Source organism: Drosophila kikkawai, chromosome 3L, assembly GCF_030179895.1.
Source record: "Drosophila kikkawai strain 14028-0561.14 chromosome 3L, DkikHiC1v2, whole genome shotgun sequence".
NCBI lineage: Eukaryota > Metazoa > Arthropoda > Insecta > Diptera > Drosophilidae > Drosophila > Drosophila kikkawai.
Window position 1 is genome coordinate 8536214 of NC_091730.1, and position 113120 is coordinate 8649333.

At 41.0% G+C, this 113120-nt stretch overlaps 15 protein-coding genes and 1 long non-coding RNA gene across 24 annotated transcripts; 2 read left to right on the plus strand and 14 right to left on the minus strand.

Moving 5' to 3' along the window:
* Nucleotides 1-10726: 10726 nt before the first annotated feature.
* LOC108080407 (uncharacterized) lies at nucleotides 10727-13495 on the minus strand. 2 transcript variants are annotated; one of them, XM_017164114.3, is made up of 4 exons: nucleotides 13356-13495; nucleotides 13133-13295; nucleotides 12979-13075; nucleotides 10727-12921 (listed from the first exon to the last, which is right to left on the minus strand). In XM_017164114.3, the coding sequence occupies exons 3-4, from the start codon at nucleotides 13014-13016 to the stop codon at nucleotides 10965-10967; spliced, it is 1995 nt and encodes a 664-aa protein (XP_017019603.1). In that variant the 5' UTR covers nucleotides 13017-13075; nucleotides 13133-13295; nucleotides 13356-13495; the 3' UTR covers nucleotides 10727-10964. The 2 variants fall into 2 exon arrangements, with proteins under 2 accessions (XP_017019603.1, XP_017019604.1); XM_017164115.3 differs by having other exon boundaries at nucleotides 13133-13290; nucleotides 13356-13462.
* Nucleotides 13496-13755: 260 nt separating this feature from the next.
* LOC108072666 (uncharacterized) lies at nucleotides 13756-15182 on the minus strand. The gene is made up of 3 exons (XM_017174917.3): nucleotides 14939-15182; nucleotides 14358-14783; nucleotides 13756-14305 (listed from the first exon to the last, which is right to left on the minus strand). Exons 2-3 carry the CDS (start codon nucleotides 14781-14783, stop codon nucleotides 13835-13837), a joined length of 897 nt encoding a protein of 298 aa, XP_017030406.1. The 5' UTR covers nucleotides 14939-15182; the 3' UTR covers nucleotides 13756-13834.
* A 1226-nt stretch (nucleotides 15183-16408) lies between these two features.
* On the minus strand, nucleotides 16409-19146 carry ebd1 (earthbound 1). The gene is made up of 2 exons (XM_017175117.2): nucleotides 18614-19146; nucleotides 16409-18244 (listed from the first exon to the last, which is right to left on the minus strand). Exons 1-2 carry the CDS (start codon nucleotides 18713-18715, stop codon nucleotides 16568-16570), a joined length of 1779 nt encoding a protein of 592 aa, XP_017030606.1. The 5' UTR covers nucleotides 18716-19146; the 3' UTR covers nucleotides 16409-16567.
* A 618-nt stretch (nucleotides 19147-19764) lies between these two features.
* Nucleotides 19765-22326, minus strand: hiro (highroad). Its single transcript, XM_017163889.2, has 4 exons — nucleotides 21758-22326; nucleotides 20422-21213; nucleotides 20181-20366; nucleotides 19765-20110 (listed from the first exon to the last, which is right to left on the minus strand). The coding sequence occupies exons 1-4, from the start codon at nucleotides 21921-21923 to the stop codon at nucleotides 19815-19817; spliced, it is 1440 nt and encodes a 479-aa protein (XP_017019378.2). The 5' UTR covers nucleotides 21924-22326; the 3' UTR covers nucleotides 19765-19814.
* Nucleotides 22327-31556: 9230 nt separating this feature from the next.
* LOC108080255 (retinoid-inducible serine carboxypeptidase-like) lies at nucleotides 31557-33192 on the minus strand. The gene is made up of 4 exons (XM_017174914.2): nucleotides 33083-33192; nucleotides 32200-32985; nucleotides 31956-32141; nucleotides 31557-31897 (listed from the first exon to the last, which is right to left on the minus strand). The coding sequence occupies exons 1-4, from the start codon at nucleotides 33132-33134 to the stop codon at nucleotides 31602-31604; spliced, it is 1320 nt and encodes a 439-aa protein (XP_017030403.1). The 5' UTR covers nucleotides 33135-33192; the 3' UTR covers nucleotides 31557-31601.
* A 53-nt stretch (nucleotides 33193-33245) lies between these two features.
* LOC108072681 (retinoid-inducible serine carboxypeptidase-like) lies at nucleotides 33246-34869 on the minus strand. Of its 3 annotated transcripts, XM_070286071.1 has the most exons (5): nucleotides 34683-34868; nucleotides 34458-34628; nucleotides 33849-34215; nucleotides 33669-33794; nucleotides 33246-33612 (listed from the first exon to the last, which is right to left on the minus strand). In XM_070286071.1, exons 1-5 carry the CDS (start codon nucleotides 34683-34685, stop codon nucleotides 33317-33319), a joined length of 963 nt encoding a protein of 320 aa, XP_070142172.1. In that variant the 5' UTR covers nucleotides 34686-34868; the 3' UTR covers nucleotides 33246-33316. The 3 variants fall into 3 exon arrangements, 2 of the variants coding, with proteins under 2 accessions (XP_070142172.1, XP_017030417.1); XM_017174928.3 differs by having other exon boundaries at nucleotides 33849-34628; nucleotides 34683-34869; XR_005990883.2 differs by having other exon boundaries at nucleotides 33476-33612; nucleotides 33669-33780; nucleotides 33849-34628; nucleotides 34683-34869.
* Nucleotides 34870-35162: 293 nt separating this feature from the next.
* RabX6 (RAS oncogene family member RabX6) lies at nucleotides 35163-36161 on the plus strand. Its single transcript, XM_017164109.3, has 2 exons — nucleotides 35163-35517; nucleotides 35574-36161. The coding sequence occupies exons 1-2, from the start codon at nucleotides 35338-35340 to the stop codon at nucleotides 36030-36032; spliced, it is 639 nt and encodes a 212-aa protein (XP_017019598.1). The 5' UTR covers nucleotides 35163-35337; the 3' UTR covers nucleotides 36033-36161.
* On the minus strand, nucleotides 36097-37505 carry Vti1a (Vesicle transport through interaction with t-SNAREs 1a). Its single transcript, XM_017164108.3, has 2 exons — nucleotides 37308-37505; nucleotides 36097-37247 (listed from the first exon to the last, which is right to left on the minus strand). Exons 1-2 carry the CDS (start codon nucleotides 37399-37401, stop codon nucleotides 36652-36654), a joined length of 690 nt encoding a protein of 229 aa, XP_017019597.1. The 5' UTR covers nucleotides 37402-37505; the 3' UTR covers nucleotides 36097-36651.
* A 286-nt stretch (nucleotides 37506-37791) lies between these two features.
* LOC108080404 (uncharacterized) lies at nucleotides 37792-44605 on the minus strand. The gene is made up of 2 exons (XM_017164112.3): nucleotides 44417-44605; nucleotides 37792-39606 (listed from the first exon to the last, which is right to left on the minus strand). Exon 2 carries the CDS (start codon nucleotides 39487-39489, stop codon nucleotides 37912-37914), a length of 1578 nt encoding a protein of 525 aa, XP_017019601.1. The 5' UTR covers nucleotides 39490-39606; nucleotides 44417-44605; the 3' UTR covers nucleotides 37792-37911.
* Nucleotides 44606-54026: 9421 nt separating this feature from the next.
* Nucleotides 54027-57652, minus strand: LOC108080252 (trichohyalin-like). 2 transcript variants are annotated; one of them, XM_070285813.1, is made up of 10 exons: nucleotides 57317-57652; nucleotides 56892-57137; nucleotides 56729-56833; nucleotides 56569-56670; nucleotides 56191-56500; nucleotides 56024-56131; nucleotides 55862-55944; nucleotides 55578-55785; nucleotides 55301-55516; nucleotides 54027-55243 (listed from the first exon to the last, which is right to left on the minus strand). In XM_070285813.1, exons 2-10 carry the CDS (start codon nucleotides 56972-56974, stop codon nucleotides 54170-54172), a joined length of 2289 nt encoding a protein of 762 aa, XP_070141914.1. In that variant the 5' UTR covers nucleotides 56975-57137; nucleotides 57317-57652; the 3' UTR covers nucleotides 54027-54169. The 2 variants fall into 2 exon arrangements, with proteins under 2 accessions (XP_070141914.1, XP_017030400.1); XM_017174911.3 differs by having other exon boundaries at nucleotides 56892-57145.
* Nucleotides 57653-58018: 366 nt separating this feature from the next.
* Nucleotides 58019-60444, minus strand: LOC108072657 (uncharacterized). Of its 2 annotated transcripts, XM_070285894.1 has the most exons (4): nucleotides 60397-60413; nucleotides 60232-60317; nucleotides 60059-60171; nucleotides 58019-59739 (listed from the first exon to the last, which is right to left on the minus strand). In XM_070285894.1, exons 3-4 carry the CDS (start codon nucleotides 60068-60070, stop codon nucleotides 58249-58251), a joined length of 1503 nt encoding a protein of 500 aa, XP_070141995.1. In that variant the 5' UTR covers nucleotides 60071-60171; nucleotides 60232-60317; nucleotides 60397-60413; the 3' UTR covers nucleotides 58019-58248. The 2 variants fall into 2 exon arrangements, with proteins under 2 accessions (XP_070141995.1, XP_017019380.1); XM_017163891.3 differs by having other exon boundaries at nucleotides 60232-60444.
* Nucleotides 60445-60853: 409 nt separating this feature from the next.
* Nucleotides 60854-63942, minus strand: CkIIalpha-i3 (CKII-alpha subunit interactor-3). Of its 4 annotated transcripts, XM_041775319.2 has the most exons (10): nucleotides 62949-63104; nucleotides 62754-62888; nucleotides 62596-62685; nucleotides 62042-62107; nucleotides 61906-61971; nucleotides 61647-61850; nucleotides 61526-61585; nucleotides 61394-61465; nucleotides 61274-61330; nucleotides 60860-61216 (listed from the first exon to the last, which is right to left on the minus strand). In XM_041775319.2, the coding sequence occupies exons 2-10, from the start codon at nucleotides 62880-62882 to the stop codon at nucleotides 60998-61000; spliced, it is 963 nt and encodes a 320-aa protein (XP_041631253.1). In that variant the 5' UTR covers nucleotides 62883-62888; nucleotides 62949-63104; the 3' UTR covers nucleotides 60860-60997. The 4 variants fall into 4 exon arrangements, with proteins under 4 accessions (XP_017030649.1, XP_017030657.1, XP_041631253.1 ...); XM_070285724.1 differs by lacking the exon at nucleotides 62596-62685; XM_017175160.3 differs by lacking the exons at nucleotides 62596-62685; nucleotides 62754-62888; nucleotides 62949-63104 and adding an exon at nucleotides 63302-63942 and having other exon boundaries at nucleotides 60854-61216.
* A 297-nt stretch (nucleotides 63943-64239) lies between these two features.
* LOC108080413 (uncharacterized) lies at nucleotides 64240-65332 on the minus strand. The gene is made up of 2 exons (XM_017175149.3): nucleotides 65170-65332; nucleotides 64240-65106 (listed from the first exon to the last, which is right to left on the minus strand). Exons 1-2 carry the CDS (start codon nucleotides 65180-65182, stop codon nucleotides 64346-64348), a joined length of 774 nt encoding a protein of 257 aa, XP_017030638.1. The 5' UTR covers nucleotides 65183-65332; the 3' UTR covers nucleotides 64240-64345.
* Nucleotides 65333-68478: 3146 nt separating this feature from the next.
* Nucleotides 68479-68989, plus strand: LOC108080278 (uncharacterized). Its single transcript, XR_011444883.1, has 2 exons — nucleotides 68479-68558; nucleotides 68613-68989. It is a non-coding gene; the product is annotated as an uncharacterized lncRNA (long non-coding RNA).
* Nucleotides 68990-70877: 1888 nt separating this feature from the next.
* Nucleotides 70878-71855, minus strand: LOC108080267 (uncharacterized). Its single transcript, XM_017174931.3, has one exon. The coding sequence runs from the start codon at nucleotides 71747-71749 to the stop codon at nucleotides 70946-70948; it is 804 nt and encodes a 267-aa protein (XP_017030420.1). The 5' UTR covers nucleotides 71750-71855; the 3' UTR covers nucleotides 70878-70945.
* Nucleotides 71856-99260: 27405 nt separating this feature from the next.
* On the minus strand, nucleotides 99261-101112 carry hng3 (hinge3). The gene is made up of 2 exons (XM_017163882.3): nucleotides 100893-101112; nucleotides 99261-100407 (listed from the first exon to the last, which is right to left on the minus strand). The coding sequence occupies exons 1-2, from the start codon at nucleotides 101023-101025 to the stop codon at nucleotides 99500-99502; spliced, it is 1041 nt and encodes a 346-aa protein (XP_017019371.2). The 5' UTR covers nucleotides 101026-101112; the 3' UTR covers nucleotides 99261-99499.
* Between the last annotated feature and the right edge of the window lie 12008 nt (nucleotides 101113-113120).

Here is a 113120-nt window from a genome sequence, read left to right on the forward strand (position 1 = left end):
TTTCAATTCAATTTAAATCCACTCCAACGCTAACGACAAGACAAATTTGTCTGAGTTAGTCTCAATTAGAGGGTTCGAACGGGCTTCGAGCCTCAAGCTTTGGCTTTGGCCATTTGCCAGGCAATCATTAAATCCAAAATCTTAAATCCGACGGATTCCCACACGGAGCAACAAAAGAGCTTTGAGTGCGTTTCCTGTTTCATTGGAATTATCTCTCTCCAGCGTTGAGATCCCAGCTCAAATTAGCCAAACAAATGCGAACGTGAGAACTTCAATTGAACTTTTGAAGAGTGTTAGACGAGGGTTTGATGGGACAATAGAATGGGTATCCTATCCATTCGGGTCTTGTCTAGATATATACCTTGGATCGCGGCCACTTTGCCCCACCTGCTGCCTGCCCCTGAAACTTTGCCACCTTTTGGCAGTCCTCCTTTGTCCTCCAGCGGCAGCTGCTGCTCCACATAAAAAAACTAAAGACTCACACAAGTAAATAATAAAATCAAATTACGTTTGCATTTATTTTGCAGCTGCGGTCATAAAAAAATCAATAAAAAAAATATACAAACCACATGTATGAATATTTTTATGTGCGTTTAATTGTGCGAGCTTGTAATTAAATATCAATTAAAAAATGGTCACCAAAGTTAAATGCAAATTCGGCACTGAACCAAAAAATGTTCATGAATTTGTAGATTAAACGAAAGACTTGGGAAACGAACTTTTTGGTAGAATATTTTTCTTATAAAAAGTGGTCACAAAATTACATATTAAATTCAAACTTCTTGCTTTACATAATTATTAAAAGCTTATTATTTAATTTAGAAATTACTCAAGTGTCTACATTTAGTGGCCCCTAATTGTATCTACCAATTAAATATCAATTAAAAATAAAACTTCAAATAAACAAATGCAAATCCGCACGCACTGCACCCAAAAAGAGACAAAAAAAGTAAACGCAAAACGAAAGACTTAAGACACAAACTTGAGTGCTAAGCTGCCGTTTCTGCATTTTGTGCGTGCTGTTCACCTTCGGACCCGCTCAGCATGTCGCACACATGTAAATGGTAAACGCTTAACGCAATTTATGGCGGCCGACAAACTTTATTAAATTTTGCGAATTTCATTTTCGTTTTTATTATGATTCTGTGTCTTTTTCGGCCGCCAGCCACAAGTTCAAGTCGTTTGTCATTCGCACACCCCGCCGCCATTGAAGGCGACGACTGCAGCTGTGTTGTGGCATTTGCATAAACGAATGCCCCTCTAAATGCCTTCTGACACATTTCGTTTGAGTTGCGGACGGTGACGGGGCGGGGTCGGGTTAATAATTAGAATCCGGCCTTTTAATTATGTGGAAAACGTCGGGTGAAACGCGAAACGAAACGAAACGACTTGAGTCGGTCAAGTGGTCGCATTAAAGCCACTAAATGTCTTGTGTAATTGCCCGGACCGATGTTCAATTAAACGGAATTGAGTCATTAAGCTGATACTGTTTGGCGTTGCCCACCAACGATCGCAATGCGGGCCCTCAAGGCTGCTCCTGGGGAATGTCGTAGCCTGAATTGGGTCAAGTTCTGGCGAGAAATTCACAGGTGTGCAAAATTTTTTAAGTTAAATTCAGTTACTGGTAAACTTAAAAAGATATTTCTTAATTTTTCTCTATTATTAGTTTCAAAAATAAAAAGATTATTGAAAAATTAAAAAAGAAATACAAGAAATAAATATTTCGTAGAGTGGTAAAACCTTTTACCTATATTTTTCCATTGAAAAAAATCCACCTTTAACTTCTCCTTTCAGTTAGTTCCCCTTTCCAGCTGAGTTGCATGCAAAATCAAAATAAATAAAAGGCCCATTGTCCGGCCCACGGAAAACTGTTTTTCCCATGACCTCGAAATCGGTTAATATCAGACTCTGGCTGACCACAAAAAACAAGAAAAAATATATTCAAAAAACAGGGAAAAATAAAGCAAAAAGTGGTAAAGAATTCAAATCACTTGCCTGCGACTGCGATGACGGCCAACTGTGACGACGTGACGTTGAAATTAAATTAACTAGACTAGAGAAGCGGCAGCCAGACGGAGGCTCCCAGCTCCAGCTCCCAGCTCCAGCCACTTGACCAAGACGTGTTTTCTCAACCGAAAAATAAAAAAACAAAAACCTGGCCATCACTTTTCGGCCATCTCCCCTGACTAATGCTAGCGAGTGTAAATTGTTTAACATTTAGGCAGCTTTAATTCACCGCCACGGCCATCATCATCGTCAGCGCCGTTGTCCGGGCAATTTGTTGGCCATAATGCCGGGCACAACTGCACCGCTTTCCAGCCAAGGCCCCAAGGCGACAATTTTGATTAAAATGCCATTTAGCCAGAGCCGAAGTCGAACATGGTCGGGGGCAGGTCTTTAATAAAGTAATCCGTGACTGCGCCAACTTAAGCCCTCTCTTCAGCTGACTGACTAATTGTGGCCAATTTGGAGGGGCAGGCCAGTGGATCCGTTGATGTAAAGATGCAAAGTAAATTAAGGATGTCAGAAAGAGGTAAGACTGCAAAATATGAAATATATGGTTTTAACACAATTTTAAATAATTAAAAAAAATAATTGCTTAGCCTACTAAAAGCTAAGGCTAAAAGAGTAATATTTAGCAAAGTTTAAATTTGGTTTTTTTATGTTGTAAAAAATATTTGAATGTAAATAAGAAAACAATCTTCTTTTTTATTCCTCTGTTGAATCAAAATTACTTTCAATATTTGACTTTTACTCCCTCATTTGCCTTGATTACTTCACAGTTATTGAACCCGTATCCAAGTCCAAGTACGCGTCCATTGCCAAGCTTGAACCTGGTCCCGGCACGTAGTCCACAGCTCCACGGGGTCCTCCTTCCCTTTCCAGTCAGTTCAGTTCAAACTGATTGCAACTACAAATCTCGGACACGTAGCCACAAATTGCCCGCGCCATGGGCCTCGGGTTTTCGGTTTTGGGGTCTCAGGTTCAGATTCAGGTTCAGCCAAAGATCGGGATGCTGCGATGCGAGGAGCAGCAGGTTCAGGTTCACCTTGGAGCGCCCCAATAAAGCGAATCAATAATAATTGTATTGACTGTGTGCAGCAAAGCAGATCAAAAGGTCGAAGCTGCCTTTCCTTAGCTGCCGATTTCCGATTTCTGCGATTTGCATGAAATCAGCGGCAAGAACTTTTATATAATTTATATAAAAATACTTGGCTTATTTTCTATCTTAAGAATATTGTTATAAAATAATGTATAATTTCCTATAAGATTAAAAGCAAAAATTGACTTAAATCATCATAAAAGTGCATAAATAATTAAACTTGATTAAATGGAAACGCCAAAAACTATATTAAATTATAAATCTATTCAAAAATAACGAATACTCTTTGAAATATATTTTAATTTCTTGACCAAATTGCAACCTTAAAATGTAGACTGCAGACAAATCAAACTGCCAAATGCATATTCAAGTCGGCAGTTCTTGCAGACTTGCCGAAAGGTCAGCTCGATCATTTCCGCATGATTACGAATGCGATTCATTCGTTGGCTGCTTTTGATCTGCTCTGACTTTGGCCAAGAGCCGAGCTACCAAGCTCACAAGTTGGCCAAGTTCCCGAGAGTGCAGGCCAAGAGAGATCTTGCTCTCCGCGGAGCAAGTCTTCACTCGATCTCTGAGCCTCAAGCTGGGGAAACCGCCGCGCATGCTCAGTGAGGGGAAAGCCAAGCTAAGGGGTAACTCAGGGGCAAGCTCTCTGTGGAACTTGTTTCCAAACAGGGGTTCAGGGGTTCGATGGTGGTGGGTTTGGGTTAAGGGGTTTTCACTGGGGTTATCAGAGGGGTTTTAGAGGGGTTGATATTACCCCTGAGTAGGATTCTCCGGTGGAACATAAACTGAATATCTCCTGAAAGGGAATAAAAGGGGAAGAGATTAAGGAGTAGGCATTATTAAATATAAAGTTTTTAATAAATTATATTTTTTGACGAAACAAAAATATATAAGAAGAAAATATTTAAAATAAATGCCCAATTCCTCTACATTTCCTAAAAATATGTCAAGAATATTTGATTAAAATTTTCAAGGGGAAAAGACTTAAAATAAGGGGAAACGAGTTGGGGAAGTTAGATTCTTCAGAAGGAGAAGAGAACTTTATAAAGAAGAAAAGGAGAAACCTTGTTGAAAAGAAATATATGGATATACTTACATATAGTATAAAAAGAAATACCTTCTTTTACTTCGAACAATGATTATTAGTTTTTTAAAAATCTAGAGATTAAAATTAATGATATTATTAAAAGTCATAAAATAGTAACTTAATTTAAAACAAGAAAGAAAGCTAACTTTGGCCAGCCAAAGTTTGTATACCCTTGCAGGTAACAATTAAAATATATAATAACTAAGCCAAAAATGCATTTATTTCGATTCGGAAAGCTGTTTTGTGTTAGTTTTTATTAATTTAAGAAAACTGCATACCAAATTTAAAATTTTAGGATATCAAAATTTTTGGCCATTTTTGCTAATTTTAATGATGTAACCCCTTATCAAATTTCGCAAAAATGGCCAAAAAATCGATTTCTTCCGGACATGTCCAGAAAGATTCGCATGTTGATGCTGATCAATAGTATATATTGTTTATAGGGTCGGAAATGATTCCTTGACTTAGAAAAATATTATTTTGTATTATAAAATCTGATTTTTTATATTAAAAAACTTCTTGATTTTTTTTTAAATTAAAAATATCATAACTCGGCCAAAAGAGCATTAATTTTAAATCGGAAAACTGTTCTGTGCTAGATTTTCTACAGTTAATAAATCAGCAAACTTCATTTAAAAATTTTGAAAATTCAATTTTTTTATTAAAATCAAAAATTTTAATGATGTAACCCCTTATAAAATTTGTAAAAATGGCCAAAAAATCGATTTCTTCCTGACATATCTAGAAAGATTCCCCTGTTGATGCTGATCAAGAATATATATACTTTATAGGGTCGGAAAGGTCTCCTTCACTGCGTTGCAAACTTCTGACTGAAATTATAATACCCTGCAAGGGTATAAATACATATATATTAATTTTCTGAGAAATATTGTCAAACCCTTTTGATCATTTCATCCTTCTTCAACATATTTTTTTGAGGCTTTTCATTTATTCCACTTAACTGATAGTGACTCCTCAATGATGATCGATGAACCCTGATCTCGAGTGACTTCCAGAAGGGCTTCTTTAGCTAAAGAGACTGCCTCGACCACGCACAGAGATAACAATGAGTAATTGAGAGGCTATAATATCATAAATGGCAGATTTCGCAAATGAAGCTGCAGCAGATGGGGCCTCCTCCTCATGTCCATGTGCATATATGTATATATATATTCACGTATAATATCTCGCACCTCGACGATAAGCAAAAGTCAAAATTTTGCAACTGCCTGTTGCCTGTTGTCAACATATCATTTGTCACTGGCAGCATCGATAGAGGAGCCTCAGGAGGCTCTCCTACTTCGGACACCAAACACACAACTCGATGGCTAGCTCCTGCTGCACCTAAACAAAATTTGTGATTAATTTGTATTTATGTTTTTTGTATAGGCTTTAAATTAATGTGTGTCATTGGGGTGTTAAATAATGGCAAAGTAAATTTGAAAGAATTTAAGTATTAGATGTATTAACCTCATATAAACCAACACAGAAAAGATTTCCGAATTAAAGTTAAGGATTTTTCGACCCCTGACCGACTGCAAACTTGAAGGGTATAGAAACTTCTGCTTCCCGAAGTAATATACATATTCTGTGTCCCAAATAATAAGTTTCAATAAACTATAAATAGAGGACTAAACAATTTTATTTGCTTAGATTTGGCTCTAATAATATACAATAACATACTTTATATTTTAGAACTCTATACCCATTACCCATCCATTTCTAAACTACATTTTTTTTTCTCAGTACACTTGCATCTATGACAAACGGCAGTTGGCCAAAGTAAAAATCTGGCTATCTCTGTTATTAATGAAGTTGCCGAATCGCAGCAGCTGAGGAGCTGCAGATGCGGAGAAGCTGCGAATGAGGCAATGGGGCTGCGGATGGAGACATACATGGCCGGGCAGCCGCCGCCTCATGGGCAATTAACCCGCTAATTAAACGGCTGCCACGGTAGCCAGTGGCTGCTGTACAGGAAGCTCCGCTGGCCCGCTGGCTGGGAATCGACAGAGTGGCTTCTTTATGCCCCGTTATCGGGGAGATGCGAGGCGATGTGAATGCCTCATGAATTGCACCGTCGATCGACTTGAAAATGCGAGGCGACATTTTCTGGACTGCCGGCTGCCACTTCATTAAGTCCAAATTGATGAGTTCAATTAGGCAACAAGGCCCCAGTTTCGTTCCCAAACCCCAATTCCCGATCCCAATCCAGAGCAGCAGCAGCTGCTTGTCCCCGTTTCCAGTCGCGAGTAATTAGCGCAGAGATTTTCAAATTGCCAAAACTTGTTCACCGGAGAGGGAGAAGAAATCCGAAAAAATATGTTATTTCGGGATACCTTACCCCGTTCACCTGCTGGCAGTTTCACTTTCGCAGGATTGCGAAATGAAATCAAACGAATATGAATTCTGCGACCCAAAAGTTTTGCCCAATTTGCAGCTGCCGTTGGCGATATTCGTAGAATTTCGGCTTGTCTTGAACATATATATATATATATATATATAAAGTTTTTTATTTCGGGAATCGTTAATGAGCTCGTTTTGGAAATGGTATTCTCGTGTTAAAACATTGATTCGATTGGCGCGCTTAAAAGGTGTCGCCGGGCCATAAAGCCAACTTTCGGCTTACTCACTGGGCTCATAAAAGTTTCGGCCACAAAAAAGTCCAAATCAAAAGCCATGCGGAGCGGAAAATATCCCAGGAATCAAAGGGCGCCGTATCCTTTTATATTTTTTTCGGGCTGCTTGGCGTCATTAACGCTCCATTGGGGTCGACAAAAAAAAAACAACGAAATTCTGGCCTTTGTCCAGCTTCCAGCTGCTCTCTTGTCAACTTTTATGGAACTTATGGCCGCAGACTTAAGGTTCGGGTTAATAGGTAAAGCCCCAAATGACCGGCAATTCATTAAGATGCACCCAGGATAGCAAATATATACATATATCTGATATGGTTCTCAGTCCCACACTGGCATCGTGCGAAAGGCACTCGAGCAATTTCGGAATTGAAAATGCGAGGAGAATTTTTGATCATGTAATTGCTGGATAACAAAAGAAGCCACGCCGAGGAGAGGCCGAAAAATCGAGAGTTATTTTTCCCACTCCCATTCCCGGCCAGCATTCTGGGTCGGTGTTTCCCACATTAAACTGGACACACCTCATGAGAAACTTTATTTGAATCTTTTCGCCGCATTCGGGAACCTGACTGAATATCTTTCTGAGTTTCTGGATGGACTCATTAGCCGGCAGAAAACACTGGCTAACAAAGAAAAAGCTTTTAAGTTGGTGAATATAAAAGGGTAAGTGGGAAAAGTTCATTTATAAGCTCTCTTTTAAGCTTAATAAGATGTTTATACCTTTAAAATTCGGCAAACTCTAGAGTATTATGCTATCAGTTCTTTTATTTTAAATTCTTAAAAATCTTTTAGTTTAATTTTTATTAATTTATATATTATCAAAAAACATATTTTAAGTAACATTCCAATCTCTTTACCTCAAAAACCCTTTTTGGTCATCTGCTAAATATAATTTTAATTCTACCCGCAAAACGCTCCCATTTGTAAGCCAGTGTAATCCCTCAGTAAAGTTCACACGACACACGAAGCCCACCCTCTTACCATGGTATGTGGGTTCCATTCCCAGTCCCACAACTGTTTCGGTTCTCGTGTGACTCCCGGGATTCTCCGTTCTCGCGACGAGCTGCTGAGAAGCAACAGCCTGTCTAACCAAGGCTGTGATAAGCCCGTGCATCGAATTGGATCGCACCCCTATATGGCTTATACTATATGTATATGTAGTACTAGTATAGTAAGAGTATCTTTTGCCCGCACACCTGCAATCCGCCGGATGCGTTTCTGATTTCGGGGTGGTTTTCGACGCGTGCCGCGCTGTGAATGTGTGGGAAATGCAATTCGTTATTGTTTTCCCTGTTTGCTCACATATTTGGGCTTCACAAAAAGGCTCTATCATGGGAATATAGAAAAACAATGAACTTTGTTTCAATTAGAATGTAGTTTTAGCTGAAATTTGTGAAGAATTTTCATGTGGGAAAGGTGTGATTTTAAGCGAAGGAGAAAGCAAGGTTTTCACGGTATAAAGTTTATTAAGAGATGAAAACTTTTAGAGTAACTCATCTCAATTATATCATGTCTTGAATTTACACAACATGTGTTATCCCATAATAGTTTAATTTATGAACCATAAAAAAGTCTTCTTAAGTGTAGCATTAATGGGAATTTATCGTACATTGCCGCAAAGCTTTAGCATTAGCTTTAAATTGACCTCTGTCCAAGATCCTCTCCATTTATTGATGAGGGGAAAACCGAGCCAGATCGAAGCAGATCGTGTGCTGTCCATGATTGAATCGTGCCACTAGGGCTGGGCTCTGGATATGGACCTGTATCCGCCTTAAGCTTGGGCTTTGGCTTTGGTTCTGGCCAAATTGCAATCATTTGGGGCGCAGTTTAAGCCTAAATGCTGAGCCTTTTTGCCCAGGCTAGGCATCTCGAATCGCGTTTATTTTTATGCCAGTACAGCTGCTGGCAAGCAAGCAAACAAACAAACGATATCATCATCATCTCAGCAAACGATAAAAAGAGATTTTTGTTGCTTGATTTTGTTGAACCAAAAAAGGCAACGGCAACTCCCATTAAATTCCCAAAAAGGTAAAAAGGCGCCGTGTTTGCTGCAGATTGTTGCCGTTGCTGTTGCTGTTGATGTTGCTGCTGTGCCTGTTGCAGATTGCAGATTGCTGGCGCCCACCAGGTTGAGGGAATCGCTGGCCACCGGCGCAGTCGTGGCTGCCCAGCCACGCCCCACCATACACGCCCACTGGGGGGCAGCATTTTTCTGGCATATTCACAGATTTGTCCATGCCGGATCCTCGCCTTCTATCGGGTCCTATTCGATCAGTGATGGCAGGGAGCCCTAGTTTAAGGTACTACGATAATTCAAAATATTTTAATACCCGTGGAAGAGTGTTTATAAAACCTTTGACTGATTTTTAACGCCTTGAGGAAGGTTTTATTATATTAATCATGAACAAATACTTCTAAAAAGGGCATTTTAAACTGAAAATCAAAACCAATTCAATTTTTAAACATTATTTGTAACCTAAATATAATTCTAAAAAAAAAGAATTTACAAATATATCATTAATATATCTACAAACTTTATTTATACTCTTGCTGTTAGCCTTAGCTCACTGTATTTATAGATAAATCTGATGAAGGACAGCCCAGCTGGCATCTCTGAATCGGAACCCCTGCCCAAGCTGCATCATCATTAAAGCAGCTGCATTTAATTTCAATGCCCATTTAGGACTCGGCCCCTCGAAGGGCGCTTTTTCCTCCCCGAGACAACGACTTGTGGGACTCACTCCCTTCCTCCTCATCATCCTTTTTCAGCGGCAGCTGCCTTGCATTTCTTACAGCATTTTTGCCGCGACTAGTTTGCAACTGCAACTGGCGATTGCAACTGCCCATCGCCCAGCATCCCATCGCACCCAGCCTCTTGTATCCAGTCTCCTGCTTGCAGCATGGGGCAGCCATGGAGCATCGGAACCCCACTCCTTCCCACAGTGGCTGTGTTGTATCAATTAAAGCTGCGCTTGATTTTTCACTTGCGTTGGGCGGACGACAGGTGCAAAGTGCTACAACAGCTCAGAGAACCAGCCCCACCAATCCAACGTCTTGCGGCGATTTGAATTTTTCCCTGCAGTTGTCTAGCTAAATGGTAATCATATACAGGAGGGGTCAAGAATTTAGTACTTTGATTGATGGTTTATTATGGAAAATATTATTGGAACAACAAATTAATTATATCTTTTGCTTTGTTATATATTAGTGGCAATATTTTAGGGTTAGATTAGGCAATATTTTATATTTAAAAACATTTTAGATGCTATATTCCTTTTTATATATACAAAAAATATATATTATATATCATATATATATTTATATATCATTTATTATTTTATATATTTATTATTTTATTAATTATTTATTATTAAGGTATCAAATAGGCAACCTAACTTGACCTTAGTCATAAACTTTTGAACTTATCCAATATTTGCTGCAGACCTAATATCTCCACCGCATCTGTGGGATGTCAGTCTGTCAGGAGGGCAGCAGGCGCAATCTAAAGAGGTTCCAGCGCATCTTGTGAACTTAAAGGGCACAGGTGCAGCTACGGCAACAGCTGGATAAATCATTTAGAAAACTATTTTCAGATGATCAGTGCAGTCTAGGCACAAACAAAATAGCTTGGTTTATTCTGTTAAACCAAAGGTTTACTTTAAAAGGAAATATTTTCAAGCCTTTGAAAATTTAAATTAAAAAAACAAATTCCAAATATGAGAGTTATGGTAATAAGGTCTAATAATTCTTTAACATTTATTGAATTTTAGTGAATTAAAAACAAGCTGAAAGGTTTAAAAAGGTAACTTAAACGGCAAATATGTTATTTCAGCCAAATCCTTTAAATTTCATATTAAAGACAAAAAAACCTTACAAAATAAAAATAAAAACAGTTTAAAATATTTGTATATAATAGTTTTTAATATTTTCCAAACGAATTCAAACTGTAAACATTTCTTATTTATTTTTGTGTTTTTTGAATTCAAACATTTATTTTATTGCTTTTGGGCATACACTTAAAATAATTCTGTAATACTAAATAATATTCATTTTTTATTGAAGGTAAATAACCAATCTTTAGAATATGTATTCAAAATTAACACCTAGAATATATTTTAAATACAAAATCAAAGCAAATCTATCGACGTTGCCCGAAAGGCACTCCCCTCAGGAGGCTGTCCCGCAACTTTCCAGCGAGAGCATAGGCCTCCTGATTCGCTTGCTTGAAGGCAAAGAGCTCCACTTGGCTGAGCATGTTCATAATGTTGTCCAGATTGATTGTACCATTAGAAGCCATCGCAGTGGCTGGAGCTGGTGCGACAAGTGGCTGAGCTTGGGGATAACTTAAGGGCGGAAGTGGAGCAGCTGGAGCACCTGGTGGATACATTGATGTACCGACTGGTGCAGCAGGCAACGGCACTGAAGGTTGGTATTGATAGCTTGGTGGATAGTTGGTTATCATTGGTATAACGGGCGACGTCATAGGATTGGCAACCGGAGCCGGATTCGCAGGGTTATTTGGTTGATGGCTGGAAGTACTGGTTACGGGACACATATGGCTGCCAGACGACGGATATCCGGAAGAGCTGGCCGATGCAGAACTCACAGAAGTAGGAAGGGAGGGGAGGTTTGCCTGGCAGCTGTTAGAGACATTTCGTGGATAGCTGCTGGTGGCGGAGGTGCTGGTAACTGACGCAGGAGCAATAAGTCTGTATTTAACGGTGACAACTGGTGGTGCAGGAGCGGGATTAACTAGAGGAGCTCTAGCTGGCGTGGGATTCACTGGGGGAAGTGGGACTGGGACTGGTGCAGGATTCCCCTGATAGTTTGAGGTACTTGATGGATATCCGGGGCTAATAGAAATACTGAGCTGACAGGAGGAGGAGGTGGAGGGGGCTGCATCTGGTCCATACTGAGGATACTGGGATTGCAGGGTGGGTCTTTTAGGCGGATGCTGTGAACTCTGAGCCTCCGGCAACGTTCGCTTTTTAGCTGATCTTTCAGGCACTAAGGTTTCTGCGGATGGAGTTTGGTTACTCAAAGAATATTGAGATTCTTGTGGCGACTGCTCAAGCAACAGATCGGTGCGAACGCGAATAACATCCCTTTGATCAGCACCAAGGTCAGTGCGTATGCGTATCTGGGGAACGCGATTATCCTGCCCCACTCTTTGATTTCTCGAGGAGTCTTCTGGAAGGGCTCCTTCTTTGGTCTGTCCTCCAGCTGCCTGCTTTGAGTTGTATCCTTTCTTGGGCTCATTTTCCTTGGCATTTCCACGTACTTCAGGTTCTGATTTGGATCCCAATTCACTTTCATTAGTTTTCTTTATGAGGTCGTAGTAGGCAGTGGGTTCTGTAACTATCTGGACTCTCTGCTGGGAATCACCAGAAGTTATCAGAGTAATTCTAGTGGGGGCTAAATCCGCTTTGGTAACTTGACCAGCTTCTCGGCTTGCTTCCCGGTTTACTTCTCGCAGGATCTTTGGATCCTTGTTTGTGTTCATGGCTTCACTTGTGGTTTCTCCATTTACCTTGGGTTTTCTTTTGTTTGCATACGTTTTCAGGGACCGTCGCAATGCATCCGACTCTCGCGGACCCAGAAACTTTTTTATCAGGTCCTGTGTGGTGTTTTGCTCCTTCTGGTTATTCTTTTTCACTGTTTTGCCTTCGATATGATCCGCAAAGTCCCTTAGGTTAACCTCGCCCAGATCGTCGTCGATGACTATGACAGAGGAATGCGAGAGAACGGTTTCGGTGTCAAGCGAATCTTCGCTCTCGCCAATCCCATCCTTTTCTTCGACGTCACTGCACAGGTCAACCACGTTATCGCCATCCTCAGACGTCTGTTGCTCCACAGGCGGTTCTGATTGTAATTTTTTAGGCACTTTCACTGTTTTACGTAGGCGTCGCACCTTTTTATCCTTTTCATCGAGACGTGCCATCCAGGTAGCCACCGAGGACATCAGTGAATCAAAGTCCTTGGCAGGTAGGGTCTTCTGCAGCTCGTCCCGACACTCGGGCTCAAGATAATGGCCATTTGGCCCCTTTTTTACTTTCAGTCTGTTTTTGCCAAAGCGAAAGAGTTGCTGCCAGGCTCTAGAATGGTGAAATTATGGGAATCCAAGGAGAAAAGTGATATTGAGAGAGACTTACTCGGGATTGCTGCCAAGTTCACTGCACTTTTGCATCATTAAAAGTTTGGAGAAGCTTCTTTAGAGAGCAAACGAACTGATGACAAACGAACTGCAGCCTGAAATTATGAATTGGAATTGAATTTTAAGGGGGAAGCTCTTTGACAATTACTTACAAGGTGACTAGGTGTGGCCACTTTCAAACTTTTCTGGACAGTGCTTGTAACTGGACCATGTAATAGCTTATAAGAATACTCCAAGCGCTCCAGAAGACTTGTTTACATCAAGAAACCCAAAAGCATTTAAAAGGATTCAAGTGGCCAGCAGGCTGCGTCTTGTCTTACAGGAAATGTTCGGCTAATTAATAATCCTCCACCGCGGCCAACCGTGACTGCTTACCGGGAGATGACACCTCAGCCGTGCACCTGTTAGGCCACGGCTGGATGAGGGAAAGTCTCTGTCATTTCTAGAAGAAAGGGTGGAACTCTTAAAAAACAAAACCAAACAAAATATGAAGCGTTTTAGAAGCAGCTGTTGCCAATGCGTCACAGGGCTGCATACTTGTGGCAAGCGCGGCAAGTGGGCAGTCCTGGAAAAGCGGGCTAGTTTGGCGCGAGATTTGAATTTATCTAAAATAAAGAAATTACAAAATAGTATTATTTATAAACCTTATAACCTTCCCAAATCTAATACATTTATTGTTGTTTTCACATTCAATATTTTTCGTTTATCTTTAAATAATAATAGTTATTTAATAAAGGCCTGAGTTTTCTTTAAAAAATTAACAATTCTCAAAATGTAAATGGAAAATCAACTGGTTTTCTTTTGGCAATGTTACATGTTAGGAAAATATTCTTATATTAAATAATATTATAAGTTTACAGATAATTTCCCACCGTGTTTTTTGGATCGCCGCGATTTATTCGTAGATTTCCCATGCAGCCCTCAAAGAGTATATCCGCAATGGCCTTTCGTGCCAGGATACGCTGCGTGGGTTCCATCTCCTCGTACTGAATGGCCCAGGACTTGGCCAGCACTTCGGAGGATTCGCTGAGGCTGTGATTTCGAGTGCTACCACTTCCGTATCCGTTGCCGGCATCTGCGTGATGCGTAGAGCAGGTGGGCTCTGAACTTCCTGGAATTTCTGACATATTCGCTTCCTCTTTGAGATCATCCTTGAGCTCCATTTCATGCGTTGGGTTGCCCTCATCCGCTTCGATTATCTCCACCTTTGGGCTGAGCAGGGAGGCCTCCTCCGATTGCGGGGTAGCTGGCTCCGGCAGATAGTTGGTAACAGTGCTATCCTTCATCTGCCAATCGCACACACTGTCCGGGGGATCTGCAGATGCCTAAAAGGAGACATATGAGAGGAACGGAGAGGAAAACATTTGGAAAACTTACTTCCTTGGCACAGCGAAAGCTATTTCTCTGCTTGCCACTGGCTGTGGCAGTCCGGCCCTTCCTCGTCCTGTGCTGGAACGTCTCCTGGGTCAGCAGGAAGCCCATATAGTCGTAGAACCACAACGTCGGCTTGCACAAATCCGAATGCAGCCCGAGTTCCTTTTGCTTAAGGATTCGCATCTGCTCGCGCCTGTAATTGGTCCGAAAGATGTTGATTCGTCTGCCCACCTCGGTGCGCGTGGCATTTGGCTGAATCTCCCGGAGCTTCGTCTCCAGCAGCTCGTAGGCCCGATTACGGAGATCCTTGTTCCGATAGTTGACATGGTGGGCATCCCACAGCTGCGGCATGCCCTGGTAGAGAGCCAGGAACTCGCGCCAGAACTGACGCTTGCCTGCACTAAAGCGATCGGGCAGAGTAGATGTCATCTGTGGGGGAAATTAATTAATTTAATTGGAAAGATTTTTGTTGTGTTTGAAAATATATTTGGCGCTCTAAGCGGCTGTTTTTTGTTTACAGCTGCTGCAGCGTTGCCCACTTGGTTAAAATACCGAGTGGGCAGCGCTGAAATGCTTGAACACACCGTGAAATTTGTTGTTGTTTTTGCTGTCCGCTCCTCCACTGCCAGCCGGCGTTGTTGTGCTCCCTGTTCAAGCGCCAATCCCGAAATGAATCGTTGATGGAGATGAAACGAGCATTGGCCGTGTGTGTATGTGTGTGTCGATTGACTGATTGATTGATTAGTTGGCTGACGCTGACGGCATTGAGCGGGCGTCCATGGCTGTAGGTGTGATTTGTTTCTGTTTTGGCTTTTGTTTTGCTCGTGCTCTCACACACACAGGCATGCAAGTCAATCAATCATGTCCGAAAATGCGCATTATCTTACTCGTATTTGTTCAGCCAGAGTAAAATAATATGAAATATGTACGCTTTTCTTAGGCATATTATTTAAATTATATTATATTAAATTGTAACTCTTGTCAATCCAAATTATAAACAAAGAACTCCAACTCCCCTGCATTGTCATTACCAGTGTGTGCGTGAGAGAGAGAGAGAGAGAGCTAAGCTGAGAGCAACAAAACGTTCAGGCTGAAGCTAAGGGCAGACATGCGCAATTCCCAAATTTACTGCAATCAAGATTGCCGATTGAAATCTGCCCAGCACATCTTTGTATTTATAACACAATTTTTACATATTTCCACAAGTCTTGCACCGTTTCCAAAAATACTTCCCCAGCAGTGGAAAATTTCTCGCGGAAATGGAAATTGAATCGAAATGATTGAGCTATTTTTTCCTTTGTATTGGTGCTCTCTCTTGCTCACTGCCATATGTTGCAGTGTGTGTGAGAGAAAGAAAGAGAGCCAGAGAGGGTGGCGGCCACCCCCACATCCACCCGCCCGCCAGAGGGAGAAGAAACAGAAGCAGCTAAGGGCAGACATGCGCTCTCGCCGAACAAAAAAATCGGCGCGTATATTTAGACGGCTTTGCTGGCCGTGAATAAGTGGCTATAGCTGTATGAAGGCACAATGCAGGTCAAATAATTGGCCAGAAACAACGGGTCTTAGCCCTGGCTAGGGCACAACAGAGGTCAAGGGAATAGGAGTTAACTTTTTGAAATTATAAAAAACACAAAATTTTTTTTAGTCAACAAAGAAGTCTTATTTTTGACAGCAGAAGTTTGCATATTGCAACGAATCCAAAATTGATCATAGAAAAATAACATTTAATGCATACAATTGACTAATGAAAGCTTTTCCTTGCTAGTATTTTCTATATTAACAAATTTGTAAAATTATTTATTAATTTTTAAGAAATTTCGATTTATTATATATGTAGCTTTTCGTTAAATATTTGAATATTTTACTTATAACACTTGGACTAACAAAATTTTCCATCAAAATCTTTTGGGGAGATCAAAGGTTTTATCACAATCTCTCTATAAATATTACATACATATATAAACAGGCAGTTATATTATTTCCACCGCTGCTGTCCCCTTATAACACCCACCCAGTGGCACTTAGATTTCTGGACAAGATTACAGACGTTAGTAATTGGTTTGATTGCGTTTATTTTTGGTTTGAGTACAAATTAAGGTGGCCTTAGATCTAATGATTGATTGCATCCGACCGAACTGCATCTTCAAGATGCGACAGTTTCTATATAGCCAATGCATTGTCTTTGGCTTCAGCTGTGCCTCTTTCGGGGTATCCTATTCCGCCCCATCGTCCATTTCCCGCATCACCTCGTCCGCCCGTGTGATTAGCCCGATCAACCGGTAATTCTCCTTGTAGAGAGCAAACTCCTCGAGGAGTTTCAGGTACTTGCGGGCATCGGCGCAGCTAATGACACTGCCACGTCCTCCGCCAGACTCCCCATTGTTGTTGTCGTCGTGGGCTAACTCGTGCCGGCGCATAGTTCCATGCCGATGGCTCGACGGCTTTCCAATCGTCGGAGGTGAACTCATCTTGCGCTGTCGCATCTGCTCAATGTACTCCATCTCGTCCTCGACATTGGCGGCAAGAACCTCGGCCAGCGAGGTGACACTCGAGCGACCATTGTTTGCATCTTCCTCGGGATCATCGACTTCGGGATCCATGTCCGCTTCCGGCTCTGCCTCCGGTTCTTGCTTGATGTGTACCACGGGTAGGGTTTCAAAATCTTTGTCGTTTGAGGTTTGAGCCTCAGCTGTGGGGTTTGACCGCTCCTTCTCCTGTTGCTGCTGCTGGGGTTCTGCATGAAACTCCTCTGGGTCGCAGGGCTCCGTTTTGATGTCCTTCTCCTGTTTGATTTCCAACTTGGGTGGCGGCACAGCCGGCCCCTTCTCCTTCTCCGTCAGCTGCTTCTGCTGCGACAAAGGAATCTGCGTGATGCTCTGAGCCAGCGTAGCCAGTGGTATAATAGTCATGGTCATGGGCTGACCAGAGCCTGCCGCCTGTGGTGGCACAATGGGCGTGGCCAGGAGCACTTTTTGGGAGGTTCCCGGCGGAGTGTTGGTCTGCAGAGGCAATCTGACCAGCGGAGGCAGCGGCTGGATAGCCCGGGAGAGGTTCAGCTCAGTCAAGGAGGGCTTTATATCCTGTCCTTCGTCCAGGTCATCTTCCCTGCCGCTGATATCGCCACCGTCCACATCCACGTCGTCATCCTCGTCCTCGCTTCGATGATTACTACTGCTCAGCGGACTTCCCAAGCTTGGCTCCTCGTCTTCCTCCTCTTCATTGTTCGGACCGCCTTCGGGCATGCACTCCGACATAACGTCCTTGACGATGTCCTTGATTTGCACCGAATAGCTCTGGGTGTAGCCGATCTTCAGCTGCTTAGTGTCGCTGTGGTTAATGCTGTATGTGCGCCGGAACTTGTCGCACCACTCCTGGTGTGGGAAGAAGTGCGCCAGGCCCATCGAGCTCTTGAACTGCAGGGCCATCTTCTGGATCAGGCCGTCGGAGATGCTGAAGTCCTTGTAGTACATCATGCGGCGAATCCAGTCGTAGACGGCCTTACCCAGCATCGACACTCGTACGGTTTTCGTTTCCATTGTCCTGGCATCCTGGCTGCGTCGCGTACGCTGCTCCCACGCGTTGAGTATCTCCTGGCGCTGCTGCACGATCCTCTTGATCTGATCCGGACTGCAGTTGAACATTCGCCCAACATGCTTGTACACCGGCAGCCGATCGTACTCCCGCAGAGCAGCCACCTTCTCGTTCAGGGCCAGCACATTTTTACGCTTGATGCGGTTATCGAAGGCCACCTTCTCGGCCGCCGGCAAACTGGGCGCGGGTGGGGTCCCCGAAGTGGGTGGTGTTGTTGTCGCCGCCGATGCCGGTGGTGGAGCAGGTGCAGAAGCAGGCGCAGGCGCAGTAGCTGGTGTGAGAACCTCCACGTCGCTAGACTGGGGAACAAGAGAAAAGAGGATGGTTAGGACGTTACAGTATGTACGGTAGAAGCTCGAAATGATAAATATAATAGAAAATTACATTTTAAATAATATATCACATATAAATGAGTTTTAATATTAACGAATATTTTAAGATTTAAATAAATTAAATTTAAAGAATACAAAACTAAAGTCTGTCATAAGCTATTCTATAGTTTTATCTGGGTATCTTTAAGGTGATATCAGGAAAAGTGAGATACAAAAACCATTTAATATTTTAAATTTTTCGACGCCAGCCAAGAGTGATAATGCCCCCATTTTTATTTTTTACTGTTTCAATCTGGGGAAATTCGCTTTAAGGGGCGTTTTACTGTGGCCACTTACCTTCTCCCGCTTAGCCGCCGCCTTCGAGGAGTCCTTTTGCTCCCTCTGCTCCTTCCTGTCCCGCTGCTCCCTTTGCAACTTGCGTTTCTCGCGTATCCGCATTGTTTGTGTTTCTCCTGCTTCTCGGCCCGCAATTTACACGGCACAATTTGTGTTTGTTTTCGTGTTGTTGCTGCTGCGCCCACTCACCACCCCCCTCGGCAAAAACCTCACCCGCTGGCACACGCACACACTCTCGCCGCGCCGCCCGTCTGTGTGTTTGAGCGAGTGCACGTGTATGGGTGCGATGGCTACGATTATGCGCGTTGACTGCCAAGCAAATTCAAATTATTTTGTCATTGCTAGCTTTTCTCGGGCTTTTCGCTGCGTTTTGCCGTGTGCTTCGATTTAATTCCGTTTGTAGCTGTCGCAGGTTCTTGCAGTTATTGTAATTTGCCCTGCTGATTGTGATTTTCCAACGGTAGGCAGTTCTGTCGTACGAAACCGATGCGGACTAGACGAAGGCAAAACGAAAATAGCTGCCCGCCGCTTTATCTCCTCATCGCGCTCTCTGTGTGAGACTCCCTCGCCCTCTCTCTCTCTCCCGCGAGTAGCATGCGCAGCGGCAGCTAGAAAGAGAGCTGAGGCAGCTACCCGGAGAGAGGGTGGCAATTGTATTTACCGCTGCGTGTGTGCGTCGGTGTGTGTGAGAGAAGGTCGAAACTGCGCATGCGACAACTTTACTGTTACTTTGGCGATGTGGCAGCGCCGCAAAGCGATCGCCGCACAGAATTTTCACAGGTAATTAAAGCGTTTTTTAATTAAAAGAAAAGCGAGAAAAGCTTTGCAATACATCTCACAGATACGCAACTAAGCTGGCCAAGAAGCGGATGCACAAACAAACCGCTATTAGTTGACACAAAAGCTCTCCACAGATATGAACTGGCTGTTATCAATTTGTACTCAAACTGCAAAAACAACTTAATTAAACAAATACAAATGTTGGATACGAGGAAACAGACTTTTAAATACTCTTAAGTACTTTAAGAACAGTGTTAAGCATCGATGGGTTCCTTTAGCATCAGTTATGATTTGTAATAATTACTTGTGATTCATACTTAATTTTAGATTACAGAAAACAATAAATAAATAATTAAATTCAAATTAAAACCTCCTTTTTAAATAATCTTTATTGCTTTTCCCACAGAATATGGCGCCCCAATCAACCAAAGTTGGTGAATTCACGCAGGATGTGGGACATGGCCGCCGGATTATCGGCTGGCACCATGTGTCCAGCGCGATTCACCCAGAACATGCTAAAGTTTCCAGCGGTCTTCTCGTATCCCTCCAAGACGCGATCCACGGTGATTCCCACACGGGAAGCGGCCAGATATGAAGCCTTGTCGTTCCATTCCATGTCGGCGATCCAGTTTACGGCTCCAGGAGTGGCGCAGATCAGGTCAAGGCCACCGGAGAAAACGCCGACCTTTACGGTGGTGTTGTTCAGCAGCTCGCCCACTAAAGTATATTATAAAAAAGATTAGAAATTAGCAAGTAAGATCTAACATCACAGACTCCCTTTACTCACCGATATCCACAGCGGGCTTCATGAAATCACCCATCAGCTTGGTGAACGTGGTGCCGCTCTGGCCTCCCCACTTCACTCCGGTATTGATTCCAAGAGCCTCAGTGACGGGTCCCAGCATCAGATCCTCCAGCAGCTGGTCTCTATCTTCGTCCACGTCAAACTTAACCAGCGTACGGTACATGATCTCTGTGGGAAACAACTCAATTAAGATCAGTTGGCTTAGTTTGATTAACAATCCTACGTTCAGGAGTCATGGCCGCCCTAGCCATCAGCTTGGAGGTATCGCCCAGCGTCGGAGTCTCCACATTATAGAAATCCACACCCTTCGACTCGCGCAGCACCACCGACTGCGTGGAGCTCCACTGCAGCGTAGCCGTCGTCCACTTCTCGCGATCGACATAGTCCTTGGTCTTTAGAGCCGAAGCTTCGATCTTGTCATGGCCATCCTGATCCACAATTCCCAATTGCAGAAGGAACGGAGCCCAGGAGAGCACCGAGTCAATGGGCGAGGTCCAAGGATCTCCCAATGCCACGGAAACAAAGTTGCTCTCGATCTCTCCACGCTGGATGGCATAGTACAGCTCCAGGGCAAACTCCGGAGCCATCTTTCCGCCGTAGCTCTCGCAGAAAATGTGCAGCGGCACGGTCTTGAATTCCGGATGGTTCGTATAGAAACCCTTCATCAGCTCCACCAGATCCAAAGCGATCTGCTTGTTGTTCGTTGTGTAATAGGAAGATCCATCTACGTAGCTGAAGCCACTGCCCACGGGATTGTCAATGAACATGACGTTCATGTCCTTCACCCAGGTCCAGTCCCGATAGCTTCCATCCAGCTTAAGAGGTCCCAGCTCCTCAAAGTTGCCGTAACCCGTGGAGGAGGCACCTGGTCCTCCTTGAAGCCAAATGGCCAGAGGACGCTCCGTGTAGCTAGTGACATTGGCAGTGGTGTAGTAGAGCCAGTAGAACATATGGGCACCAGTTCTCACATCCACAAAACCCCAATCCTGCTCACCAGAGCCATAACCCTTGCGAGCTATAAAGAAAATATGATATTGTATCAACATTTTATTAATTTGTGAGTTTAATCTTTCTTGTTTAATTCATTATACTATCCTTTTTCTTATTAAAAGGTTCTTAATTTTTTATTGCTAACTCATAAATCTAGTTTGCAGATAAACTTTGATTTCTCTGGAACTCTTGAGTGTAATCAAGTGTATTAAATGAACTCAATCAGGCCACTTAGTGGCTTTTGATAAGGTTAATTGATTTTGATATTGAAGATATTAAATTAAATTTAAAAAAAATGCTGATAACACAATCAAGAATATAACGACGATTCATTATCTAAGTTCATTCTGATCTCACTGATCTTGTTTCTAGGTTAAATAAATATAATGACAATAAAAAAAAATGAATATATAAAAAACTTAAAGTAACTTTTCTCTCTGTTCTGATTTTTAAACCACTTTTGCCGTTTTCTGACCTGCTCTACAAGCCATAAAATCCGCTTTGGCTTGAAACACTTTCTCGCTGATTAACACCCCCTGATCGGAATATAAAATGGGCAAAAAACTCACCGTTGACAGAACCCAAGCTGGCGACGATCGCCAGCAGAGCCACTACACTAAAAGTGATAACCCGTCCAGTCATGTTGCACCAATTCCAGAAGCTCGGAAACCTAGAAGACCCAACCGAACACTTGGCAGTTCCACTGCCGTCTGATCGCTGTTCAGTCGCAGACATCGCATGTAAGGTAGCACTCACCACCTGACACACCTAGAATTCGTAATCTCCCTACGGGAAGGGGGGTGTTCGTGTAAGTGTTTGCAGAGTATTTATGGCCCTTCGATGGGCGATGATGCGGCGGCTTTGGTCAAGCAGCTTTTGACACTTGTCCGTTTTTTTGGCAAATCTCTCTGTCATATATTTTTAGATAGAGCCATTAAGTCGCAGAGATTGCACTCTGCTATCTTGAAAGAGGGGTTTTCCCGAAGCTTTTCCCTTTGTTTTTATTGATCCAAGGCTGCAGTTTATCCCAGGTGACATGTCTCTTAGATACCATAGAACGTCGAGGAAATCGCTTTCAATCTTGCTTAAATAATGAAAATATATATACATATCTCAGTTGATATCACACTTTTGGGATTAAAAATTCAGTGACATCTTAGTTATTTCAATTCAAGGTGATTTAAGGAAGTCTGTTCTTATTTTATAGTTCTGATTTGATATATTCCTATATTATTTATAAGAAAGTCTCCCCTAAAAGAGTCTTATATTCAAACCATACCCAAACCTCTCAATTAAATAATCTACCAGAATATTTCTTTTTGTTTAAAAACCAATAAAATACATTGTGGGAATCGAGCCAGTGTGGCAACTCGATAAGTTTTATCGCCCACATTTTTCAAACAACCGGGCTGTTAAAGTTACGATCCTGCCAAATCGCTAATATGCGATAGGACCTAAAAAAGACCACAAAAATTCGCGAACAGGATTTTTGCAAGCCACGGTCACATTGGATCCCCTCACTTCCGTTCTCTTTCTCACAAGGCGTCCCCGAGTTCGGATTAATTTTTGTCGATCCTAAATCCGCAAGCATCGTGTCGATCCGACAGTATTTGTTAAAGCGAATCATACCCATATTAAGTAAATTTAGTGCTCTAACGTATATTGCGTCAGCCGTATCGGCAGAGTCGTCCAAGCGACCGGCATTGTTTTTGCCAGCAATTGCCCACCACGTGAGGTGGCAGTCATTTGTGGCATTCATCGTTGGCATTGTCTGTGGCTTCTCAGCGGGATCAACGCCACGTGTCATCGGAGCATTCGCACGCACAGCGTGGGGCTGCGCTTCCCATTTCGGCGGCCATACACGTGCCGATTGCGGTGATCCTCGATTTGGATTTTCTTTACCGCCTCGCTAACGTGTCACCGTTCCCTCACACGGCGCGCATATTGGATCGCCGTTCCCTCACACGGTGCACATATTGGATCACCGTGCTTTTCTTCGGCGCACCTATTGGATCGCCGTGTGTCTTTTTCGTGGCCACATCGTTCTTTGCCACATCGCCGTGCATCTTTGCCACATCGCGTGCGCTCTGCCGCATCCACACCTTGGCGGGCTGGTCTCGTTCCGCTCACGCCTCACGCAAGGGATTGCGGCCATCCCTGTCGCACATAGTGCGTGTCATCTTCATCAGCGCGAACGACGGAAGTAGCATTACATATCCGTATTGAGAGCTGGTGGCTGATCCGGCCCACACTCTGCTCCAGGAGCGGATAAACATGAATGATAGTGTCTAAAATATAATTAATTTTGCATATAGGAGCTTTTGATTTAAGAATTCGTACTTATAAACCTTTTCGGTCGTAATTTAGCAATTTTTTTTGGGAGATTTGGCAATTATAATATCGTTTTGTCCCTCAAATAACTTAAAACACATACAGCTACACATCACCAGTCATCAGGCCTGCTGACGTCGATGGAGAAAGCGTGAGTACGGCCTAGCCGCAAAACAACAAAATAAAACTGAACCCATCCTTATAATTTCGCCAAGACTTCTGAAATAGTTTGCACATCTTAATTAATTAATTGATTCAAAAGAATATTAATAAGTTAATCTATTTAATGTAAAGTAAAAAAGGAAAAAGCGTTCTTTCTTATCTTAAATTTTATTTCCTTTCATTGGATCTAAAACAAACTGACTCAATAAGAGGTCTCGTAACGTAAATAACGTAAACTTAGGCTTAAGGATTAGATTTAGGAAAATGTCTTTCAATATTATCTCAGCCTGCAATTATATGACTTTGAAAATGAACTAATTTGATATCTTGTTGGGCACCTAAGGGGATGTAGAGCATTGGTTGTATAAGGGTGGAGCCTGAATGGACTTCACAGGTTGGGAGGGTTTAGATTGAGGCCAATAACATCGGAGCCTCATCTTCAATAGGTACACTTCCTTCGTCTGATTCATATTATTTACCATATCCCCAGCTAGAGTATCTCTGTCTACAATATTAGTTATGTAGCACCATTGTTCATGTCAACACAAAACCCACGCCCATTTTCCCTGAGCCTGCCGAGCAGAAAAAGTAGACAGAGCGTGTTGAGGTGGACAACGCTCGGTGAGTGTGTTTGTTACATAATTAATTGGCGCCCAAACGTTAAGGCCAGCCCGATGCCTGATTAGGCACCTGTCGTTTGACAGCCGAGCTTCCCGTTAATATTCAAACCATCCACTTCTAGTTTCCGTTTAGTATTTCAAATTCTGTCCTGGAATTGATGGCATCTGGATAGGTTCGGAGCCATACCGGAGGAAATGTAATACTTTTAACTGTTTTTTTTCTATCAGTTCGGTAATAATCGAACATTATAGTTAAAAGAACATTCCAATTTGAGTAATTGATTCCTTGGAATTATAGTTCTGATTCAAAGTCGGTTCTATACCAGGATTTCAATATTCAAACACTACCTTCTTATCAGTTAGGATCGAGATTTTATCTGGCTGGATAGATTCGGCTAGTTACTCTTCTAATTGGTAAGACAAAATAAATTGATATTTATTTTACTACCCTTTATTTACATTCCGTTTACAACATTTGTACCTATTGAATGACACAACCAATTGCTATACTACCCAGGGTAAGACCTAAACTGCATTTCTCATTTATCGTATATCGTATTCATCTCGAACGACCAGTTTGTTTTCGTTATATCGTATCTTATCTTATCTTACCGTATCTCATTTCGTTTTTTTGTTTTATATTTCGAAAAGCGTCAAAAATGTTGACACACAGCAATGAAAATTTAGTAGATCTTCAGACTGATGAGTCTGCAAATTGCATCATCTGCAACGGACCAGTGTGTAATCTGGATTTACTTGAAGCCCGTTGCAAGCATTCTTTCCACAAGCTTTGCCTTGACAATTATAGCAAGAACAACGACAAATGCCCCAGGTGTGGCCAAACTTTCTCTCAACCCGAGGTAGGACCTCATTCGGCTCCTCTTAGTAGATCTCAGGGACACAAGGTACAGACACGTTCAGCGTCGCGAAATGCGGCAAAGCAAAACGGTGGTTCTGAGCAAAATTCACTGCAGGAAATTCGTAGCGAGGGTAACTCAGACTCGAGGGTGGTAACGGAAGATCACGTGGAAAAATTGATTCAGAAGTCAATGCAGACCTTCCAAGCTAACATGCTGCAGTCAGTTACAGAACAAATAACTTTGGCGTTCACACAATTGAATAGGTCCACATTTGCCAATAATGGACAAGGTGAGCCGCAGCGAGATTTCAGTCGAGACGGTTCCGATGCCAACTCAGATCGAAACAACATTCAACAGGCTAGGAATTCACCAGATTTTCGCAGTGATCGAAGTGATCTCTCTCTGGATCGACCAGACAGAATTTCGAATATTATATCCAATTGGCGTATTAAATTTAGTGGTTCAGCTAACGACATTGCTATAGAAGATTTTATTTACCGTGTCAATTGCCTCACTTCACAATGCCTGAACGGCAACTTTGAACTTCTCTCCCATTTTGCTAACTTACTGTTCGCAGGCCCTGCATTAGCCTTTTACTGGCGCGTTCATAGATCGGCAGATAACATGAATTGGAACTTGCTTTGCAGGCGTTTAAAGGAAAGATATCAAGATCAGAGATCTGATCGTGAGATTAAATGTGCCATGCGTAGACGCAAACAGGGTAACACGGAAAATTTTGATGACTTTTTGGATGCAATGCTTTCCATCGCAGATTCCCTTCGTGAACCAATGCAGGACAGTGAAATTGCGGTAGAAGTTCGTCATAATCTCAGACCGGAGATCAAGCACGAATTATTGCACATTGACACCCCAAACTTAGCAACATTGCGAAAGGAGTGTCACAGGCACGAAGAATTCTTTCTTAACACCCGAATGAAGCCCATTCAACGTTCGAACCCAAGCAAGCGTTTCGTTAACGCAATTCTGCAGGAAGAAGATTCAGAATCTCAGTCGGAGGAAGAACGTGAGGTCGAGGATGAAATTTGTGTAGTTAAGACGGCTGAGAAAATTAAGTGCTGGAACTGTGAGGAAACAGGCCACAGTTACCACAATTGCATTAAACCTCGTCGTATTTTTTGTTATGGTTGTGGAACACCGGAGGTGTATAAGCCCAACTGTGCAAAATGTAATTCGGTTTCGGAAAACCCCAAGAAGGACATTCGTTACGCGAAGAAAACGGATGTCCGCCGCTAGCTTCGAAAATACCAACAGAACCAGATTTTGTGGCAAATGATGTTCATTCCATTTTGCCTACCTTTCAACCAGACATATCAGAAACCAAACCTTTTACCCCTTACCATTTGCGGGTACAGGAGTACGCAAAGCGTAGATCCCAAATTTTGCAAGCTAATCCTGTTTATCGTCGCAAACAGCGATCTTCACGGCGAATTCGTAAATTTTGGACTCGTAAGCGATCATTAAATCGTTTTATGATTTCCTCAATCGCACAAAACAAAAGCGATATTCGGCCTTTTACAAACATAGAAATATTTGGTCAACCGTATTTAGCTCTCTTGGACAGTGGCGCCAACAAAAGCGTTATAGGTGGTGAGCTAGCAAAACAAATAATTTCAGCTAAGCCGTTTAATAAATTTAAATCGGTAGTGAGAACCGCTGATGGGCAATCGCAATATGTTGCAGGCACGATACACATTCCCCTGACTTATAACTCAATTAGTGACAACTTTGAATTCCTGATAGTACCTTCGATAAAGCATGAAGTTATATGCGGAATGGATTTTTGGCAAAATTTTGGCATTTCGATCAAGCAAACAGTTGCGATCAACGAAATTAACTGTGAACCGGAAGAACACTCGAATAATGTGAGATTGTCCGATTTACAAAAATCAAAATTGCAGAAAGTAATAGACTTTTTTCCATCATTCGAGAACGAGGGCTTAGGATTAACTAGGTTGTTAGAGCACAATATCGACACATCCAATGCAAAGGCAATAAAGCAACGATTCTATCCACTTTCACCAGCTAAAGAAAAACTTTTATGTGAAGAAATCGACCGCATGATTAAAATGGATGTCATCGAAGAGGCTCCTTCATCGCCTTGGTCTTCTCCAGTTATCTTGCACATCAAGCCGGGCAAGGTACGATTTTGTCTCGATGCAAGGAAATTGAATGCAGTCACGGTGAAGGACGCATACCCCATCCCTATAATGGATGGATTGCTGAGTCGACTTCCACCCGTACACTGCATATCCAAAATTGACCTCAAAGATGCCTTTTGGCAGATCTGTTTAGATCAAGAATCTCGTGCCAAAACTGCTTTTACCGTTCCGAATCGTCCGCTATATCAATTCAAGAGGATGCCTTTTGGATTGTCAAACGCTCCACAAACCATGTGCCGATTAATGGACTTGGTTATTCCCTATCAATTAAAATCGCATGTGTTAGTCTACCTCGATGACCTGCTTGTTTTGTCAAACAACTTCGAAGAACATCTTCTGCATTTATCCGAAGTAGCTACCCAATTGCGTAAGGCTGGATTAACAATAAACGTTCAGAAAAGTCAATTCTGCCTGAAAACTGTAGACTACCTTGGTTACCTGGTGGGTGAAGGTACTCTTCAAATAAATCCAAACAAAATCGCAGCCGTGAGCGAATTTCCGGTTCCGAAGACCCAAAAACAGCTCCGAAGATTTCTTGGTATGACTGGTTGGTACCAGCGGTTCATATCCAACTATTCCACAGTCATTTTCCATCTGACGGAACAACTACGTGGCAAAACACTAAGTTGGAACGATAATGCCCAAGAAGCTTTCGAAAACATCAAGGCTAAGTTATGCTCTGCTCCTTGCCTTGTTCATCCCAATTACGACAAACCATTCATTTTGCAGTGTGATGCTTCACTACATGGAGTGGGTGCAGTTCTAGCTCAATGCGACGATTCCGGTTGTGAGCGTCCCATAGCGTTCATGTCCAAAAAGCTAAACAAAGCCCAGCGTAACTATACAGTTACGGAACTCGAATGCATGGCTGTAGTGTTAGCAATTAAAAAGTTCAGAATGTACATTGACGGTCATAGCTTTAAGGTAGTAACCGATCACTCAAGTCTTCGATGGCTAATGAACCAATCGGATCTAAGCGGTAGATTGGCAAGATGGGCTATCAAGCTACAGGGTTTTTCTTTCCAAATCGAACATCGCAAAGGAACCGAAAATGTGGTGGCAGATGCTTTGACTCGATCGTTCGAAGAGATTGACATCTCTGCAATAGACCTTGAAATTTATCCCGAAATTGACCTATCATCAAGCGCTTTTCAATCGGAAGAGTACTCCGCTCTCAGAGACAAATTCAAATCTCTGAAATCACCGGATTTCAAAGTCATAGATGAGTTCATCTATCATCGTGCAACGTTCCCCAATTCTTATGACGTTTCACCAGACGATTGCTGGAAACTTTTCGTTCCTGAGTCGTTGCGTCAAAGTGTAATTAGTTCGGCTCACGACCAACCAACATCTGCTCATTGTGGAATGGCCAAATGCCTAGAGCGTATCAGACGACGTTTCTATTGGCCAAACATGGTTATCAACGTTCGTGATTACATTCGAAATTGCGAAACATGCCAGACCACAAAATATCCTACCCATTCTTTAAAACCACCAATGGGAGCACAAGTGCAAAGTGAAAGGATATTCCAAAGACTTTATCTCGATTTTATAGGGCCATTTCCGCGCTCCAATTCCGGCAATATTGGAATATTGATTATTCTTGATCACTTTTCCAAATTCACCTTTCTAAAAGCAGTGAAAAAGTTTACGGCTAAAGTGGTCATCAATATATTGCGCGATGAAATATTTTCATGCTTTGGTGTACCCGAAACAGTCGTCAGTGATAACGGAACTCAATTTAAAAGCCGTGATTTCTCTGACTTCCTTTCGAAATATGGCGTTCGTCATATGTTTACTGGTGCCTATGCTCCACAATCCAACAGTGCTGAGAGAGTCAACCGTTCAATCAATGCTGCTTTAAGAGCATATATTCGCACCGACCAACGCGAATGGGACACATTTCTCAGTAGCATCAACTGCTCTCTTCGTAACTCGATTCACCAATCCATCGGTTTATCGCCTTATCATGTTGTTTTTGGTCAACACATGATATCCCACGGTCATGACTACAAACTGCTGCGTAAACTAAACCTTCTTGCAGAAGGCGAAGTAAGCCTGACAAAAACTGACGAATTCCAAAGGATTCGTTCTAACATCGGCAAACATTTGAATAAGGCTTACGAGGCAAACCAAAAGTCTTACAATCTTCGAACAAGACCCCGTTCTTTTGAGGTTGGCCAAGAAGTAGTCAAAAGGAATTTTGTACTTAGCAACGCAGCAAAGGATTTTAATGCGAAACTCGCTCCTGTAGGTATCAAGGCCCGAGTGAAGGCAAGAATTGGACAGTCAATTTACCTCTTAGAGGACATGAACGGAAAGGAACTGGGTAGATTTCATGCCAAGGATATCTGGTGATTGCTCTTGATTCCTTTTTCAGCTTTTATTGTTAATCACAGGGACTAAAAATCAAAGCTGTGGTTGTGGGAATCGAGCCAGTGTGGCAACTCGATAAGTTTTATCGCCCACATTTTTCAAACAACCGGGCTGTTAAAGTTACGATCCTGCCAAATCGCTAATATGCGATAGGACCTAAAAAAGACCACAAAAATTCGCGAACAGGATTTTTGCAAGCCACGGTCACATTGGATCCCCTCACTTCCGTTCTCTTTCTCACAAGGCGTCCCCGAGTTCGGATTAATTTTTGTCGATCCTAAATCCGCAAGCATCGTGTCGATCCGACAGTATTTGTTAAAGCGAATCATACCCATATTAAGTAAATTTAGTGCTCTAACGTATATTGCGTCAGCCGTATCGGCAGAGTCGTCCAAGCGACCGGCATTGTTTTTGCCAGCAATTGCCCACCACGTGAGGTGGCAGTCATTTGTGGCATTCATCGTTGGCATTGTCTGTGGCTTCTCAGCGGGATCAACGCCACGTGTCATCGGAGCATTCGCACGCACAGCGTGGGGCTGCGCTTCCCATTTCGGCGGCCATACACGTGCCGATTGCGGTGATCCTCGATTTGGATTTTCTTTACCGCCTCGCTAACGTGTCACCGTTCCCTCACACGGCGCGCATATTGGATCGCCGTTCCCTCACACGGTGCACATATTGGATCACCGTGCTTTTCTTCGGCGCACCTATTGGATCGCCGTGTGTCTTTTTCGTGGCCACATCGTTCTTTGCCACATCGCCGTGCATCTTTGCCACATCGCGTGCGCTCTGCCGCATCCACACCTTGGCGGGCTGGTCTCGTTCCGCTCACGCCTCACGCAAGGGATTGCGGCCATCCCTGTCGCACATAGTGCGTGTCATCTTCATCAGCGCGAACGACGGAAGTAGCATTACATATCCGTATTGAGAGCTGGTGGCTGATCCGGCCCACACTCTGCTCCAGGAGCGGATAAACATGAATGATAGTGTCTAAAATATAATTAATTTTGCATATAGGAGCTTTTGATTTAAGAATTCGTACTTATAAACCTTTTCGGTCGTAATTTAGCAATTTTTTTTGGGAGATTTGGCAATTATAATATCGTTTTGTCCCTCAAATAACTTAAAACACATACAGCTACACATCACCAGTCATCAGGCCTGCTGACGTCGATGGAGAAAGCGTGAGTACGGCCTAGCCGCAAAACAACAAAATAAAACTGAACCCATCCTTATAATTTCGCCAAGACTTCTGAAATAGTTTGCACATCTTAATTAATTAATTGATTCAAAAGAATATTAATAAGTTAATCTATTTAATGTAAAGTAAAAAAGGAAAAAGCGTTCTTTCTTATCTTAAATTTTATTTCCTTTCATTGGATCTAAAACAAACTGACTCAATAAGAGGTCTCGTAACGTAAATAACGTAAACTTAGGCTTAAGGATTAGATTTAGGAAAATGTCTTTCAATATTATCTCAGCCTGCAATTATATGACTTTGAAAATGAACTAATTTGATATCTTGTTGGGCACCTAAGGGGATGTAGAGCATTGGTTGTATAAGGGTGGAGCCTGAATGGACTTCACAGGTTGGGAGGGTTTAGATTGAGGCCAATAACATCGGAGCCTCATCTTCAATAGGTACACTTCCTTCGTCTGATTCATATTATTTACCATATCCCCAGCTAGAGTATCTCTGTCTACAATATTAGTTATGTAGCACCATTGTTCATGTCAACACAAAACCCACGCCCATTTTCCCTGAGCCTGCCGAGCAGAAAAAGTAGACAGAGCGTGTTGAGGTGGACAACGCTCGGTGAGTGTGTTTGTTACAACATATTTAAATTTTATACTCCTTTTTATTTTAAAAAATCGACAATTGATCTACCCAAAATTGGTAAACTGGCGCAGGACATGGCTCATGGCAGCTGGGTTATCAGCCGGAGCCATGTGACCGCTGCGGTTGATCCAGTACATGGTGAAGTTGCCTCCAGTCTTCTGATAACCCTCCAGAATGCGATCCACTGTGATGGCATTACGCGGAGCAGCCAGGTACTCATCCCGGCGGCTCCAATCCAGCTGGGCGATCCAGTTGACGGTGCCAGGAGTGGCACAGATTAGATCCAGGCCACCTGAGAACACGCCCACCTTCAGGGGAGTCTTCTCCAGTAGTTCGTTCACTGCGAAAAGTGTTGATAAATAATTTTGTCATAATAATTCAAAAAAGAGATCCCCCACCAATGTGAATAACTGGCTTCATAAAGTCGGTTCTGTGGATATCAAAAGTGGTTCCACTCTGTGAACCCCACACCACGTTCGAGGGGATGCCCAGGGTTTCGGCCACAGGGCCTCGCATCAGATCCTCCAGCAGCTTAGTGCGATCTTCGTCGATATCGAATTTGACCATGGTTCGGAAAATACGTTCTAAAACAAATATTTAAAAGTTATATTAACATATTTAAAGTTATTTCCTTGGACTCACCTTCAGGGCTCATTGACAGTTGTCTTTGATAGCGGCCGCCTGCCGTCTCCTTCAGCACATTGTAGAAGTCCACGCCCTTGGAGGCCTTCATCACCTCCCACTGCGTGTTGCCCCACTGATAGGTGGCTTGGATCCATCGCTCCTGCTCGACCAGTTGGGCTGTCAAGTTTGCAGCCTCCTGAATGGCCCGGTAACCCTCGTGATCCACAATTCCCAGTTCCTTGAGGAAAGGCCCCCAGGCCAGGACAGAATCGATGGGCGATGTCCAGGGATCACCCAGAGCTACCGAGGTGAGATTGCTCTTTACCTCACCCCGCTCTTTGGCGTAGTACAGCTCCAAAGCAAACTCAGGGGCCATCTTACCGCCGTAACTCTCGCAAAAAATGTGCAGGGGAACCGCCTCGAACTCGGGATGCAGCTTATAAAAGCCCTTCATCAGCTCGACCAAGTCAAGGGCTATTTCCTTGTTGGTGGCCGTGTAAAAAGCGGTGTTATCCACATAGCTATAACCACTGCCCACGGGATTGTCGATAAACAGGACATTCATATCCTTCACCCAGGTCCAGCTGCGCCAATCGCCATACAGATCGACGGGTCCCAGCTCCTCGAAGTTTCCGTATCCGGTGGAGGAAGCCCCAGGACCTCCTTGTAGCCAAATGGCCAGAGGCCTATCCGTATAGTCCGAAACATTGGCGGTGGTGTAGTAAAGCCAGTAGAACATGTGGGCGCCGGGGCGCACGTCCACATAGCCCCAGTCCTGTTCCCCGGGTCCGTAACCGGGCTTGCCTGGGATTTCCAATTAACTTTTTTAAGATATAGCTTCTTATTTACAACACAACCTGCCTTCCCTTCTGGGAGATAGCACTTGATTTACGACACTTACCGTGGGCCAAGGCGGCAAGGCACGCCAGGAATGTTAGCAGCAAAAGCGACATCTTCAACTGCAGGCCATGGTGCGGCTCGTGGCTTTATTTAAAGGTAAGAACCACTATCAGTGGCTGGTGCCTGTTGATTATTTAACAAATTGATAGCAAGGCCTATCGAACTGGTTCGTTATGGGATTTTTCATTTATATATATATATATATATAGTTGAGATACAAATAATGTTGCGAAATCTAGCCGACAGAAGTTATCTGCCGCAGGACGTGGCTCATGGCTGCAGGATTATCTGCCGGAATGGAGTGGCCACTGCGGTTGATCCAGAACAGGGTGAAGTTTCCGCCAGTCTTCTGGTAGCCCTCCAAGATACCATCTACGTTGATGGTGGTTCGAGGCGCCCACAGATACTCCCTCTTTCCGCTCCACTCCAGCTTGGCTATCCAATTAACGTTGCCAGGAGTGGCGCAAATCAGGTCCAGATTACCAGTGGCTACGCTCACCTTCAGCGGAGTCTTCTCCAGCAATTCGTTCACTATAGACGGGTCAGTTAATACTATAAGTGAATATTAAGATAAGCATCTGGCTTACCTATGTGAATGACCGGTTTCATGAAGTCAGCCCTTTGGTTATAAAAGACTGCATCACTCTGTAAGTCATAAACCACCGCCTCGGGGATTCCCAGGATCTTGGAAACAGGACCCTTCATTAAGGGTACTAATTATTAAATTTTAAATTAATGTGATTTTAGAGATTAACTCGAATTGTCACCTTCAGCATCCTCCTCTTCGGGATCCTCTGGCAAATTTGTTTTCTTCATTGTGTTGTAGAAGTCAACACCTTCGGAGGCCTTTCGCACCTCCTCCTGAGTGTGTAGGCACTGAATGGCGGCCTGGATCCAGTTGTCTTGCTTCACCAGCTGAGCTGTGGTTTTTGCTGAATACATGATGGCATCGAATCCATCTTGGTCCACAATGCCCAACTCCCGTAGCAGTGGTCCCCAGGCTAGGATTGAGTCGATCGGGGAGACCCAAGGACTTCCAAGCTCCACCGATGTAATATTACTTCTTAGCTCCCCTCGCTCCTTGGCATAGTAAAGCTCCAAGGCAAATTCTGCAGCGGCCTTTCCTCCGTAGCTCTGGGAAAAGATGTGCAACGGCACTGTCTCGAATTCAGGATGCAGTTTGTAGAAGCCCTTCATCATCTCCACTAGATCAAGAGCTATCTCCTTATTGGTGGTGGTGTATAGGGTTGCGTTATCCACATAGCTAAAACCAGAGCCCACAGGACTGTCGATGAACAGGACATTCATATCCTTAACCCAGGTCCAGTTGCGCTCATTACCCTTCAAATCTAGGGGTCCGAGTTCTTTAAAATTACCAAATCCAGTGGAAGATGTTCCAGGACCTTCTTGTAGCCAAATGGCCAGTGGTCGCTCCGTGTAACTTGAAACATTGGCGGTGGTGTAGTAAAGCCAGTAGAACATGTGAGCTCCGGGACGCACGTCCACGTAGCCCCAATCCTGCTCTCCCGGCCCGTAACCAGCTTTCCCTTTAATTAGAAATTTACTTATAAAAACAGATAACTTTTGATTTATTTGTTTACCATGAGTCACGACGGCAGAGCAGGCCAAGAGAGTTACCAGCAAAAGTGACATGTTTAACTAATAACTAAAGGTAACACTATATACACATACATACATAATCGAACGTTAAAACTTATAATAATTTTAATGCTGTGATTTTTATACGAAATCATCAGCTTGCACCGACGTATCACTGACTACTGCAGCTTCCCCAAAATATCATCTTATGTATACTCTCATTTATATATAATAATATTCTGTAACACTCACTTAAAATTCGCAAACAAGTTCCCTGATAAGGTTCATTCATAAGTTTGTAAGCGCGCTTAATCACCAGCTTGATAAGAAACCCCTTTCATTTAAGCAGCTTCCGAGTATTAATTAATCAAAAATACCTAGAACTTGAGTGATTTCTTGGCACTTTTACTTCACTTCCATCATATAAAACAAATATATTAAAAGGAAATCAAAACCATTTTATTAGTTGATATTTTTAAATATTCAAACTTGATAGTAATTATCGAGCTGCCTATCGATAACACTGTGGTGGAGCAGACTGGCAGCACTTTCCAGGTGTTGTTTTTCTTCAGGAGGAACAGCTGTTGGCGCTTTGTTGTCTGCAGGTGCAAAGTAATTGGATTATTTTTTGGCTGAAATCAAAGTTAAGTCGAAGTCATGGCCACGATGCGCATACCCAAGCAGAAGGTGATCCTGTGCGGTGACTATGGCGTGGGCAAGAGCTCCCTGTTCCGGCGGTTCGCCACCAACACATTTGTCACGGACACGGACAGGAAATCCACGCTGGGATTGGATCATATCGATCGGGAATATAATATAGCAGAGAAGCAGATCAAGGTAAGACCGTGTCTTGCAATTTAACATATGTGTATTACATATTCTACCGCCAACAGCTCCAACTCTGGGACACTGGCGGCATGGAACGCGTGGCCTCGGTCACCTCGTCGTATTACAAATTCGCCGAGGGAGCCATTCTCGTGTTTGCCCTGGACAACGCCGCCTCGTTTCACTCTCTGTCGCAGCACCTCCTGGACATTGTGACCTATGCGGAGAATGCCAAGATCTTCATTTGCGGCAACAAGAGCGATCTGGAGGGCAGGGAGCCGGAGGTTAGTGACGAGGAGGTGGAGGCCTTCTGCGAGCAGTGTCACTCGCTGATCAGTGCCACCTACAAGACCTCCTGTCGCAGCGGTGCCGGCGTAGAGGAAATGTTCCGCGATATCTCCAGGCAGCTCGTGCACGCCAATCGTTCCAAAATGGAGCTGCAGGCCCTGGAGCAGAAGAGCTTCCAGGTTGACACGGCCAGCGATGCGGTGATGAACGAGGAGGATGCCTCCTCCTGTGGCTGCTAGCAGTTGGGGAACATTGAGTTCGGCTAGGAAGCCCAAGCTCAATGCTTGCAGAAATGCATTTTACTGTATTTATGATTTATTTATTAACAGTTTTTGGCTATGAATATGAATATTTAATTTCGAATTTAATGCGAAACACGTCCCGGATGCGAACACGAGTCATAGATTAGGATTAGGTTACTATTATTATAATAATCCAGGCGCCAAGTCAATGCCAAACATTAACTACTTAAACTTTGTACACGTAACTTAGGGTGGATTGCATTTTTGGGGAGCTGAAAAAAATGTTTTTGGTGCAAATTTCTAAAGGGAAATGTTATTTTTTTATGGAAATTTTCTTAGGGCAAAATATAATACAAAGTTTTTGGTTTTACGTATAAAATTGTGTAACCCAGGGATTACTCTTTGTTCCTAAACATTTTTCTGGTAAAACTAATGCACCCACCCTAGAGCGTATTTAGCTTAGTGCGTAAGTTTGAAGCTTTCTTCCACGGAATATGTAACGCGTAAAGGTAAAATATATGCTAAAACAATAAATAATCAACATACGACAAATTGGAATGGCTAAACTTGGCCTACAATCGAACTATCATTGGTTATTTCTGAGCTACGTGGATGACTACGAGGTGACCGAGGAGCCGGGAGCAAAGGTTAGGTAAATGCTGACGCCCACGGCTACCACAAAGCAGACACCAACGCCATAGAGGACCACCTTCTCGCGCATAGCCCTCAACATCATGTTGTTCAAGGTGCGCGAGGCTCGACTGATCTCGGCATTGGTTTCCCTTAAGCGAGCTCTGGCTCCCTGGAGCGTCTCCCGCTGATGATGCAGGTCATTCAGCACCTGGGCGCCCAACTGTTCCGTTTCCAAAGCCACGCGATAGCCTTCGGTTAGCCGGTTGCCCGTGCGTTCGATCTGCTCCGAGTTGTCCAGCAATCGCTGCCGCTGATCGGTGCTGATGGTCACATCCTCGTAGCTATCGCCCAGATCCAAGGTGGTGAAGGTGTTGTGTGCCTGGGCGCGCTGCTTGTCCTTGGTCTGTCTGTACTCCGCCTGCAGGCGCTTCAGCTCGGCCTGTGCCACCTGCAGTTTACCATTGAAGCTGCTGCGCTGGGTGGGATTCAGTTCGCGAACCTCAAGGCCCATCTGCTCCAGCAGCTCCTGGGCTTCCGGCAGACTGGCATCGATCTTGCTGCACAAATCGTTGCGTTCACCTAAGGGAAACACAGGTTCAAATTAATCATGGCTGGCAGGAAAATGGGTTGTGAACTCACTGTTGTTGTTCTGCTGCTGTAACCGTCCAATATGGGCGGTGATTTCGGCTATTAGCGATGCATACTGCTGCTCGTATTGATTGAGCAGCGACATTTGTGCGGTTTTGGGCCAGTTTTGTTAATAATAATAACGTTTTTTAGCAACAATTTGCTGATTTTTCGCAGAAAAACGTAAACATTGACTTAGAGTGACCAAGTGCTGTTTGTGTTTATTATTGAACTCTTATATATGGTCACTCTTATTCAAGGAAGCGTTGCCAGACTGATTTATTTATAACAGTCGATAACGATTAACGTTTTTTTAAATGCTTTAATGAAAAAATTAAAATAATAAATTGTGATAAACAATTCTAATTGAAAAATACAAAACAGAAAGTTTCCCATGCATCCATCCAATTAAAATACTTTTTCCATTCAATATTAAAATTCTATTTTAATTTTCTTATTGTAATTAATAAATTATTTAGTTATTTTCAGCTTCTGTGAGAGGATATTCTTTATGAAAAATTAATAATACTATTTTTTGATACATATGTACACAGTTCATCACATTTGTGTTTTGTGCTCGTTGTCCTGTGGACCGAAAACCCCAGTAGTCGTCCTCTTAACCCTCGACCAGCGTGGCCTTGTCGCCCTTGCGCAGCACCAATTCCAGCTGAGAGAGCAACCCAATCGCTCGGAAGTTCTCCTTGAAGAGGACAAAATCCTCCAGCGGCTTCAGGTACTCCAGTGCCTGCGTGTAGCTATCCAGTTCGTTTAGCATCGCCACCGCCTTCTTCTGCTCGGGTTCCGGAGATGGGTGACCATTGGTTTGGCTGCCGGAGGAATTGCTGCTGCCGTTGGCGATCTTTTTAGGTGAGGTGGGAGCAGAGGCTGCTTTGACTGGCGCCGGTGAATCCTTGCCTTTGACGGAGAGTGCTGGCGTGGACTTCCCGCTGGGTCCGCCGCCCTTAGGAGCATTCTCCTTGCTGCTGGCACTGTCTCTTCCTCCGCTACTGTTGTTATTCTGTTCCTTGGGACTTGAACTGCGACTGCCCTTGGCTGATTCTGCGGGAGCAAGTGGTGGTGAGGTCACCGCCGAGTTGATTTCCTGCACCTCATCATCGTCGGGAGACTCCATTTTTGGCCGCTTGGCCAACTGCACCGGCTGGAAGGGACTGGCTCTCTGGGGAGGCACATTGGGCGGCAGTTGCGGCTGAAAGGGTTCCCTTTGCGGCGGCATGGAAGGTGGGAACTGTGGCTGCTGTTGCTGCATTTGCTGCTGCTGCTGCTGTTGGAGTTGCTGCTGCATCTGCTGCTGGTGGCGCTCGAAGTAGAAGTCATTGAAGCTGGCGAATCCTGGATGAGGCGGATGCCCAGGATGTCCTGCAAACGGTGGCCACGGATGGCCCATTTGCTGCTGCTGCTGCTGCATGTGTTGCTGTTGAAGAGCAAAGTGTTGCTGCTGCTGTTGCTGCTCCTGGTAGCTCTGCTCCTTGACATCCATACTGTCGTCATCCTCCTCGTACTCGCCATACTGCTGCATGTAGCTCATGTACTGTTCGGGCATCTCCTCCAGCTTGGCCACCCGTTCAGCACTAGCGGGCGGAAAGAGATGAGCCAGGTCCTGCACTATGTCAGGAATCCAGAGGGAAGAGCCCAAGGACTTTAGCTGATTGCTGGCCAGTTTTTGGGCAAAGCCCTGGAGATGCGTCTCCCGAAAGCGGTTCAGCCAGCGATTGTCGGCGATAAACGAGGTGCTCCCGATCACCTGGCGGGCATTCTCCGCCTTGTCCTTGATCATGCCGTGGGTGATGCTGCCCCTTAGCTGCGGATTTATGTTGGCCCGCACCAGCCACTCGTAGACGACGGCATTGATGTAGGCACACTTCCTGCTCCGCTCGATCTCCTCCACCATTGCCTGCTGCTCCACGGCCTCTAGATTTGAGGGCACCTCCAGCCGTAGCGTGGGCAAGGCATTGGACTGAAGCCGTCGTCCGCCCAGGACACTGGGATCAAAGTGCAGGGCACACACCACGGGCTTTTTGAAGGGCACAATCCGGCGCAGGGAGGCGTGGCAGGCCTCCTTCCACAGCTTGTGGAAGGGATTCTCGGGGCGTGGAAAGGCAAAGAACTGCATACTCGGATGCTGACGCGAATTGGACAGGCAGCCGATGATGCAGCAGCGCCGGATGGTGGGCATCTCGGGCTGCGGTTGGAATTGCTGTTGGCCCCGAATCTTAAATCTTGAAGAGCTGGGCGTCGCTGACGCTTCGCCAAGCCACGGAATGGGATGAAAATAAAAAACCACCAACGGGATCTGGAAATGGAAAGAAAACAAAAGTTAGTAAAGAGATAATTAGCTTATAATTAAAGGAATTGAAAAATATTTAACACAATTTCTGCTCGTCTGCCTTTTCTGATTTGGTTTATTCCGCTGCCAAAGTCCTTTTGGAATTGAATAGGTCTGGCAAGGAGCAACAAGTCTGGCAGTCCTGTGATTAACGGTACTTGTCAAAATGGTTGTCCATTTGAATCCCCTAGGCGCCAGAATAATAAATATCAATTCACAATTCCCTGTTTTCCAATCTTAAAACATTGTAAAATCCCCAAGCAGCATTGTTTTCTGAGAAATTCAGGTAAACATTCCCAATGAATCAGCTTTTCGAGTAACGCAGAAGGACAGTTATAACAAATTTATGATGAATTCGATCCACAAGCTAGTGCTCTATTCGCTGGGGACTTGAACTCAATCAACTCACGAGCTCACATGACTCATCAGATTGTGGCAAACTAAAAACCATATTTATTAATAAAAAATTATATATAAGTATATAGACACGACCTCGAGGTCTTGCATAGCGTCCACTTCAGAGAGTCAAGGGGAATACAAGATATACAAGGCAGAAGATACAGATATAGCTACAGATACATACTATTGATATAGTTACAGATACATCTACAAAACTACACACATCTGCTTAACCCATTAACATTAGTTATAAGCCTTATACGCCTTCGTAAATCGATACAGACCCAAAAACCAGAACCGGAGCCATACCCCCAACGCTCCATATCGGGGAGTACTCATACAGAGACACCCACTTTGTATCTGGTATCTGACGGATACACACCATTGGAGATTGTAAACAGCAAAGCTCGGCTAAAGCGAACGAATTTCTGGGTCGCGCCCCCTTTTCGCAACCTCCCTCCCAAAGATGTTTATAGTCAGTCTCGGCTGCTGAGTCACGGATCCAGAGCCACCTGTCTGAGTCAGAGAGCCGGTCTTCGGATTAGCACTGCTCCCCGGAGAGATCGAGATTGAGATTCGAGATCGAGATGACTTAATGCGAACAGCATGTCCGTTTCACCAGTAGTACTTTTATAGTATGGTTTTTATAGCTTCAGACTCTATGATGGCTAAAGAAGTGCCTTTCAGTTGGATTGAATTTGTTTCAGATTTTCAGGAATTTTACCTAAGCCTATGTCCGGTGATTCCCCTTGTTGTTTTACCGTTGACACGGATTTACGAAATTGGGTTTTATATCCGGACTTGAGCCAGCTTAGGGGTTGCTCACTGTTGCACATCTCTTTCTAGCAGTCTCTGGTCTCTTACTGGATTTCCTTACGCAGCTGTTCGTTCTACTCTCAAGCAAAGTTTTTGCGCCGGAAACTTCTTGGAAGCAGGAGCAGCGCAGCCAGCGTCAAAGTTTCTCAGCCTGAAAACCCAAACCAAAACCGAATCTCAAACCCCAGCGCAAACCCAAGCCCAAGGCACCGAACCCTTCCACTTTCCATCTTGAAGATACTCGCACCTTGACACACAACGCGACTGCGCTTCGTCTATGCTTCGGCTTCGTCTTCCTTTTGCTGTGTGTGTGTGTGCTGATACACACACAGATACTATTCGTACACACACATACTATCACGATGTCGAGTGCACTACACCATCAATTCCAATTCAAATCTCCCCTGACTGACTCGCTTTATAAATGGTTTTATATTTCCTTTTATGTCGCTCTCTATGGCCCAAGCTATGGCTACGGGTATGGCTCTGAGTCTGAGTCTGAGTATGGCTATATATTCACAGCATAGGCCATGAGAATAGTGAAGGTTTTTGAGAACATTTAAAAAGAGTATGATAATATATTTTGGGAATTATCTTTTAATGTAAGAGCTCATTTATTATTTATTTTTGTCTTAAATTAAATTTTAAGAAAACTTAAAACTCTTGAGATTTCAAATCACTAAATAAGATCCATAAAAGTATGCAATGCTATGTTTTAAAGGTTACCCAGGATGAGCGATATATGTTATTATAATAAATTAAAGATTCTTAAAGATTATAATACCCTGCAAGGGTATAAAAACAGGATAAACCTCTCAAAACCTTTGAAGTTTTCTAGTTATTCTATAAATTATATTATTTAATATTTAAAACAGAAAAAATGTATATCGAAATTTTACAATAAAATTGTAATTATTTTTATTAACGAAATGAAGTAAACTACACTATTAACTCGTCGCTTAGTGTACATATATACACAGCATCGGATACGGACGTTGGACGTGGACGCGGACTTGGATGTAGCTCCAAGTACGAGTATCTCGACATCTCAGCTCGCTCAGTTCGCCAGTTCTTACGTTTCTTTCCCTTATATCGATTGGCACTTTATCTTAATCGCCTCGAGAGTTGTCCCTCGCCATTCCCTGGGCCCCCAGGGGTATTTCCCGCCCTCGCCTTCTTCACCTCCTCCAGCTCCTCGGCTGGAGATTCCCCTCCCACAGAATCACCCTAATGGCTGCCTATACGTTTTGGTCTTCGTCGTCGTCGTCGTCGTCGATGTTGCTGTTGCTGCTACTTCTGCTGCTGCCTAAGCTGCCTTAGCTCCTGGGTTCTTCGGGAAATTTCGTGCAGCGTCATTATCATCGGAGCAATCAAGATGATGCCCCGGTTTCGGTCCTGGGCCCAGGTCCCTGGTCTTGGTCCCAATCCCAATCCCATTTGCCATTACCGAACACAGCCTCAACTTCAGTTCGGGCTCCCTTTTGTTGGCCCAACATATCTTTTGTATCTCTGTATCGCAGTATCTCTCAGCCATTGTGTTTGCCTAGGAAGTTTTCAGTTCGGTTCGGTTTTTTGGCTCGTTTTTTGGTTCGTTTCTACGTTCTACCTAACGCAAACCATCCTACCTCTCGACCTGCCCCTTTGTCTATATATGGATATACTATAGCATATTCCCCTTCAGATTCCCACCGCCCGGGGATTAAGCTGGTAGTTTTGGGTTTCACTCGACGATGCTCACGATGTCAGGTAATTTTGCGATTGGTTTTTCGTCTTGGGCTCGGGCTATGGCATGAGTTTACTTTACTTATTTATCTCTTGTATCTCAAGGTGGTTTGGTTGGACCTTTTTGGGCTGGTTTTAGCAGCGCATAAATGGATGTTATATAGCTTGGCATGTCAGCATGCCTTGATTTCGATATGCTGTGTGTGTATATGTGAATTATTTCAGATTTGAGGGGAAGATATACACTCATGGGAATAAAGAAACAGACTATGCTGCTGGCCTATATGTGTTATATTGTATGGCATTCGTTATGTTTGTATCTGGTGGGTATGGTCTATGAGGTCATTAAAGTGAGATATAGATAGCAAATGGTTTATACTAGTTTGGAAGAGAAGTGAACAAGATTTATGACGAATAGGAAATAATAGGAAATAATACCCAAAACATGGAAAATAATTATATTGGCTTTTTTGAAAGTAATTTTATTATGATTTTAATTTTATATATTTGTATATTTTTATTTATAGGTTCTCTACATCAAGTGCTCTCTGTAATTACATTTATAATTGGGGTAATGTAAACCAGCTTAGCCACAAACACAAATAAAGCCAAATTAGGGGTTAAATGTGCTTTTAGAATGGCCTCCAATTAACTTGTATTAACTAATAAAAATCCCTTTTTATATAAATCATTAATAACTTGTTTTTATCCCCTAGATATCCCTAGATTTTTATCCCCTAGATAACCAAGCACAACTGACAGCAGGAACGTCTGGTTGCATCTGGAAATCTGTCGCTACAAGGATTCGGGCACAGTTCAATTGGTCGAGACAAGAGCAGTACATCTGACTACATGATACCCAGAACATGCCCGGATGTAAACACAACAATAGTTGAGGGTCCTAATGACTAGAAGCCAGGCCAGGACCGTGCTCAATACCTCAATATATACACCGACGGCTCCAAGATGGATGGCTATTTAACAATTAATGAAAAGAAAAAGTTATTGTAGTCATTTCTGTACAAGCAACTTTTAATAAGTTCTTGAAAATTACTTTTTGTACACAAAAATAAATCCTTAGGATAACAAAACGTCAAAACCTTTTCTTAAAATTAAATACAACCATATAACCACATTAAAACCTTTTGTTAAATATAAATAAAGCCAATAAACCACTCTTAATTCATAAAAAAATATTTGTATTTATAAAAATGGATCTATAAACCATTCATAAGTAGCTTTTCTTATCAGAAGCCCAACTTATAAATCACCAATAAGCAGCTTTACCTATTAGACATGCACCATTTGAATCGAATCACCCAATTGCGGAATCAACACCCACTTAGTGTTCACGCCCCCTCATAAAAGTGTCCTTGGCCGCTTCAAGGACTTCCTCCCATTCAATTGGCGCCAAATCAGTGGGGCAATGTCCCCTTATCACACCCCCCATAAACACTGCTGACACACACACACACACACACTGGAAAACCAAAAAAATAAATAAACGCCGAAAATCAAACAAACAAAATGCAAAAACCAAAACAAACCGCTGCCGCGGTCAGCGTCGAAGCAGCAGCAGACGCCGCGATGTCTAAGAAATTCAAACAAAAACAAAAGTGGGGATTTTTCAAAACACAGAAAACACACACAAAACACACACACCGGCATGCAAATGCGGTTTTTTTTTTTTTAATTACAAGAACAAGCAGGCGCCGACAGCGACGGCGACAGAATCTCAAGACCCCGATTTGTTTACATCACACACTGGTACATCCCACGCCCACTCGCCCTACATCATCATCATCACACACAAATTGCCCATCCGCACAGTGGTACTCACATCCGGAGCAACCGAAAAACGTATCGGCTGCGGTTTATATATCCACGAAACACCGCTCGAAAGTCAAGACCTTCTCCAAGTTTGCGCGATATATATGCGAGATAATATATAATGTCTCTGCCCGGATTCAAACCACCAGGGAAATGGAAAACTCGGGGAAAAATATCCGCTAAACGCGCTGCGAGAACCGCTGCCCACGAACGTTCAGCACAGAGTGAACGTGCACCGAGTTGGAGTGTACGAAACTAGCGACATCATCATCGCCACAGCCATAGCTATGGCTACATCGACTCGACGAACGACCCCGACCGACTCGTTTTTCCCATCTATAGGAAATATTTAATCCCAAACAAGCCGGGCCAAGCCATGCCATGCCAAACCAAAAAAACCTAAGGCACTGACTGCGACTGCGACCGCAGCAGAGACAGCGGCAGTGGCAGAGGCAGAGGCAGAAGCAGAGCCAGGAGCAGCGCAGCAGCAGCAGTAGCTGAAGAAGCTCAGACGTTAACAAGGACGGATGAGAGCCAAAGCACCTTGCCAACAGAGATGCTTTAGAAATATCTAAAAATAACACAGATACTTAGATTCATTGCAACCTACTTTTTGATGTATTTTAAGCCTTGTCCGCGAAGCTGTCCGCTCAAGAGAGAGGATATAACATGTTTAGTTAAAAGAATATATTTAGATGTTAAAAATATGTTTTCAAAATTCTTAGAGCTTTATTTGAAAAAAAGATATCTAAAATTTGAAATGAAACTTGTTTAAAATATTTAATACTTCAAAAATAGAATAAACTAAAGATAAAATAATAAAATATTTCAAGAAATATAAATATTTAAATATATAAATTTAATTTTAAATATTTATTTTGTTAATATTTCTTAGCGAAATAATAAATATAATAAACTACTAAGTATCTTTCAGAGATATATTTTACTTATATGACCAATTCTATGTTCCTAAAGAAAGTTTTCACATAAGCCCGAAAGCTTTTTAAATATTAAATTCCTAAAATAATTTATAATTTTATTAAAAAACCCCATCTTTTTGCGAAAAATATCCAAGCTGCCAGCATCGCTCTCCAAGAGTGGCGTCGCAGTCGCTGTCGACGCTGGCGTTGCCGTAAGACGTACAAAACAAACACTCTGCGGCAGCGACAGCAACAAAAATACCAGGAGCCAGGGCGTCGGAACGTGGAAACGTCAGAAGGACACAACAGAAAAGACCAGAGCAGGATAAGGGCGGTAGGGAGGATGGTGTCATTTGTCGGTCGCAGCGTCTCGACTGTCAGCCATCGGCGATATATATGCCCGAAGACCCAGAGAGACCCGAGCTCGGAACCCGAACCTGAAACCGAAGCCCAACCTGTCATCTCGTCCTACCTTTGGGGTGCGTTTTATGGCTTCAGTTGGGTCGGGGTTTGTACATAGATGTATCTCTGATGGGTTTTCGGGTTTTGGGCTTACGTAGTGCTCGCTATGGCAACTGCCTCCCATCCTCCATCTCCCTCCGTTTCTGTGTGTATATATCTGTTTATATATCTTTTATTCAGGTGAATGATTGGTTTCGGTTGTGGGTCTGACGAAATTCACTTGGAATTCCGGTATCTATATGCTTGAGGCAGATATAGTGACAGTATGGGACTTACATGTGTGGGTTTACCCACACCAATGTTAGTAATTATAACTATTTTTGGGTATTATTATTATTGACTTGTTGGGCTTTATTAAAGGTATTTGGGGTGAACCTTGTTTTGGGAAAATAATACAAATTTTAGGGAGCTTTAATTGAAGTATGTATTTAAAATATTAATGACTGACATAACATAATTCTTAATATTAAATTCAAGCTTGATCTTAGGTTTTAAATTATTTATTTATCATAAAAAGCGATCAACTTGGACTTCCCTACTTTCAAGAGATCCCCTTTAATTCAATATTTCGAGTCCTTAAATTCTCTTGAATAAAATATCCCTATCTACTGATCCCTATCTCCCAGCTAAACCCTAATAAAACCTTAAACGATCTTAGCTTGTTCTTCTCCGCTCTTGGGTCCACTCGAATGGCCTGACTTGTAAGTATAAAATTTTGCTTTGGCATCGATCCAATTTAAACGAGTTTTCTTATGGGATACTTCATATAAGCGCCGAGTCCAAGTCGTGAGTGGTGGTTGCGAGAGATGCTCGGATTCGGGTTCTTCTTGGGACATTCATTATAGGCATTCATTTCAGTCTCGACATCCGTTAGCGGAGAAGTGCCATGGCAACTAGTATAATATATATACGCGAGTACAAGTATGAGCGCACGTACAGAAAATCCATACCATTCCAATTCCAGCCAAAACTCACAGATACTCATACTGATACACACACACATTACTAGGGCTATCTTAGAGATGCTGCAGTGCCGAGGCTGCTGAGATATACTACCGCTGGCATGTGTATCTTGTATATATACGACTGTAACCTGAAGTATCGCTGCCCGGTTTGGTAGGCGATTGGGTTTGAGATTGGAACTGGGATTGCTATTGGGATTGAGCGTATAAATAACTAGAGCCTCGACTGCAAAGCCGGCAGAGCTGGCCGCAGCAGCAGCAGCAGCAGCCGCAAAGAATAACAACAATGTGGGACTAAACAAAAAACAAAGCATTAGGTCGAAAGCCTTTTGATGGATTAGTTTTAATACAAGTCCAAGATACAAATGGATAACGCTCAGTTTGGGTTCGTCTTTTCGGTTCTGTTCGGTTCCCTTCCATTTTCGATACGATTATGTGTCGCTCGGTGGTGGGAAATCGCATTCATTCTATATACTTATATCCCGCCAGCTCTATGTGTATATATATTAGGTGTGTGTACATAAGGAAAAGTATTGGAAAAGGTATAAAACCACAGCATCAACCTCTGCGGTGGGGCGTAAGGCGGCCTGTGGGTGGTGCTAATGGGAGGTCTGGGCGCTTGGGGACTCCGCTCTGGACTTTCCTTCTTGGATGCTCGGGTTGACGATGACGATGACTTGACTCTATTATATTATATTTCAGCAGCTATCGGCCACTGACCAGTGCCAAGGAAACTTTTCTCCAAATGCGGTGAAGGAGGGTCGGTCAGTTGGGTGGCAAGGAGGAGCGCGCACGGGGATAAGCCCTTGGCAACCTTTAGAAAACGAGCTGGAGAGCATTGGAAGAAAATGACCTTTCCTTTTGCCATTTCATGACTCTGAATCCAAGTGATTGCGATGAGCAGGGAACCCTACAAGCACACACACACCCACACTCTAGGACACACATTTGGACAAGGACCGAATTATATACACAGTCGGGCGTCTATAAATCGAATTTCCTCAAGGTTGATGGACTGTAATTTAATTAGCTGGAGGAGAAAATTATTTCAGGAATCTAAGGACAACAGAGCAATCCATAAAAATATATAATAGTTTTAAATTCATATTTTACATAACTTCTTTCATCATTTCTGTTGTTACAAAATTTAACTTAAATTTATGCTCTTAAGAAAACTTGAAATATTCGAAACAAACTTGAAAAATAACCATATTGTTGCTACTTATAAATTTAATGAAAATATAAAAACCTCTTTCTAAAAAGCTAATTAAAAAAAAAGAATAAAAAAAGCTTAGATCTGCAAAATATATTTATTATTCCACATCATAATTTTAAGTACTAATGCTCCACTGTAATAGGGAGGACCGCCTGCCTCCCGCCCACTCGCCCAGAACTCGTCTAAGCTCATCTATTATGACCTTTTTCTGGAGAGCCAGATGCGGGGATTTAGCCATGGAATTTATTATGGTTATGTATTATATCGAACCGAACATCACATCCCGCCACACCGGCCTGGCATCCTCTCGTCCTCCCCCGCTTCCCGGGCATTGTGAAATCGTTGCCACGACCCGAGATAGTATTTTTCCATTACCTTTTTTGATTAGGTCCCGGGCCTTGGCCCCAGTGTGCTCGCTGGGATTCCATGTCAGGCCATGCCATGCCATGCCATTCCGATGGCAGCTCGAGGTTCGAGGTTTAGGTCCCTCGAGGTTGGTGCTATATATGTGCAAGAGAGAGTATCTCGGCTGGTATCTCCCCATCTTTTCCCAGTGTATAATCTATATGTGGTGTCCGCCTGCAGCGTCCCTTGTATGTTGTCCGTCGTCCAGTCGGCTTCTCTGATTATCTGCCGGTGTACCCAGTCTAACTGCGTCCCTTGGCCCTATATCCCCTGCCAGCCTTGCCCTGTCCCGTCCTGCCCTGCCACATATCATTGTGTGTACGAGTGAGTATCTATTCTGTCGCACCCAAAAGCACCATAGGGACCTGAATTTTTCCTAGTAATTTCCTTTGTGCCTTGTGCCCCTCTAGTGCCGCTGTTCCGCTGTTCCGCTGCTTCCTCTGTCCATTTTCCGTTTCCCTTTGCTCCAATCTCGATTCCATGCCACTGCCCCGAAGCCGGCAGAGCAGCCGGCGTCACTGTCGACATCGAAGACTCTTGGTAATCCCAGTCCCGATTCCAATTCCAATCCCCGCGCCGTCCTGCTGTAGCTAATACGAGTTTATTGCCTTTTCCATATCGGGGCTCTACATCTTGTGGCTTTATATACATGTAGTATAGTAAAAGAGAAAATTTTGGTGGTGGTTTCTATGTGGTGGTGGTGGAAGCTTTGTATCTTGTGAAATCATTTTGGAATTACTTATAATTGGGGTATATTTTGGCATTTGCAATTTTATCTTGAATGATCTTTTGATTTCATTATTCTTTGGTCCTAGAATTTTTCCTATATACCAAATTTCAGATTGATTAGACAAGAGTATCCATCGCCAGAATGATTTTTTGATTCTCGTAGGACTCGTATGACTAACCCTAATAAGTAGGCAATACTTTTTAAAGGCTATGAATCCTAGATGCCATTTTTATAGTCGGAAAGTTATTCTTTATTTATTTAAAAAATATTTTAAGAACATTTTATCTTACTAGTACTTTTAAAATTGTAAAAATTTAATATATAATTATAATTATAATAATTAATAATGGTGATAATGATATATTCAATGATAAATAATTACTTTTTTTTCTCTTCTTTCTTAGTCTTAATTTTATTTAAAATTAATTATTCAAGATATTTATTTAGGATTAAATTTTTAAACATATTTTAAATCATTCTCCTGCAATAAATCTAAAAACTCCAGAAATAAAATTGTTTCCATGTTAACCTTTGATTTAAAATATCTCAAGGGAACCAGCTATCTTTTTTAATCTTTCCGAAAGGATATTATATATCTTTACTCCCTTTATGTTGCCATAGTAATTTTATTTCAATGTGATTTATTTTTTGTTCAGTGAAAAAGTTTATTCAAAATGTGTCATATAAAGAATTTAGTCAACAATTCCTAACACCGCCCTCTCCATTTATATGAAATTCACCCCCTCAAAAGTATAAATATAGATTGACAAATGTCGTTTAATTCGATTAATGGAATTTATCATCCCCAATTACACTGCACTCCATCTCCACCTTGATAAATCTTTTGAGTCTAGTCATCTTGAGCTTGGCGAACTTAAGCAAACATTGAAAGTTGCTCCTTGGGGTCCCACAAACACGAGCGAATCGATTCGTTCAAACCAAAATCGAACCCAAATGAAATTCAAGACATGCCACGACGATTGCGAATGGTATTTATAGGAGTCGGAGCTGGATAAGAAGAGGGTCAGGAAAGAGGGTCGCCAGGTTGTCTTTTTGTACCCTCATCGGTTCGTACGACGACTCGTCGTCCTCTCCACATCTTTGGCACAATAAAGATAGATTAGCATCTATCGAAAGCTGTGCCAGCGAAACGAGAAAAGACGAAGTGCGAGTGTACAAAAAACCGAACTCGAATTTGCTGGAGCGGCGGCGCATGTCTGAAATTCAAGCTGTGGGCATTCTCAGCATCCTCCTCACCATCATCATCATCATCATCATCATCATCATCATCGTTGTCGTCGTAATAAGAACCTGCAGCAGAATCCAGGGCCTCTCCAGAGTCTCAGCTCAAGGGCCATCATCATGGGCAACGTCTGCTGCCTGACTTGCCTGCCTTCCTGCCTGCAGCATCTAAAGCCCAAGAGGCTTATGACGAACCGACAACCCAAATGAGATGTACTACGGGCATAAAGCCCCGCAGCCTCAGAGCCATTATAATGCGTTCCGAAATATAAGTACTTTTAGTACCAAGAAATATCAAAATAAATCGATGGTCAACAGAAAAAACAGACTTGATTCTCATTCATTTCTCACGATTTACGCTGGCAAGTATCTTTGTATCTGTATCTATATATCTGCTTTCCAGATGAACGGGTATTCGTAGAACTTGCTCAGGGTTCGGTGTTCGGGTCCCAGAGTCGGGTCTTCACTTTTGGCTTGCCATTCATTCGTATTTGGCAGACAATGGCACGATTATCCCTCACTCTAGCATGTTCGGTGATTAAAGTGGGGTCGCCTGGCTGGGAGTCTGGGATGATGAAAGAATCAATATTATATATACAAAAGCGGCAAAAGTAAATAATGGAAATTGAATGTGGCATTAACTGGATGCCAATGGTTAGGCGGGAAAAACTGATTTCCGTTTTTTCCCCCCCTAAGAGATCAACGTTTGACTCTAAGTGATTTACCTTTTTAAATTGAATTTGCAAACTATTTAAGGTAAACCACCGAAGGTGACTCTTAATTTAGTGAAATTAAGTGAAGCCAAGGGTAAACCACAGAAACTCGGGGAATTTCAAACATTTCTACTTAGAAACGGGTTCGTTATAAAGTTAATAAATTGGTTTTTAAAATACCCTTTCCAGGCAAGAGAAAGAATTCCTGGCGAGGTTTCATTTACAAACATATATGTATATCTATAGTTAGTATATATAAAAGATAAAATTACCTTAATAAAGTCTGTGGAACATTGCATGGCATTTGGTCACGCCATGCCCACCCTTAGGAGCCAGTAAAGCGCCTGGAACCACTGGGGACTCGATGATTCTGACACAATAAAAACAAAAGTAATATCCAGGAGCGCTATATAAAAGCTGTAAATAGAAAAGGCCCCAGAGCAGCAAACATTTATAATACCAATAAAAAGCTACGCTACGCATTTCGAAATCCTGTTATATAGGGAACAAAAAATAATGAATCTCACGCCGTCTGGATGAGAATATAAAAACGTTCATCAATTTTATGCAATGCCCAATTAAATCGGGACAAACTCTTCAAATAAAAGTTTATTAAAAGGTAGGATAGAGTTGGATAAACGAAGATTGAAATACTCTTGTGGTAGGAAATACATAAATAATAATTTATAAGTTATATTTATATTATTCATTGATATTTATACTACTTGAAAATAATATTTATATCTATATTTATGAATTTTATAATCTTCTTTAAATTCTTTTTACTTTTTCCTGTTTAAAAACCATTAATATATTTTTAAAATTATTTAAAAAACCGTACAACCTTCTCGTTAAAATAATAATACCTCCTGTTAGTGTATCAACGTTCTCACAGTCTTTTATTATGTACGATTCACCCCAAAATCTCTTTGACTGATTAGCCTGTTATCCTTGTTTCCAGTACACCCAAAGATCTGTTGTACAGACTTTATAAAGCTTGAAAGGCCCGACTGTACCCAATTGTGTATTTTCATACACGATTGCCCGCCGGTTATAGTACATCCTCCTGCCTGTGATGGCATATGTACTGCCATATAGCGCCCAAAGGGGACAAAGAAGAAGAGGTGACAGCGCAGGAGGATGAGGATGAGGTAGCTGGAGAGGTATATGTACTCGTAGTCCCTTCCGTCCTTTTGCTCGTATATCCCTCGATGGCAATTTCGCTTTCAGGGTTTTATGTCAGAGCTCTTAACGCGCTGGGGTTTCAATTTTGTTTTGGGGGCGCAGCCGTGTGGCAGTAACCTGAGCCAAAGTCTGTTGCCCCAGCCCCAGCTCCAGCCCCAGCTGCTGCTGTTCGTATTTGCACTGATGTTGCTTCTTCCACCGAATGCCCCTCCAGCTAACCCTACAACACTCGTAGGTTTTCCACGCCACGGCAACCTGTACGCCCTACCAGAGGGCTCTCCATAGTAGTCGTCGAGCCCGTCAGTCGAGTCGAGTCTGACGTCGTCGGTCGGAAATCCTTGAAATGAAAGTCCTGCTGAAGCTCCTGCTGCTTCAGCTTCAGCGTCAGTTTCTGCTCCTGCCGTCGCCGTTGCTACTGCTGCTGCTCAGGAGGGTTGCAAACGTATGGCAAGAAACTTTGCCGGAATCGAGGACGGATGGCAATGGTGATGTAGCAATGAGGATGTGGCTCTATAGCCCCGGTTATGTAGTCGTAGCGCCCACACACAGTGCAAAAACACATACATATGTAATAAAATATCAAATCGATCGGGGAGATTCTAGAAACTTTATTGCTGCTTAAAAACTTTACTACAGGGGGTTCTCTGTAAAGTAAACTAAATGTGGAAAGAGAAATTATATTATTTAGTCACACATTATTATAAAATTATGTGACCATAAAAATATAACTCTGTAAAGTGCCAGCAAAAAGTATTGCCTACTTTTTGGCGAAGCCTTAAGGACAATTTTCTAGAGAGAACTAAAAAATCTTCTTAAAGTCCTTAATACAGATTCAAAAGGGGGTGATTATTATTATATTATATTAATCTACAATTATTAGGTTTCAAAGTCTCACAGCTTAAGAAAAGCCTCCTTAATACTCGGATCCTTTAAAACAAGTTAGCCTGTATTTTCATAACATAAAATTAAATGTGCTTCGTAACCACCTTTGGGGGCATTAAAACCATATATAGTAAGGCATATAAAATCGATATATTTGATATTATTTTTTTCTCTGCACGTATATGCTCAGTAACCTGTAAATGGACGTGTGTGTATGTGTGTGCGTGTCCACCTCCAGGCACCGCAAGGTCCCTCGCTGGGATGCTGACTGCTGCGCTTCGCTGCTGGCATCCGCTCCTCGCTTTTCGCCCTTCGCCGCTCTGCCCCCTGGCTGCGCTTCCCATCTAGAATTGATGTAGCACCTACAGGGTTCTGTTCCGGCTCCGGCTCCGTCTCCGCTTTCCAGCTATAACCCTGCCCACTTCCGCACGTCCGACTCCAGAGCTGCAGGTCACCTCTGTCCGTCCCTTTTGGCCCCACATCTCCCAGCTTCCCATTTTCCAGCTCCCACCTCTAGCTACCCACATCCCATTTCCCTTGACGGGCAGGACGCGTAAAGTTTTAGAGGACGAACGTAAAGTTTCAGCGCTGATTGTGCTTCCAGCTGGGGCGGCGAGTGGAGAGGCGTCAGGCGATTATGTAACCTGGTCAAAGACCGAAAGACCCACCCCCATATGCGGCTTTCTGTAGATGGGAATCATCACTTTGACAATTCTTATCCGGGATTATACGTTGAATATACATTTCAAGTCGCCATTAGAGGAGAAAAAAGATTAAAGATGACTTTTCCTATATATAAATTTAAATTTATTTATGAAATGAGAGGAAATTTATATATTTAAACTTAAGAAATAAGTAAGCTTTATAACAGGAAATAAGTGATTAATATTTAAGTGAATGATGAAGGTTATTTTAAATCAATATTTGCTGTAATTATTTTTGGTATATTCAGAAAATCAAAAAACAAAATACATCTATTTTCAACGGATCACTTTTCTTATGAAAATATCATTTTACATATAATTGAGCTAGCCTCCTTACACTAATTATTCAGTTAAAGAACCCACTTCTTCAGCCTTTTTGCCAGCCTCAAAGATCTGTTCCAACTGGCTAATTAGGCCTATGACGCGATAGTTCTCCCTCATCAGAGCAAAATCCTCGAGGGGTTTCAGAAGAAGCAGTGCATCCTTGAAGTTCTTCACGTTGCGTGGAAGCGGAGGCTCGTCGATGATCTCTGAGTTGTGACTAGGAATGAAAGCAGTTGTAATTGCTGGCATTTCATCATCCACAAGCTGATAATCACAGATGTGAATCGGTGAATGATGAAGCTGTTCGATCTCCAAAGAGCTGTTGTGGTGGGAATTATCATTCAACTCCTCAATTAAGGGTGTGCCAGGTAAGTTATCTATGTCGTCTTTATCTTCAATATCCATGGTCACGGAAACGTTATTAACTTCGTCTTCAAACTCCAGGTCTATCGAGGTGCCTTGTTTGTGTTCAGAGTTTTTCTGCAGGTTTTTTGCATGATCCAAAAGCTGTTCAATGTCATCAACGGTCTCCACAACTCTCGGTTCCAAGTTGGAGGCCATGGCGGAATGTCGTACACAGTGAGACATTATGTTTTTCAAGTCCAACGATATACGCGGTCTTTGTGTAAAATTAGTTAAGTTTTTTGAGAAATTTATGTCGTAGGCGGCCATAAATTGATTAATCCAACTCTTGTTTGGCGTAAAGCCATCGATTCCCATGAGGTTGCGGAACTCGATGGCACGCTGGAGGATATCCTCTTCGCTGACGTCTGTCAGAAGATGAAACCGAGCCCTTTGGGTATACTCGTACACACAGTAGCCCAAAAGGTTCAGTTTGCGTCTACGCAGTTCGCTGTCCTCTTTGGACTGCTTGCTCAGGAGAACGGTGGCCTCGTGGAACTCCAAGATGGCTTTTCGATTGGACACCACGCGAATGATCTGCTCCAAGCTGCAGTTGAAGTTTTGAGCGATCTTGTTGTACATGGCTTCGTTATCGAACTGCCGAATGGCAGCCAAGCGCTCATCCAGTGTCAAAACGTAACGAAGCGGTTTTCTTGTTTCGGTTTTAACGGTTTCATTGTCATTTTCAGTCTGGAAATTAGTATTTAGTATTGAGAAAATAAATATAATAAATATTTTAGCACTTACATTTTCTAAGGTGTTGTTTTCTGGTAAACTTCCAAGTTGCTTTTTGGCTATATCTTCAACTGCAGTCATTATCAGGCGCTTTTTGCGCTCTCTGTATTCTTTACTTCTTTCTCCAGGTGTTTTGGGTGGACTTCTTTGTTTTATATTTGCATCGTCATTACTTTTACATTGCTTTTTAATTACTTCTTGGATAGCCGCTTCTTTCTGATTAAAATTCTGGAAAAACCAATGAATATTATAATTTTATATTAATCTAAATTCATAAATTAAAACTTACTATTTTGGAGTCTTTTAGTATTAATTTCGCAGCACGTTGTAGACTTTTTTGACGCTCTCTGTATGCTTTACTTCGTTCGGAAGCCGTTCGAGCCGGAGGTTTGGTAGGCTTTAATAATTTTTTTAAAAGTCTGTATCGCCTGGCAGCCTCAGCCGCCTTTTCTGCTGGAGACATTTTGGCAAAGTCTTCGGTTACAGGAACGATATCACTATGATGATTATATAGATTTATCAGTATTTTTTGTAATAAATAACAATAATAAACTTCTGCTTGGTTATATTTACCTCATGCTTATTTCATCACTGTCACTTTGGTTTCCTGTGCTCATAGAGTCCTGAACAGAAGTCTCTTGAAACTCATCAAAATTCTAAAATATAAATAATGAATGGCACAAAATTAATTTAATTATTACTTAATATATAAGAAAAATGTAATAATTTTCTTACAATTTCAGAGGATGAAGACAAAGTGATGTTAATTTTTAATGGAACATTACTGTCGTCACTGTCAGATTGTGTTTCTTGGACAGGAGCCTCTTGTATGTAATCCAAGTTCTAAAAAATTATATACATACACAGATTATTTAATTTAATTATAATGAATAAAAACTTACCATTTCCGAATCTTGGAGATTGAGTTCTTTTGGCAGGATCTCTTGGTAACGTATTTCAGCTTTAAATTGATCGGATTCCGTATCATTATTCATGGCTTTAAGTATTTTTGATGAAACGGAACTAGATGATATTTCACAATCTTCAGCTTCAGGTTGTTGCAGTTTTTTAAGCTCTCTGCATGCTTTACTGTAGTCTGCAGCTGGAGGCGTTCTGGGATTTGGTTTCGGAGCCTTAGCCATTAATAACCTTTTCTTCTCTCTGTACCGCCTGTTGGCCTCAGCCCTTTTGCGCTTTTTTTCATCCTCTTCGCTACATTATGCACATATATTATATATTTATATTACCATAAAAACATCACCAGTATTGGTTATATTTACCATAAGCTATTGTCATCATTGGAAGGCAGGTAAAAATATTTTTGCCGCTCTCTGTAACGCCTGCTGGCCTCAGCGGCTTTGCGCCTTTTTTCATACTCCTCCCTTTAAACAATAATAATATTATAAAAACAAGAACAATACTCGTCTTGGTTATATTCACCATGTACTTATTGGGTCATCATTGGGAGGCTGCTTTAATTTCTTTTTCTTTTCTCTGTACCGCCTGTTTGCCTCAGCTTTTTTGAGCTTTTTTTGATACTCTTCCCTACAAACAATAATCATATTAATAAAACAATAATAATACTAATCTTGGTTATACTTACCATGTCATAAAGTCATCATCTGCGTACTCTTCGGTGCTTAGGGGACTTTCCCCTTGAATCACTTCTACTTCATCGCTACTCATTTTGCACACTAAAATTCGTTTCCAAACGAAAGAATCATTTATTTCTCTCTTTGTATTATGCAGTCGAGAGAGCAAAAGTCATCATGACGCTTTTTCGTGACGGCACTATCGATATATCGATGTTTTATGGAGTAAGTTGATTTATCTCACCCAGCGTGAACCACTAAAGAACTAAATTATATAACATTTTTTATATATTTATATATTTAATAATATTATTATATTAAGAAGACAAATTTAAAATTTTATAATGAAACAGCCGCTTCATTATAATTATTTGTTTTATAATTTACAAAACAAAGCATATAAAACAAATAAAAGAATCATAAACAAACTGCTCACCACTGAAATTGAATGTCTTTTCGACAGCGCTCTCTGGAACATGTACTTGCTCTCAGGGTGGTTTTGCCTCTCTCGTTGTGTGACGCCAATCTCTCGGAAAGGAAAACGAAAAAGTCTTTGCTTTTTTTTAGTTGCAAATTATTCTTTGTTGTTGTTGTTGTTGTTTATGCTGTTGCACTTTGGGAGCATAGAATTGGTTTATAAACAAATCTGCAGCAGGTTTTTGGGCACAAATTCGGAGCACACACTGGATTCCAAATCAAGTCGGTGGAACACTGAACCACATGTTCACAGATTATATACACATTTACTTTTTGCTCTCTCGCTTTTTGCAATCTCCCGAAAAGAGTCTCTGTGAAACCAGATTGACGAGTTGAAAAAGAGAGCGTTACGAGAGAGTATTGCAAAATGCTCTACCGATCTCTCAACGAACGGAGATATGTATATCAAAGGCTTCTATTTTTAGAGATTGAGAGCAAATAGTATATGATAAGAGAGATGAGAATAAATCTCACCCCAAAATCAGCAAAAACTTGTTTTTGCTTTCACATATCAATTATAAATTTGTATATTTTCACAGCTAAAATTGAAGTTTAATAAAAAATAATATTAAAAAATTTTTGTTGTTATTAAAAATTATACTTTAATTTTATTAATTTTAATTATTTATTATAAAGTTTTGTTAAGTTTTTATTTTAATTTAAAATTATTAGGAATTTTTTCCCTTATACTCAGGCTTAAAAAAATTATAATAAATATAATTTAGAATAATAATTATTCTACAAAGTCGTTTAGTATGTCAGACCTATTTTTTATGGGATCTATTAGTATCTCTCTAACGTAATAATAATAATATTATTTACATATGTATCCAATAGATATCAACTTTATCTCTAAACTTGAACTCCAAGCTGATATATTTGGCTGGACACTTATTTAGCAGAAGACCCCATCTCGGCAGCCTTTTTTCCCGTCTCGAAGATCTTCTCCAGCTGGGTGAGCAGGCCAATGGCGCGGTAGTTCTCCTCCATCAGGGCGAAATCCTCGAGGGGCTTTAGCAGACGCAGGGCATCCTTGTAGTTCTCCACGCAGCTTGGTAGCTGTGCTTCGTTGCTGACCTCTGCGTCCTGACCAGGACTAGGTGAAGGGGCAGTTTCTGGAGCTTCCGCTTTATTGAAGGCTTCAAGTGCTTGTGGGTAGTGGTGTATCTTTTGTATCTTCAAGGAACTCTGGTTGGTTTTATCTTCCATTTTTCGCTTAATTGGTGTCTCGATTGGTTCACTCTTATTATCCTCATCTTCATCTTCATCTTTGATTTCTATTAATTCAGTGGGGACTTCTATGGCCACACAGTCATCATCGTCTTCGTCTCCGGGGTCCACGTTTTCTGTGGGAGTGTTAGGCTTAGATCCTGTTTTTGGCTTTGCTTCGGCATTCACTTGTTTCTTGGAGGCCAGGGTTATCCTTTGTTCGTGCCGACTGCAATAGCTGACAATATCGCGGAGGTCCAACGAGAGGAGCCGGGTAACAGGAACACCCACCGAGAAGGTGAAGTTGTAGTGGTTCTTGAAATGATTGAACCAGGTCTTGTCGGGGAAGAAGCTATCGATCTTTAAGATGTCCCTCAAACTGATGGCCACGGATCGCAGATTGTCCATGTCAATACGACCATTGGAATGCACCTGAGACCGCTGGATGTACTCGTAGAGGCACTTTTCCAGAAACGTAATCTTACGCTTTCGTCGCATATGGAACTCATCCGAGGTGGCCTGGTTCTGGCAAGAAGTATTCATCAGGGTCTTTGCGCGATACAGAGGTCGTTCGATGGCCCTTTGATCGCTGGTTGTGGGCGGAGCGGGCTCCGGAGATCTGGGTAGCAAGTTACAGGCCATCGAGGTGTGTCGTCCGCAGTAGGACATTATGTCCCTTAGGTCCATCGATCTCGGTGGTCTACGCGTAATAGTAATCTGTCGATTCGAGAGAGATATATTGTAGGCGGCCTTGAAGTGATTAATCCAGGGCTTGTTTGGCGTAAAGCCATCGATGCGCATAAGGTCGCGGAATTCTATGGCCTTGTTGCGGATCAGCTCCTCGTTGACGTCGCTGTTCAGATAGAACTGGGCCCTCTGGATATACTCGTACAGGCAGTGGCCTAAAAAGTTTAGCTTTCGCCGGCGTAGTTCGCCGTCCTTAGTGACCATGTTGCTTAGGATATTGGTGGCCTCGTGGAACTCCAGGATTGCTTTTCGATTGGACACCACGCTCTTGATTTGCTCCCAGCTGCAGTTAAAGTTGCGAGCGATTTTGCTGTACATGGGCACAATGTCATACTGCCGAATGGCGGCCACACGCTCCTCCAGAGTCAGTACGTTCCGGATCCGTCCCGATCCCCCAGCACCATCGCTCTGATTGTCGTCTTCATTCTGAAATTGAAGAGATATATTACATTTTTTACAGGAAAATCTTTGTTAATATCTTACTAAATTTTAAAACAGATTGAATGTTTATCAAATTAAAATTTAAATATATTTTTTATTATTATTAGTAAAAATTAGATATATTATTATTATTATTATATTTTTTTAATCAACATAGAAACAAAGAAGCAACAACTTTGCCAAACTAATACCTTTATAAATTTTAAATAATTATAATTAATTATTTATCAACCGAAATTTATATATAATATTATTATTATTGTAGATTTTAAACTATCATTACCACTGTAGATCGAGTACTTACGTCAGAGTACATGTCCCCTGGCTCTTTTGGCTCGCAATGGCTTTCTCTCTCTTCGCGAGGGTTTACTCTCTTGGTGGGTGGGTAACTCTCCCTCTCTTTGAATATGAATGTAGCTGCGCATAAAGTTTAAAATTTTACTTTGCCTTGCTTAACTAATAAAACCAATTACATACCCTTATTGTTGTTGCACTTTTAGAAGCATAGACTTGATTTTTAAACAAATTTGCAGCAGGTTTTTAGGCACAAAATCGGGCGCACGCTGAATCTCCAAATCGTGTGAAAGGCGGTCGAAGACTAAAACACATGTTCAACAGATAATTTGTATATAGTATACATACATATATACAACCGATTCGCTCTCGGTCTGACTGTCGCTCTTCTGGCGGGCGACGAAACCGGATTGACGAGTTTCTGAACTGAGCGTTATGGGAGAGATCTCTCACTCTGACCCGATCTCTCACCAATATGTTTGTCAGCTTGTATTTTTAGGCGGATCGAGAGCTAACAGAGCCTGTTGTGAGAGAGCTTCCATGGGTTTCCGCTCCAACAAATAATATAAATTCATGTATTGGTATTTGCTTAACCAATTGCTTTTGAATTTAATTTTATAGACTTTTTTTTGGTGCCTGATTAGAATTGTTATTATTATTATTTATTGATTATACAAATTAACAGGTTATTGTTTAAAACGTCTTTATTTCTTGTATTATTTATTTGTATTTCTTAAAATAAATTTAATAATTGTATACCAACAGCAAATACTTACATTTATAATAAACAGTTCTAAAGATATTGTAGTAGTATCACTTCAAGCTTTTTATTATTATATTTATCTTCAGATGAAGACAAATAAAATGTGTCTCTATTATTTTACAAGTCTGTTTCATCTTTCTTGGGTTTCCTATTCCTCTTCCCACTAAAACTAACCTAAGATCACATCTAACACTCAAAATCTTCATTTTTGGCTGGATTTATGAGTGCTGCTTCAACTTCAGACAGAAGACCGATGGCCCGATAGTTATCATTTAACATGGCGTACTCCTGCAGAATTCTTACATGTGCCAATGCCGTAGTTTTATCATCAATGGATTTTAAACCATCCTGAATCAAGGTGACTTTATCAAAGTCTATTGATTCCGTCGTGGAAAGGGTTTCCGTCTGCAGAAAATACAGTAATGACTATAAAATTTCATTACATTCTTTTTATATACATACCTCTTCTTCTTTAATAATATCAGACATAATTTCATCGTTCATAGAATCATCCAGGGACTACAAAAAATTAGTATATATTTTTTATTAGGTTTTAAAAACTATTTTTCAATTTCACCTTACCTCAATCTCTACATGAACTGAAGGCATAGGTGAATCCATTTCTTCTAAACTTTCCTCCTCCTCTGTTACAGGCTGATAATAATGTAAATTAAAGTAAACAAAAAAATATATTTATAATATAGAAAAACCCACCTCAATCTCCACCTTAATCGTGGACTCAGAATCAGCATAATCGTGTTCCTTCAACGCTGCCTGCAAGAATTTGTATTATTCGGCATTGTGAAAAGTTTCTAGTAATTTCTAGTTGATTTACCATAGCTAATTCAGATGCCGTTGTATTATTTATTGGTACATTTCTAACAGGAGTTATCTCTACGCCATCTTGCAGAACCTTATGAGCCCACTTCAAGCATATATTACAGACCCTGGGAACATCTTTGTTATTTTTATTTGAGCGCTGAAGGAATGCACATCTTTTGCAGTCTTTGGTGGGCTTAATTCTTTTGTCAATATTTTCCTAAAAATTATAGTTTTTAATAGGTACTGAACATGTTATTTTTTATTATACTTACTTTTGATATCAAAGCCACGGTTTTGGAAAGGCATATGGTATTGGTATTTGGCTTTGGGGAAGAAATCTGAACAATAGAATTAAATATTAAAGAACAAGCTTTATGCAAATTAAATAATTATATCGGGTATTCTTACATTTTTATTTATATTTTCCACTACGTTAGGGGCTTCCTTTTCAGTCGTTGACTTTGCTGAAGAAATCTGAAAATAGAATTTAGAAAGCAGTTTAACAATTATAATTATAATTATTAGATGTAAAACTGTAACTCTAAAACTGTAAGTATACATTTAAACCTTCTTCTAGTAAAATGTTGTCTATTATGAGGTAGCGTTTCTGCAGGAAGAACCTTTGCATATCGGGTCCGTTTCAATGCTTTTCGTATATTCATTTGGCGTTGTGCAGCACGAGTACGCCGTCCAAGATTTGATTTTTTAACTGCAGGCATTATTCAAAGAAAAACCTCTCACAAAACTCACATAAACAACTCTTACAAAGCTTACTTTGATAATTGTTAAGTTGATAACATCTTTTGAGGCCCTAACGAATTTACAAGAAAGTTTTCCAATACTTTTTAGCAGGTCTCAACTTATGTAAGAATTACAAAAATTAAAAAAAAAAAAGGTAAATATATATATTAAAAAACCAATACTTTTTAACATAATTTAAAATGAACATAGATTTTTCTTACGTTCTTTTTGATTTTTTCCGTCACGACTTTAACAGGTTTCGTTTTTGTCTTAGGCTTAAGTGTAGAAATCTTAGAAGGGGAATACGGTTTCTAAATATAAAAAATATATATATATATTTTTATAAATTATATGATGCTAATGATCTTTGTGTGCTCACGCTTCGTCTCAATCGGTCATATTCTTTTCTCATATTTTTTCTTTCTTCGCTTAAGTTCTGAGAATACTTTTTTTGCTGGACTGCATGTCTTGTGCGGAGGCCGATATTCGGACGACGTTTTCTAGGCATTTTGGACTATAGACAGAGTGGTGAATTTAACCTTAAATCCAATCCAATTTACACAGATCAACTTACCACCTTAAAGACAAATGGCTGCTATTGAAATTGAATAAAAATTTGTACAAAAAATTGTTTTACAATTTAACCAGTGAAGACAATTTCGGTTTGTCACATGAAATTAACTGAGCAGAAATACTATGCATACTATGTTTCAGAGATAACGATGTATGCGAAATATGATTTTTCCGCTTTTCTGTTGAAATTTTTCTTGAATTTTCTTTGCTATACATATACCTCATGGAGCCCGAGACCTTTCAAACGAATGCAAAATCGGTTCGTCCGACTTTTTTATATAATAGATAACAAATTCAATCTTAATTTAACTTTTTTTATCTTATAGTAGAATCTATAATGCCTCTTCTCCTTACCATATCGCTTTCGTCAACCGACTGGTTATTGGTGGGCGGCTGTAGCACCTTGATTTTGGCGGCCTCCATCTGGACCATGCGAAGCCTCCACCGCTCGCGGAGATCTTTCGACTTTTTGAGGTCCTTTATCAAGGCATAGATTTCTTTCTGAAGGCAACGGACCTTATCAGGATCGGATTCCTGCTTCAGGTCGACTTTGAGACGAGCCAGATTATGGCTCCATTCCTGGCGGTTTTTGTCTATTTCATGCAAGTGTCTGACCACCTTCAGGATTTCGGCGTCCTGCAGAGCCTTCAACTCGAGGCTGTTCTTGGCCATGACTTTACGTGCCAGGATCTGATCCCTGATCGAAAGCATTATTTGCTCCTTGATGGACTTGCGCATTGCGGTGGATATCTCTATGCGGTGAGCACTCCGTAAGAGGTCAATCTTTGCGGTTGTACCTCTGATGTGACGAGACATTGCCATCAGGTTGTATTCCAGGCGCTTAAATAGGGACGTATTCGGTGGTCGGTGTCCAGGCGGAGCGGGGCCCAGGGTAAATATGCTTCCTTTTTTAGGGGTGTCCATTTTATTAAGAGATTTCAAAGTAATTTTAGAAGAAATCTTTTGTTTATGTATGGAGAGTGGCCGTACTTCGGGTAAGATATTGCCGGACTTTTAGACAAGTGTTGCCAATAAAGTTGCCAGACTCCTAAAATGGTGCTGCCAATTCACAGTTCATGGATGCAATGTGGCCAGAATGCTAAAATGGTATTGCCAATAGATAGCCAGACTTCTTCAATGGTGCTGCCAATTAAAAATGAAGGGGGCTGGCCAAATAAAACGTATCACCTTTAGAACCCCTTCCCTCTTGCAACTAATACTTCAAGTACAACAAATTCCAGTTTATAATTATAAATTATATTCTTAATTAAGCTTAAGCCAAAGAAAGTAAAGCTCTAATGTAGTGCTAAAATTCATTTTTTTGTTTTGTAAAGCTAAATATATATAAATAATTTATTATGCTAACTAGGCTCTAGTTAAAAGGTCATTTCATTACTTTCACGACTCCACCTCAAAGTCCTTGGCCTTGGGCGGATACTGAATGGCATGTTCCGCCTGCATGAGCAGCCCAATGGCCCGAAAATTGTCCTGGATCATGGCGAACTCCTGGAGGGCCCTCAAATGCTTCAACGCCTGCTCGGTGCTGCCAATGGATAACTCCTGCTCCTCCTTGGTCTCTACGATGCTAACCTCAGGCTCGGCGGCATTGTACACCTCGATCTGATCCGGTTGCGGTTCCGAACGCATAATGTTGTACCTTTTTATCTTTGGTCGCTGCTCGCCGCCGTCCTTGGAATTCCGCTTGCGGTTGGGAAGCACCTGGGCAGGTGAAAAGACTGCCTCTTGATTGCCGCCCAGGATTGAGATCTCCGACTCCGCTTCGTCGTTGTCGTCGACGAGGAACGAGGCCATTGGGTTTGAGTGGTCGTAATCATCGTAGCTCAGGACCACCTGGGTGCCAGGCGGAGCCTCGTCCTTAAGGATCTCAGCCATCTGGTCGTAGAACTGCCAGTTTGGCTGATAATCTGATAATCTGATGATTTTGTTGCGGATGGAGAAGTACGTCTTCTTGAGGTTCCTGAATTTCCGGTCCAGCTGCACGGCATCAATGTCGGTCATTCCCTCATTGGTCAGCAAGTCCACCATCTCGCCCCAGACATCTTTGACCTTGCGTCGCGGATCTTTAAACTGCTCCTGTCGTTCCATGTAAAGTTCCAGCAACATTTCGGTGTATGTAGCAGTCCACTTCTTATCTTTAACTGTATTTGGTTGCAAGCATAACTATTGGTTTATGTTTATCTTTTTGCTGCAGTCCTACTTACGCTTGATGTCCATCGTTTGAATCCACTTGCTCGGCAACCAACCCTCGGGAATTGTGAATAATTAATGATTTTACAGCAGGCTAGACTATGCTGTTTTCCTTTTGCTTCTATGAGGTCGTTTTGGGGGAAGGTATCATGATCCCAGCAGCTGTTATAGCAACTTATCGATACATTTACTATCGATAAGGTAGCACAAACTGGCGATGACACTTTGGCTACTGAACACTTTTTTTTCAAAAGTTTCGTTTTTTTTGTAGATTTTCTAAAAGATATCAAAACCATCAATAATAGATGGTTAATATAATTTATTTTTAAAAACAAACAGCATAGTTTAAATAATCTGATCACTTCTCTTTAAGGATCTGGTTTGAATTTGAATAATTTACCCAAATAGATTTTGTTCTATAGTTAGTAAGCTCTAATCTAGCCTTGGAGATCAATGGTTGTCTACAACCCTGATAAAAACTCCATCAAATTATAGTTACATATCAGGGCATCATTGTTAGTCGGTATACTCAAAAGAGCCACCCGTTCTTAATCTTATTTTTCCTATAGATTTCAGTATTCTCAAGAATTGAAAATATGTGTTATTTCTGCTAAAAAAAATTCAAATTTTATTTTAGTTTTAGTTTTTTGTTAATCCGTAAATACACTAAAATTGCAGGAAATTGTTAGCGTTAAATTTTGAAACAGGGCTGCAAAGTCGCCATTGTGGTATTTTTTTTGGTATGATAATGCAGATGTTCAAAAGACTTTACAATGGTTCTCGGTAAAACTAACCATTCTACTAAAATATTACTATTAAATTTTATGTGTAAACAGAGATCATTTCGATTTTAAATTTAATAATTGGGAATTAAAAGATTATTAGGAATTTAGGGATTAAAAATAACGAAATTGTTTCCTAATTTATGACCCACTCTGCTGCCCTCTGCTGGCAGAATCCCTAAAGTACTAATAGTACCCAATAGGTAGCACCAGATGGCGTTTAAAGTGATGTAAAATGTAAGTATTAAAGTATCTAAAATATTTAAAAATTTTAAAATATTTAAATTTAATTCCAACTTAAAAAATTTTAAATTGTGCGGAATTTTTTACATTTAATCCTAAAATTATAGGAGAATTTAAAGTTTTATTGTGAATACCCATAAAGTTAAAAGCTTATTCTTTATCCGAATTATTATATCATATCTGCAATAGGAGCGATCAATCAATTTATGTAAGAAAACCAGGTAAATGAAGGAAAATCAGCAGAAATCGATGAATCGATTCCCAATGATCCAATTACCAACTGCAAGGGTACACAAACTTCCTTTCTCGTTATTCCATAAAAGCAATCAAGCATATCCAAATGTCAGCGCTTCTGAATTTAATTTCCGCCTAAAATATAAACAAAATTAACATACGCACAATGCACTAGAATGTTTTTTGGCATATATATAGTAAGTTTCCCAGAAACACCTGGACGACATCCAAGGAAATGTGTGAAAGAGTTGGTCAGCTGAGAAGATCTCAAGAAGCGCACTTCCGTTCTGGCCTAGATAATAACCGTGAAGTAGCAGTTGCAACCCCAGAAATGCGCTTTTTCCAGGTGACTTTTCTCTTTTTTAGGGACTGCAGCGAAGCGCAACGTTGCTGAGGAGGTGTTGTTATGCGTGGGGGTTGTCTTTGGACTAGACCCTGACTTCCCTTTAACATAGGGCCCGAAACCAAAGCCAAATAATTGTTGCGCAACAAGGCGAAGCCAACAATTCAGTGATTTTCCCATGAGGAGTCGTCGCAGTTGGACCAAAACGCGATCAGCGGCGCATAAAATGTGGGAAAATCAACTCGGATATGATTGACAATGGGCTCGCATTGCTCTTTGTTGCCTCCTTCGGCGGCCTGGCCCGGTCTGCCCATGGCAATGGCTTCATTATGCCGACCAGCTCCCACAGTAATAACACTTTCGGGCTGCCTGGCCTCTTGAAAATTGCACTTCGTGCTGGCGGTTTTCAAATTCATTTCGCCTCAAATGTGTGGCTTTGCCTTTGGGCGACCCAAAAAAAAAAAAGACCCAAGACTTAAATCTTAAAACCCCCGCAGCCAGAGTTTGTAAGTTGCACTCTGGAAGCCAAGGTGAGATCGCTCCACTATCGACCCAGTGGGTTTATTCTATCACGGATTATATTTCACTTCAGCAGCGAGAAAAACACAGAGGAAAACTATTAATTATAGTTTTTATGGTTTGTGGGAAACCAAAATGTATTTGGTGGCAAGTTTTAAACTAAAAATTAAACGGAAGCTTTGAAATAATTATAATTAAAAAGGTTTTAAAAATACTTCTTTAAGCTGATTAATCTGGGACTTCAAGGATTAAAAATGATTGTTGAAATAACATTTTTATTAAATTTAGAATGTACATGTATATATTTTAAAAGTTTCCTCTTCTTTTTAGTTTAAAACTAAGTTTCTATACATTTTTTTTTTTTGAGTGAAACCCTTAGGAGAGTTCCATAATTTAGACTCCACAGTAAGGATACCCCACTGCTCCGGCTGCTGCAGAGACAAGATCGGTTCACTGGGAGTTCAATGTTCGCGGGTCACGACTTTGACTGAAGCCAGCAGACATAAATCGGAGCAGGCACAACTTGAAGCGGACTTTGACAGACGGCTCCTTGGACCTGCAGTCAGTATCTGTATCTGGAGCTGGGAGCTGCCTGGGATGCAAGGCATCTATGTATACCAGAGCCACGTAAGGCATTTCAATCAATTGACGGAAGTGCCGGTGCGGCAGTTAGTGATCATGATCATGATGTATGTTATTGGCGCAGAGCCCCGGTGCTGGCCGCGCAAGTAAGCTTGCCCATTTGCTATTTGTCAAATTTTCATTAGATGGCCATAAATTGAAATCACGCGGCATTTGTTTTGGCCAGCACACAAATAAATTTTCAGCTCCAGCCGCCGCACTGATTCTCACGATCTGAGAGGAGAAGAAGGAGCCCAAGGAGCAGGAGGGGAGGAATCTGTGGGGGCACTAAAACTTTCTAGCTGTTCACACCACCACCACCACCAGCTGCTCTTTGGATCCACCGATCTTGGTCTTTTGGTCTCGGCCAATCGCCACCTGCACTTGGGAGTTAGCCAAGATCCGCTGGAGGGAAATATATAGACATGCACTGAAAGAAAAGTCAAAGTGGGCTAGGAACTTGGTTAAGAACAAGCAGTAATACATTTTTTATAAAATTAGCAAACTCTTTTACATTTATTTATTTAAGTAATATTAATATAAATAAAATTCTTGAGGCTGTAACTTAATTATTATTAAGATCTTGTTCCAAAATCAAGGCAGCTTAGCATATTTCAGTCAAATTTCTATCTACTTCATAATATATTTCCAGTCCGAAGCGGTAAAATATATCAAAAATTTCTCTATAATTTAAACTATATCTAAAATACTTTAGAAATATTTAAAAAAAATGGAAGTACTTCCTGAAAATGTGGAACCTACTGTGGAACCGCAGGGCAGACCGTCTCAGGCTTTAACGGCGGATTTCCGAAAGGAGATTGGCAATGTCCTGTTCTTCGTTCTGTTTCTTTATTATGTGTTCAACATGATATTCTCGATGTGGCCTCTGCTAATCGGTTTTCTGGTGCTATTTTACCACAGAAGAGGATTTCGCTTCAATGCCCACGAACTGCTGGAGGCCTTAGTCAAGTTGGGGATCTTTATCGTCGTAACGGTTTTAAACATAATCGTCGAAGTCATGCGTTTTGTGTCGACTTTATAAAGTTAACTTGATAATTTTAAAATATTAAAGAGATCAAGATTTCACACGATTTTGTAAATTTAAAGAACCAGTCAAGGAACGTTTATAAATTAATCATTAAAATGTTATTTCAATTCCCTAAATAATGCTCATATTACATAGTTTTCATTATTACTTTTCCCAGTGCAGCAATTGGTGCTAGGAGCTGGATCTGAGATGCTGGATCTGGTCTCCACACGTTCGAGTGCTTGGATATGTTGCTGGCTAAAAGCGAATTCCAGTTGCAAACCCATTTTTGGCACGATCGCCGTTGCCGTCTCTGCTGCGCTGCAACCTTTTTTGGGAAGAAGCCGCCGCTGCCGTAGCATTGATTTGGAGTTGAATTCGGATTGGGAATCGCCAGTGGAACGCACACGTGGATGCGGCATGGACACGGGCAATGGGGTATGGGGTGTGGGTATCGGTGGGGGTTTTCTGTGTGTGCTTTTGCGCGGAGTGAGAGTCTGCAGGTGTGTGCCGACTGCTGCTGCTGCTGTATCTCTGGCTTTAGCTGGATCGTGATTGCTGGCAGTCCAACTTGGACTTGGACGCCGGGCATCCAGCTGTGAGAACGCACCCACTTGGCCAGCACTCTGGCACACACACCCGCACATACACACACACACACACCCACTATCAGCGGGTCTAGACGAGGCCAGCGGTGAGATCGTGTTCATGTGGTGTGTTTATGGTCAACACGGAGAAAATATTGGGGGGACAATTACGTTATGAAAATATTATACAATCTTAAATAAGGTTAAATATAAATAAGCAAATTTATTTTATATTTTTTGCAGGTAACAGGAAGATATTTGAATATTTTATCTTAAATTTTGTATAGCTTTTGGGGGCTTTATTTTACATTCTCCAAGTTTGCTTTATTTTTCCTAGTGTTTCCGGTAATAAAAATATGCTTTTCTTGCCCCAAGAATTTCCACAGATACTTATTCCCACTCCCAGCACACCTTCTAGTTTTCAATTAGCTCAGAAAACACTTAAAAATACCACTAACAAAGGCTTTTAAATCTTCTTTATTTAATTAGTTTACAACTTTTTGGCATAGTGTAATGCCTGCATATATACTCATACATGGCAATGGGTTGTATGAGCTTGATATTCGTTTCGCAGTTCAAGTATCTGTATCTCAGTCGAAGCGGGTACGGTGCTGATTGATTAATCATTGCTGGTAATTTGATTTTGTGCCTTTTGTGTGCGCAGTTCAACCGTTAGACGGCGGGCCAGGCCCATTACTATTACTATATAGCCACGGCTACAACTCAAGTTTATATATAGTACTCGCGGCTGCCTCCGCCGATCTGCTCGACAAGCCTCTTTCAGCGCTTTGATTGATTGTTTCATTGCATTTCGAGCACACTGGGCTTGAGCTTGGCATATTCACCTGGTTGCCAGTCATTTTCGTGCACTCTCAGACACACGACACACACTCGTTGCCCGTTGTTCCCTGGATCTTAATTCTATTTTTTATGTGCTTAGTTTAGTTTTATTTTTTCTTTTTTCCGCACGTCAGCTTAGCTGTCAAAATCCTTGAGCCGACTACAATGTCTAAATGGCTGCTGGCACACTTTTGATTCGGCTGATTAACAACTCGACGGCAGAGCTGGGCACACTCGAGCGCTGCCGTTTGACATTTGACAGTTTTGCGGAGAAAATCGGAGAAAGATCGATGACAGTTTTGGCTGATCTTCGGCTTTGACGGATGGCTTTGCTCGAAAGAGCATTTACTTAAGCCGATCAACAGCTCCGATTGCATTTGAATTTATAATGTATATTTTACAATATATTTAAAGCTGATTGATGGCCGGGAAAGAGGCTTTTTAAATCCTTAAAAGTAAATAAATTTTCCATTTAAATTTTAATTTAATTTCAAGAGGAAAAAAAGTTAAAGAATAGTTAAAGAAATATACTTTAAATTTATCTTTACTTTGGATCACATTAGACTAAATATAAAACCTACAAGTTCAGGATTATTATTTAATATGACTAGACTTCTTGCTCTTGCCCTCCGCTGGCGGTTCCTCCTCGGCATCTGTTGCTACCTTCTTATCTGTTGGCTCCCAAAACACCTTGGCAGGATAGACTATCAACCGGAAACTATCCTCATGGAAAATCACCTCGAAATGATGATATTGCGCCATTACCACGTGCGGCTGCTTGGCCTGGAAGTACTCCACAATGGGCAACAGTGACACGTCATGGCAGTTGATGTAGACCACGGACATGTCCAGGTGCAGGGCCGCTTCATAAGCGGCGGCCATCTTCCGGCCCCAAACAGAGGCGCAGGCGAAGGGCACCCGCTCGCCGACCAGAAGCTCAGGAAACTCGAAGGATTTGCGAAAGGTGTGCATGGTGACCACCGCACTGGGTTTGCCACTGCCAAAGAAATTCTGATAAAATTCGCAAACCATTATCGGCGAACCAGTTGTCATCTTGGAGCGGAAATTGATGTCATCTGGTGTCAGTAGACACACCGTCTCCGCTTGGAGACACTTCACCATGGCCACCGTTTTGAGGTATTGCGTATGGGTGGCCGCCTGGTGGTGCATCGGTTCCATGGAGGATCGCACCAGCTCACAGAAGGCATCCCGCATGGTTTCGTGCACAAAGACGCTGGCCACTTGGCGGGGGGCAAAGGGCTGCTTGAGGCTGCGCAGGAGGGGCTCAATGGCCGCCTCCAAATCGGCATTCTTGCAGATGACCAATAGGGTGGGATCCAGCCACTTGTGATCACTGCCATCGCCGGGGAATTCCGGCTGCCGCCAGGTGTAGGGCATGGCTTTGGGGGTCTTTTGGGATTTTTTACTGGAGGAAAAAATAAAACAAAATTGGGGATTTATATTGGGATTACGGAGAGTTACGATTCAGGGGGAACTATAAGTATGACATATAGATTGTAAATTCATCAAAAGCTTTCTTATAACAACTAAAATATTTATTAAATTGAAAACCTATATTTTCTTTAATAAATTTATGATGTATTTCAAGTAATTCCTGGCTTCCCAAGAAGCTTAATATTATAAAAATCCTTTAATATTCCCGCTGATCCTCCCCGCCAGCAATCAATAATAATAATATGCCCACATAATCTAGCTTTAAAAGAAACACACACACAGACCACTCGCAGACCCAGTTCAAGGGTTCATAGAGGCGTTGCCACGTCGATAAAGAGAGGGATCGGGATCCTTTTGTGGCGAGTCAAGCGGAGGACAAAGGGCGGCGGCGCTGAGTGACTGGAAGGCGTCGAGTCCTGCCTCTAAACACCTGGATTGAATGAGGGAATTGAATGAATGAATGCAAATATCTGCTATGGGAATCGCGGTGCGGTGAATCACAATTGTGTGACGTCATTACAATGTCGCAGTACGTCAGCGACTCCTAATCGAGATCCAAGGATCTTGCCATGGTCTGGGCCTTGATTGGGATGACAACCCCTAATTGAGGTTGCTAACTCTCGACTGACTTGGCGTACTCCGCCACCCCAAAGGACGCACAGCCGCCAGGACTCAACGGGAGGCGCAGAAATAAAAAATAGGAATCGCGGAAAAAATGCCAAATAAAATAGCAGGCACTGAAAAAAATTTATAGAACTAATAGAAACAAATAAATAAATAATATTATTATTAAAATTTGAATATTTTGAGTAATTATTAAAAAAAGTTTTTAAAATCCTGCAAGTCTGGCTCTTAACGAGCCCACTTTCAGCTATCAATCTTATTTAAATTTAATTTTAAATACAATTTAGCTTATATATTTAATATATTATGTAATAATGATAATATATAATTTTTCTCCCAGTGTTTTACCGCTTAAAACAGCGCGCAAAAGTGCAGCTGAGGCGCTGACGCAATCGTGGGAAAACTTCCAATGAGCAGCAGCAACCCTGCAGGGCGACAACCCTTGGCAAGGAGCCACACAGCTGGTCAAGATGAAGGCCTTTCTCTCGCTTAGCATCTGTGGCCTGGTCTGGTCTGGCTTGGTCCTTCCCTGCCACAGATCGATGCCGGGCTCCTTCTACCGCCTCGTCCAGCTGCCGTACAGTCGCGCGTCTCGCTCGCTGGTCGATGGATGATGATGGCCTAGGATGATTGGCTTGGCTTGGATGGACTCGGGCGGACTCACTGCCTGCCGCATATGTCAACGCAGATACTCATGTATCTGTAGCGGGAAATCAGTCCAATTAAAAATAATAAAGGTGCAACTGCAACGGCAGCTTGTTAGTGCATGGACGACCAAGATGGCAGATTGCATCCGAAAACAATAGAGGAGGGAATCCCAATAAACCCCATCGTGGCCTCTGGGCGCGTGGGAAAGCCAAAAAATAAGGAAAATATCGAAAAATAATAATAATAATATCCGCACCTGCCGCGCCCCTTTTAAAGGCGAAGAAAACCTGCGTTTTACCATATTTGGCTTTCAGCTGTGATATGTCTTTGCTTTATGGGTTCGTGATCAAATCAAAAGCGCGACCATAAAACCGCTAAATTGCGGAATTCTACCAACAATTTGAGTGCAACACGAACGTGCACTGGAAAAGAAATGTAGTAAGATTATTGAAATTTATTTAAAATAAAAAAAAAATAGACTTAGAAATATAAATTTGTATGAACAAGAAAGGAATTTGAGCAAGGATAATTTAGATTATAATCTTAAGCATATTTTTAAGCACATTTTCAAGTGATTTTTTTAGTAACAACTAAGGATGTTCATTAATTTTACTTAGAAAAAAACTGAGATCTTTATATTATAAATATTTTAAATATATATAATAAGTTATTTAATATAGCTTTCACAGGTTTCAAATTTTTCTAAGAAATCCAAAAAATACTTCAGAGTAAAATAAATCGTATTTCGATAGGTTGCATTGATATATAGATTAATTATTTGCCTTTCATGTAGGGTATTTTCCTCTCTCTGCATCCAAGTTAGCCCCGCTGACAATTCTATTTGGCACGAGCTCATTAAGCTCCATTTATATGCAACCTGAGCCATGACTGGTCCAAAAAAGCCGCATGCATGCAAAGCTGCAACAGCAGCCGGCCAGCCGCCTCTCGATCTCCCGATCGCCGCCACTCGATCCACTCGAGAGACCCCACTCCAAGTCCCCATCCCCATCCCCATACCCAGCTACTTCCACATCCATATCCAAATCCATACCCCCTCTCCATACACACTCCATGGAACCGTTGACAAGTTGTTGTCCGTTGTCGCTGGCGAATGATTTACTGGCTCTCTAGAGAGCTTCAGGTCGCATGCCAAATGCAAAAAAAAAAAAGAAATAGAAATAGAAAATAAAACAAATAAAAAGCAAGTCTTGGTACAAAACTCTATTACAAGTCAGGTGGAGTGTTGGCTTTGGCCAACATGTTGGCAACATTCTTGCCTTGTCGGTCATAGGGCGACACAAATAAACAAATGGAAAACAATGTTGAAATATTTTAATTGCCTGCTGACATTCGAGCCAACATTGAAGGTTTTTTGTTATAAACAAGAAAGGAAGCTAACTTCGGCACGCCGAAGTTTGTATACCCTTGCAGATATTATTTCATTACATTTCAACTATACTTATAATGTTTACAGTTTGACAGTTACAGTTTTACATTCACACCTTTACATTTTCTCTACATCTACCGATCGCTCCTATGGCCGCTATATGATATAGTTGTCCGATTTTCATGAAATTTATACCAAAATTCTACAATAATAAAATAAGCTTATATCTCAGAGTAGATGAAAATACGTTGAAAAACAACGAAGTTATAATTTGTTTCCTATTAATTTCCCGATCGTTTCTATGGCAGCTATAAGATATAGTCGTCCGATTTTCATAAAATTTTTACCAAAATTCAGAAATAATATAGAATGGCCATATCTAAAAAATGGTGCAAAAATGTTAAAAAACAGCAAAGTTATAATTTTTTTTCGAAAAATTTATCGAACATTTGTATGGCAGCTATATGATATAGTCGTCCGATCCGGCCCGTTCCGACATATATAGCAGTGAGAGTATATAGAAGACTATATGCAAAGTTTCATTCAGATAGCTTTAAAACTGAGGGACTAGTTTGCGTAGAAACAGACAGACGGACAGACGGACAGATGGACAGACGGACAGACGGACATGGCTATATCGACTCGGCTGTTGATGCTGATCAAGAATATATATACTTTATAGGGTCGGAAACGTCTCCTTCACTGCGTTGCAAACTTCTGACTGAAATTATAATACCCTGCAAGGGTATAAAAAGTTTAACAAAATATGTATGCAATATATATTTTAAATATTATATAGATTATGAAATTATTTTAAATTTAATTGTGGACAAGAAGAGTTTATGCAAGTGATGTAAATATAAGTTTATTTTTAGTTATTAAAGCTAGAAGCTTTTAAAGATCTCTTTCTTTATTATTATTTTATTATTTATTAATATCTTTTTAAAAAATTATTTTCCCTGCTTTTCCCTCTCCTTTTAAACCCCCCAAGCTTCCCAAATTTTCTCCGCAACCTCTTTAACATTCTTCAAGACTTGTAGCTCCTGCACCTCTTTTATTAAATCGACACCTTGTCACACATGAAGAGTTATCTTCTCCAGGGGGTCATCAGGTCATCTGACAGTCAATCAGCAGCTTCGTCTGGCTTTTTGAGCTCTACAAACTGGTTTTTTCTCACTTTGGCAAGAATGAAAAGATGTTAAATCTTTTTGTCAGCTGCTGCGACTGCTGCCGTTGTCGCAATTAGTTGCCGCCTGTGTTCGCGGGAACTCTAAAGTCCACAGCTTCAAATTTCACTGGAGCTGCGATTTTGAGTAATCATCGCGGGGCGGAAATCCAGCAAAAGTAGCAACTCTTGACCCACAAACTTGACAAATCCATCAGCGGCATTACGCCCCAAAAAAAGAAGAAAAAAAACCTCTGGGGGCCTCTCCCTCGATCGTAAATCAAATGCTCGTAACTTTTTCCGTAAATCAGCGGCGGCGGTGGGGAGAAGGCGTCGCTGGGAAGATTCCACTGAAAAATCATAAGTCACTGCATGTCTGGGTAGTCATCTTCATCTCCGCCAGCTTCACTCCACCATCAGCTCCATAGGTGATGGTCGTGGCGGAATATGCAAAGTGTCAGTCATAAGTGACTTTTTTGATTTTGTCTGCCAGCAGCAATAACTGCGTTGCAGCAACAGCCACCGCAGCAAATTAATTATAGCCAAGCCATAATTTTATACACTTGCAGGGTATTATAATTTTAGTCAGAAGTTGGCAACGCAGGGAAGGTGTTATTTGCGACCTTATAAATTAGATAAATCATACAACAAGCTCATTTTTCCAGGCATGTCCGTTAAAAATGTTAAATTTTCCATCTTTCCAAAAAAGCCTACAGCTTTTTAAAATATGTGAAAGATTCTTAAGGGAATTAAGTTAAAATAATTAATATATTCTTATAATAAAGCCAACACTCTTAAAAATTGTACAAACCATTTCAAACCTCACTTCATAGTTCCTAGAAAATTCCTAAAATAATATTAAATAATTTTCCCCCAAAGGGTATTTACACCTTCGGTCCCTGAGCTTAACCTTTCTTTCTTTATTTATTTATTATTATTATTTTTTTTTTTTTGGTAAGCTGGCAGCTTTGTTGCATGTTGCATGTCCGCGAAGCACCTTTCACCTTAAACTGTTTGCTTTATGACCTCTTTCAGATGGATATTGTTGACGGCTGTGGCTGTGCCGGCCTGTCAGGTGCTTTTTTCCTTTTTTTTTCTTCCCCTCATTTCGGTTTGCTTGATGGCTGTCTGTCCGGTTTGACATGCCCGAGGGCCAGGCCAAACCAAAGTTAAAGCCGATCCTTCTAGGCACCTTTCACTCCCGAGAGCGAGGTATAGAACCGGGACACCGGGTTCGCACCTGAGTACGTGCAGCTTATTGGTTTTTTTGTTGTTGTTGTCGGACCTCGTAAGTCTCTAATTAATCGACTTTGCCTTGGGGCCTTGATTAAGCCCAGCTCTTCGTCTTCCCGGGCAGTGTTTGAACTTTTAACCCGCGGCCATAAATATCGGCAAAAGATGTGAGATATGGCGGTGTCGTCGTCGTGGTTACGCAGTCTCTGCGAGGAGCAGCAACTCCAAGGCAGCAGCAGCATTCAGTGATGAGTAAGGTACTTGGTAATTATAAGCAAAGAAAGGTACAGGATCAATGCTTAGAAGGTACCTGGAAAAGGTACATAGTACATTTTTTAAAAAACAAAAGAATCCTTGGAGTTTTACCTTTTTTTTTGTACTTAAAAATTAAAAATTACCCACATCTCTAACCAAATTTTAAAGACTCTACAAAAGATGTACCTACCTCTGGCATTAATTTTTGTTGAAGTCTTTAAAAATACCCAAAAAACTGGCGGCTTCACCACTGCTGTGGCATAAAAAAGAGTCATCATTAGAGCTAAGCACCAACGGAGGCCGATGTCGATGTCGTTTAGCATGTCGGCTTTATGTCAATTAGATGTTTGTCTTCGATTAAGTCCAAGCCACTGGGCGAGTGCATAATTTGGCGCTTGTGACAGCAATTTGCCTGCCTCCAGCACCTCCCCCTAAATGGGTGTGTGTGTGTGTGTGTCATCCCCACCCGCCCCCTTTTAACAAGTGACATTTCAGGCACTTGTGACTACTGTAAGTCCTGCCTTGAGTTCAATTTCGACCCATTGACCTATCGAATCGGTTTGATTGATGTTTTGGGTTATTGCAGCTAAGGAAATTATAGAAAAAATCGATAAGAGACACTGAGAAAAAATTGTAACGTAGAAAATAACGTCTTTATAATGTTTTATTATTATTATGCATTTTGAGGAGTGAGATTTAAGAGTTACCCGTCACCTCATCATCTTAAATAAAATCTTAAAAAATCCAATAATAATGCCTCACTTTCTCTAATATTTCCTTGCTATTCCCAGATATCCCAACACTGCTATAACTTCCTGAAATTCCCCGGTGTACCCGTGGTTTTGTTGTGTTAAACACTTTGATTACCCCTAATCATCGCAGGTGCTCGTGGTCTTTGGCTGGGTCCTCGGTTCATCGGTTCATTGCGTGAGTCCATCGAAATGGAAAAGTGGGAATTCGAATTGCTATTGATTTTCCCTCGATTGCGGGTTAATTCAATAGTTGTGCCATGTTCAAATTGATTGATGGCCGTAATTTGGTAGCGGAAGCCAGGGAATCTAACGAGGGCACTTATAGCAATATTTCTTAAGCGAACTTTTAGATATTACATTTTCTAAAAAAATATAAAATATATATAGTTTCAAGTCTCTCTAGATTTCTGTCACACCTTAATATGTGTTTCACTTATTTTTGAGTTGACAAATCTGGTTGGGTTTCCGGCTTATGTAGATCACCTGCAATTAAGGTGTATAGCCTTTGGCCAGCGACTTAATTCGTTATTAATTGTATGGCTCAGGCTGACGACTGACTACCCCAGACTGATTGCCGCAATTTGTTGTCTTGGCCAACAAAGCCCCACGAAATTTGGCTCAGACTTATCGGGAATAAGCGATATGTTTGGTAGTAGAGGCACTCCTTGGATTCGGCTCGAAAAACCTCCCGCTGGCTTGGAGCGCCAGCACGCTCCCAACTTCCAGATAGCAACTACCAAGCAACCGAGCCAACCAACCAACCCCAACTTGGCTCATTAATAAGCGCCGTCTTTAGGCTAACGTTGGCAGGCACTTGAACCACTTGTAAAATGCAACATTTGTTTGAGCGATAAAATCGAGTCCAATAAATTCACAATGAACATACCAAAAGGTGCATAAAATGCAGCAGACGATCGCGAGATCTGGATACGAGTGCCTGGCTGCCCGCCTGCCTAGCAGTATTTGTATCTCTTACCTGTATCTGTATCTGCGAGTATGCGATGCATTCTATGCACGATGTCGATGCAAAAGCCAATCCGCCGACAAAGCCAACTGCCGGGGAATGTCGGTTAGGAGGAGGTCGGTACTGGGTACTGGGTACCTGGTCCCGGGTCCCCAATATCCCGTGTCCCGTGTCCCGTGTTTGGTAGCCACTGGCCACTAGCCAGGCTAATAAACGAGCGACCACCGCCAGCTATAGAGACTGCGTTGAGCGCGACAAAATAAAAAATAGAGTTGTACGACGACCACCTGCAGACCAGGTCGCTCCACCAGAAGACCCCCAGCCGGAGATTCAGAGTTTGGAGCCGGGATCGGGATTACACTGCTGAAAAGATTCTATCAAGAGGTAAGAGAACACATAAAACAAATTATATTTTAATATATTAATTCTATAGTAAAATACCATATTTTAGGCTTTATTAATAAGGGAAATTGTTTTAAGTTCTTGAAAAAAGCTTTAATTAAAAGATCAATTTGTTAAGTAATTTTTAAAATTAAATTTAAATCATTAAAGGTCATTACAGGAAATTTTCATAGCCTGAAAAAGCATTTCACTTGAGATTTTCTTTAGTCTAAGGTAAAAATCTATATTTTTATTATTAAAAAAAAAAAAAAACGTTATATTTTTTAGAAATCATTTTGAATACAATTTTTAAAAACAATCTACACCTATTTCCTTTCAGTGCTTTGCCATGTAGCTCTGCCATTTGTCGCCATGCGGCTGCGTGGCACTTGTTGTCCATTGAAATGTCGCCGTGTGCCTCCTAAAATATTCAAATCTCCTTTTGAATGCCTTGTAAAACGAGGCACTGACCCCCAACTCGTAGGATCCCCTTTTCCCCCCTCTCCTTGCGTGTCGGTGTCAGCCAGAGGAGACGAAGAAGCTGCTCCAGTTGCTGGTTTCGGTGAGGTCGTCCAATGTGTGTGGGCTGCTGCCATGGAGGGAATTGTAATTTAAGCTTCTCTATTGTTTAGGAAATGTCTTTTATTTATAAGGAAATGTCTGCCAAGCGGTTCTTCTTCTGCTGGGAATTCTTCTTCTATTAGGAAGTCATTCAGAAGAAAGAAAGTTGGGTCTGAGCTTAGGGAAATTAGATGAGCTACGTTTATGAGGAAGAATGTAATGAAAACTAATTCTACGTTTGTTGCAAGAGATCAGAGAAAATTCCATATATGTATTACCCTTTCCTGTTACCAATTATCCACTAAAACAATTTCCTGATAATCCAGACAGCCTGTCTGATGACCTTAACGGGTCACACCTTGCCGTACCAGCCACAGATATTAATTGTCCAACATTACCAGTTGTCATTTGACCCAAACCCGGCTGTCTGGCATTCGAATAAGACTATTTCAATTTCCCAACAACTCCCCCAACTCTTGGCTGTGTAAATTGAATCAGCAGCAGCACCCAGAGCCACGATCGATCTATTCGATTTCAGAGCCAGCACCCAGTACCCTGTACCCAGTAATGGTAATAGTAAAACCCAGATACCCCATCGAAATTGAAAGAGAATGCTGCGTGTCGATTGCATGTTCCGCAAACTAATCGAACGAATCGATCAAATTCTCAGCGCCGCCGCAACACGCAACCCCTTGAAGATCTGAATTGTGGGCCGGGCTCTATATATATTCAGATATATATATATATAGGAGACTATAGCGGTAACTGGCTGGCGTAACGCCCTCCACTGGAATTCAATTATGACGATTGCTTATAGGCGCGATCGCCGCGGCGAGCCAATAAACAAATGTACGGACAGCAAACGTACGTAATATTTAATAATAATAAAGCACGCGGCTGCTGCCTGGACCAACAACTAAGCTCCCCAGCACTGCACTATTTTTTTATGGTCAGTGGTAGAGTCTAAGAGGGGTTAAGGTGGGGTCTTGGATGCCAGATATAGTGGTTAAAGGAGTTAGGAAATAATAAGAATTTTAGTTAGTTAGATTATTTTCATTTTAGATTTATAAATTAAGGCTGAGAAAGCGGTATTTAATATTATGAGAAAGAGTTTAAAGGACTCTAAATCTAATAAGTGGAATATTTGAATTAGTTTCTATTCTAAAATATATATTTCCTTACCAAACTTTCCTCTTAAAAAACTCCCTACCCGCCTCTGATCTTAGCTGGTGTTGTTACCGTTTGTTTTTTTTTTTTGTTGGCGCCCGGTGGCCATGTGGCTGGCTTTGACTACACCACCCGCGCCCAGCTTGGCTTAAAAAAAAATATAAAAAAATACAAGAAAAACTACAAAAAATTGACTACAGCAGCCGGTGAACAATAAAACTTATTTATGTGTCTGGTCAAATTTGCGTTGCTATTTTGGGACTTATTTGACAGAGCCCCGGCGTTTTGTTATTGTTATTATGGGCATTGTGAGCCGGGCTCAGATTTCGGCTCACCTAGGAGCTAGGTAGCTCCCAGGGACTCTGGAGATTTTGGGAAACCGAAGAGTGGCGGTGCCAAGTGGTTTCAGCGCCTGCCTTTTGTTTGGTCGCGCCAAAAGGTTTACGACCTGTTAATGTCCAACTAGGCAAACTGCATTGGCCATTCGGGCTACCACCAACCAATCCTATGCCAAAAAACACCACCAACAACAACAAAAAGACAGACTCCTACACGGCTGCTTGGATACGCAATTTGGCGCACATTTTGTTTATATTATTAAATAAATTTCGTGTCGGACATATATTTGGTCGTTGCCTGTGGGGAAGGTGTGTGCCGCTCTGATCCGCGTCTGACCCGTGTCTCATGATCTGTTTCTCCTTACATGTGGGCTGGGTAATAATGTTTTGAAAGACCATATGCGAAACATGAGGCATTATGCATAATGCATATATCTGAAATTGGTTGGAAATTGATATATTGCCTGCGAGGTTATTATCTTGCGTTGAATATATTTCGATCTGGGGTTAAAAACGCATTAAATTCAAATTGTTTTTATTTTGTGAGATCTGTTGGACGATTATTTGCTCGTAAGAAAATAACTAGACACCTAAAAATAATCATAAAATATGAGTAAAATTAATTACAGAGTTGGGTTAACTAGCCAACTTTTAACTATTTGCAATAAAATATTAATTATAATACTAGAACACATAGAAATATATATAATTATTACTAGAAATTTTCTATTCTTTAAACTGATAAAGGTTTTTCCTTTAAAATATCAACAATTAAGTTTAAAATTTAAGCTAGGTTTCCTATATTTTTATATAATAGGTATATTTTATAACTTTTGTAATGCTACTAAAAAATATTTTTATTCAAAAATTTATAAAATAATTTATAATTTAATTGCTTATTCGGGTTAAGTGTTTAAGTGTGTAAGTTTTCATATAAAGATGAATCTCAAAACAGTTTATTTAACTTACTTTTTTTTGTTTATTTTTGCAGCTGCACTCAAATTTTTGACTCATCATTTCCCAAGACTTTTCTCAGTTGCACTTTTCTGTGGCAGGGGGAGGAAGAATAGGCTGACATTATTAGATTAACATTTGCACTGCCATAGGGGCAGACGCATTAGAGAACTATTTATTTCCGTTCCCATCAGCAGCCTCCCTTCCGCCTTTTCAATTTTATTCTTAAACTAGAAGCACTGGACCAAATATTTGTGTACTTTATTTAAATATAATATTTCTCATTATAGTTATTAAAAATAATCTTCCTAGTAGATGTCTGTATTAAAAACCGAAATATATATATTATCATATTATATATATTAAACTGTTAGTCTGTTAGAATTTCTAAATACTTAGGAAGGATAACAATTGCTAAAGTTTTCTAGGGATATATTTAGAAGCTATACAAATATATTTAAAATATTCCCTAAAAACTGATTAAAGTCTTTATTTATCCTTCAAGAAACTAGATAAAACACACATATTATTAGTAAATTAGGCTTCAATTTTTCTTATATTTAAAATAAAATCTTTGAAATTTTCATTTGATTTTAGAATCATTTCTAAATTTATATAGTCATATTTACAAAAAAATCTACACAATTTCTAATTTTTTTTTTAGAATAATTTCTCTGTGCATCAATTGTCATCTTATCATCGCGACCAATTGATCGACTGGCCTCTGCTGGACATCTCCGCCAGACAGGCAGCCCACATAAGCGCACGTGCACTTAATTTATTTCAATAAAAACATAATTTCCAGTCTATTATCCGCACTCTCTCGCACACACAAAGCCGATCCAATTAAGCTTTGAAATTCTGAGGGAGTAAGGGGATATTTGGGGGATCATTTCGAGCGTTAATCGCACCGAAAATTGGACACGCCGACCGCTGGCATTTATGTGGGCTCAGGCTCAGTCTCTGGCGGTGTTCTGTTCTCAATACTCGTACAATAAATCTCGAATTACAATATGCATATGAAATGAATGCGGCTTGTATTAAATTTCGTAAAGTGTTAAAATGGAGCCCCGACAAAAAAAAATTGGAATCCCAATCGAAATGCACCATAAAACTGTCACAGACCTTTGGGTTTGGACATAAAACATAATGGTACCCGACTTGGGGTCACGACGTGACTTCTTCGAGGTCTACATAATCTATCTCCGTTTCTTTCTTTTAGTTTTTTCTTTAATTTTCTTTCTCTCGAAAGTTCTGCGTTATGGCCTGGGAAACAGAAACAACAAGCGACTCGAAAAAAACCTCAGAGACAGTGCCGAGTCTTGTGGACGTAACCCGATACTTCATATTGCCATGGACATGGATTGGGTCTTGACAAACATGACACTTCATAATTCGCCCGGCCGAAGGCAAACAGACTAGTGTACACTGTGTACACCAGTTTAAATTTATATGCCAGCATATTTCTGTATACATATATTTGTATATGTACCTTTGTCCAACTTCAACTTGGGTTTTGCGTCGAGTGTGCGTGAGTCGCCGGGATCCACTTGTTGAGGTCTTCGAATCGAATGTGGAGTAGTGCATACAGACAGTGGGTTTAAGTGGGGAAATTTTATGGATAATTTGAATATATTTATGAGTAAATAATATACTATTAAATTACAATTTAATATGAGATATTTATATAATTTATTTATTTGAAAAGAAAAAGTCTAGCTTTTATTAGGAAAAAACATTTGTACAGTTATAATCCCATAGCAATTCCCTACAATTCTATACAATCTTTACCCATATTTCCATATATTTCCATATTTCCACTAAACTCCCTAAATTCCCCACTGTGCCGCTCCTTGGCATGGACATGGGCTGTCTTTGCTAGTTGCCATGAATTACATTTCTTATCAACGACTTTCGCTGAACTAAAAAACGAGGCCTCCGACATATTTTGTGTGACATTATGGAGTGCATTTCCTGTGGCAAACGAATCGTCTGGACTTGAGGTCCGACTTTCGTTTGACTTTGGGTTCCAGTCTCAGTCTCTGTCTTAGCCTGTGTTTGCTCAACTCACGCGCTGCACTTGAGGACACAACACCCATATTTGTGCTTGTTTTCGTGTGTGGTGTCTGTAATTTTATCAAGACAACGATGACCTAATGCATTCTAAATATTTGCTGATAAAAGCGATTACATCAACCTGAACTGCCCTGAACTCCAGGGCACCGAGAAAGAGCTCCTTCTGATAGTGTGTCTTAGTGGGAAAAGTCATTTCCCTGAAGCGTTCTTAATCGCGGGTTACATAAGAATGCACATAAAGATATGAAAGGGCTCCACAAGGAATTATAATAATCAGAGTTCATGTAAATGGAATTCCCGGGAAATTCCACCGATTCGAAAGAAGTTGGTGGGGGAAAAATACCAAACAATCGACAAGTGCCTGTGCCTGTGCCTGAGCCTGGCCAGGGCCAAATTGGAATAATTAAATGCCTCATCGGTGGCGAGATAATCGGCCCCCTCCGGTGCAGCGATAAACCTGAAACCCACCACCACCAGCAGTCATCGACAGGCAATGAACCCGGGCTTAAGATCCCCATTCCCAAAACCAGAGAAATACCACATGCAGGGTTCGTTCGTCTCCTCTCCCCAGTTCCATATCACAGACGTGTGCACTTGTTCGCGACCTCTGTCCCCGGGACGGGAGTGACTCCAAGGCATTCCTCAATCTAAACTCAAAACTCATTAATATGCTCGCAGGCAAAGGCTGCCCCTCGGATGAGGATGAGGAATGGAGCCGGGATGCGTTGGCATTATGTGGTTTGTTTGCCCTGCCCGGCGATTAATGTGATGCGTGCATGCCACGCCCCTAATGCCTTCAGGCACTCGAAGAATTTACCCTCTAATAAAACCTTTACTACATACGTTTCCTCCTTGTTTTTATAAATGAAATATACAATTTTCTCTCAGTGCTTGTGCGTGCATTCCCTTATTTTTCTACCCATGAAAATTAACAAATCTTTGGCTCATTAATTTGAACACTTGTTCCAAGCAAGCCTCAGGGCGGGATCAAGGGCAACAAATAACAGGATGAGCAGCAGTGGATCCAGGAGCCACATCCTTTGGGAAAATTGAGTCGCCCTGTGCATACAATTTGTCCTTAATCAGTCAGTTTCTCCTGTGAGGGACTTAACGCTTATTAAAGCCAAACAAAAATATGTACATCCCTCGAGAAAGACGTGATCTTGGCAAGAGGGAACTGCAATATGGTTAGTAATGGTAATGTGAAACCGAAGCCAACCAACCAGTTGCTTGTGTCGGCGAAATATCAAAAAGGTTACAGGGTTCCTGGAATGTCAACAGAGATTTCCAAACGATGCACACGTGCAAACGCATTGCCTCAAGTGGATTTCTCCATGGCTGCCGGGAAGATATACCACCACCATATGGATAAGGGATAATGCAGCGGAGACACAGGGACACACAGTCGGGGTAATGATTTCCAGTATTTCAGTATGTCAGTACCTGCGATAATGCTTCACACCAAGCAAACAGGACAACGCCAAGTGGAAATTATGAGGATAGACACACATGCACACACAGGGACTCAGGACAGCGGAAATATGGATAAGAAGACAAGTGCCAGGGGGTAGATTAAGAAGTATTCCAAAATTTTGGGGAACTAGTTTTGAAAATAAAAATTATTTCCATTGAATGTGATTATGATTTGCCTGGTAATATCATTATTGCTTTATGAAAATATTAATCCAAAGAATTACCAGTGAAAGCCGAGACCAATGTGAATATATCAAACTCCTAAAAATATTAAAAAAAACTAAAATTAAAAATTATAAAAAATATCTAAAACTCCTAGAGCAACCCTCGCTTAGATAACTAGACAATTAGCTAACAGTCATTCCTCTTCCATTATCTCAGGCCTCTTTCTCGCTATTTGTAGGCAGTGGTTGCCCTGGGAACAAGTGTCCCATGAGGAATTGTTCGAGTCATCACCGACGAATGAGTGCGGGAATGGTTATGGGAATGGGCATAGGAATTGGGAATGCAACCGATAAGATAAGGATTTCTGCAGCGGTGGTCCTTGGGCTTCTTGGACCTTCTCCTGGCTTCCACTAGGCGGCTACCTTCTCCTGTCTCGTTGGCTGCTGACCAGGCAGAGACAAATGTTTGTTTGCTCGGACTTTGATAGCAAGCCGAAATTATCTTTGGGACAGGGCAGCCCCGGCTTTCGGTTTGGTTTGTCTTTTCGGCTGTCTCTTGGCCTGTCTTCTGGTCTTCTGTCTTTCTGATAAGCACATGCAGACAAATTACACGGACCGTCGAAGAGTGACAGTGCAGTTAACAATCTACCAAATTGCAAGAGGAGAGAGAGAGATACAGAGGGACTTCTATAATTTGATTTGAACACCAAAAATTATTACAAGAAATATGAAATATAATAACTATTTTTGGAGTTTTAACCTCTGGTGGCGCTATAGTTCCTTAAATAAATATTTTAAGTGAATATTTATCTTTAAAAATAGTTGAAAAGAGTACATATTTGTGTACATATTTGTAAAGGCTATTCACTTGTTTCTCTACCTCTTAATAACCCTTGAAACTTTTTATTTTAGCCAAGTTATACTGTAGTTCCCTTTCCAATTTCTGTTCCATAAGGTGGAACCCATCACAATCTTGGGCATGCGTTTCACCTGTGACAATTTAGCGCGCCGTCGAGTGGTAAAAATATGTAAATTATGTGCAGGCCTGATGATGCCCGAAGGCGAAAGACTCCTCCTGACCAGACTCCAAGATTTCGGCAACCAAAAGGAAGTTTCCATTTTTGGGTGAAATTGCCAATGTCTGACCAAATAAATTACGCGGATGATTAATAAAATGCAGTAGGAGCCGCCGCCGCCGCCAATCGGAAAGTTCAATTTGGGCCAAAATATTTTTATCGCCTCCTGCAGTTCCACCTCTTTGGATCCGCCAGATCCTCCAGCTCCTCCTGCTGCCTGCATCCATGTCGACTCCTTCGGCTCCTTTGGCTACCGCGCATTCCCATAAATTAAACGCCAAGTTATTTGAATTCCCTTCGCTGCTTCAGGACCAAGACAGGCGGAGATTGGGTTTGCGTTCAGCCTCAATCTTTGCATCTCCCCCGACTCTGGATTGGAGCACTCAAAAAATTGGTATTAATTATAAAAAAAGGGAATTTATTTTATTAAAAATATTTAAGAACTTAAAACAAAGATTTTAATTGAATTTTTTTTTTTAATATTACAAAACTTAAAGCTTAATAAAGAAAGCCTTGAATTGACCTAATTTTCTAGCAATCCCTTTGATCCTCTTTCTTGAAGTAATTTGGTTTAAATTTCTCTCATTTTTTATTAATATTTATATTTAATATTATATATCTAATATTTTCTTTCAGTGTTCCTACCCCTTTTGTTTTGATTTCACTCGGCGCTTTTGTCAAATGAATTTTGCAGCTGCCGCCACATACAAAATTGCAGCAGCCCCTCGTTCCATCGAGAAAGCTTCCTCCTTAGAGAAGGAGGAGAAGGAGGAGCAACAGGAACAGGAGCTGGTCCCGTCCTGGGTCTGGGCTCTGGTCAGTATTGCCGCTGGGCAGGAAGACACTGATTTGGATACTGTAATTCGTATTTGTCCATTTCGCGTCTTTGGCAATTTTTCCACGCTGCTCAATTATCGTGTTTCATGTTTGCATTCTTCTTGGGCTTCTGTCGCGCCTCTTGTGTTCTTCCAGGGAGTTATGGGTGAGGATGAGAAGGGGCACACATTTCCTGTCCAGAACACTTTTTCGATTTCGCCAGGAAGGTGAACAGGAGCCCAGCCCCAGACGATCTTGGGACCACAAACACAGTAGCTTTTGCCAGATTGTTTTTTTTTTTTTGGGAAGGGCTGTTGCATTTAGATGGAATATGTTGACTAGGAGATGAGCTACTTTTGATATTTATTTTTTAGAAATAGGAAAACAATAGATAGATTTAAAGTAAAATAAGAAATAGATACTATTTGTTAGAAGAAATAATCCCTAGGTTTCGAAATTCACTAAGAGGAATCTACTAAGAGGATTCTATAATAGAAAAACTTATACCTTTTGGTCTTAATGACCATTATAAAAAATAGAACAAATTTTAAATTAAAGCTTTTTCTACTATTTTTATTAAATTTATTAAATTCATGGCTATTTCCTCACTCCCTCAACCTCAAAAAAAATTTGTTACCAAAGCTAAACGAACAGACTTTCCCTCGATTTATTTTTAATAGCTCCCCTAATGTATCTGAGGTGTGTTTTTCGGGCTGTTATTTTTTTTCGGCAAGAACCCAGAATCAGTGCCCTGCGGGTAGGGTATCCACATAGCCATGGCCACATCCACTTCCACACCCGAGTGTCCAAATTGCTGAGCATGCAACGCGGCGTCGTGGCATGCAACAACTGGCTGCAATTGTAAATTACCGTCTTGGCCACATTTTTGCGCATTTAGTCGCGCTTCGAGTGTTGCCTTCGTTCCGTTCCGTTCCGATCCGCTGGGATCCGCAGCTGCCATCCCGAAACTGCAACTGCAGAGCCAGGCTCAATCGCAATTACAATTCACTTTGCGCCAGGACGAAAGCGCCTTTCGGCCATTTAATTTGCGGCTTGAATTCGGCTCCGCGGCCTCCGCTTGTTGTCGGTACTTAAGTGTAATTACGAGGCGAATCTCGATCGCAGTCACTGTGCGACCTCTTTTGCCACATCGTGAACTTTTTTTATTTTAGTTTGTGTTATTTTCTTGGCTGATTTTGGGGGTATCCCAGGGTTTTCAAGGGGAGTTGGCCTGCTCATCGATGTCGCTGTAACTGAAATCTTAAGCCACGAAATCGAGGTTTGCCAGCAGGATCAGCAGCAGTGAGAGAAAAATTGATTAAATCTGAAGAATATATTGTACAAATTATTATTTTAGTTAATTTATATAGTATTTATATTATTTTATAATAATTATATTAAAATTATTTTTTAAAAGAAAGCTTTATATGATATAATATATTTTGAACAATTTTAACGATGTAACCCCTCATAAAATATTCGAAAATTTAAAAAAATCAAGGATATATATGATTTAAAGGGTCGGAAATGACTTCTTTACTAAATAAAGTATATAAATAATATCCTTATAAGTTGATGTTATATGAATATTCCACCAATATTTATTAAAAGTATCAAAAGTCATTATACCAATTATTTCAAGAGCTTGGCTTATATTAAAACAAAATTTGTATCCAAATTTAAATAGTTGATTAATGTAGTTTTCCCCATGTAAACATCATTAAATACATCTTTATTAATTTCTATTACATTTCTCTCAGTGTCTGCAATGGGTGTTACTGCTGATTTCGGTGGGTTGCATGTTCTCTTTGTATGTGCAACATTAACGGGAATCATGTGGTGAAACTTTTAATGGTCCGCGATACTGGGGCTGACTGTAACAAGAGCTTAATTTGATTTGTGTTTAACATTTTGGGCTGCTGTTCTTTCATTTTTTTTCTTTTTGACCGAAAAATGCTGATGAGGATTAAACACGAAGCCCCACTAATAGCAGGGTCTGGCACGGTTAACCCATTGGAGAAGCTTAAGAGGCTGAGAGACATTTTAAATTGGTGTCTAATTGGGCATATTAAGGATGCTACAATATGCTACTTTTAAAAATAAATTATTTAAAGTAAGGAGATTTTACTTTAGAAGAACCATACACAGTATTTTATATATTTTTTTCTAGCTCCTTATATTTAATTTTTATTATTCCAGACTCCCTATATTTTTCTGTATTTCCTCACACTTGCTACAAGGGTTAACGCCTTGCCCTGACAGTTTAGACAGACAGCCAAGGCCAGGTCTGAATTATTTTCGGAGCTAGAAGCAGAAGCCGCTGCTGCCACTTGGCCACTTGGCTAACTTGGCTACCGTCTTCGTCTGCTGCTGCCACCGGGTGCAATCTATGTCAGAGTTTGACTCGTAATTAGGCTACTTGGAGTGTCTCGAGACAGGGGATCCGTGGATCTCATGATCCGATCCGATCCGATGCAATCCCATCCGAGAGAGGCAAAATGCTGCAGATGCCGCGGAGCAGCAGCAACAGCAGCTGTGGCGCGAAAATTGTTAACACATTGCTGTCACAGCGGCTACCGGATGGATCGGTTGGGATAGATCTTGGCCAGAAGCCTGCAGTTGGAGCACAGGCTGTGGTGGATCTCTTTTTTCCCTCTCTTATCGCGGCTGACGGACCGTTTAATTGAAATTCGTTAAGCGGCGGCCGGCGAAATGGGGAAAAACAGAAGGCCTGCGCATTCCAGGCCTGGGAATGGGAAATGCCCAAGACTCTCTTAGTTGGCCAAGACATGACTGCCATTTCCAGTTGCAGTTGCAGTTGCAGCTGCCAGTCGGCTGTTCCAGTTGGAGTTGCAGTCACAGCAATCCACCCGCAACCAAAGTCTAGTTGGATAATTGCAGTTTTCTGTGCCGCGGCGTAAAAATGCTAATTAAAGTTTGCTTGTTGTCAGTGGGACTCTGGGGACTGAGACTGAGACAGCGACTGCGACTGACTGAATCCTAATCTCGGGTCTGACTCTGCCAAGGGTTGTCCCGAAAAAGAGGCAAAATAAAGATTAACGAGCCAAAGAAATCGTTAAAGAAATGAAACCAGTAACAGATATAAGTTGTTGGAAAATCAGTGATTGACGGAGGTGACTTGGGGAATACTCTGAAAAGGTAAGAGAAGTGGGGGAGGTATTTTAAAATATTAAAATAAAAAAATATATACTTTATTTAGCTGAAAACCTCCACAATTTTGTCTCTTTGAATAAGAATCATGAATATTTCTTGCTGATAAAAGAACACCACAGATAATCCATAAGGCAAACAATCACAAAGCAGATAAAGATACTACAAGTATCTGAGAGATACAAAATCAACCTACAAGCCCAGCTGTAGTATCCCAAGAAAATCCAAAGGGTATCCCGAAAAAAATGAGTTGGGAAAAAATGCAAATTGTTCGTTGATGAATTAACAAAAGCGAAAATCGTGACTTATGTTTTTGGCAGCTGCAAAACGAACCGACAACTGCCCAGTAACTTGTAGTCGTTGCTCCTTTACGCTCATTGTTACTGCCGTGCTTTCCTTGAATGCTGCTTATATACTATATACACGTACAAATATATATATCCATTGGATCTAGTCCGATTTCTGAAGCTAATCAATGACGCGGCTTTTTGGCCCAGAGACCGAACACCTGCAAGATCAATAGCTGATGCCTGATAGCTGATGGCTGATTGGGGATTTCTGATCCGCCGGAGCCTCAGCTTCCGCACGATAAAGCCACCTCATTAATGACAGGGGGGAACCAGCAACAACTAATTTGATTGCCCAGTTATAATGATTGGCAGCCCTAGCTGCTTTTTTATAAGTATGCAACGGAATCGGATTCTTTGGCCTGGCTCCTTTGCTCCCGCACGTTTTTCGCGTTGAACTTCACTGAACTTGAAGCTGGAAATTGTTGTTAACTTCAAAGAAGAGGAAACATATATTTTTAAGGCACTGGGAAATATATTTTCAAGATTTTAAAGTAGTATTTTCTAAGAGAAAAATGTGTGTTCGTGTGGAATAAATTATTTTTTGGGGGTATTAGTTACTGAGACTATGCAGAACTTTACTTAAAATATTAAATACCTTAAGAAAAATATTTATTAATAATTATTAATTAATCAGTTCATATATATTTCGATCCATACTCAATATATTTTCAAGGATCTTTTCATATTTTATATATTTTTTAAAAAATTCCCCACTTTTTTTCTCTGCCTTTTCAGTCGTGATTTGAGTGTCGTGCGAAATTTTTTGTTCAACTTTTTATGGTTAAAGAAGTAGTATTTTTCAGCTTGCACTCTGGCACTGAGCCGATGCCTGAACTTTGTGCAGTCGCTTAATTTTTTACCCCGCATAAAAAGAGAGCTGAGCTGATCGCGGAATGATCGCCAACATTTTAATGTGCTGGCTCTGAGCTTTTGTGAAATTTTTCGACCATTTAGCTGAGTTTTTTGTCGTGTTGTTTTTTTGTTTTTTGGGTTTCGAGTGGAATTTTAATGCTTTCGCACACCTGCGCACAGGCGCAGTTAACGGTAACCTTGTTTCTGGGCCAAAAAGGTGGAGATTGTTGTTATAGCTGGCGAAATTTTGCAACTGTCTCTGGAGGTTTATGACAACGAGCGAATGATCAATATATAAACATAAGTAAATTGATTTACTGGAAGTATTTAAGGTTAATAACAAAAGCATACCTATATTGTCTTAGAAAGCTATAAAAATAATTGTTTATTTTTATAAAATATTTACATACTTCTTGTGCTTTAAAATAATATTTAATACCCAAAACACAAGGAGAATTATGCCTAGATACCTAAAATAATACAGCGACTTTAAAACCTCAAATAAAAAGAATAAAATGTTTAACAAATAAACACATTTCTAGCTGATTTCATTCTGAAATATCCTTTTGGCTTTCTGACTCACCACATAGATCTTTCTCCCAAATCTTTTGACGGCACAACAAATGCACTTTGCCTAATTAAAATGGGTTTTCGTTTTTTGGGGTGTGAGTGGATGGAAAGGTCTTAGGTTACTCATTAAACCGGGCACGTCATGCCTTTTTTGGGACAATCACAACAAACTAAACTACCTGAGGTCGAGGCCTCCGAAGATGAGCAATGAAATGAAAATCCTTTCCAATCACAGCAACAATATCGTGTTTTTAATGGCCGATGACTCAACCTCGTCGAAGAAGAAGCCAGAAATGAAGAAATGAAATAAAGAAACAGCTCACAAACACACACACACCTGAGATGGCTGCACACCTGAGAAACGAGAAATGCATGCAGGTGTCAATCGCCGGCCGAAGAATGGTCAGCGGCAGTGCAAGCAGCAGCCAGCGGAGGAAGCAGCCCCGAGCAGTGCATACCAACAAAAAATATGAGAAGAAATATACAGAGAAAAAAATTTTATACAAAAGGGAAACTAAGGATGAAAGAACTACAATTTTTATACCCTTGAAGGTATTATAATTTCAGTCAGATGTTTGCAACGCAGTGAAGGAGACGTTTCCGACCCCATAAAGTATATATATTCTTGATCAGCATCAACAGGGAAATCTTTCTAGATATGTCAGGAAGAAATAGATTTTTTGGCCATTTTTGCGAAATTTCATAACGGGTTACATCATTAAAATTTTTGATTTTGATAAAAAATTGAATTTTCAAATTTTTTATTTTCAGATTTATTAACTGTAGAAAATCTTACACAGAACAGTTTTCCGATTTAAAATTAATGTTCTTTTGGCCGAGTTATGATATTTTTAATTTAAAAAAAAATCAAGAAGTTTTTTAATATAAAAAATCAGATTTTATAATACAAAATAATAATTTTCTAAGTCAAGGAATCATTTCCGACCCCATAAACCATATATATTCTTGATCAGCATTAACATGCGAATCTTTCTGGATATGTCCGGAAGAAATCGATTTTTTGGCCATTTTTGCGAAATTTGATAAATTAGCAAAAATGGCCAAAAATTTTGATTTCTTAAAATTTTAAATTTGGTATGCAGTTTTTTTAGGCTTATAAAAACTAACACAAAACCGCTTTCCGAATCGAAATTAATGCGTTTTTGGCTTATTTATGATATATTTTAATTTTAACCTGCAAGGGTATACAAACTTTGGCTGGCCAAAGTTAGCTTTCTTTCTTGTTTAAATTATTTTCAAGACTTAAATTTCCATTTGAAAGCTAATTGTATGATTATTTTTCAATGTCGTTGTATTTTTATGTATTTTTCAATAATTTTTGATGGGTTATAAGTTTGGGAATAATCCTCCTAAAAATTCCCAACCGGTTTTAGCTGGAAGTTCGTGGTAATTAAGCTAAATGTTGACATTAGTAGCAAAAGTTACTGGTAAAGAAATTGGTGGTTTCCTCATGTTACTAATTTTTGTTAAAGTATCAAATTTATCTTTATTTCTTCCATATTTATATTTCATTCGCTTAAAATGTTCCTTTTATTTTAACTTTTTCTCTCTGTGTAAACTAAAAAAAATCGTCTGAGAAAAAAGCAAAGAAAACCCACCGAACGCAGGCAGACGCATTACAAATTCACACCAAGTGGCACCCACAGCCGCAGCTCAGCTGCAGATACATTTTCAAGACCATGGTGCCCAGGGCCTGTCGAGGGCTCTGCGGGGAAATGGTTAATCATTTAGGTATAAATCTCGATCGCGTCTTTGTCTGACATTGCCCGTGGGGGCTTACAACCAGCCACCACTTCCAACTACCAACCAGTGACTCTTACACAAAAACGCGTATCGAACCATTAACGTCCTTGTCGGCCTGTAATTTTACACTGGCGAAGAAAGACTAGAGAGCTGCAGGGAAACTCTACTAATTGGACCACAATCATTAATACATTTTGAGTTTCTTTTGTAATGAAATTTGAAGCCAGAAAGGGTTAGGAAATAGGAAAAGATTGATAATTATAAAACATAGAACAAATAATTTGTGAACTTCTGTAACCAAAAGAACAATATTATAAATATCTTTTCTAAAAAAGAGATCAACAACAAATTGGTTGAAGTTCTAAAAATTTATAATATTCCTTTTTAGAATCCCATAAAACTTCCAACATTTGTAGAATTATTAAAAACCCACTGTGATACGTAGTAACTCCATTATTCCCCGTTGACCACGACTGGCTGACTCTTTTTTACTACCAATTTTCCACCTCCCCCACTCCAGGGCATGCAAATGAGGCAAATGCATCCAATTCAGAGTGGCTCCGTGGGCTACGTGGTGGAGCTGAAGATAGAAGATCAGGAGACCAAAGAGCTCTCAAAGAGCTAGCGACAAAGAATTCCAAGAATTGTGAGCGTCAATTGATTTACTCAGCTGCGCGCCGTTGGTCGGTCGGTTGGTCGCCGGTTGATAACTCTGAGATTTGTTATATTTGCTTCATCATCGCGCCACAAACGAGGCAGTTTGAAGTCGCGCTGCTTGGGAAATGTTTGGAGCGGCGGCGGGGGCACGGATGTGGAAGGAGCTGAGGCGAAGCCGGAGCGATCTTCATCATCATTATCATCATCATCGGGCACCGCACACATGTGCGCACATTAAAAAGCAAGTTTCTCAGGTGTTTAAAAGCGTTTAAAAAGAAAACACAGACACAGAGAAGAGGACGGGGCGAGGAATTGAGACGAAGATCCCAACGAGACAACAATAAACGCAGCCGCAGTCCGAAAGGCAGAGGGGTAGAGTTAAAAATACTCCAACTCGTACTGGTACTGGTACACTATGCCAAGAGCCAAGAGCCAACTGCCAAGATCCAAGATCCAAGAGCCAGTTAAAGCCATGATCATGATCTCGCGACTTGCGAGCCATGGAAACCGCGCTCGGACGGACAGCTGGCGGCGACGCCAACCAATGTCTACAATTGGGTTTGAAATAATGGAGTCGGAGGGATTATATATTAAGAAATTATAATAATTTAAGAGGGGGTTCTAAAATATATTAAAAAAAAGATGAATAAGCTTTTTTTTTTGTAATATTTGGTCCTTTGAAGAGGTTGCTATTTAATATCTAAATATCCAGTTTTTAGGACCATTTATCAATCGATTTTTAAGGCAAGATATTTTCCTTTATTTTCCTAAATATTTTTGTTGTAAAATATACATTATTAAATATATTATTGCATTTTCCTTTACTATTTCTGTGAGCCAAACTGTGTGAGACGCCGGCAACGACGAGCACGTGAAGGTTGCCCAGTCTCGAGCCGCCGACTTGGAGATTTACTTAACGAAATCAAGAGGAAGCGCGTAGGATCGCAGATGGGAATGGGTATGGTCGAGGGGTTATGGGTTGAGCAGCTGAGGGTTTGGGGAACGGGAATCGGGGCAACTGGGGGGCAGTTAACCTAGCTGTCATACAGCATTGATTGCTCCGAGGCAATGGCAATACAAAAGCCTCACTGACTTTGCTTGATTGCGAGCCAACCTGGGCAACTGGGCAAGGGAAGGGGTCTGATGAGGGCGGTACTACTACTCTTTTTTTTTTTTGTGTGTTACTTTGGACCACGTACCAGTGACTCAGCATCTCTATACACTTATTTTTTGTGTGTTAACGATGCGGATGGCTGACTGGCTAGCTGGGTCTGGTTCGGCCAAAATGTTAAGTGCATGTTTTGATTGGTTTGTGGCGGCCAAAACGGATCGAGATTATGGTCCATGAATAGGAGCCAACTCCAGCTCCAAGAGCAGCAGCAAGGAGGCTCATCTTGGCAGCGGAGATAATGTGCAACCTTATGTGCATAATCTTCTTAAGAGGTGTCACAGGCATTTATTATGGTTAAGGAAAAAGCGCTCGTCGGCTTGCGGCCACAAAAGCCAAATTAATGATCAGGCTAAATTATAGAGTTTGGCTTAAATCGGACTGTAAGGTTCCCTCGAGAATGTGCGAATCGGGGGAGTGTAATTTTGAAAGATATAAATGATGATTTTGGCCATTTAAAAAGTGAAGTTTGGTTATAAGTTGAAGGGGAAATACAGGTACCAAAAAAATGTTGAATAAATATTTTAATATTTTAAAGACGTCTTAAGATAGTATAAATAAATATTATTGTGTATTTAAAATTTCATAGTTTCCTTTTAAAATTTAATTGAACTAAGTTCGCACATCTCTCAATAAAATATTCTTAGAAATACCTTTTATAATCGCCGTCAGAACTTCCTAAACTGGATTTCAAAACACATCCTAAACGGACCATGACCATTATAGCTGGCCAAATGTTACTCAATCCCTTTGTTGTTTTCCTTTTGGCCATTGAACATCTGCAACACCTGTTGCTCGCCCATGCAAAACTAGGCAGAAAAGGTGTGTGTATAGAGTGTTAGAGGTGAGGTTTTTAGTTGGAATGCAAAACCCTTTCCCTCTGCCGGAATCGGGATGATGAATTAGGCGAATTCTGGAAATTCCGCAACATGCTAACGGTGGCTCTAGAGGATGAGTGTGTGAGGATGCAACCGGCTGCAGCAGAGGCAACAATGGCCAATGGCCGGTGCAACACGCATTTACAATGGCCTGCGAGACTTAACACCTGTGTGCCAGAATGTGAAAATCTCCACAAATATTTGACGTGAGCTGAATAGAGGGAAAATTTGCATTTGCCGTGGCGGCAAAAGAACAAAAGCGAACAGGTAAAAACTCACCACCACCTCTCCGCATCATTAACACGTCCCGGGATTTAGACGGACTCAAGCCGAAAGGTGCGAAAATCCATCAAAGATATTAGGTATCTCTCTATTGTTTTATTAGTTTTTGTTCTTTCGATTCATGAAAGTCTGTCCCTGAATGTATTTGAGTGGAAATTGCATTTGGAATGTTTGGCAGCGTGGAATTTAAGGCATTGGCCATGGGCACGTTCGAGTGACAAATGTCAATTTGCATTCGATTGGCAAATGTTCTTTTGGCTGCCGTTAATTGCACGCCTGCCCCACCGAAGCCGCCCTGTTTCAGCCACCGATATTTATTTATATTTTTTTTATTCGATTTTTTTATTGTTTTTGTAGCAACTCTCCAACTGTTTGCAATCACTGGAAATCGGCGGTAACTGCCACTGTGGGCTCGACGCTGTTCAAGCTCAAGAACACACCTTAAACTGTTCTTTTCTGAATGCTTTGTGCAGTTTAAGAAATTTTTGGGTTCTTTATTTATTATTATAAATTAATAAATTATATAAAAAAATACATTTTTAAGTAGGAAATGGGAAATTGAAGCTTAGAAACCCAGAAGTTGTCTTCTTCAATAAATTTCTTTTATAAGTTCCCAGTTTTTCATATATAATTTTCTTCCTGTGCCTTTGTAACCTCTGTGTCTGGCTTGCTATTGAAATTGGAATTGGAATTCATGGGGCAGGCCGAGAGTCAAGAGCCAAGTGCCATGCCCATGCCCATGCCCGTGTCCATGCCCGTGCCCCAACTGGCAACTGGCTGCAACAAGTTCAAACACATGACGTCGAGTCCAAGCCGAGTCGAAGCCTGAAAGTCGATTGTTGTCGCGCCTCTCGCCCAGAGTTGGAGCCTCCACAGCCTCGGTTCAATGTCAATTTCGATTCGTCATCCGCAGCTGCGTTGATTTCTCGAGCGACCTATGCCGCATGTATTCCCCTCTGAGACCCCCATCATCTCCAACCCATGTTGTTTGCTTTTGTAGCCGCGTTCTTTTTTTTATGGTCATGTTAAGTTTGGACTTGGCTTTTAACACACGGACAGATGGAGGAGATGGAGGCAGGACCACCGGCGATCGTCGCCGGCTGGGGTTCATTCTAGTGTATCGTAATTTATTGACGCGACGCGAGGTTGAGGTTCGGTTCGGTTCGGTTTGGTTCGGTTCCCGGGGTAAATGCGGACATGTGTGGGCAGCCCGGAGGCGAGATTACGTCGCGGATGCCCTTGCATCTGCAGCTGGCAAAAGTCCGGGGCTAAAGCTCTGAAGTCTCGTCTGCTGCAAAATCCACATCCACATCTTGGACGCCCACACGAAATGTCACTACTATCTTCTCCTTGAGTTTGTGTTTGTTTTTATTTTTTTTATTTTTTGTTTCTTCAAAAGCGCATGCGCAGCTGAGGGTAGACCCAAAGTGCATTGATCTGCGGCATCCGTTCTGCTTAATCATTGCACTAAATTGTTGTTTACACAGGAACTTAATAAGGTATTACAGAGGATGTATTAAGGGAGGGAGTATTTTAAAAGGGGGATATAAAAATTAAACTGAAAATTAATAAGTAACTAGAGACTAACTAGTTGAATAACTTTTATAATTCCTGTGTAAAAACGAGTTTATTAAATTAAATATTAGAAACCTTTATGAGTGTTTTTTAAGTTCAAATTTTCCCTTAAACCCCATCCAACTCACCTAATTTAAAATCCTCAAGTATTTACTCACATAAAATTGTTTTATTAAAATTTATTTCTTAATTATTGAAAATACAAATCATAAAATCGTCATCATAATAATCTCAGCCCTGCAACCAATGTGCACTGACCATGCGCACTCTAAGGACTTGTCTCTCTTCCTTTATCTCTATAGATATATTTATATGCTTGGGAATAGAGTGCATTCTTATACAATATACATGTCTCATTATCTCCCCCACTATGGCCACCGCCAGGCTGCGATTCAGTTCCAATTTGTGGAGCTAGTGCTCACTTGGGCCTGGTCCAAGGCCATCTGCTGTTGGAGCAACGACATTCGCAAGGATTGTTGCTGCTGCTGCTGTTGTTGCTGCTGCTGTTGCTGCTGCATCATCTGTTGCTGAGGCGGCTGTTGCATGGTCTGCAGCAGCAACTCTCCCATCTTGGCTCTGAAAAACACATTCTGAATGGGCGTCATCTGCTTCATGAGCGGCAGAAAGCTGATCAGGTAATTGTAGTCCGAGTCGCCCACATGGAGCACATTCTTGCAGCGGGCCAGATCCTGGCTGGTGGACTGCATCAGCTGTTGTTCCTCCCGCTCGAGATTCTCCAGGAAGTGGACCTGTTCATCCACCCGCTTGGCGCAATGGCAACTACTGGCAGCGGCGGCTGCCAAGGCTGTTCCCTGGGCCAAATTCGGCTGGACATTGGCGTTTACGGTCATGGGCATGCCAAGACCCATGCCCAATCCTCGGTTTACAGGCGGTGCTACCTCCTCTTCGGCCGCTGCACTAGCCAGAGAAATGCTCTGGGAGAGTCGACGCAGGGCCTGTGGGGTGGCCACGTTCTGGAACTCTTGCATCAGGGCATCGTTGTCTGCCTCCATTTCTTGCTGTGAGTCTTCTGTTTTGAAGGTCATCAGGGAGTCGGGCTCCTCCTTGGGCTGTCCCTCGTCTAGTGCTGCTGCGCCGCCTGCCTCGTCCTCCTCGTCGTTGTTGCTGCTATCCCGATCTTCTCGTAATCTGAGATTATCCAAGAAGCTCATGGCCTCAGCATAGGACCATTGGTGGACGGGCGATGCCGTTTGGGGATTTGCTCTAGAAAGGCCGCTTCGCCGGTTTTGGCGGCGATAACTGCACCGTAAATTTTTCCACTTGGTGCGACACAAGTCCACTGAGAAAAAGTGGAAAGAATGAAAAGTAAAAGCAGTTGTTAAGTGAAAGAGAGGAAAAATATGAACAAAAAGAGGGTACAGAGAACGTAAACAAGTCACTCGTCATCGTTCGTGCATTGTTATCTATTACACTGAGCAAAATAGTTAAGGGTTTTATTTGAATAAATTTTTTTAACTAAAATGCTATGAAATTTGACATATTTTTAATACAAATAATATGAAAATTTGTTAAAATATCTAAAGAGTTACTCTTTAATTTTTTTATATATAATAAATAATATAAAATAAAATCACCATTAAATTAATATTAACAAAATTCTTAGTTTATGTAATATTTTAGCTTAAGATAATATGAGGTAATTACATATTTAATAATTTATAATAATAATTTATATTAATAAATTTAAGCTTATTTAAAAATACATAGGTTAAACATTTAGGTAAATTTTTTTTCTGTAATGCTTTTCTTTCAGTGTACACTCACCGTTGAGCCCGACTGCCTCCGCCACGCTGCTCCAGAGCCGCTGCGTCTCCGGTCGATTGGCGTGGTCCGGATGCGTGGGATCCCAGAGAGCGGGCCGGAGCCTCACCTCGGCGATCAGCCTGTGCATGTCCATGTGCCTGCGTCTTTATCGTCCAACTGAAAACTGAGCGGAATCCGAAACTCTCGGGCAGCCGGCGCGCAGGAGAAAACATACCGGGGCGTTCTCTTGCCTCTATTTCTCTCCAGCGATGAGGATTCTCTGAGAGAATTCCAATCCCATTCCCATGGCGATGGAGGTAGTGCTGGTGGGGAAAAGATGGCACAGAAAACAAAGTGAAGTGTGCTAAAAATGGCATGAAAATTCAACGGTTATTGCAAGCTTTTATGTTGTTATTGCCTTTGATTTCAAGTGCTAACTGTTATTTATGGAATACCCTTTAATATAAATCAAATTTAATTATATATAAAATATTATATATACTAAAAATTAAATATTTTATAAAATTTACCTAAGTAAAAATAACCATATAACTATAAAAGCAGTGATAAAATATCAAGATTTAGTAGGAAATGATTTTAAAATCCATAAAAAATTTATTGATTAATTTAGGGAGTCTTCATTTCATATTTCTAAATTTATTTAAATTAATAATATATTTTATTTAACATTTTTCTTTTTAATTTTATAAATTTAAAGAGCATTTAAAAGCTACTTCTCACCCTGCAATTTAATTATTTATCTCTGGGCTCTCTTCTGTAACGCTTTTCACTCGCTTTTTGTTTGCTTTTTTTGCATTTATTTGCTTTTTGTTCTCGCGAGTTGCTGTTGCTTTTGGTTGTTGCATTTTTATTGGGTTGCTTGGCGTGGCTGCTTTTTGCCAGACATTGACCTTGCGCCCGCACAGTGGGGCGGAATGCAATGAACATGCTTCAAATGTGGCCATGTGCCGAGGATGATAATGATGATGATGGTAACGTAAAGTAACTTCCTATCTCCCTGGTGATATCGGGGAAGTTTCAAATATTTGCACAGCCGGGCGGCGGCTGATTGCCAGTTGCAACATGTTGCAGTCGTCGTTGTCGGCGTTGCCCAAGAAAGGCCAAAACCCGAGAGCAACACATGTTGCCAAGCTGCCAGACGATTGTGGCACTACAAAAAAAATATTGAAAATATTATAATATTATAAATAATATATAAATTTGAACAAGAAGAAAAGCTAACTTCAATACGCATCAGGATATTAATTAAATAATAAAAATATATCAATAAATTGAATAATTAAGAAATTATATTACCCTGAAAGGGTTCAAAAATAGGCTTTAAAATTTATATTTTTGAATTTATTGAACTGCAATGAACTTTACCTTTGGAAACAAGGTAAATAAATGTTTTTATATTCCATTTACATAGGTTTCAGCTTTAGGTTTTCTGGCATTACCTATAATATTTCTTAAGAATTCTTAATATTTCTTTGCGTGTGTCTCTGCGACTGCTGGCGATGTTGCTGCTGCTGCTTGCTAAGACGGCGACAACAAGTGGACGTGGAAAATATGCGACAGCAATTATCTCTGGCAACGACCGGGCCATAGCCATATAGCATACGATACTCGTACTCGTACTCGAATATAGCATATCCATATGCTGTCGCCTGCTCGGATTTGCGCACGACTTTCGCTTACCATTCCAGGCCGCTCCGCTCCGCTCCGATCCGTAGTATGTCATTGTTGTAGATGCTGTTGAGGCTGCTGCCGCCGCCGTTGTCATCAGTTGCAGCTGCTGTCAATCTGTTGGCCGGCCTTTCGCTGCTGCTGAACGAAAATTTCCATGTGTCATTTCAAAAATGCAAATATGGACATGATCTGGTGTGCCCTGGCTCAGATGTTGCTCCTGTCTGCCCCTGCCATCCATTCCGTAGTCTTCCACATGTCCAGATCGTCAGGCGATGCTGCTGCTGATCAAGATCCCAACCTGACAGCCAAGTGACGTCTAAATTTTGTTCAACAAAATGATTATAAAGGCATTTATGCATGCGTAGTCAGAGTCAGAATGGAGATCGAGACCTAGCCACTTTCGGAATCTGAATACCAGAGACACTTGGCAGAATAATATACCTTGAAATGGGAGAACAAAGATGTTAAGATATTCCTGTAAGAAAATACATTGCTAGCGTAATACTTCAAGCCTGTCTTGAGCTCTGATGTGTCAGAACTTTCCATATTTGTGTTTAATATTCCCCAGTATTTAAACGGAATTAAAATTTTAAATAAATTATTCTAGTTCCCTTAATTTTCTCTCACTGTACTCTGACATTGCTTGTTTTGTAGCTGGCTGCCTGTTTACAATTGATTTGTTGCTAACCAATATCCCATGTCCACTGACTGACTCCGTCAATTGTCAATGTTTGTATTCAAATTTCAGAGATCGGCTTTTCATGTTTATGGCAATTTATGAAGGCTTTGTTCGGCTCCTAGAAGACTCAGCCGACTCAAGAAATAAATAAAAAACAAAGACAGAGACCGTATTTAAATGTTAACAAATAAATATAAAAAAGAACTATCACAAGCGATTATGTTATAACTTGGATTCTAACGCCCCATTAAAGCAATTGCAATTGCTGTTGACGGCATTTAACGCTGGCCATAAAATGTGACCGTCGTTGTGGTTGTTTTTGTGTTTTTTTTTGTCGCAGTATTGCAGTTGCAGTTGCTGTGATTGCCGTTGATTGTTATAACAAATTTGCATAATTATGCCGCTTATCTTGGCCATATGTCTGGGGCTTAGAGAGACTGACTTGAAAACTGGTAGACGTTGCCACGTCTGCAACACGAGCCGCGATTCGACAGCAGCAGCAGCAACATCAGCAGTAGTTGCAACTGCAATTAGAGGTGAACGTATTTTTAAAAGAATAATATTATACAATTTCCTATTTAAACAAGATTTTTGTAACTTAAATTATTTACTAAAAGATCGGCTTTCTTTTGTAGATTTAATTGTATAAAAAATACTATTTAATTTCTAATTTTTTTGTTGTTTTTTCTTTTGCATCTCTGACTGCTACACCCACATGTCACTCCCTATTGTTAGATGCTAAAGCTTCAGAAGCTGCGAAAAACCAACCTCACATGTTGCTGCTGCCGTGTTAATTGCCGCTTGTTGCTGCTGCAACAACATAATAAATTACCAACCGACTGTAAGCGAGAGATGGAAAAACAGTTAGTTGACATTGACGCACTGCGAATCATAAAAACGGACAACAAATTGATTGCCAATCAACAACATGAACACGACAGCAGCAGCAACAGCAGCAACATTGGCAATGGCAACCTGCAACTGCAGGTGTCAATGAATGTTGCAAATAAGGAAAGGCGCGACAAGCGTGGCCAACGAGGGGAAAGGAGATCGAAAGACTAGAAAAAAGTTAATTGACCGATGCCAATTGCTGCTAATGTGGCCAGTTATTATGTCAAACGGTCAGCAGCAGCAGCAGAGCAACCGGAGCCGCATCAATTGAATTCAAACTGGACAATTGTCACGCAGCTGATGCGGCAGCAACTCCAGTTGCAGACCAACTGCTGCGATACAGTTTTGGCAACTGGCAGCCCACACGAATCCGCAATCCGCCAGTCTGCCATCGGCCATCCGGCGAATGAAAGATGTCCACGAGGCGCACATGGAAAAATTCCAATAGCAATTAAAAATATTTCCAACGCAAATGCAGCCATCGGGGGCAAACGTAACAGACAGCTGCAGAAATGCACTGGGAGAAAATAATTAATATTTTAAATAAATATTTCTATTTCAATTGCGAAATACAGGAAAACAGTTTATAACTTATTGATATTAAATATTCAATATTAATATAACAAATTATTTCCAAGTGCAACTTGGACAGATTTCACCTTGTGCCGTCGTCCGCCTGATGATGTCGTCTCGGATCGATCCAGTTCGCGTCCAGCATCCAGCTTCCAGCTCCCGACTCCTGGCGGCTGCCAGCCTGGCCTGGTGGAGTGGCGTGGCGTGGAGGCCGTCTTTGGCAGCTGCGTTGGCCGTTAGAAATGCTAATGAAAGTCAAGCGTCCGTCCATCGGCATTGGCAGCTGCATCCCCATCCCCGGCACCACCGATCGAGTGGTGCGTTTTGCGATTTGATTGCATGGGCATAGAAAGTTGCACGGCTACCGTTTTTGGTGGCCCCGGCTAGGCCAGCTTGGAACAGCTGCCAAGGGGATTGGGATTTGGCATCGATATCTGGGAATGTGCTCTCCATCCATCCAACATATGCGATACATTTTTTTTTCAAATACATATTTTCCGCTGCTGCTGCCGCATTTTTTTCAACTATTTTCCAGCCGCATTTCCTTGGCGTTTTTTTTTTGCGCGGAAATTCTGCACACGTGTCGATCGTTCAAGTTTTTATGATTGCTAGCAGCAGCTTCCTGCTGCGGGGCAAGGACGTTTCGGTTGGGTTTTTGTTTTTGTTTCTGCCTGCCGCACTCACCCTACCCTCCCTACCTCCCTACCTCCCAACCTCACTCCTGTGGTAGCCAACCCCCTTTGGCAAGGCCCTTTCCCAGCTGTCCACATCACATGTGTGCCTCACACATGCCTTGCAGCCGGCGATTCGGTATCAGGAATGACAGCTTAGCTATAGTTATGGAACATATGGCACTCTTTTTTGGGAATCAAGTCAAATTTAATACTTTAATTTGGAAGAAAATATGATATTTGATTACTTAGAAGGATATATACTTGTAAAGAAAAACAATTGCTAAAAGTTGATACATTTTTAAATGATTTTTCACTTAACTTGAATCAAATTTAAAGAAGATATACTTACAAATATATAAATACTGTATACATCATAATTTAATTTCCTTTTAATACCTATAATCCCTCCGCATCTTCCACTCTAAACCCCCTGAGCAAAAGACTGACTTCCATCGACGTCTGGCAACCAGTTCGCCTCATCAGTTTTATGGCTTGCAGCCGCCGTCGATGATGTGAAGAGCAGCACATGGCCACCGCCTTATGCTGCTGCTGCTTGCTGCCTTCTTCCCCAGACCCCAGAAGGAGAAAAGGCAACATTGACCGGGAAGCGGAAATCTCAATGGGATCGTGGACATGTGCGTGGAATGCCTGAAACTGAAGCAGCTGTGCCATATCTGGCCTGCTTCCTCGCCCTTGCCATTGGAAGTTTTGCAGCCTGATAAAGCCAGAGGAGAACCCCGAATCTAAAGCCAAATCAGAGCTAGAAATTGAGAAATTCAGAAACCCGCATAAATATATAGCTGAAAGATTTATGTGGGCATCTTGGGAGTTTTTCCCCGGCTTCCATGGGAAATTAAAGATAAAGGAATGTGACGCTTAAAAAAAATAATAAATCTTAAAAGAAGAGTAAAATATATAACCCAAGAAATATTTTTAAAAATTCTTCAATCCTTAAATTTACCTAAAATTTTTTTTTCTTTTTAAAAATCCTCTCAAGAACCCTACTCCTTAATAACTTAACCCATCATAATTTTTTTGCTAAACAAGTTATTAAATTAAATGATACAAAACGTCTCGTATCTGAAGACCGTCTCCTCCTTTGAGGAGTGATTTCCTCGGTTGAGACATCAGCTTAGGCCTTGTCCTTCGAGTGGGTTACACACTTATCAACAAAAAGTCATCAGGAGGCCACTCTTTTTGGGCTCTTTTGTGGGCTTAAGCCAGCTCAAGAAGCCATTTGCCACTGCACGACACCGACTGCGGCTCGGTGTGCAGGTCCATCCATCATCCCAGATATGACAGGCCAGGGCACCGATCATCTCTTAACTTAAAAGTAAATGTAAAAACAGCAGCGGGTAGAATGTAAGCAATTAGCAACTGGCGACAAATTGACGAGGCCGAAACACAAAAACCCAACAAACACACACGAGATTCCGCAGAGGACGACGACGACGAAGACGACCACCTGCTGAGATTTTGTGCGAAAAAAATAATATGGAGGGAGCGAGGGGAATGGTTGTGGTGTTGTGACCAAAAGAGCGGATTGTGGCCATAATATTTGTGCCAAGAGGCGGCTGTATTTGCCAGCTAGCTACCTGAGCAATGAAGTTGTTGTGCGGCTGCCAAATGTCTCATTTTTGGCAAAGCCTCTAATGCCCTTTTGGCCATTATGATCGTCTAGACGGATCACCCGGCCTCAGTGTCGCCTCGTCTAATGAGGATAAGTACACCCTGGTTAGAGATTGTTGGCCAGGCGATAAGGTTACTTTTGTAAAATAGAGATATATATGCAATTGGGGCACCTGTCTAGGTGGGATACTTACGAAATGGAGATCAATTTTGTAAAGATATATTTTCAGGAAATGTTTGGTTACTTGTTTATTTTTAAATTAATTAAGAAATTAATAAATAAGGACTTAAATATAATAAGAAATATTTTTAGAAAATCTTTGGTTACTTATTTATTTTTAAATTAATTAATTAATGATAAAACCAAGCCATTTTGTCTTCAAAAATCTTGACTTTAAAAGGGAATTTATTTCTAGATTTTATTATAAGTACTATTTAATCATTTTTTCAAAACTCCCAACTCCTTTTCACTATTTAATTAAAATACTTACAAATTCCTTTATCTCCTTTATCATCCTCTTATTAATCGATGAGTGTGTGTTCAATATTTAATGCCATATTTACTTGTCATTTGTTTCCCCTCACCGCACAGCTGTTCTCTGTTCCCAATTAACACGCCAGCCGAAAAAAAAAAAATAAAACTAAAATAAGGTTCGATCCTGTACAAAAATAAAAGCCCGGTGTGACCGACCAAAAATGCAATCCAAATAACGGCAGCCGGCGCTTGTACTTGGTCTGGCCCTGTTATCCTGCAGATGCAACCTCCCCTCCAGCTCGCCTTGCCGTTTTTCCACTCAATTAGGGTAGCAAAAAATATATACAGCGCACACATTTGCCTAAATATATTTTTCCCGCAGACCGATCCTGGAAGCAGGAGAGACTCGACTCTCCTCGGCGTGCGGCGCAGTTGTTATCCTGCCGGAGCATTGTTAATCGTATCCTGCGTAATAGCATAATAATCCCTAATCGCATCGGATCTGTTCACCTGGTTGACACACACTCTCTCTCTCTCCGCTGGCTAGCTCTTTCTCCATTCCCGCGAGAAGCCGGCTGCACATATATTCCCATTTTTGGCTTCCATATATCCTTTGTGCGCCTTTTGTCGCCGAGTGTCCTTTTTTCCCGTAACACTGGGCCTGGGGCTGGGGTTATTTTGACAGCAGTTCATTTGCCTTCTGCCGCTGTTTTCACTACTGCTGCTCGGCCTCTGACTCCCTGGGACAGTTGTCCTTAAAGCACTGGGAGAAATAAGGGTTTTAAACTAAGGAATAAATATTTTTTAAACACAAAAATGTGTATTCTTTTTTTTATAAATTTGTTTGCCTAAAATGTTTGTTGAAAGCAAAAATAAATCTATTTTAATAGAATTTTTGGTTGGATCTACGAAACTGTTTAATTAATTTAAAGATTTTTCTCTTAAAGATAAATTCTTTTAATAATAGAATTACACTTTCTACATTTAAAATTTAATATTAAAAAATTTCTAAAATTATTTTTCTAAAATATTAATTATATAGAATATAAGAATACTAACAATGTTCATAGTTTTCCCAGCTGCCTTCTTTAACCATCTTTACTTTGCCTACAAAAATTATTATTTAATAAATTCTAAAAAAATATTCCTAATTTTTTTCCAGTGTCCTATTGGCTGGCTTCGCTTTGGGCTTAGGTTTTAGTTTGGTTTCCCTTTCGAAGCCGCCTCGGGGTTTTGTTTTTCCTCGAGTAGTTCGGTTTCAATGTGTCGACTTTTATTTGGCTTCCTCAAATGTTCACTGCATTTGTTTAAACACTCTTTTGTGGCTGCCACTGCAGTGTTTTATTATTTTTTCTGTGGCACTGACTAATAGATATTTAAATTTTGGTACATTAACTGGTCTTTAGTTTTGGGACAAGCAGCCATTAATAACCGTCAGTTTGTGAGATTGTGGCATATGAATAATACGGAAAATCATTATCGAAAAAAAGGGGTTTAGAGGTATAGGTAATCTCCGTGAGTGGTTTGTAAATTTATTACGGTTTGTGGTTGCCAGGATAAGGTGAAAAATGAGCTTGACTTTTAAAGGATTTTATTCATTATACAAGATTCTAACATATTAATCTCATCCTTGTGAAATCAGACTTGAGCTGAGCTCAGCATTAAGACCCCTTAATATCCCACCCAACCCCTGCGCAAACAAAAAAATATATATTGTATATATAAAAAATCTGTTTCTGTTTCAGTTCCCATTCCCACGCAATTCAGTTTATTGTTTCGCAAGTGGAATTTTAAGGGGGCGAGTGGAAGTGGAGTAAGTAAACAAAAGCTCAGCGATCATCGACGCCTCAATGAAACGCTTGTTTTTTCCGCAATGAAATTAGTATTCAGTTACCATACGGACAGCAAGTAGGAAAAAAAATTAAAACAAAATAAATAAAAACACAGCCAGGGACAGGGACAGGGACCAGAGGCCGGATGCGGCTCTGAGCCAAAGGAGCCTTGGCTCCAACTGGTGGGATTTTGGTTCGGGGATCATCATCAGCAATCGCCAATCATCATCTCTGACCATATGCAAAATATGTTTATAAATAAAATGCACTTGGGGAAACGATGTGGTTATTAAATATATTAAGAAAATTAGTTAAAAACATTGAAAAGCTTAAAGAAATTTAAATATAAATTTCACTTAGCAAGAAAATATATTTATATGAAAATAATTGTATCTAGTTTTTTAACAAGCTTGAAATGTTTGTTTTATGCTTATAATTTAATCTATTTAAACTACAATAAATCCTAAAATATTATTTTAAACTAGCTTATAAAACCAATTATTTATTTTAATTTTTTAATTAGCATTAATGTCGTTTTTAGCTTAATAAATAAATACGTAATACATTAAGCATGGTTTAGTTAAACAAATAATATAGAAAACATTTACTATTTAAATGAAATGAATATTTAAATAGTAATATTGCTATTTTATATATTTAATAATATTTAAATTAAATTTTCACAGTGCATGCGAAACTCAAACTGTTCCGAATTCCAAGGCGAATTCATTAATGGGATGTCACCGGAGAGTGACATGGCAGGGCAGCCCTTTAATGGCAGCCCCAACTAGTAGATGTCCTCAGCCTGATATTGGAATGAAATCAGTTCGGGGCTAGAGATCTCAGATCGGTGGAGCTGTAGGGGTCTGAAGTGACGCGTATTGGATTTCAACATGCAATGCACGCGGCGCGGCATGCGGCTTGCATATCTGCAACGCCATCTCTGGGATACTTCAGGATCCCTTATCCCGATCCCGATCCCCACTACAAGTCCATATACATATATATTTATATATATGTATATATTATTGCTTCCCTTTTCAGTTCCCCAACAAGTTGCTCCAACCGCAAGTGCCGCCCGCCCGCTGATTGACATGTGATCCTCATCTTCATCGGTATCCTCAACAAAGTTTCTATGGCTTGCAAATCGCATCGCTGTGGGTTTTTTTTCTTCCTTTTTTTGAAATACACTTGCTAGGGGTCTTAAGGCTTTAATATGTATTATAAATTTAGTTTTAAATCTGAAATTTAAATAAAACTGAACTGAGTATACAATTTTCGTTAGCTTTTTTTCAATATTTTCCATTTAATCAATTATTTTATTTAATTTCTGCTAATTTTTATACAATTTCCTAACCAAAAAGAGCATCTAAATTCGTTATTCTTGAACCTCTCTAGTTCCCTTCTTGTTTTTAACCTGTTGCCTGGCTCTTCGACGGCTCTCCTGCTGCTCATTTGTCATTCAGGCGAAACACTCTTGGAGTCGTAAAGTAAGCTCCACTCCTGCTCTGCTCCAACTCCCGTCCAGCTCCTCTCCAGAGCCTCCTCCTCGGAAATAATCTGGAGACGGTCTCGTAGTCATAAAATTATGATCGGTATTTCTTGGCTGCGAAATTTGAACTGCACCGCGACGCCTTTACTTTTTTTGCCAGCATTTTTTAATTATTTTCGAGTTTAGTTTTTCGACATGGAACATGGATTTCTGTTGTATTTCATGCAACACCTTGTGTCGCTGAGAGATTTCCAGGAAAACTCACATCTTGGGACATTCCAGCGACTGTTCGCTGCGTTTCCAGGGAAACTTGCAAATGAACCCAAAGTAATTAAAGGCCGAAACAAAAAAAATGAATACAAGAAAAGCTTTTCCAGTTCATTCATGGTTCGTCTTACACACACACATTCACTTGAGTCAAAGCCAAAGGCAAATCCAATTCAAACGATAATCAGAGAGACGTGTCATTTTTCACAAACAACTCTCCGACTCATTTTCATTGAAAATTTCCACAATTTCCTCAATGGTTGTTCGATGTGTGCCCCATGTGTGAGTAATATGATCGTGAATTTCTCGATCGGCTAGAAGAAACCCTGCAACTGCCACATGAGAGTGGGAGTGGGAGAAAAGCCAAGGCGCCTCGAATGAGTGTTGTTTGAGTGTTATGAGTGTTTGTGATATGGTAAACCCAAATTAAGATAAGGCCCCAGATAAGCCAAGCTGCTGCGGAAAAACTCGTTAATAAGAATTTGGGTGACCATAGATAAGGTCTAGGGAAATAAAGAAGAGCGGGGAAAGTGAGGAAAGCGAGAAAAGCTTATCTTTTACATATTATTAGTATGACAAATTGGAAAGGCTACTGTTTCACGTTTATTTGCTTATGAAATTTTAAATAAATTTATGAAATTAAACTACAAAATTATAGAAATGTTTGATTACTATGTAAACTTTTTAAGAAAATTCGAACAAAAAATAATAGATACCTTTTTCCCAACTTTGACTTCCTAAGGTTTCACATATTATTTCGTAATTTTTCAAAATCTCTACAACAATTGCAATCTAATTAAACCATGAATAATTTATAATATTCCATTTGGTAATTAATCAAGCCCTCGTTTAAACGCTCACATTGTCTTTTCGTGTTGATTGCGAACCTCCTTTTTTCCCACAAAACACACTTTTCATTCATTTTCATGCTCATTCACAAAACATGAGAAAAAAAAAGAAAAAAAAATAGGAAAAACAAACATTATAATCAAGAGAGAGAATTGCCGGAGAGCGGGAGAGCCAAGTAGAGAGTGAAAAGGTTCGGGTTGACGAGCGAGAGAGCTGAGCAAGGCAGCCGACCAATCACAGAGCTATTTCCCCTTTGGCAAAAACCCGAGTGCATTGCATCTTGTAGAGATTGCTCTGATTTATTGGAGACTTTGCAGGAGAACAGTCCCCAAAGCCGGGTCTACAGAGGTGAGTTTTGTGTGTGGACTGTGGAGAGTTCAGGCAGGGGAAACTATTAAAACCTGGATCGTTTTTACGAACGAGAGGCTCACCTCTTCACTCTGTGGAGTGGATCTTGTTGAAAGTATGGTAAAAAGGAAATTGGATTTTATGCTGTCTACAAAGTTGGGAGTTGCAGGCTGAGGATTCTAAAATTGTGGATGGTGGGGAATGGATTGCTTGTGGATGATATCTTAAGTCGGGTTAAATATTGTGGATGGCGGGGAATGGATTGCCTGTGGATGATATCTTGGATCGTGTTAAAAAGATTAATTTATTAAACTTCGATTTTACTTTAAAAAAATGTATTGTAAAAATGTGAATAATTTTTTAGACGCTTAAAATAATACATTCATGTTAATTTATATTTGGACAATTATAAAAAATATACATTTTTAAACTGTTATTACTCTAAAATCCTATTGTAGACACTTATAGTCCCTTTTAAACTATGTTTGTACCTGTCATATTAAAATTAAATTGAGTTATATTTTCTTGCATTTCATCATAAGTTGAAATATTCATGAACTCCAAATTAAATTGGTCTGATTATTAAGAAAATTCAGAGCCTTTTTTGAAGACCCCTCGGGCTTCTCTACAAAATGTGGATCTCTTTCGAAGGAACTGCTGGTGGACACTCAGACATCTCCAAATCTCCCCTTTTAGGCTTTAGGATTATTGAAACGATGTGTTCTTATCACCTCTCCAGGGGGAAGAAACAAAACGAATAAATCTTTAAAAGAATCTTCTGTCGAGACCCTTGGCGAATCTTTACATTTCCCCGCCGAAATTCCGGTTTGCAGTCTCCAAGTGCATGG

Excerpts from the sequence above, each read along its gene's own strand:
- hng3 (XM_017163882.3), bottom strand. The coding sequence starts at position 101,025 with ATGGACATGCACAGGCTGATCGCCGAGGTGAGGCTCCGGCCCGCTCTC. Across the intron at positions 100,408-100,892 it reads GGAGGCAGTCGGGCTCAACG|TGGACTTGTGTCGCACCAAG; the intron begins GTGAGTGTACAC and ends ACTTTTTCTCAG.
- CkIIalpha-i3 (XM_017175160.3), bottom strand. The coding sequence starts at position 63,871 with ATGGACACCCCTAAAAAAGGAAGCATATTTACCCTGGGCCCCGCTCCG. Across the intron at positions 62,108-63,301 it reads CGGTTGACGAAAGCGATATG|ATTTCTTCAGCAAAGTCAAC; the intron begins GTAAGGAGAAGA and ends TTCTATTTTCAG. Across the intron at positions 61,851-61,905 it reads CCGTGGCTTTGATATCAAAA|GAAAATATTGACAAAAGAAT; the intron begins GTAAGTATAATA and ends TATAATTTTTAG.
- LOC108080255 (XM_017174914.2), bottom strand. The coding sequence starts at position 33,134 with ATGTCGCTTTTGCTGCTAACATTCCTGGCGTGCCTTGCCGCCTTGGCC. Across the intron at positions 32,986-33,082 it reads CCTTGCCGCCTTGGCCCACG|GCAAGCCCGGTTACGGACCC; the intron begins GTAAGTGTCGTA and ends TGGAAATCCCAG. Across the intron at positions 31,898-31,955 it reads GAAGCCAGTTATTCACATTG|TGAACGAACTACTGGAGAAG; the intron begins GTGGGGGATCTC and ends CACTTTTCGCAG.
- LOC108072666 (XM_017174917.3), bottom strand. The coding sequence starts at position 14,783 with ATGACATCTACTCTGCCCGATCGCTTTAGTGCAGGCAAGCGTCAGTTC. Across the intron at positions 14,306-14,357 it reads GCTTTCGCTGTGCCAAGGAA|GCATCTGCAGATCCCCCGGA; the intron begins GTAAGTTTTCCA and ends GTCTCCTTTTAG.
- LOC108080404 (XM_017164112.3), bottom strand. The coding sequence starts at position 39,489 with ATGCCCACCATCCGGCGCTGCTGCATCATCGGCTGCCTGTCCAATTCG.
- Vti1a (XM_017164108.3), bottom strand. The coding sequence starts at position 37,401 with ATGTCGCTGCTCAATCAATACGAGCAGCAGTATGCATCGCTAATAGCC. Across the intron at positions 37,248-37,307 it reads ACAGCAGCAGAACAACAACA|GTGAACGCAACGATTTGTGC; the intron begins GTGAGTTCACAA and ends TGTTTCCCTTAG.
- ebd1 (XM_017175117.2), bottom strand. The coding sequence starts at position 18,715 with ATGCGGATACGCGAGAAACGCAAGTTGCAAAGGGAGCAGCGGGACAGG. Across the intron at positions 18,245-18,613 it reads CGGCGGCTAAGCGGGAGAAG|TCTAGCGACGTGGAGGTTCT; the intron begins GTAAGTGGCCAC and ends CTTGTTCCCCAG.
- LOC108080407 (XM_017164114.3), bottom strand. The coding sequence starts at position 13,016 with ATGATGCAAAAGTGCAGTGAACTTGGCAGCAATCCCGA. Across the intron at positions 12,922-12,978 it reads GAACTTGGCAGCAATCCCGA|AGCCTGGCAGCAACTCTTTC; the intron begins GTAAGTCTCTCT and ends TCACCATTCTAG.
- hiro (XM_017163889.2), bottom strand. The coding sequence starts at position 21,923 with ATGTCTGCGACTGAACAGCGATCAGACGGCAGTGGAACTGCCAAGTGT. Across the intron at positions 21,214-21,757 it reads CAGCTTGGGTTCTGTCAACG|CTCGCAAGGGTTATGGCTCT; the intron begins GTGAGTTTTTTG and ends TTTTCTTTATAG. Across the intron at positions 20,367-20,421 it reads GGCGGCCATGACTCCTGAAC|AGATCATGTACCGTACGCTG; the intron begins GTAGGATTGTTA and ends TGTTTCCCACAG.
- LOC108080252 (XM_070285813.1), bottom strand. The coding sequence starts at position 56,974 with ATGAGTAGCGATGAAGTAGAAGTGATTCAAGGGGAAAGTCCCCTAAGC. Across the intron at positions 56,671-56,728 it reads GATGACCCAATAAGTACATG|GGAGGAGTATGAAAAAAGGC; the intron begins GTGAATATAACC and ends TATTGTTTAAAG. Across the intron at positions 55,244-55,300 it reads AAAACAACACCTTAGAAAAT|ACTGAAAATGACAATGAAAC; the intron begins GTAAGTGCTAAA and ends ACTAATTTCCAG.
- RabX6 (XM_017164109.3), top strand. The coding sequence starts at position 35,338 with ATGGCCACGATGCGCATACCCAAGCAGAAGGTGATCCTGTGCGGTGAC. Across the intron at positions 35,518-35,573 it reads TAGCAGAGAAGCAGATCAAG|CTCCAACTCTGGGACACTGG; the intron begins GTAAGACCGTGT and ends TACCGCCAACAG.
- LOC108072681 (XM_017174928.3), bottom strand. The coding sequence starts at position 34,734 with ATGTCACTTTTGCTGGTAACTCTCTTGGCCTGCTCTGCCGTCGTGACT. Across the intron at positions 33,795-33,848 it reads CGAAGAGGAGGATGCTGAAG|TACCCTTAATGAAGGGTCCT; the intron begins GTGACAATTCGA and ends TTTAATAATTAG. Across the intron at positions 33,613-33,668 it reads GAAACCGGTCATTCACATAG|TGAACGAATTGCTGGAGAAG; the intron begins GTAAGCCAGATG and ends ACCCGTCTATAG.
- LOC108080267 (XM_017174931.3), bottom strand. The coding sequence starts at position 71,749 with ATGCCCTACACCTGGCGGCAGCCGGAATTCCCCGGCGATGGCAGTGAT.